This window comes from Gymnoscopelus braueri (assembly GCF_963280865.1).
Source record: "Gymnoscopelus braueri genome assembly, chromosome: 1".
Classification (NCBI taxonomy): domain Eukaryota; kingdom Metazoa; phylum Chordata; class Actinopteri; order Myctophiformes; family Myctophidae; genus Gymnoscopelus; species Gymnoscopelus braueri.
The window spans coordinates 29501047-29621267 of record NC_137603.1 but is presented as its reverse complement, the minus strand read 5'-3'; the positions used below and the strand labels follow the sequence as shown (position 1 = coordinate 29621267).

Here is a 120221-nt window from a genome sequence, read left to right as displayed (position 1 = left end):
AGGTAAAGCATAGAAACATGAGGTTTCATCACGATGCTGTGGACCAGTTCACTTGTGACAGTAATCAAATAACATGTAGAAATGACTTGCCAGTGCTTTTCTGGCTGTGCTGAAGGTCATTATGATCCCCTTCAGGTGAATGGACTGACATCTCTCTGTACCTACAAAAACAAGATCGTTGCAGCCGTCACATCAAATCCATTGGACTGAAAGTCTTACTTTATGAAACAGATACTGCAAAGATCTACTTCCTCGTGGACAGGGGTAATTCTAGAAACTACCTGGATCTTTGCATGTGTTGAAAGAATAGAAAGAAAGGGATACATGAGGAGTGGTCACCTAAACAAAGTGGGCACTTAGTAAATCCAGGCACCAAAACAGAGTGGGAATTGGGAAAACTGGGCACAAAAAGAGAGAGAGAGAGAGAGAGTGTGTGTGTGTGCGTGCGGTGTGGTGTGGTGTGTGTGTCTCTCTCTCTTCTGGTTCCCAAAAGAAAGCATGGTGTTTTACACTGTTGAGGGCCCTGGATGATCTCTGTGAGCAGGTGGGTGATTGCATGAAGGAGTGCTGTGCTCATCAACGCAGCCCTGCTCTTCCATGTCTCTGTTCCCATCTGAAGTCTCTCTCTCTCTGCTCCTGTGTTCTGCAGTGTTCTGGTGTCTGCCGCGGACTGTCATCTCTCTGCTCCTACATTAAAAATAAAATGTGGGAAGCAGACAGAGCAAGGTCAAAGTAAATGGCATGAATCACAGTCAAGAAATGACAGGGTAAATGGGTCACAAAGAAAAACAATAAAGTGCTTCAAAATAGGCTACCAGGTAAACATACAAATGATCCTACAGAACAAAAAAATACAGTGAATTTGTATGAAGCCTACTATGCATCTAGTCTCTGAAGACTTGTTTATTGATGGCTGAGGTAATTTTAATTGGGGCTTCAATCGATTAGATTATGTTGAAATAGCAGCAGCTTACCTTTGGAATGGATTCAGCACACAACAGATTGTTTGGGGTGTTTTACTGTGATTGAGTGTTTCATGGCTTCCTGCTGTGCATCATCAACTCCTCCAATCAGCCCACCACCACCTGTCCTGTCCTGTCCTGTGCCATGCTGTTCCGTGACACACCCACTACATTTGGATTGCACCACTTCTCAAACTTTTTAATTTCAAGGACCCCCAACTCTGAGTTACAGACCTGTAAGCGTCCATTTGAACTACCCTCAAAGAACCTTGAGGGTCCCTGGACCCCAGCTAACTCAATGGACTTATTGTAGCCTATACATAATTACATATACTGTTGTTAGGCACTAAAGTAGGCAAAGTGCCTATATATTCTTTCTAGCTGTAAAAGCAAGCTCCTAAGTAAAATTAAAATTGTAATCGATGTTGCATGTATGTGTTTGGGTAATTGGGTTTGATGTGTGTGCGAGTGCGCGCGTGTGTGTTATAAGGCTGTACAAGTACGTAGGTATTCATGGATGCTCTTAAATGCATTATATTGAATATTTAATAATAATAATAAAGCTTTATTTATATAGCACCTTTCGAAAAAAAGTTATAAAGTGCTTCACAGAGATAAAATACACCATACAGTAGGAGAGCACAAAAATGGAAATAAAAAAATATGAAAAGAAAAAAGAAAGAAGAAAAAAGAAATTGTGCAGCAGTACAGTAGGACACAAGCGACTATATAAGTGGGTTTTCAGGAGGGATTTGAACCGGGACACAGACTCTGCAAGCCTGATCTCTAAGGGGAGGGCATTCCAGAGAGTCGGGGCTCTAAAAGCGAAGGCCCGATCACCTTTTGTTTTTTTATGGGAGAATGGGATTTCGAGTAGAGCTTTGTCTGAGGACCTCAAATTGCGCTCTGGTTTATATGGCTCGAGTAGGTCTGAGATGTATGAAGGGGCCAGACCAGAGATGGCCTTAAAGGTAATTAATACAAATTTAAAATCAATTCTGAAAGTGATTGGGAGCCAATGTAGGGATGCTAGAATTGGTGAAATATGATCGTACTTTTAGTGCCGGTCAGGACCCGGGCGGCAGCATTCTGGACCAGTTGTAACCGTTGAATTGATTTGTTAGAAAGACAGGAATATAGGGAGTTACAGTTGTCAAGGCGTGAATAGATGAATGCATGAATTAATTACTTTAGTTAAATCGGGGGTGGGTATTTCTGTGTGGTTATCAGGTTATGGTGAAAGAAACTAAAGAGGATATTCCAGTTGTTTATGACCAGAATAACCTTGATTAATTCTCACTGTTCCTTTCTGTACCGACATTTCTAAAAGTGCTTGAATATTTTATCGCAATGCCAAGCGAACATTTTTTTGTACTTCATTGTTTCATGCAAATGTATTCCTTCTTCATTGAAGAATTAAAGAAAGTGTAAGCTATATTTTTAGGCTAAAGAATTTGCCTTGTATCGGGAAATGAGTGTACAAGTTAAAAATAGTGCATTTAAAAATATATAAATTTAGCATAGTTTTATATACTACAATGTGTTTGTCACAAATTCCCAATTCCAAAGTGCTAGACCTGTCTCATCATGGCTCTCTGTTTGGGAGCCACTGCCCCAATGTATGTTATGGATCCAGTATGCCCCAGTATGTTATGGATCAGACATTAGCTACCCAATTCCTGGCACTAACCCCTTACATCTGTTTGAAATTGCTAAGATAGTTAAACCAATATGGTGAACACAACCTGGTTAATTACTTATTTTCTTCCTTGTAATTTAGACTAGAGAAGACAATTATTTTTACCCCTTTTTTCTGTCACTAGTCCTCCCCACACATTTGTTTTGCCACTGCTGTTGTACTCTACTGGCTCACCTCCTGTTCAACACCCCCCAAGGACAGGTGCTGCCACAGCAGTCGCTAGTGCAGGGACAAGGATTGCATTCCCCAACCAGCTTCCCTCCCCCGAACACAATAGTGTGGATAAGGGATTGAGACAGAATATTCTGTCTTAAAGGTTCAACTGAAGTACACCCTTAAAAGGTATCAAAAAATATATACTTAGACATTCTACTGTGTACAGAAAAAAGGGAAATCCTATTTTCCTCACAATTTTGTGAACCCCTTGCAGTACCAACAAGTACCCCTAGGGGTTTGCAAAGCCATGGTGTGTAGATGCTCGACAAGCCGGACGATGCACCAGTGGATTTGAACTCCTTGTCTCCATGATTGTGGACAGGTACTTTACCAATGCACCACCTGAGCAGCTTACTTGTTGTTTGAGTAATTTATTAGGACATATTTATAACAAATGTAACAGATGTTATACAGTAGTATATTTATAGGAAAGGAGGTAGGAAGAATGCATCACAAAAATATTTCTTTTAAAAATGTATAAAACGGTTAAAAGTAAATACATACAAAATAATTCACTATTCACACTAGACAAGAGTTAATGTAAAAAGTTAAATCTGTGCACAGGAAAATCCTTACATTTAAATGAACTCTGAGTTAAATGATGCGCCACAGTGGATTCAAACCCCTAGATTCAGTGATAGTGGAAAGGCCTTTTACACCTGTGAATCTCTAGAGCCTACTTACCGTTTGAGTAATTTAACAAATGTAACAGATGTTATACAGTAGTATATTTATAGGAAAGGAGGTAGCAAGAAGAAATACCAATAAAAATAAATTGTAAAAAAATTAAAACTAAGGGATATATCGTTTAGTATTGTGTGTAAGGATTAAACATCTCAATCATTCTTGTTCTGTGCAAAAGTGAGGAGGTTTGGCCTGGACTGTTGCCCTAGCGTTCCGGGCACCTAGGCTCCAATGTAGCTTGACAGCGCGTCGCGGGTTCGAGTCCCGATCCCGACGGCCTTTGCTGCGTCACTCCTCATTTCTCTCTCCTCTGTCTAACTCACTTCACTGTCAATAAAGGCATAAAAAGCCCAAAAATAAATCTTTGAAATCTTTTTTTTTTTAAGTGAGGAGGAGAAAAGGCCACCTAAAGATTATTGTCCTCTGTTGCCCTTTGTCTCTTTAACTCACGTACTGACCTGAATGCTCTGATGGCCAGAACGACACCTATGGTGAAAACTATGACCCCAACAATCGCAAAGAGGCCCCCTGCAATATCTGCCCCATTGAACTGGCAGGTAAAGCCCTGATGCCCTTTACCCTTGTAGAGCTCCTCTCTCTCCTTGCAGATGGCAGTGTCGTAGGTCTCCTGTAGCTTGATGAAGTAGAAGGCCAGGGCAGGGATGTAACCCAGTGCGATCAGGATGTTCAGCAGAGCCTCCCCCAGCAGCACAGGGGGCCAGCGGTATGTCACTCGGAAGACCCCCAGGGCGAGCATCACACACGCATAGGCCATCAGAGCCCCACCACAAGCCATGGTGAAGACATAAGGAGGACGTTTAAGCTGATGATACAGCCGGTCCAGCTCCATCACCCTGTCCGCATCAGCCCCATGGAAGGCATTTGCTCCGCCATAATAATAATGGTAGAGTCCTCCAAGACTGGCCAAGTTGCGGTAGCCTCCATCGTTGCTGTATGGCACCCCTGCACAGATGACTATAAGTAGATTCACACACATCTCCATTGCCTGGCAGAGACCTAGAAAAGAGCATCAAAGGATGGATATGCTAACATGGATGTGTGCATAAAACAAATAAGGATAACAAAAGAAGGCATACTCACAACCACATACTGCACAATACATCAAATCTGGCAATATTCCTCGTGAATTAAAGTAACGTGAAGTTGAATCACTATACTGTGGAATGGGGGCAGTATAGCGGATGCACTGTAAAGCACTTTGGATAAAGTTCTATATAAATAAATGCACATTTACCATTTTATTTATTTAGTTCACTTGTGACAAATAATAATCAAACGTAAAAACAACTTACCTCTGCTTGTTAGGAAGTATCCGAGGCTGTAAGGTACTCGTTTGCGCTGTGGCTCATAATAATCCCCTTCAGATGAATAGGCTGATGTTTCTGTGTACCTACAAAAACAATATCAGCTGTCAGATCATCAGAGCCATTGGAGTGAAAGTCTTACTTTTTAAAACAGACACAGCAAAGATCTACTTCCTCGTGGAAAAGCAGACAGTGGTCATTCTAGAAACCACCGCGACACGTTTGCAATGCAACGGGTTGTGAGCTTGTAGATCAGTTATTTTCGAATAGGCGAAGTATATAATAGGCCTTAGATGTATGTTTTGTATCTAAATCTGTAGGCTAAAGTAGCCTAACTATAGTAACTAGCTGTCAAATACGTGTAGTGGGAATATAAAGGCAGCCTCGGTTGTGAATATAAGTTGTTATTGTTATAAGAAAAAGTACATTTTGACATTGTATTCTTTTCAATGCACCTGTTTATTTTGTGTGTATGTCTGTTTGTTTTTGGAAAAAAAGGAAGCTATCCATATATTTGAATGGAAAATGCTTCACAGTTATGGTCTTTACACTGTTGGGGGCCCTGCGTGATCTCTGTGAGCAGGTGGGTCGTTGTAGGAGGGGGAGGTCCGCTCTTCTCTGTCTCTTCTGTTGCGATCTCTGTCACCATTAGAGTGGTGTTGTGTGTTGGGTGATGTTTCCCTCGTTCTGCTCCTGTGTTCTGCATACTTCTCAGCGTTTTGGTGTCTGCCCCGGTCTGGCATCTCTCTAGACTACTCCTACATAAAAAAATATTAAAAATGTTAAAATTACAATTTTGCCATTTTCATTTAGCACTGCAGACAGTGCTTAAGTAAGAGTATCAATACTGCAATGTAGATATACTCTGTTACAAGTCCGGAATTCAAAATGTAATTAAGTAGAAGTACAAAAGTATCTGCATCAAAATATACTTAAGGTACCAAAAGTAAAAGTACTCATTGTGCAAGTTCAAAATGTATAAAACATCTTTTGAAAATAGCCGATCTACAAGCTCACAATGAGCTTGTAGATCGTCTATTTTCAAATGGCCGAAATGTATGTATATAGATGAAGTGGTTAGGGTGTTTTGACATAATAATACAAATCTACAAAGTAACTAGTAAGGTTTTCATATAATTGTAGTGGAGTAAAAGTACAATATTTTCCTCCGAGATGTAGTGGGGTAGAAGTATTGAAAATTGTAAATACTGAAGAAAGTAAAAAAAATCACACCCTGTGTGAAGTGGGCGGTGTCTTGCTAGCTAATCACAATACTGAATGGAGTCAACCAATCATGTACAAAAGATAAATACATTTATTGAAACACTCTTTATGATGGACGAAACCATAACTTGAAAAAAACCAATTTATGTTTTTTTCAAGTTATGGTTTCTTATATAGGGCTATGCACATGTGTCATGTGACACTGGCCAATCACAGTCCTGAATAGATTGTGATTGGCCAATCACGGTGCAGGATAATTGTACAAATTTCCAAACCTCACTTATAGGGGCGGTTTCACAGCGCAGGATATTTGTACATTTTTCCAAACCTCACTTATAGGGGCGGTTTCACCTCCCAAAAATATCTCAAAATTGTACTTAAGTACAGTACTTGAGTAAATGTACTTAAAGGACGACTTCACCGATTGTCAACCTATCTTCATATAATTGGTCCTCACTAATACTCATGATAAAATGGTACAATTTTTTTTTACTTGGTCTGTGTCTCATAGGAGGGCTGTGGACAGTCCAGAAACCCATCTACCAGTGACATCATCGTTAGGCATGATTTTTCCCCCCAACAAGATTAGATTTCACATTTCTTATTTAGATTTTTATTAACACGAGAACAATGGCTTCTTTTATTGCATTGCAACTTTCCAGGAATAGAAAGCCTGCTGTTTCTATTAGCTTGGATTCCCCATTGATGATGTCACTGGTAGACGGGACTCTGAACTGTCCACAGCCCTCCTCTGAGACACAGACCGAGTAGAACAAAATTGTACCATTTTATCATGAGTATTAGTGAGGACCAATTATATGAAAATAGGTTGAAAATCGGTGAAGTCGTCCTTTAAGTTACTTTACACCACTGACTGCAGACGCTCTTGTGTAGAGCACGAACCCTACCTAGTCAACAAACGACAGGGTAAATCAATGGTCACGTAAACAGAGTGCAAAGAAACATTGATTTAATGAAGGCTGTTTCGCCATGCTGAGATAATTATGTCATCGTGAATGATATCGTTATCACGATGACGACAGAATCGAACTTGCAGCTGATTTCACAACTAACTTCACAAGTTCACAACTAAGTTAACTCAGTGTCAGCGGTTCTCACAGTGGGGTCCAGTGGGGGTTCATGAACCCCAACCCCTACAGGTTTGTAACTCTAGCTTCCCAAACAGTGGGTCCGCTGGTTCGGGACCTATTTGTGGGTCGCGGACACATTTTTATGGGTCACGAGTAAATATGACTTAACATTTTGTTTTTAATTATTTCCAAACATTTTTTTTTTTAAGGCGAAAAAAAATGAAAGAAATTCCATTAATTAGAAAATAAATGCTATTTTCACTAGCTTGGGTCCAGGGGAAACATCACATTTCTCTTTAGGGTCTCGAGCTTAACAGTTAACCAGTGTACATATGGAATCAAATGGACGCTTGTAGGTCAATTTGGTTCAATTTACTCTCAAGGGTTATTATGGGGGTCCTTGGAATAAATAAAAAAAGTTTGAGAACCACTTGGTTTAACAGTTTTCTATGAGAAGCGAAATAACGATTGCTTACCTTTGGATTCCGCACACACAACAACAGATTGTGTTAGTTTGTTATGGCTTCCTGCTCTGCATTCTGCAATGTGCTTGCTGCATGAACTCCTCCTCCTCTCAACCCACCTGTCCCGTGCCGTGCCGTGCCGTGCCACACCCACTATATCCCTGGTCCAGAGCGTTAGTGAGTTCTTCTCTCTAACGCCCTTCCAGCAGCGCTGCTCTGCTCATAGACCAAATATTCCACTACCGTAAAACCATAAAAAGAAACAAAACTATTTCGCTGCTCACCAAAGCAAAGGCAGTTTTGCGTTGTTAAAAGTCTATTCTCCAGGGTGGGAAGCCTCTCAGCACCCCACCTTCTCTGTATAATACACCTTTTGGGCAAAAAAATAAATATGTATTTTTATTGTATTTATTCCACTGCGCCCTCTACAGATCTGGTTAATATAAATGACCATTGACCAGATCTGTAGAGGGCGCAGTGGAGTAAATAAATAAAATCTGTCTTTCGGACATATTTTATTTTCTTCCCAAAAAGTGTATTATACAGAGAAGGTGGGGTGCTGAGAGACTTCCCACCCTGGAGAATAGACTTTCAACAACAACAACACTGCCTTTGTTTCGGTCAGCAGCAAAATTGTTTTGTTTATTTTTTACTAAAGACGGTGACCTCGCACGGCAGTGGAATTTTCGGTCCATGGGCAGAGCAGCGCGCCTGGCAGCAGTGGCAGGGCGTTAGAGAGAACTCACTAAACGCTCTGGACCAGGGCTACACCCACTAAATACAGCTAGTTGCATTGCACAAATGTTTGATTCCATGATGGAAAACTACTGTAAGTACTGCTTTAATGCCGTACTTTGCACCTGTCTGTCACTTGATACTATTATATGGCAGACGCACTATCACCGCAGATTAAGAATATAATCTTTATCATTTGATGTCTGATGTCTGTGTTTTAATTTGTTCGTTTCATTTTCAGATAGGCGGCCAACATTAAATTAAGATAGTCATAGTGCAATGTATTATTTATCAACTTTGTTATATTATACACGGTTTCACGAGGGGTTGTGTGGATTTTTCATTTAGATGAGGTTCAACTTTTAGCTGCCAGATATATGCTACTACTACTTCAACCCGGACGTGAACCATGGTCAGTCAGTGTACGAAAATTAAGTCCGTTCATGACATAAAGGAGCATAAACGTTTCAAAATAAGTGTCAATTGGAAGCATTGTTGGGGAAGAGTGAACGTAATTTTGCTTTTTGTCTAGTTCATTCATCCATAATACTTAACAGATTTTTCACTAAAATAAACAGGATCATAGTCAAAGAAACTGATAAAAAACAAAAAATACTATTTAATGAATAAAATGAACACATGCATTTATTCATTCATTTATTTAAGTGTGTTTTTAATCGATGTAATAATCCAGGGGCCACCACCACTTTAAACCTATATAGGCCTACATTGGCTATTTGAAAATAGATCTTATTTTCTGCTATTTGCAAAAATCTTGGAACATTGGAAGTGGAACGACAATACACATCTTGTATGGGGGTCGCTGGCGCAAAAACTTTTTCAGATGGGGGTCCGCACCATGAAAATATTTGAGAACCACCGACCAAACTGGGGCGTTTCTCCACTGGGGGTCCTTGAAGTTGAAATTGAAGTCATGTGGGTTATTATTAGTATGGTTGACTTTCAGTGGTGGAAAGTAACTAAGTACATTTACTCAAGTACTGTACTTAAGTACTTTTGAGGTATTTTTTACAATACTATATACTTTGGCTATTTTAAATTAACCAAATTGCGATGCGTTGTGAGCTTGTAGATCTGCTATTTCCAAAGGATTTGGAAACTTGTGAAATGGGACATTGTGCATAATAAGTACTTTTACTTAAGTATGTTTTGATGCCAATACTTTTACTCAAGTACATTTTGAATACTGGACTGGTACTTTCACTTGTAACGGAGTATTTCTACATATTGATGCTTTTACAACATGTGAGTACTTCGTCCACCGCTCGTGACTTTTACTGTGAAGTTGCAGAGTGGAAGTAGTTTTTCCACGCGCTGTCTCTACTATCGGCCTGGCGCTGCTGCTGCTCTACCAGTGAGGAAGATGCGAGACAGAAATGGCGGCGACGGCAAGGGGAGCAGCATGATCTGCTGAACACAAGTAGAAGGATCTAAAAATACGAACTGTCGGGACCTTGTTGTCGGTGGGGGGGAAAACGATGGAAATGATGTCGAAGTAGGACGACCTTTTTTGTAATTGACATTACAACACCTACGACGGGAGAGTTTTCATCCTTTTTAGGTGGAAAAGGAGAGAGAGAACGAGTCTCACCACCGGGAGCATGGCTTCTCACAGTAACCAGGTAGCTAGCTTAGTGGGCTATCATTAGCTTGCACAAGAACTCAGCCAAAAGCCTCAATAATGTGTCAACTGTCAACTCGTTTTACAGCGAATAGAACGAGAACGATGTCTAACAACAGCTATAGTTCATATAACGGTTCATATTATGTTTTTATAACGACTTGTTTGCAAAAAAATCAAGCTGGTCGTGTCATTGGGGGAAAAAATACTTAAAGTGTTCGCTAAGGTTTAATTCGTACAAAAATAGCCACATTTAATTGAAAACGCATTGTTTTGGTCGAGTGACACGGTCCATGTGTAAAGTAACTTGTCGTTAATGCTTCCCTAAGCCTGTTTGAAGCCCCCATTGAAACTCCAGGCTAAGCAGCATGGGGACTGGGGGGCAAGCAGGCCTCATTGTTGCCATGTCGGCTTGTTATAAGCCACTTTAGGCTTATTTTTCTGTAAAGTTGCTTGTAAAAATTGGTGGTTGCGATTTGTTTGGGGGGCTGGTTTCTAACGTGTACTTGCTTTTTTAGGCTTCGCTTCCAAATGTTCTAATAGTTTTTTTTTATTAAACTAGTGGTTCTCAAATAATTTCATAAATGTTTTGTGGCCAGGGAGCATTTGTGTTTAGAATGTTTAAAAAAAATATTCCAAAAATATTCCACGTTTTGAAAATAGCAGATCTACAAGCTCACAATCGCGACGCGTTGTGAGCTTGTAGATCGGCTATTTTCAAATAACCGATGCATATTGGTTTAAAGTGCTCATGTGGCTCATGTTGCTTCTTTTGGGCTTGTTTTCTTGTTTCTCTCACAACGTATGGCAACACTGGCCTTCCTCCATCCATCCATTCAATGCAACCCAGCCGTTTATTCTGGATGTTTAATCAAAGTCATGTCCAGTTACCACACAATCTACTAAACACGATCACTCTGACTGACATGAGAGCCCAACAAGTGTCATTTGTTTTGCACCTGTGTGTGTGACTTAACATAACAGTGAGCTGACATAACGTTGTTCAAGTGGCTGCGTGTTTCTGTCTGTCCATGATGATGGCCCACAGAGGCCTTCAACAAGATGTTTTTATTACAATCACCATGAGGACATGAGTTCTAAGGCTGCTTCCCGCATGGATGTACGATCGTTTTGTGATAACAGTGTTGTGGAATGTGTTCAGAGTTTCTTACGCGTGGGTTTTACATGGTGATTTGTCATTCTTATATTCTGAGATGTTAGCATTTGGCTAGCCGAGTAGCTAGCTAGCAAGCAGCTTCTGGCAGGTGGTATGACTGCTGTCCTAGCAGCCAAGCTAACTAGGGTAGCTAGCTAGTAGATGAAATGCGACAGTGTGGGCCTTCTCTGAGAAGGGCACGTTTATTGCCTCTTGAGATGATTCTGACAGCTGTTATTGTGCTGGATTGCCGTTGCATATACTTCCACGTGTAACGTGGACGCTTGTATTGGCTGTTGTAGCTTAGCTGGTCGGTGTTATATCCAAGGAACCGAGCTGTCATGTGGAAACCAGGCCCATTTCTGATTTGTGCTTTGCACACATGGAAGTCAAGTGTGCGAGTTCGGGAGTTCCCGATTATTTACGAAGTTTAAACTCTACTTCAATGCGTTAAAATGGAGACGGAATCTACTCAATTGAAACAGACAGTCTGCCAGTTTGCTTTCATTTTGGAGATCGGATAAGTGCAGCTCACTTAGCATGGTCACATGCTGCAATATACTGGTTAAATGCTATTAAATAAATGAACGGCACCGCTCTACTGAAGCTAGTCGGGGCTGCTTGTTCTGCATACTATGTTGCACTGTTTCCATTGATTGATAAAGTTAAGTCATGTTTGACCTCGAGTATGATGAAATAAACGTGTGTGTGTGTGATTTGATAGGTTACTGTACCTCATGTTGAAAAACACAGAATAATGTTAATGACATTTAAATGTATGACTTCATCAAACATACATATTTAAGGACATGTAAATGGCACATTTTTGGTTGAGTTTAATTTGTCACAACTGTAATGAGCTGTATAGTTTGTTGAAAAACAAATAACTGCCACAACAGTATCTTTGTGTCGATAGTTAAACAAAATTGATACATTGCAAATGGAGTACATTGACAGTGTCTGATATAAAACATCAACATGTCAGTGACAGATTCTGTTAAGGGACTCAGTTGGACTCCAAAAGTGATCATTTGGGGCTTTGGAAGTAGATTGATCATTTTCAGGTTAATTCTGAAAGGCAAATGTGTTCTGCCAGAATTGCCACCTCTGTCTTAATCCTGGGGACATTGTATGATCAAATAATTTGTGCATAATTTATTTTAAACGTCATAATATATAATTAAAGGTAGTGTAAGTGATTTGCAAAGTTTCAAATAATTGCAAAATGGGTATATGTTCTGATAGTACTCGTTACTATAGGGTGTCCTGTCCATATAAAGAGTCTCCATGTCTCTCCAGCTCTTTATAAAACAGAAAATGTATTTTGTAGTTTTTTTTTTTTTTTTTGTAGTTTCATTTCCAATTTTATCCAACCAGGACAGAGAACTCAATCAGGACACAGATAAACAAGTGAAATTGGAAGTGATGACACTAAGAAATGAGCATGCAAAATTTGAACTGAAAACTATACAAATTAAGCTTAAAAATTGGTACTTTCTCCTGATTGGCTGAGATTTTGACACCTACCGAAAAATGTATTTTCTGTTTATTAAAGAGCTGGAGAGACAGGGAGACATCTGTTACTGAAAAAACACTCTATAGCAATGATTACTATCAGAATATAGTATTTTAACCTTTTAAAAAAATACTTTTTGTTTTAACCAAAAAATATCACTTACCCTACCTTTAATTAGTAGTCCTAACAATACACTGCATTTTACTATCTGTCTGTGTGAACGTCTGAGAAGAGTGCTTCTTTTTTTGACGCTCTAAAACAAACTGCACTGCTGTTCTGAGATGCTTCAAATCTAATGCATGATGATTAATGTTAATGTGAGACATGCTAGTACCTTTTCGTTATTTAGTGGACAACTGGCTAATGATCACTTATTAGGCCAGCAAGTTGCACATAAGATTGGTATAACTCAAGTTTACTTGCTAGCTAACAAGCCAACATAAGCAATGTTTTGCCAGCCTAATTCTTTTAGCTCTCACTAATTGCCCAAACTATTTTTGTCCTACTTGGTGGTAGTAGAAATCCAGTTTCCATTTTTTGTGTAAACTGTGAGTGTGACTTAGTTTTGTCCATTATTCTGTGTGAAGATGGTGTCGTAGCGTAGTGTGGGAGGAGCAGGTTTGACCAGATAGTATTTAATTATTTGCATTTGCTTTCAACCACTATGTTGTCGGGCCATGTTTCATGGCAGAGGAAAATGGGAAACATCAGAAGCACAGCTTTATTGTTTTTCATTTATCTCTTCCCCTTGCTCCCCCCCATCTTCTCCCCCTTCTCTTTTTATGGAAATAACAAAAAAGCATTTCACCCACTGTTTTACAACACCTGTAAACCTGTGCTGTGCCAATACTACATCCTGTTGCTCAGGTTTTTGCTCAGTATGAATGCAGTGTCTTGTCATGTCTGTGCAAGTGTGAAACCTTGCATATTAGGCCTATCTCTCTGAGACTGAACATTAACCACTTGTGTGAACTCTGTCATGTAGCACAGTTAGCTTGGCATTACTGACTCATTGTGAGGTGGCTCTTTTCACTCGCTGGTCATGTGTTCTTCAGCTTCCAGGCCATTGTATGGCATGAATTATGAATGGTGGTAGGACCATGATAGGGAATGTTGTAGCTAATGTCTTGTTCCTCACGCAGACATGCAAAAGTGTCACTTTTCAGCTACAGTCACCTTTTTGAACCCAAATAGGGCAATTGTGTGACACCTGACCCGAAAGAAAACAACATGTTGTCACCTTTTTCACCTCTGGGCTGTTTGCATGCCTGCTCACGCCTTACATATCTCAGACTTAATAAGCTAGTTTTATGACTAAGATGGGTTATTGCAGCTATTTGCAGTAGAAGTTTAACATTTAATGTTCTTCAATTATAAAATATTGCACTTTTCAAACATCCATGCTTCTCTAAAAAGACACATTACTAAGAGACTGAACCCTTCACACAGCACGAGAAAGTTACTTTTGTACCATGTTATCAGCAGTTATTCCCCATAGCCTTTAGAGAGGCTTTTTAGGTTTTGTTGCCATTGGGGAGGGTTTTAAAAAGCTGAAAACCGCTTTGCACAGGTGTTAGGATTTTTCTGGACATCCTAAAAACAAACATTAAGGGATGAAACCAAGGGTATATGGTTGTATGTTGTGTTTTTCAAACTTGTTTTGATGATCACATCAAAATACTTATTTTGATCACCTGTAGATTCACAGAGAAAACTAAAAGGTGTGTTCCAGGGTTAAGAGATTCTTTTTTACCAGCACACTTAAACCTGATAGGCTGTGTTTTGACTTGGCACAATTGAAATAGCAACACGCACAGTGTGTGGCCTGTAATTGGTCAAACTACTGTAGAGTGTTTCTGCACCAGAGGATTGAAAGCTTAGTCTTTGAGTGGTGCTACAGACATAATTGAGACAATTCTTCTTTTAAACTGAAACAAATTATATGAGCTCTTTCAGCTTAGATTTTGTGTATGTCACCGTGTTACCTCACCAAAGCTCCTTGTCTTTTATAGTGAATGCAAAGCACAGGCACAGGCATGCTCCAGAGATTTATTCAAAACGTGTCTGACCTTATTTGTAGTGGCGCTGCCGCATTTTCACACTCGGCCAAGTTGTCCATTAATAATGCCTGGCATTCCACTATGAGAGAACCAGCAGAGTAGGCCTGGCTTTGTCCCCTGTCTATTATCCACTATGTCATTAATAATTTGGAAGCAAACCAGTTTTTAGATGATGATTGTATTTTGATATGGTTATTATTAGGTTGTATTTGGCGTTTGGATGGCCAGTTTATCACTCTATGGATCAGTTTTGAGCAGTGCTGTTTCTTGAAACTAAAGTAAAGCTGCTGTGGGTAGTTAAAAACGAAATAAATGTTTTACATATTTTCTCCCATTACACTCTTTAACTCTTCCCTCTAGTTCTCTAAAACTCCCTCACGTTATAAGACACTTGCGTAGTGAGGTTGGGCAATCGTCTCTATTTTGAGATGATCCTGTTGGCATTAACTGAGATTGGGGTGGAGGGGGTCGGCAAAATGTCGGCACAGCCGTCTTTACCGTAGCAGACTAGGCTGGTTATTATTGTTAAACTGCCCAAAGATTGCCATTATATTGGCAAAGGTTCCTGCAATTGTCTGTCATTGTCCATACACAATACGATCGTCATTGGCTATTATCACTTATTATAACATACCCAGCCTTTATTTGGCCGGGGGGGGCGGGGGGTGAAAAAAAGGACAGAAGGTGATAATAATAAACTTTAATAATAATAATAAACTTTATTTGTATAGCACCTTTCATGACATGAAATGCAGCTCAAAGTGCTTTACAGAGCAAGAATACAATAATAAGCTGCCATTGATTGGTCAGCTACCGTGTCTTCCTCCAGGGTTTATATGGCAGCTGACCAATAGGTGCAACTGAAGTTTCACCATGCACTGAAGTGGCACCATGGGCGACCTTGCTACTTATAATGTACCGCGTCAAAACATGGATGAAACTCGACTGCTGAACGTGGTTACTGCGGATGGTTTGGTAGAATTCACAGCTGAAAAGACACTGGAGTTTATCCGGGAACAAATTAATATCTGTCTGTCTAGGCTGACATTCAAACCTTTTTTTGGACATTGAAGCTCCTGGAGCACAATTTTAATTCCAACATTGGGACCCGGGGGGGGGGGGTTAATAATGAGACTTGGAGCTCGAGCTGTGCTGCTCACTTGGCTTGTGTGCTCTACCCAGGGGTTCCCAACCTTTCTGTTGCCACAGAAAGGTTGGGAACCCCTGGTTTATAAAATGTTAGTGGACCGGTAAGGGGGGGTTAACTGCTATTATATATGTTATTATAGGATAATATATATATATGTCCCTCAAAGTAATCAAAAGTTGCAGCCTAATTATGCAATATATATCTAACCTGATTAAATGTATCGATTTTCAGTAAATTGAACTTTTTAAAGAAAAAAAACATTAGATTCCGCGGTGCTGATTTCCCACCGTCTATGTGGCTATCTGCCAGCCCAGGACTAGGACCTACGTTATGTAGTCACAGCCAGCAGAAGCAGTGGACATGTGACATGACAGTCTTTGGAACAGCGATGTTGACCGAGGCCCAAAACACACTCGCCCCGGTCGCCACCAGGTATTCCTATATGTAACCTCAGTGAAATGGAGGCGAGTGTGTTTTGGAGCGAGCGTTCCCGTTACCCGTGTGTGTGTGTGTGTGTGTGTGTGTGTGTGTGTGTGTGTGTGTGTGTGTGTATAGCCGCTGAGTAGCGCGTGCACTGTGACACAAGCCTCTCGTCTTTATAACGAGCTAAAACCCATATTATAACTCTACGGCTAAAACATCATTCCACGTTCATAACATGACAGAAAAACAGTGGACAGATGTTTACACAAAGCCACCATGGGCCTGTGTGTAGTATACGTTGAGCCGGGCGTGCACGCACACAAACTGGCACGCCGGTTCAAACATATTCCACGTTGATAACAGGACTGAAAAACTGCTGCACGGCTACCCCGATTAAAAGGATCTGATTATTTGTATCTGCCGATGTGAAGGGCTGAAGGCACGATTCAATGCCAGACGACAACAAACAAGCAAGCATGACAGGCGTCAGACAACAAAAATATTATTTATTTTGTTTTAGGTATTTTACTTTATAGTAGGTATTTAGGTTTAGGCTTAAACTTGGTATGGTATTCTTAAATTATTTTTTTAGGTAGTTACATGTTTTCTTCTGTATTTGTTATGTTTGTATAGTATTTTAACACATTCCATGCCAGAGTTTAATATCATAATGTACTCACCAGTGCTGTTTGTAGACACACAGGGTAGCTGTGTGAGTGGCCCAGAGAAGACATTTTCAATCGGCGACATTCCATTTTGCAGTAGTCGCAGTTTCTATTAAACAGCGTTCAGCGCGGAGAAAAACAACACCAAGATAATGGTGGATTAGCGGAAGCTTTAGAGCGGCGGCGGACGGGAACGAAAATCTTCGATTGACATTCATTTCCGTTTCCGGTGTGCTACAATGAAATGTGTCACTGCGAAAATAAATAAAAAACAAACAGCGTAGATCTACGCGACTGGCACGCTGCGCAATTATTTAGGTTTGCGTAGAACTACGCGATTGGCACGCAATGTGTTGTGGAGAAAACGGATGGAAATTTGCTTGTAGCTAAATCCGACATGTTTACATGAGATTATGATCAGCTGATTGAATTCACATTCATGTTTTGAATGTTCATAATGTGCATTAATTGTCCCGTCTATCTAAATAAACATAAAGTAAACGACTATACAACTATTGCAGCGTTTACGTGACATAGCTGGTTGGACAACAGTGACCTTTAGGTTAGTAAACACACTACAGAGTCATGACAGAAAGTGTTTTAGTATTCGGTTTTCAGTCGTTTTTCAAGTCTTTACTCATTTTCGGGCCAATTATTTTCCTTTTGATCCTAAAACAAGCCGCTTATCAATTAATCGAATAAATTAATTGATCATTTGCATCCCCAAAGCCTGTTATTGCTTTGAATTTAGTTTACACAGTTAGATGTTGGATGTTTGTGCCTGTAAGAGATATCCACTACTGAGCTTTAGATGTGAAAGGCACCTTAATTTAACTGTTGTATATGTATATATATATTTTTGCTTTAGTAAGATGCAAGAGTCTTGACAGTACTTTTATTGGCACAAGCTGGGATAATATGACTGTCATTTCTTGTTAAGTTTTATTTACCACTTTTATATTGAGTCAGTGAGTCAAGTACAGGTTTAAAAGGACAGTTATGAAGTACAATTTCATATTGAAGGATGTTAAAGGCTAAAATAGCCTAGTGCTGCAGCACATCTTTTTTAAATGACTGTACTGTTTTTTTCTGGCAGCTTGATGACTGTTTTGTACTGTTGTGTACAATAATCGTTGTATTGCAAGAATCGCAATATAAATTGAATTGGCACCCAATCGGGAGATAAGTGAATCGACCCACCCCTATTGTAAATCTGTGTGTGTCAGTGCACACGAGCTGACTGTTTTGAAGACACCAGGCTCCAGAGTGCACCCATTTTGGGCATACATGATGCAGCCAAATATCTGTCCAGTGCAACAAATAATGTTACATTGGTCACACTAGTGCACCTTACATTTATCAGTTTTGTCTGTGCGAGTGCACCTAAATGATATGCTGGTACACCTATATGAAAGAGTAAAGCGCACCGGTGCAACCAACAAAGAAGTCTGAAGCCCTGCGGGGTGACGTCATGCCGTTAGAGGTAATCAAGTGTACATCGTTCCCCTGTAGACATTTCGTAGATGAGCCCTAATGCCGATGTGCGATCGCATCGCCCATCGGCACAAGCCTAAGTGCCATTATTACACAGAATTGCCTGAGTCTGACCTCCAGTGTATTATTGCCATTATACCATAGTTTCATTATTATCGGAAAATGAAAACTTGGCCCTGTGTAGGTGTCAACGCAATCATCAATGGGTAATGCAGCTCCTTGTCTGTCTAGCCTAACCGTTATTCTTTATTTTATTATCACTTTATTATGCTAGGCCCACCTAGCCCCGTTCTCTCTGTGCGTGTGTGTATGTGGTGTCGTCACTGGAGTGTGTTGAAATAATACAGATGGCTAATTTGTGGTAATCCTCAGTCCAAACGAACAGCAAGGGAAGCTTAGTGTGGTACGTGTGGCATGCCTGCAGAAAGAGGCAAAGGGACATTCTTTCTGTTGTGATTGTATTAGCCGTCCTGAGGCCGTTGGATTATAGCTGGCTGTTTGTCGCTTGTAGTGCCATTTCAGCAATGTGGGCCCTGGTGTGGGTCCTCGTTTGCAAAGAGTTACATATGCTTGAGTTGCACTTTCTTTTCTCTGTACCTCCCTTTTCATGTCCCACTGTTTAATGCGCTGGGAGGATTAACTGTGTGACTAGTGAGTTCATTTCACCTTTTCTCCATTGCTCTAGAGTCTAGGCAATCACCACTACACATCACCAACATGTTTTTTTCTTTTGCGTCTGGAAAAAGTGTGATTAGTTAATTTAAAATAGAAGATTTTTGATATTATGCATCTTTTTTTCCATAGAGAATACATTTAGCATGTACCTTTTGAATGGGCACTATTGACTGATATTCCTTAAGCCAAAATAGGTTGGATGAAATTTGAAGGCACTTTCACTTTCACTTTGTAGCAACAACAAGACTACCCAGTGCAACTGGGATTAAGTTAATTATAGCCAGTGGGGGGAAAAGCAGGTTATCTTCACAAAGCAATGAGGAGGAAATACTAAGTATACTAAGTAATAAGTACAGGAATGGAGTAGTATTCCACTGCAAAGGTCTTGCCTTGCCAGCTGTGCTATTTACTTTCCCTCATTTGGGCTAATCCCTTTTGTAATTCTTGATTTACTAATGCATATTGTTCATATTTAAAGTAGCGACACTGATTTATATAATGACAGCCCTTTGTTTCACTATTAATTTGGTTAAATATAACGAGGTTCAGTGCGGTAAGCAAAAAATTACTAATGCTTTGTAAGTTGATGATTAGAATGTCTGACTGTTGTGCACATCCAACAAGTCAGTGAGAAACTTGTTAGCAAGAGGTAATCCCTGTTTGAGTCCATGGGATTTTAGGGTCACAAAAGGTCTAGCTTAGACTAATTTACTATAGAATGGCTCATGCTTGTAAAACTGAAGGAGCATCAATATTAGCAACAGTCTGAAGTGGTCCTTTCTTTAAAATGTTTAAAAACATAGAAGCAATTACTTTCAAGATCACAGCAATTGGCTCAATTACTTTCAAGATCACAGCAATTGGCTTAAATGTATATCTGCTGTCATGGTTCAACATTAACGGTTGCCCGATTGCCCGGGACTAGTAGAAAAAACCTGCGGTCAAGTGAAACCGGTCTACTGTAGACCTACCTGAGGAGGGCTCTAGACTGCAACCAAAATTAGTGTTAATAAAAATAAGTTGGCATTTCATTTATTATTTGTCCCCTCCAACTTAAGGTTTACCATTTCATGAATATACAGTTAATCTAACCTAATCAGTTATATAAAATAGATTTAATTAAATCGATTACTAATCATCATCCCAATTTTGCGCATGTCATTGGGCCAAAAACAAAAACAGAAAATTCAAAGATAGTGAAAATAGCGATGAAGTATAACATAGTGCTTAAGCAAATGCATTTGTTCCGTAACCGTTTAAATGCATAAAAATACGGTTCTCGTTAATCGGAAAAAATTGTTATAAAATAAATAAATGTAAATGGTGCATTTATATAGCGCTTTAATCCAAAGCGCTTCACAATGTGCATTACATTCACCCTTTCTCACACACATTCACACAGCTACAGAAGAGGAAACCACACAAGACACCAACCTGCTCATCGGGAGCAGGTTCTGTGTCTTACCCAAGGAACCTTCGGATTCCCAAGCGGCCACTCTACCTCCTGCCACTGCCATAATCGATAGAATAATTTCTGAGAACATAATAGATGGTTGCAGCCATATCTCTATTATTACAATCCCCTAGTAGTTCTACTTTTTATTTTTATCTGCATTCTTTGTTGAGCTTCGTTCAAGCAGAATAGTCCAATTTCCAAAACAATTTAACCCAAAAATTCATCATGCCTCTAGCCATTGCATAGTCTACTTTAAATTGTTCAGCATACATTTTTATTAGCTTTTTGGCCCATATTTGATGCACTAAATGATTGTGCAACATCACATTGCGCATTTTTGACCGGAAACACTCAAATGTGCACAGCACATGCGTAAGCTAATCATTTTGCACTATCTCTTTGCAGTCACTTGCGGTAATGTCTGTACTCCATCACTTAGTGACCGAGTTGCGTTAATATTTCCGTAATTCCCTAAAAAAATTATATAATTATATAAGTATTAACCACGTTATCGTGTTGTAATGACTTGATTTATAAACGACATAAGTTCCGCTAAATTTCTTCTTCGTTGTAAAAAGTTCAGCTGACGTGGCGGAAATGTAATGGAGCCCCCATAGCATGGTAGCGTCCGTCTTTGTAAATCTACATTGAAATGACTCGTACTGCACTGTTAGTCTACATTTCCAACACCACAATGCCTTGCTTAGACTCATTGTTGTAGCTCAACGGTGCCCAAAAGGTAGATTGCGATCTACCAGTAGATCACAAAGGCTGTGCAGGTAGAACACATAACATTCCCCTAAAAAATTATAATTAAAATATAAAAACAAAAATTCATTAACAAAAATTACAAAACTCCTCCTTTTTGGCATCTGCCACTTGAATTAAGGTGACTTGATTGATGTCAAGAAGGGCCCGTCTGCTCCCTTGATGGCTTTTAAAGTAGGCAAACCCCGACTGCAATGCTTTGTTTGTGTTGCGCGCAAACGTCAGTAGCATTATAAAGTTATATAAAAATGTGCGAGGCAAAGAACCCTAAAACCTACCACTTCCATACAGAATGGGAGGAAGACTATTTATTTCCCATTACAAGTGCGTTTGTCTTATATGTAACATCAGCGCCGCTATTCCAAAGCACCCTTGGGTAAATATTTTACGTATTTTCAGCAATGGGATAATGATTTTGTTGGCGGGTAGATCTTGTTGAGCTGGTAATTTCAAAAGTAGCTCTCAAGTCAAGAAAGTGTTGGCACCCCTGTGCAATGTAGCTCATTTAACAGCAGTGTGTGTAAACGTTGTCTGTCTATTTGGGCTGGAAAAAAGTGAAGTTGGATCAGGATGTGGTTTCAACAAGCTATGTTAGCCTGTAGCAGACACGCTGTTATTAGCACACATAGCTTAGCTGGGAAAGAGCGCACCTCTAGTACAATACAAGGCCTCTAGGCCAGTCATGTTTTCTCTTTTAGACTATCGTGGCCTGCTGGGAGATGTTTTGTTTTGCCTAATACTGCATGACTCATCACTTCTCCATGTTGTCCGTTACTTTTATACAAACCAATGTTGCATTCTTGGCAGGCTGATGATGGACACTCCCTGTGGAACCCTGCACGGGCCACAGTTGAAATGGCACCATCCTCTAAATTAGTTCTAAATATGACATCACAGCCTTCCTGTGTAATTCTTATAACTCCATGTCGGAAAGGGAACTCCAGCTCTGTGGTTTTATATTTCAGTGGCATTTTCATGGTGTCACAGGCTATTCATGGCAGCCTTTTTTCAGTTTCCAAGTTTTTTAAAGTTGTACCACAAAATTGATTTTGTCTCATTCAAACTAGATAACAATGGCATATGTAATAATGTACGTCTTGACACAATGTTTATTTCTTCCCACAGTACATCTTCGGGGAATTCAGCCCTGATGAAATCAATCAGTTCTTCGTGACTCCACGATGTTATGTTGAGGTAAGGTGTTGGAATGGGTTGAAGATGAGAGTATGCACATGTTAAAGCGAGTCTTCTTTTCATGACAGTAAAAATGTTCTTATCGAGTAACCACAGTATTAATAGTGTTCTACCGTTACCATTTCTTATGTATTGTTCCATAGCTTAATTGTTGTGTTGGCTTAGAGTACATTCTCTGTCCCATGCTCATCTGTGGTGTGTCAAACACAAGACCCCATTGGCCAAATACATATTTGGCCAACTGAGAATCTGTTTTTGGGACCTCAAATAGTCAACACACCAAATTAAAATATCCCTTCTCTGCAGCCAACCCCCCAATGGCATTCCCTCCTATAGCATTGCTTATAAAGTCTTACTAGCATGTAACTGGATATTTATGGATACAAATAATGCATTTATTTTAATAGTGTCTGAAGCAAAGTTACAAGTTGGTCCTCTGTCAGCAAAGTTAAGTAAAATAACATTTGAAACTAAATTAGGGCTGGGTCATATGGACAAAATCTAATAACATGATATTTGTGTCCAAATAATGCCATCTATAATGAGGGGATGACTGTTGGTGCTTTTACAAAATATTTACTCAATAAGATCTTTCATACATTATCATTAGTAATGCCTATGTAATACAAAGTGGGTGAAGGCAAATGATAGAACAGCTAGAGTCGAGGTAAGTTTTGAGAATTGCATCACTTTGCTGTAATGCAGCCTTTAAAACCAGGAACCTAAATACTTATGCCATATCACAATATCCAAAATCTAACCATGATATAATATATTGGCCAGTCCTACAGGTATAAAAAAATAAAAACTTAAGTGAATGCTAGAGAAAAGGGCTGAACGATATGACTTCAAATCAATATCACGATTATTCCAAATGTTTTTGATTATGATTAACACATTGACCGCCAGAGGTTAATCTCATAATGTACTCACCAGTGCCAACGTTTTATTGTTGTTTTTTGTTTTTTTCACGTCGCCACAGATCTTGTTAAAATCCTTAAGATTGAGCTGTGCACTGTTTGTAAACATCGCGGAGATCTCACTGCTTCTACCAGTGAAGACCACGTGTCAAACGGAGCCGCCATGTTTGAGTTCTGACCGTTTAAGTTAACATGGGAAATGCGAGGATGAAAAACTACATGTTTACAGGGGCTTTTACAGGGGTTATTGTGTACGACTTAGAATGGAGGCAGACGGGAAACAAAAAACGTGATCGCACTTCCGGTCGAGATCGGGTGGTGTTACACTGAAAATGGTCCCCCTAGAAAATTAAAAAAAAAAAAAAATTCGAAAAAAAGGAAAAAGCACCACAGCCCGTAGGCTACGGGATTGGCGCTTAACCGTTGGATTTAACGGCCCGTAGAACTACGGGCCCGGCGGTAAATGTGTTAATGATTCATTTAAAATGTATACATATAGTGGAAATAGCCGTTCTACATACACAACGTGTCATGTTGTGAGCCTTTTAGATCGACTATGTTTGTGCGCCACCATTGTACAACAAAGTAAAATAGTGGTTAATCAGACTAATCGATTTAGTCTATTATAAAACAAAATCAATTTGAGTGTTTCCGTGTCGATTCGTTGAAATATAAGAATTATTCAGGTGCAATTTAGGTACCTGAATTATGGTCATATTGAATTGGAGGAAGACACTGATCATCTTTTGTCTGATGTTATTGAGCAGGCTGGTGCAAAAATGTCTAGTTGCAACAACACAGTCGGCATCAGTCACTACACTGAAATTCAGTTATATACAATTTTACAATGCAAGAATATCCCTTTTTCTTATCTGCTCACAGCTTCCGCCGTTCAATGACAAAGTCTCCTGCGTCAGTCAGTCTTCCGGTAAGTCCATTGGCTGTTTACTATATTCCCAGATTACTCATTTCTATCTCATGAGACTGTTGGAAAAAAATCATCAGCATCAGACTTCTGTGCACTGTCTGGTGGGCATAATAAATTCATGCTCTTACATGATAATGACAGTCACTCAGAATACCTGAGTTGAATTGAGTGCAGGCTAATCTGCGCTGCCAGGCAGAGATGCTTGGCATATGTTTTTTTTTTTTTCCCTTCTGTCTATAATCTGTAGAGTTCAGGACTGATGTCTTTTCCCCCCCTTCATTACGTATTAGAATGCATCGATGCAGCCTTATCATGTATTGGTTCCCACGCAACCAACTTAAAATGTGTAATATCGGCTGCCTCTCCTTAAGATGGTGTCATCTTGCTCATAACACTTATCCTCACGTTGATTTGTATTGATCATTTAGGAAGTTACTGCACTCCTGCTGTACCTTACATTATGGAGTCTGTGAAACGGCAGGTTTGCGGTGAGTTTGGGTCCGACGCTCCTTGGCTTGATTAGCTGTCGTAATTTTGCTGGAAAAATCTCAGGTTTTAAAAACCGGTGGCTTTCTAAACCTTGCCACTATATTCTCTCTCTCTTGCCTGTTTGTACAATCTGTAAGGCTTTGCATGCTCTTAAACAGTTAAGTATCTCTTATCTTCTCTTGCATTTAATGCATTTGCTCCACAGCAGTGTTCTGAGTTTAACAGATGTTTTTAATGAACTGAGCAATCCGTCTCTATTCGACTAAATGGGCATAGGGATGGTTTACAGGATTGCTAACATCTATGTACCTGGTTAGTCTTGCACTGTTAAAATTCTACCCATGAATGCACTTGCCGCCTTGGATTGAAATTTCAATGATAAAACACTAACAGAGGACCATCTAATCCCGATAGATGAATAATCGTGCTGTCTTCATACCCTCTTAACCATACCTTGCAGTCCTTCAGGGTTTGCAGTTGAGGGTTATGGATGACCACTCAGCTGCATCATATTGAAGAGCACTTGGATGATTTTACATGACTTGCACTTACTAATGTTTTCCTTTTTTTGTTCACTTTTTCACTGGGCGCCTCTCACTGCCTAATAGCTTCCAAGTTAAAGCCGCCATGCAACATGTAACCAAATGATACAGAGTACATGTGCTTTTTAAGATGGTGTGCTACTGTTCTTTATCATGTTCAGGGTATTTTGTGTGTTATTAAAATCTCATTTTTAGAATAAGCTTGACATACAGTGCTGTGAAAAATAAAGTACACCCAATTGTGTTTTTCGGCATAGGTTAGACAGTCCCTCCAGAGAAATACTTGATTATGTGGGCAAAACTTCATTATGCAATAGAATATGCAGGGGTTTTATGTGAAATTATGCGGTGAAATTGCGGGAATTCGCTAAAATTGAAACTGACGAATGCCGGAACTGGAACAATCACTGTGTAGATATTAGTCTGGAATTTCTGTTTGGAACCTGCATTTCCAAGGGGCTGATAAAAAAAATGCATCTGTTGATAAACCCGCCCCACATTTGCATACTGGGCCCTGATCGGTGCCCCACAACTTAGGGGACAGTGAAATCCAATTACAACCGAGCGGGGCCAGATCTGCCGAGGGCAAATAATATAGCTTTTGTACTGATAGATTCGTCTGGTTTCCAGGCTAGTGTCCGGGGACTCCCAGGGGTCCTTGAGGGGGTTCCAGGGGATTCCCCAACAAAATGTATAAATATCATAAAAATTTATTTAACCACTTAAATCATATATACAGGTCAAAGACGAGACGTAAAGATTTGTTTTCCGGATGCCATCAAAGTAATATTAAATAACTCGACTCGTACCCCTTTTGACCTAGAAATATTTGTATTGCAAACTATTTATCCAACGGCTAAAATTTTAATGAGAAAAGTATTTTAAAAATGTTGAAATCGATCCTAAAAAATAGGTGAACACCCAACCCATGGCATAATTGAGCTAGTTTTTACAGCAACATATAAATAATTGGGCAATATATTGTACCCAGAAAATATTAAAAAACTTAAATCACTTTTTGATCGGATTTTGTGCTTCATCCATGTCATTCAGTGCAACAGAGGAAAAAAAGCAATTTTAAAGCATATTACATTTTGCAGTATGACTGAATGACATTTTGTTACTCTGAATGACGTGTCACTACAGCCCACAAATATTTATTTAAATGTGATTTATTCAACAAGAACAATAATAATTCCATAAACTATTATTACTAGCAGCAATAATATTTTCCTTTAGCTATTTTTAAGTAATACATCTGTGTAAATTAAGCATGCACATTTTGAAGCATGCACATTTTGAACAATTCAGTTGTATAACTGAAGTATGGATAATACAAAAATAATAGTGTTATTAGTAATAATAGTTCATAGGACCATAATTGTTATTGCTGCAGGAATCACATTTACTTAGTATTTATGGGCTGTAATGATATGCGTCATATTCAGGGTAATAAGATAGTAATTTAGTCAGTGTAACGCCAGTATTTAAATAATAATACATTAAAATACAATGGCTTTGTTTTGTTGACTAAGATGGACAAAACAAATCTGAAAGGATGAGGTAAAATAAATATTCATTTGAAATTGTCATTATGAAAGTTAATTGGATTTTGACAGAGCAGGTTGATTTAGGTTACATGTCTGACAGTTCAGCTCTCTTGTCTGCTGCACTGTCTGCCCTGCACAAAGCCGGTGTAGCCAGTGCACCCACACACACACACACACATCGGGGCACTGTTTTTTCACGGCACACCACGGTTTGTTTTGTTTTGCTTCTGTGTGCAGGGTTTATGAAATCATGCGAGCCCGTGTATTTTGCCCGTGGAATTATGCTATTTGTGGGGGGGAGGGAATGGACCCCCGCATAATCAGGTTTTTCTGGTGGGACTGGCTAGACTTATAGAATCATAATCCTCATTTCAACACCATTGACAAGTTCTAATGCAACAAATGACTGTGGAAAATCGTACTTTTCCTTTACCTAAAACCGAAGTACATATCGAACACCTTCATCCTATCAAATGCCAGAAGTTAAAGGAGTTGATAATAATTAGAGCATCATTAAAGAAGCTATTATGGTTACCCCTGCCTCATATAGTCATGTCAATGTGCCAATGTGTCTGGGAGGGGTTTCATAGTCAACTCCATTACATCTGAAGTCCCAACCATTCCTTTGTCAGAAATGTCTCCATATTTAAAGGGAGTAAATGTCACCTACATTTTTACATTTTGTGAAACATTTGCCTAAAATAGGGACACCAGACCAGGGTTCATGTGGTTAAGAAGCCCAGGGTACATCAAGGGATCTACAGCCAACTTTGACCTGAGTCTGTTAAAGTGCACAAGTTAACCATCGGAAAGAGACTGATCAACATGGATAATTTTTTAAGGGGGAAGCCTAAAAGATTACTATAAATATATGGCAGAAGTTTGCCAGACAACAATAGGGTGAAGAACAGCAGTATTGGGACAATGTGCTTTGAAATGATTAATCCAAGGTTGAGTTATTTGTCAATAACTTAAACCTAAATCCTAAAACTGCCTTTGAACAAGTTTTATTTTGTATGCGCCGTTCAAGGAGATGATCAATTAATAAACCGTTAACAAAATGGATTATATAATCATGCATTAAATAAAACAAAGTGATAAGTGTCCTACTGTATATTCACAGTAGGACAGTGGGTATACCATTTTAAAACGGTAGAACCATATACCATTCGTACAGCATGCTGGAAGGAGCTTTATGGATTGGGGTACTTTGCTGACTCATGACTGATCAGCTTGCCATCATAAAATCATCCAGGAATTCCTCTCTACCAGAGAACATATTGGGCCACCCATTAAATAGCTTAAGCTGAGTCATAAGTGGACCTTCAATATGTCAATGACACAAAAAAAGGCAAATTCACAACAATTAACCCAATAGAAACAGAGGGGTTAGGTGTAATGTTGAGGCAAGAAACCCCTCAAGTATAATACATTAGGAGTGGGCAAGAATTCCTCTGAATCAATGCAAGAGACTGATGCAAAGATACAAAAAATGTTTGAGGTGTATCTATTTTTCCCACTAAATAAAATGCATTTCTCTTAATTTCTGCTAACTAAATGATTGCATGTATCTTTTTCCACTATCCGTTTGTTGAATTGGATCATCTTTAACAATCAGTAGTGTTTAAATAAGTATTAGGCTTTTCTTAATTTGAAAAGTCATCATTTTCATTGGGTGTGCTTAAACCTTTTCACAACACTGCATGTATTCCCATTGCATTGGTTTTGCTCCATAAACGGTGTTGAAAATATGCCCATGGTTATATTTTGTTTATACATGTGAACTTGATTTATTGGAATTTGGCTGATCAGTGTTTCTCAACTAGTTTTGCATAGCCAGGAGCCACCCAAGGTTTATTTTTAATCATCCTAAGGCCCTCCATGGATTTTAAAGCTTGATGGAGGACAGTCTTGTGCTACCGGAAAGGTTGGACAGCGACACTGATTTGGAAACACTGATTTAAAACAAACACAACTATAGGTTTCTATATTGAATCATGCACAGTACATGGCGCAGAAGGGCATTTGGGGATTTTGGTCTTTTCCTTCTACCTGACTGAAATGTTCTTCTTCACAGGGGAAGACTACCAACGCATTGAGTTTGGTGTGGACGAGGTGATGAACTCGGAGTCCATCGGGGTGAAGGATCCTTTATTCAAGGTCTCCAGCACCCTCAACCCCCAGGCTCCAGAGTTCATCTTGGGCTGCCAGGCTTCCCAGCAGTCATCCTCACCAACCGATGCCGATGTCCCCGATGGTGCCGACTTCAACATGCTGGATGGCGCTGACTCTGAGGCTTCTGCCATGGACAATCAGGCCTGCCAGGACCAGGACATGGATGGGGGCCCTGGCAGCCTCGGGCAACGTGAGCGGAAGAAAAAGAAAAAGCGACCACCGGGATATTACAACTACCTGGAGGGGTCAGCTGGCAGCAGCAGCAACCACAGCAGCAGCAGCAGTGGAGCAATGGTAGACGGAACGCCTGTGACTGGGCTGGTGAATGGACATGCGCTCGGTGCACCACAACACAGTGCTGAGGACATGATTGGCAAGGCGTTGTCAGGGGCTGAACTTTCCTCCCCTGGCCGTGTCTCTTTGGCAACATCAGCTGCTCCAGTGGCAGCGGCTAATTTTGCCCCCACATCCACTGTCAATCAGAGGACTTGTGATAGCCCTGATGAATCTTCTTTGGACTTAACAAGCGGCGCTGCCTCTTCATCAGACGGTAACAACGCGACATCCTCCTCTTCATCCTCCTCTCAAAGCAGTGGGATGACAGAGGGGCCCAGGACTGCAGATCAGCAGCCAGAGCATTTGGCTCCAAAGAGCCCTGAACTTGTGGGTAGCGGTGGGCACAGCCCCTGTCCCAAATCCCCTGTTCCTCCCTCGGCTGCTGTGGCCAGCCCCCCTGCCACCACTGCTACTGCTACTACTGAACATGAGGGGGAGGAGGCTGCGGACAATGGGGTGGCCAATGGACTAGCAGAGCCTGATGCTGCCGTCAGTGCAGATGGACACAAAGAAGACTGTGAGACTGGGGAACAGGCCCAGCAGGCCTCTCCAGACTCTGAGGCTCAGCCGGCGGTGGCAGAGGAGGCTCATTCGCCGGCCCCGCCTGCCGCGCCTACTGCCAACCTCCCTAAATCATGGGCTAGTCTCTTCCACAACTCCAGGCCTCTGCCCGGGGGCCCTCAGGCCTTTGTGGAGGTGAAGAATGTTGTGGAGGCTGTGGCTCCAGCCCCCGCTGCGCCAGAGCAGCCCGAGAAGGCTGGGGAGGTCAAAGAGAACCCTGTTCATGTATCGGAAGATCCCATGGCCCCTAAACTTGCAGGTATAATTTAAAGATAAATAGAGTCCAGAGTTTACCTTAAGTACGTATTTTGTCATGAAGTGTTTAAAGGCAGGCAGCAAGGTGGGTTTATTAATGCTTTGTTGATATATACTATTCACCCTCCACTTGGTGGCAATATTGAGACGTGTTATTCCCTTATACCTGTGCAACCTATACTAGAGCTGGCTTTATATATGCCAAGTGTAAGCAGAGCAAAGAGAGGATGCCTGATAAAATTACATGTTTTTTTACAGACATTTATTATAATTTCATTTATAATTAATGTTTTTAATTATATAATTTAAACTGTTAAGATGTGATAGGATTATAGTGCTAGATGTTTTGACCATGGATCTTTTTACATGATTCTTTTGATGAACAGGTTGATTGAACACTAGGTGGCGGTAGCACATTGCAGAATACTTGTTGAAAATATTGAGTCATTTGCCACATATGTATGACCTTACCTCACCACCAGTCTTTTTTACTGGTAATGCCTGTGTGAACAGACTTGGAAATCTCATGCTAACCTCAAGCAATGCAGAAAAGGCACAGCCAATAGATCAAAGGAAACCAGAAGGCCAAGCCTTTACAGCATTTAAATCCTCAAATGCTATTAGGGCTTGGCTGCCCCCAGTTACAATCAAATTGTTGAAGATGATGGACAGGGTCACCACTTTGCAGACCAAATATCATCCTTCACATTGTTGCCACCCCATCCACAGTGTTGAGTATTGTGAAGGCCTATTTATACGTTGTCACTCGAGATTTTTTGCTGTTGAAAATGCATAATTTTTGTCTGGCATTTATGGAAAGCATTGCATTTGTTGAAAGTGTTGTGTGACAGAGTATAAATTAGCTTTAACCCTCTATTGTGAGCCTTTTCTAAAGTAGCACTCAGTGGATGGGCTTATTTTCATATTATTGGAGAGTAGTTGACAGGTCATCACCTGCTGTTCTGTCCACACAGATACAATTCAAAATAATCATCTTCTTTTTTTTTTAAGAAAAAAAGCATATATAAATAATAGCTGTCCGATTCAATATTTCTTCCCGTTATCACACTATGGATCATCTGTGATTTGTATGTTCTGTGAGCAACCAGGTTGTTTATTGTCCACAGCTGTAAAGGTTGTAAAAGCAGTTCTATTCCAGTCTTTGCTCATGTGTCCCCATTTTGGGCCAATTTTCAAACATTTTGAAAAACAAAAAAAATCTACAAGCTCACAATGTGTTGCATGGCAACTCATTGTGAGCTTGTAGATTGGCTATATATGTTATATTATCCTATGACAAAGTATATAGGATATGTTTATTTCCCAAAGTACCTTTTAGTCATGTTAAGTTATTTATAGAGCTGCAACTTGTCTTTCAACTTGATTTCCTACTGTAAGCACAAATGGTTGAACTTGTACATTTACAGCAATGTCTAGATGTCCTTGGACCTTGCAACATGGTCTGTCTTAATACCACAATTTATCGAACACCATGTAAAGTTTTCTATACTTTACATGGATGCTTTCATTGACTTACCATTGATCAATATTGGAAGATACACTCTACAATTGACGTTATTTAACACTAAGACAGTGTTGCATCTATTCAACACAAAGAAAAAAAACAATTACAAGTTTCATAGCATTCCAGGGATTAGCATTCCAATTAATAATGCGAGATTGCACCTAGTCAGTGCAAGACCTTTATTGGCATTGGTTCAAATCAATATTACGGCATTTTTGCTTACCCGACTGCACTATATCGACATTCACTGAAGGCACGTAAACTTTGAAATACTGATACTGTGTATTTGTATTGGGTGATAATGCACAAAAGAAAATCCCAATTGGAGAATACTTGCGTAACGCACACACTGTGTACATAATGGCCTTTTCTTTTGAAACCTCCTGTTTCAGGTTCAGTTTTTATCCGTTGTCTAAAGTGTCCACGTTACCATGGGAGCTATGTTTTCAGTGATAGCCTCCCTTCCTAGGCGTGGTACAACATGTCCTTATTCTGACTCAACGAGGCTCGTGTGTCAGTCATATGCTGCAGGAGCAGAAAAAGGAACATTTGTGTTGTCTAAATGTAATCACATATTGACACTATGCCTGCACAATTCACAATGACAGGTTGCTGTTTTTCTTCTTCGTAGTTATGCATGTGCGTGACACCTTTTGTGGAAAATTATGTATTTGTTTGAATCCCCAGAACTTATTGAGAATGTGAAGTTGATACACAAACCAGTGTCTTTACAACCAAGAGGACTGATCAACAAGGGAAACTGGTGCTATATCAACGCTGTATCCTTTTGTTCTTTTCCTGTTTTTAAATTTCACTCCCTGTTTGCTTATTTCTGTCTCTTTCGATAGCTGTATGAGTTGGGTTGTTATATTCTGGCTAACATAAGCCGATTTTGCCCAGATCTGCATTGCTCAATTTGAAATGAAACCTGAAACCAGTCACAAGTTTTCACATTTTGGACAGTATCATAATATCAAAATGTCATACTAGTTGACGGCAGCATGTGGATAATAAGGGCCATAGAGGGATACTGTGACATTTTGAATTTTAGTTGGTTGTTTTTCCTCAGCTGACACTTGTCATATTGCAAGGGAAAGCCAGGAAAATAGAATATTTCTTTTAACCAAGAGACATGGCAAGCCAAAAAAAATGTAGTTTCAATGATGAATGTCACCCAAGCCATTTTATAGAACCTCGAGGACACATCATTTAGAAACTTTCTTGCTAATGTGACAAGTGTCTGGTGAGGGTGAAAAAACTAATGAAGTAACACCTAAAATTCCCATTGTATCCATTTTTAAGGCATCCTAAATTTCAAGGTGCCGTAATGCTACTGCTGTAACAAAATGACATCCTGGGTTTGAATATATTACCTATTGCTCAATATGAATGAAACCCTGTATCAGCAGCTAAAGAAAGACTGGGTATGAGACATATGTTCCAGTTTTCTAACACATGAAATTATTTAATTTATCCGGTCTTCAACAGTTTATATTCAGTTTAGAGAATTAGAGTTGTTTTGTTTTATTTTGGAAGTGCTGTCATGCTGCTGTTCTGCATGACCGTTTGTCCCTTGACTCGGAGCACTCAGACCCTGCAGGCCCTGATAGCGTGTCCCCCCATGTACCACCTAATGAAGTCCATTCCTCTGCATAATGAAATGCAGAGACTGTGCACCTCCACCCCCATGATAGACAACTTGTAAGTAACGTGAAGCCCAGTGATGGAATAGGATCATTCTTAAGCACGCTTAATAAGTTATATGCATGAACCGGATGCTGCAGCAGTTGGATTTATGTATAAATTCAATTGGTAAATGTATCCTCTGAAGTCACATTGACTTGTTGTTTGTGTGCCACAGTGTACGGCTCGTGAATGAGTTCAACAACATGCCTGTGCCATCTAAAGCCAAACAGCAAGGTAAGATGGATGACAGCATGTATAAAGCCTAATAGACTACAGAAGTCTTTTAAGTCAAACCTACGTCCCCTGGGTCATGTAAGTGTATCCCCATTCAAAATCCCACAGACGGTTTTTAACTCTTGTCATATAAGAACTGTGTTCCAAAAATAGAAAAACAAGTATGGCGTTTTTTGGGCTCTGTGGCGTTCATGATATGAATTTATATTTGATACAGTCTGTTTGAAGAAAAAAATTATTTCTGTGGCGGTACTCGGAAACTACTGTAAGAAATCAAATGATTCACCGTCACCACTGAAGCACGTCATGCTCTGTAAAAAAAAGATTTGATACATTTGTGAGAATTTGTGTATTTTTGGAACACAGTTCTTATTTGATGTGATGCCAAAAAGACCACAGTATTTAGAATGGGGAAAACGGCCCCGTGTCACCCAAGGGTGTAACTGAAGTGACTTCAGACTTCTGTACTCTATTATCCTCATATTAGGCTTTACTTATTCGTCACATTTTCTTCCGGTGTCACTAATTATGATTATGACATGTCACTATTTTCCACAGCAGCTGGTGAGAAGATAATGAAAGACATTCGACCCGGTGTACCCTTTGAGCCAACGTACATTTACAGACTGCTCACTCTCCTCAAGTCGAGCCTCTCTGAGAAGGTATGTGCGTCCGCTTCTGCACTGAAGAGATAACGGTATCATTACAAACTGTAATGCCGTTAACAGGCTTTTCTTATCAAACTGGGACAAATTGTTACTGAAGAAAACGTTCAGGTTCAGACATTAAGAAAGGCTTATGAATCAGCGAACGCACCAGAATAGAGTCCTCACATCCGTCATGCCATGTCAAACCTCTTTCATAATCTTTATTAATCAGGTAAAACAATTCTGAATCAGGTGGTTCATGTCGACACTCAACATTTCTTAGGCTAAAGGTTAAACTAGTCCTATCTCACCTGCTAAACATTCTTGGTTAGGTGTGTGTGTGCATGCTGAGTCGGAGCTGTTAACATTGGAGAGGCTCACTTGGCAGAATCTATTAATTAGAGCTGATGACTGTTCCCAGGGTCGACAAGAGGATGCTGAAGAGTACCTGGGTTTAACTCTTAACGGACTGCATGAAGAGATGCTGGCTTTGAAAAAACTAATCTCGCCTCAGGAAGAGAGTAAGTACTAGCAATTTAGTTGTTTTCAATGTAAGTGCTGCATATTTACGCCATGCTGGAGCATCTGTTTTGCGATGTGCGTTCACGTGTGGCGTTTTCTGTTTTGAAGTTTGCAGAGTGTTTAAATATTTCATCTCGGGGGTTTGGATCTGTTTTTAGGCGAGCGCCTTGTGTTTTGAGCTGGGAAGAAATTCTTTGGTGGACACAGAGCCTAATGCCCTATGCTTAGAAACATAATTGATTCTCCTGGTGTTTGTTGCAAGTCAGGTTTCTGCTTTTCAGGCCAATGTGCATACCTTTTATTGGTTGTTCTTTCCTCTGTGTTAATGCAACAGAGGCTCCTACACCCAATGGACCTGAGGCCCAGCCAGCTGTGGAAGAAGAACCTGCTGATAAGGAAGAAGAAGGGAGCGAGGATGAGTGGGAACAGGTTGGCCCCCGAAACAAGACCTCCATCACTCGCCAAGCCGATTTTGTCCGCACGCCTATCACCGACATATTTGGTGGCCACATCAGGTAAGCTTGCTGATGGCACCTGTGAGTCGACTTGAGGGGCTTCTCGGAAAGAAAGCCAAGTTTAGCTAGATGGAGCCGATGTTTTTGCGACCCAAGTGCCCCTCTCCTGGAATTTCTATGGAGAAACACTAGTGGCTTGGACCCGTTTCTCTGATCAAGCTGCAGTGATGGTCAGTGTTTCTTTTCTTCTTGCCCTGAGCTTATTTTTCTTATTGCTGAGTAGAAGAGCTGTAGAAGCAGTGGCGTCCTTGCGTTTCTTTTGCTTGGCTGTGGCTCCATTGCCAGTTAATACGAGTGCTGAAAGAGCATAGTGCCATCTTTATCTGGGCCCCCTGTGTTGGCAGCCCTGGCTGTACTGCTGCCCAGTGCTCCAGACCCTATTCAGGGTGCCATCACAAACAGGCTTGCTACCAGCCACCTCTAGCTTCTCTCTGGACCGGGACCACAGCCCTTGAGAATTAAAGCCATTGTGGGCTGCCTGTGGTCAGCAGCTTCCATGGCCAAGCATGGGGTACACATTCACAAATAAAGAAATACAAAACAACTTTGAAAGCGAAGAACATGTGAGGGTGTAGCCAGCCTAAATGACTCTATGCTCTATGGGGGTCTGGTCTGGCTTAATTCCAGGCCTTACTGGATACACAAGGGATTATTTTCTCAGAATCAGTAACAACCAGAGGGAAAGTACAGTGGTGTTGATTTTCATCGAGCACTGTAGTTGTACAACCACTGAGCTTGGAGATATTCTGCTGAGGTTTTCAGCCACCAAGTCAAGAGTAATTGGTTTGACTCGAGGAATTAAGGCAACAATCTCAAAATGATTTTCCCAATTTGAAGTTATTTAGTATGACCTTTTTGCCAGCTGCAGCAGCCTGAATGTCGGGATTTTTTTGCCTTTCAACCCTTCGTGATGACATGTGCGATGACATGTCTGGTATGATTAATAAAGTACTAGTTTGGAAGAGCACATAGAAAACAGATGCAGGGAAAGAAGTGCACTTGTGTTTCCAGTGTCAAATGTTGCTTAATCCATGAATGATTGAACACTTGAATGAGACGTCTATTGTATTCAAACTCTCCAGAATTCACCTGGAGATGCTCCACAAAGGGAAGACTGATTTTGTAGTTCCACAGAATGCTTCTCATGCTTCAGTTATACTGCTTTCATACCAGAAAATGTGCCAAAATCTCTGTAGGTCCACTAAGGCCACATCCACACGGAGACGTTGCCACATGTCACAGTCGTTTAAAAAAAGTTTACTGTACACACAGAATCGTCTCAAGAAATGTGTGTCCACACGAAACCACTGAAAACACCACACATCCACTGAAAATGCTGTAGTATATATGCCCGGCCTGTGGGTGGCACTGTAAAGCTGCCACAAAGCACCAAAAAGAGAGAAGAAGAGTGTGATGTAAACACAAACAGCAGGTTGTACGCTGTTCTCCATGTCCACTTGTTGCTGACGGTGGTTGTTTAGGAGCAGTACATTTTGCTGTAAAAGCCCTATCGCGCTAAGTAGCTTCTGCAGCACAAACGCAACGCTGATGGGGACCGCCATGTTTGTTGTTGTTGGGTGGGTGGGAGTCGGCGCATGCGGGTTAAGCGAGAGGTGGAAGTATGGCGTGATCGGTTCAGGAAAGATGCGTCTTAGGTGTACACACGGAGACGCAAGGGTGGCGTCTTCAGAGTTATTCACTCTGGGACCCGGTTTCAAAAATGTGTTTATTCACGGACCCAAAACGTCTGCTCCGTGTGGACGAAACGTCTAAACGATTAAAAACCTTTGCGGATACACCTAAAAACGTCTCCGTGTGGACATGGCCTCAGTCTCTTTATATCTAACCTATTGGTGTTTCTGTGTGTGATAAGGAAGATTGGAGTGCCCAAGCCTATAGGAATTAAACTGATTAATGGCAATTAGACCAATTGGAATCCAATCGAAAGCTATAATCCCTAACCAATTTTGATATGTTATGGGGGGATGAGATAGGATAAGAAAGGATTTTAAGCCTTTGGACAAATGGAAGTGCAAGTGATAATTAATGTGGACGTAATATTTTGTATGCCCTGTGCACATGAATTCTTAAGCCAAATTGTATTCCCATAACTGTCAAATTCATTAGAAACCCCCTTTGGCCTCCTGGGAAAACTGAGTGAGTGTTACCTTTAACCCACTGGTTCTCAAAGTGGAATCCGGGGACCCCCAGAGGCTTCCCGGGGGTCCACGGAAAAATTAGGAACAGTACATACACTTAAGCCCTATTTAGTTTCTTGGCTGTTCATAAATAGCCGACCTATACGGTCACAATGCGTCGCAGTGCAACGCGTTTTGAGCTTGTAGATGTGTTATTTCAGGTTTTAAAAATAAATAAATTGTTATGGGGATCCGTGGCCAAATGCATATCAGTTTGGTTTTACTGTGTTTACCTATGCTTATATGGCACTTATGGTGTGTGTTTGTGTGTTTTTCCTCATCAGATCGGTGGTGTACCAACAGAACTCCAAGGAGTCGGCCACCCTGCAGCCCTTCTTTACCTTACAGCTGGACATTCAGTCGGAGAAGATTCGCACGGTCCAGGAAGCCCTGGAAACCTTGGTTGCGCGGGAATCGGTCCAGGGCTACACTACTAAAAGCAAGCAGGAGGTACGCCTTTAATCTTCCTCTCAGACTAAACTCTGGGTTTTGGTCCCTTTGACATCAGTGTTGTGCAAGATTTGTTAAGTGAATCACAATGTGCGTTTACAAATTGAGTGAAAAGGACTAAGGGGATTTTGGTACAAACATTGAATTTGGATTGCACCAATGCTGCGGCTGAAATTGCCTCATTGTCTTTGTTGATAGTTTGAAAAGTGACTTTAAAATATGTTATCTGCACTACTGTGACTATTATTCTCCTAAAATGTATCTTGGATGAAATGAGGAAAAGTCACCAAAATGTACATTGCACTCAACTCAACACTTTGTCGATGAAGTATTATACCCTATATAGTTTAAATCCTTAATTATAATTTTTTTGCACGTTACCAAAAAAGATATCATTGCATTAGTTGCTGCTTCCATTGATTTGTCGACACTAGCGAAAGGTTTACCCTGCATGCCCTAAGGGGATAGTACTGAAGGAAATCTATTTGTTTGAAAACCACATTGTTCAAGAACAGAGAGCTTTTAGCGTATTGACAGAGCTGGTGATGGGCACATCTGCTCTACAGCTGTACAACGGAGCCTCTTTGCCATGCATTGTTTTACAGGCATACCCGTCTTTCTGGTCTAGAGCTGAGCTTACCTTGTTTTCCAGTGGTCGACAAAGTACTCAACCCCAGTACTTGAGTCAAAGTATCGATGCTCCTGGTCAAATATTACTCTGACTACGAGTGAAAGTTGCTCAGTCAAATTTGTACTCAAGTTAAATGGCTTGCTCTTAAAAATATATTTATTTAAATAAATAATTATTTTATTATTTAATATTATATAGGTATTCCAAAGTATGTTCTATTAAAAATATTTAAGTATTCAAAAGTACAAATTATTGTAAAGTACATTTTCTTTTTCATATCGGTGCATTGCTGTATTAAAATGTAGACATTTCCCCCCAAAATTCAAAGACTGTCCAGAAATGTTCAGCAAATATCAATAATTGTGAAAATAGAATATCTACAAGCTCAAAATGTGTCACACGGCGACTGGAGTCAAAGGCTAAGTCCAAATGTGATTCATGAGTCGCTGGATCAAAGCTCTCAACAGGCATAAGTTTCTGACAAATTGAAGACTTGTTCTTGTCCAAACGCTTCATTGTGTTTTGTGCCGTTTTGTTCTGAAATTACAAGCTTAATGAAGATTTCATGTATGGGAGAAAATTAGCCCTTTGGCCCTTGTAATAGGGAGATGAGTTTTTTTAAATGAAGCTTTCCCTGAACAAAGGTTTTAATATCATGACCTGTCCCTCCTATTCTTAATCTCTATATTTAGATATATATTATTCCATCCACACTGTATCTCTTCATCTTTGTTTGCCTGTTGTTCTTTATAACATATCTCTTTTCTCTGTTTTATTCCAGATTGAGATCAGTCGAAGAGTAACTCTTGAAGAGCTCCCTCCAGTGCTTGTGCTCCATCTCAAGAGGTTTGTGTTTGAGAAAACTGGAGGCTGCCAGAAACTGGTCAAGAACATTGATTACCCTGTTGACCTGGAAATCAGCAAAGGTATGAACCATGCATTTACCACTGTTTACCTTATTACTTGTCTCACAGGAACCCCACTGAACTCATACACATACAAATGTAGTTAGCACACTAAAGCCTTACCGATATATCCGTCTGGCTGATACACTGCAATTATTTGACATTTTGGATGAAGTTTTCAAGTTTTGAATAGGATTCTTGATTCTTTTAAAAATTTTACAGGAAATTGTGAATTATTAGTGATACATTTTGGTATTTTTAGCATGGTGCTTCGGGTACATTGACTATTAACTAGTAATTAATTAATTATTCTCTCAATTTATTAGTCTGAATTTTTATTTGTATTTCTTTTCAGACCTCTTGTCCTCTGGAGTGAGGAGCAAAGTTGTGAAAGGCCAAAGAACGTACAGGCTCTTTGCAGGTATGTGATGTATTGTGTTGTACTGTACTTCAGTCAGTGAATGTACAGTCTCTTTGAAGGCATGTGGTGTATAGTCTACTCGTACATGCTGTATTGTCTACATGACTTCAGTCAGAGTAGTAGGTGTATTAGAAGTTGTTTTAGTTTTTGTTACCCATGTTTGAAATGCATTATGATTAATATAGTTAATCCATCATGATTTTGAGTTTTTACCCCTTACCGCCGGGCCGCTCACCACGAACACAGCCAGTTATGTACATTGGAGCGTCTGGCCAAGCCAGAGGCACTGAATCCTTCACGGCGGTGGGCAGGAACTTTAACCCTGTGCCACTTGGACACCCTACTTTAGGCTCTTTAATCTGTTTTTGGACCTAAATAATTCCATCTTATTTACATAATCACTCTGCCATAATGTTTTGGGGACTACCTTATCCATTTAGACTCCAGACAGCTATTCGCCCCACAAAGCTTGATCACATTTTCGACCTTTTCTTTGTAAATTTACGCTAACCTTTGTGCATGCTTAAAAGATTTCTATAGCTGCGGTAGTTATAATATCCGACAAGGGTGACTCTGTTTTGCGGACTTCCTCAAGATTTTAGCCCTTATTAGAGCCCTTTTCACTGTCAGACAGGTCCACATATGGGATGAAAGGAGGCTTTCATTTGGAACTGCCTGCCCCCATAAAATCCTGTCCACTCTTGCTAGTAAGATATGAGTGCCCAGTCCAGCCTAACGCCGAAACCTTTTTCAGGACATAAGTATTGAAAAGAACTATTACAATATTGGATTTGTGACAAAATCTTTTTTTATGCCAAGCATAGTGGAGTGTGACCTCCATTGCTTTAGTTATTGTACATTGCACAATGAAGAGCCCTCCATAGCTGAATACCCCAAATCCTTTTAAAAGCTGCTGATAAATGTATTGGGACAGACCAACTCAAGGTTATAGATGGATCTGGTAATTAGAATACCCCCCCTTCCACCTCTCTGAAATTCTCTCCTCATAGGCCTGTCGCAATTATGGCATTATCGCCTGATCGCAATTATTTGACTTTATCGCAATCATTTTTGCATAATTGTCAGAATTTCCATTCATCTGGTGAAAATGTTCAGACATTTCCAAACAGTCACAGTGTTGTGAGCTTGTACACTGGCTATTTCTGCTATTAAATGTATACAATTGTTAAATATGTCCTGTTTTGTTCATTGTAAATTCTTCATTTTGATTACGGTACTGGTCATTGTGAGTAATTTCTTCGTAAATTATTTGTCATATCTACCCTCTGCAATTTGTGTTTACAAAAACAGAAAGGTAGTTTTTATGGTTCAATGCCTAAAACACAATTAAATCGTTAATCACAATTGGTTGTACGACCAGTTAATCGTCAAGTAACATTTCACGATCGAGACAGCCCTACTGGTAATTAGAACCTCACCTTGCCTATGCCCTCCCACAGTTGTCTATCACCACGGGAACAGCGCGACAGGCGGCCATTACACCACGGATGTCTTCCACATCGGTCTGAACGGCTGGCTGCGCATTGACGACCAGGCAGTGAAGGTCATCAACCAGTACCAGGTGGTCAAGCAGACCTTAGAGCGCACTGCCTACCTGCTGTACTACCGTCGCGTCGACCTGCTGTAGACACCACCACACACACACACACACACACACACACACACACACGGCATACACAAACAGTACAAGAATATATCAACATTCATAACGCAGACATGCAAATATACATGCAAAAACGCACTCATCAACAATACACGTACATTTACACATGTGACTGCACACTTGCGCGCGCTCCCACTCACACACACATGCACACAGACACACACACACGCACACACACACACACACACACACGCGCGCGCACACACACACACAGAGACAACACGCATACACACCCCCACAAAAATACACAGATGCACACACACCAAACTAATGAACAGGAACACTGCCCAACTCTTCTCTTGCAAGATTTTCCTCTCCCTCCCCCTTGTCCTTGCTTTCCAGAGAACCAGCTTTTCCGACACCTTTTTTTTCCTTTTTATCTCCCGTTTTGTTTTTCTTTTGGAAGAAGAGAAACGAGCTGTGTTCAGAAAGATTTCCCTGTGACTGCTTTTCTCTTCTCTGTGCACCACTGCTGTTGTGTGTTTTTTTTTTCTTTTTTTATGCTGCGAGGAAGGACTGTTGAATGACTGGGGGGGTGGGGGTGAGGGGTATTTTAAGGTCTGGGACCTGAGACTCTTCAACTCTGTGCCCACAACCAGGCTCAGATTGGGGGGTGAGGCAGGGCACAGTGGATTAACAGAGGATGGAACTATCTACCACACCAGGCTACAATTTGGACTGCTGTTTTTTTTTTTTCTCATTTTGATTATCCACTTTATTTTTTTCTTTTATTTTCTTAAGGAAATGGTGTAGTAATATCAGTGTATTGCCTTTTTAGTAAGGAGAGTTGTTGGCCTAATGGATTTTCAGCAGTGTTAAATGCCTGTTGGAGAATTTGCCCTCATTCATTGAAAAGACCCCCGGCACCAGCAAAACTACACAGCATTATCATGTCTCTGCACTCCCAGGGTGATGTTCACTTCACCGCTGCCACCACCTCTCCCTCCTCCTCCTCCCTTGTCCATTTCCTCAATTTTATGACACTTTTAATTATAGGTAATAATCCTTGAACCATCAAAAGAAAAGAGGAAATCTAAAAACCGAATGGAGAGGAGATGCTACATTGTATTGAAACTTAACAGCTTCCTTGTTTGGGAGAACATTGTGGGAGGTTGGGGAGTTTAGAATTATAATGACGATCTAATTAAAAAAATGTCTTATGTGCTTAAAAAAAAAGATATGATAAAAAAAAAAAGAAACCTGTGCACATAAATAAAACTGATTGATGATTATAAGATGTGGTCATGCAAATGCAGATTTTTGCAGATATTGAAAGACTAAAATATATACATACATGCATATATATAAACATACATACATGCATATATAAACATCAATCTAAATGGAGGTGACTGTTTGATTCCCAGAGATTTGTGCTGTTGCTCTGGTTCTGAGGACTAAAGGCCCTTGCACTCAGAGTCTGTTGTTTCCGCATGAAGAAAAAAAAACTTTTCCAAAATTGTCAACCAACGACTGGCTGCTACGGCGTCATTTATTCAACTGAACCCAGTTCGATTCCTGCATCTTCTACGGATACATAAAACGCATTGGACTCTTGGTGAGCTACATTTAGGCTGGAGAGGTGGCAACCTGTGAACACGGCATTCATTGCTAAAACCTGCTATTGTTTACTTCAACCTCCCTCCCTATCTCCTCCATTGTTCAATTGTTCTTTTTCTGTTCTGGTCTCAAGATTGCACCTGTGTTAATAGATAGCCTGTCGGTGTAGTTACGAGCCAAATTGCCCGTTTACCCCCAACTCAGCAGAAATAGGGGGCTGCCTTAGGTTCAGTATTTGAAAAGAAAATGTTTTTCTTTTTCTTCTCATCCAAATCTCTAAGTGTATGAGTCTAACGCTGTCAGGGCAGCATCATTAAGTCAAATGTCTGTGAAGTGTTAGGGAAATGTACCTGACGATGTATTTTACTCTTTTGTGGCTCATATCTTCCTCGAATTGAGGAGGCTGACCTGACCATGTTCAGGGAAAGTTGGGATTACACCTAATATACTTGGCTCCTAAGCTGAAGTCCCTCAATCATGCGCACATGCTTGGGTTCAAGACATTGCTTTTGCATCACTAATCGATTGTGATGAATTTTTGAATCACTAAATGTTTTGTTTTCTTTGATCATTTGTTTATCATGTCACCATGTTCTCTCCCCCTTCAGAATTTCACCTACATTTGAATTGGTATTTGAAAGAAATTACCCAGGCTAAAGCACAATGAATAAAATCTAACAAGTTCTTTGCTTGATATTTATTTTGTAATTGTTTTGCCTTTTTTCACCACCTTGTGGTGAAGAGCCATTTAATTACAGCCAGTGTCAGAGTTGATCAGTATTAATGTTGCTGAATCTATACTGGAACAATTTATTTTAAAGCCAGTATGCGCCCCCTACAGATAAACAAGGAGAATTACAATAAGCCATTGTGTCTCACAAGTTTGCTCTTCCCCTGGCTGTCTATCAACAAAACTATAAACCCACCGACTACCGCAGCCAAAGTGAGAAAATTGTAGCCATTATCGGCAGGCTTTCAGTTCTGTTAAACACAAAATGGAAGGTATGCATATCCAGCAAGGCTCGGGTGCTGACCCAATAAAAGATCATGAAAAAAGAAAATAAAGTTTTAACACTGACAAACTCCCTTTAGATTTGTTTTGCAAGTTTGCATATCGTTGCTGTCGGGTGGAAACTGTCAAACCGTTGCTTTTCAGGATTCAAATAATAAAAATAGCAGATCCACAAGCTCAAATCGTGTCACACGGCGGGTTTTGAGCTCGTAGACCTAGACCTTTTGTGTGACACTTGTATGACAAAGTACGGCATCCATTTACCAAAAAACTAAGGATATGAAGATACGTTTTCTGCCTGACACTAACGATATCTGGTCTAGAGAGAATCGGCGGATACAAAAACGAGTGTGTGGAAATTAACGGATGTATTTTTGGAGTAAGCAGAATGGACTGGATAGCACTGGTTAGAAATGGAAAGGAAACCAGGCTTTCTGTGGAAAACCCGGTGATTACTATAGAGCACTATACAGGTTACTATAAGTTGATTCTTCACCTTGTGTGATGTTTTGAGCTGCGTACATATACTAATAGGGGGCTTCTCACTCAGTGTGTGAACTTTTGTTTCTTTTTTCATTCCATTTTGATGATGTAAATTGAAGATATAGGTAATTTAAATGTATCTAGCAATTAAGCTGGTTATTGCATGGATAAAGATTGTAACAAATTCAGCTGAAGTGCATTCAAACATTGTGTGGGTAAATCTGCTATAGTGGGAGGGGGTGAGCAGATTTTAGAGAGCAAGGGAGGTGCCAACAAATTTCAACAAATATGGCAGGAGCTTGGGTAGGGGTCATAGTCTTATTAGGAGCTTGCAGTCGGGCTGGATTTGGACATCATGCTCTAGTAAGGAGGGTTGAAAACTATATGGATGGCCGGCGTGTGCACAAAATGGTAGATGGTGTTATGTCTCCATGAAGCCTTCAGCACATAACTTTCAGGCCTTGTGACTCTAAGAGAATATTGCACAATGCAGCTTTAACACCATCCCTCACGTAATTTATTCACAGTTCTCTTAATTATCATCTTAATAAAGTTTATGTCAAACCGAAAAATATTTGTTGGATACAAATACAATTTTAGGAGTGACTAGAACTTGCTTTTTTAAGTGCACTATTTAGCTTCAATGGGACACGGCATTCATTAGTTGTAATGTTCCCTGTTTTTTTTCTCCCTCCCCCCCAACAAAATTGTTCATCGGTTTTTAAAGTTTAAAACCTCTCCCAGGTAAACCAAAGGACATAGTCATAATGACCCTACTGCCTTTCATGTGAAACAAATCTTAGTTTGCCCTCTACACCTGAGTTTCTGTTGATGTAACTCATAACAGTCCACATGACTAGTATTTCCAATGCTCCTTGTAACATAAAAGTTACTTTAACTGTTAACTGTTCTGATGGGTTTGTAATCATTTCTGATGCACTCATCGTGGCATTGTTGGTTTGCATACTTTCCCTCTCAAGAATGTTTTGGAAGTTGGGACCTTCGAAACAGACAGCTAAAGTACTCTGTTTTTCTGTTGTACACGTTTAATCTTTTCATATAACTGGTCCGGACATGTGCTGGTGAACTGCTTCAATGATGTCGTTCTGTTCAATATTTGCTCCTAACACTATTGTCTGCTGGGATTTGTTGGGATGTTGACCTTAAAAAAAAAAAAAAAAAAGGAAAAAGATCTACAGTATACTGTCTTTTAATTTTACGCCTCCAGCATTCTACTATTTTGTTTATTGTTCAAATAAAAGATTGTGCAAAAAGCCGTTTGCTAAAGAAGTGTAGTCAGAAGACTACATAGCTTTCTTATTATACTCAAAACATCTGCAGTCTCTACACCTTGGACTGGCCTACAGAACAATGTGCACAATAAACCAAAACGAAAACGTGAAATAAAGGAGAAACTGATCCTTAACATTCCTTGTATATTTGCATAATTTGTAACCTTACTCGTGCACATCAATTACAGTCTGCCCCACACTGCTCATTTGTCTCTCTTGGCCTACCATGTCAACATGCAGCTTGTATCACGTTTCCACTATGTTGTATATCTCCCCTGCTGTGGTCTAGCTAGTTGCCTCCAGTGGCTGACAAAGTACTCAGATTTCTTTACTTAAGTAAAAGTAGCAATACCACAATCTAAAATTACTGTTAGTAAAGTAAAAGGCATGTATTTAACATTTTACTTGAATAAAAGGCATCAAAATATGCTTACAGTACCAAAGTAAAATACTCATATTCCATTATAAGCTCACAACGTGTGGCATCGAGACACCTTGTGAGCTTGTAGATTGGCTATGTTTGAATAGCCGAAGGATAGAATAGGGCTTAAGTGGTTAATGTATGTTTTATACTAATCATTGAAATCTGAAAAGTAACTAGTTACTCCAGTAACTAGTTACTCCACTAGTAACTAAAGCTGTCAAATAATTGTAGTGAAGTAGAAAGTACCTCAAAATCGTACTTAAGTACAGTACTTGAGTAAATATACTTGGTGGCTGTGTTTTTTAGGGCCAGTGGGTGAGCTTGCCTCTGGTTTACGGAAATCATGGCCCATTATAGAAGAATCTGCCAAGTAAGGTTTTTCTCCCTGTCTGTATTTCTTACAAAACTACAAGTTTGGCCTTCTGCTGAGATGCAGAGTGCGGTTTTGCTCTTAAGGCTTAAACGTATCATTAAGCGTAATATTTTCCTTGTTAATGTCACGACGCAACTAAAGATCACCTTTTTATAGGCCTATGGCCTGCAGGGAAAATTACAGCCCTGGACACCCACTGATGGACCACCTATACTCAGAGCAGTGTCTTTTTCAGCCACTCCGAGGAGTGATCCACTGTAATGGTTGCCTGCTCTCCCTCTTGTCTTTTTTTAGGCCTTTGAGTGGTTGGTTCTAACTATACAAGGCATATTTTTCAACACAAGCCGGTAATTTCTAATGGCCATATTCTTGTGGCGTGTAGGCCCTGGCACGGAACAAGGAGCGATTGCCACAGAATTGGAGTCGATCGACAATTACATGTTATTGTGCCTGTATGTTCTTATTGTTGATACCCTGGTATTAAGTTGGTGTTAGGAGATTAAAGTGGTCCAGTGGTCTAAAGAATTGTTCAGAAAATGGATGACGCTCCAGAGGTTACAGCACAGTATCAATGGATTTGAGGTTTCAATCAAACTTGATATTTTTTCATCCTTGAGAGTGATTATGTATGCATGCATGCAGTAGACTGGTGAAAACACTATCACACTGGTATGGTTTTCTGTTTGGAATCAGTGCATCTCCAAAGCATGATATTGTTATGCAAGTCAGCCGAGACCTGGTGAGGTCCTATTGACAGTCCACAGTTGACCTGGTGCTGTGTTCAACTTCTTCATAGTGTTATTCAATTATCGATTATGGATTGATTTTTATAATCAATTAAATTGATTGGTTTGATTAAGTGTTGCACCCCTACACTTAACCACCACTTTGTTCTTACTGCATGTCCATATCCACATTTTGGAATGTGAGATATATTCTCTGCCTCTTGTAGTTGTAGATTTAATTTGATTTGATTTGATTTATTTGATGTTATGATTAAAAGTAAAGCACATGGTACATCGCTCTCATAGAAACGTCAAGGAGACATTGTGGTCCTTTGTTTTGGATTTGTTTTTTTAAACAGAACAGGCATTGGATCATAAATAAAACACCATAAAACTATAACACTAAAAACTGTTTGCATAAATAAACAAAATAACCTTTTACCTAAAGAGACTTGACTGCTGGTGCTCTTTATCAGTCAGTGGTATGAAGTTCCAGTTTACAGCATCATATCTAAATGAGCATTTCCCCATATTAGTTTTGAACTTGGGCAAGTAGAGTCCAAGATTACTGAAACGGTGAGGTCTAAAAACAGGCTGCAGAGTTGAATGGCATCTATTCCTGCCCTCACAATTGTTGGCTCACAACTATCTGAGCCAGCCAAACAAGTGGCCTTGAGCTTGGAATGCCAGGCATTCTCTCCCACATGCCAGTCTGCCATTCAGGAGGTTCTTGTCTCCCACTTTCTCACTTTAACCAGCACTGCACGTAATCTGGGCTTCCATCCAGGTCTGCCTGCAACTATCCATTATTATTCGATTACTCGAATAATTGAGAAGCACTTTTTAATATGTTTTTATATCCAAACGACCGATTAACCATTTAAGCTTATAGCGATGCAATGCATTGAGCTTGTAGATCAGCTATTTTGTTTTTTTAAACTTTTTTAAACTTTTCACTTATACAGACATGCCCAAAAAAAGGATTGATTATTAATTGATTATATAATTAAATTATCAATATTTGTTTTAATCGATTAAATCAATTAGTTTGATTAACTGTTGCATCCCTTCATCTCTTTTTTTTAATAAACATATTTTATTGGCTTTTTTTATCAACCAACAACACCACATGGTACAATAACTTTTTTCACCAACAATAAACTTCCATCATCTCATCACTAGGGCTGGGCAATATATCGATATTATATCAATATTGTGATATGAGGCCATATATAATCTGGCATTTTGAATATTGTAATATTGTGATATGACAAAAATGATTTATTACATATTTGATTTTGTCCATATTGCCCAGCCCACCTTAATACTTAGGGTATAGCATGTTTATTCATTAATATTGTCTTTAATCAGCCTAATATGGCAGTGGTTCTCTAAGTGGGGTCCGGGGACCCCCAGGCATCCCCAGCAAAATTAGTTAATATAGCATCAAAATCAGTGTAACCCAGGGGTACACAACCGTAGGCACGGTGCCACCATTGGCATACTGTAGGAGAGGGTAGTCACTGTAGATCGAATATATGCGTGTGTGTGTGTGTGTGTGTGTGTGTGTGTGTGTGTGTGTGTGTGTGTGTGTGTGTGTGTGTGTGTGTGTGTGTGTGTGTGTGTGTGTGTCTGTGTGTGTGTGTGTGTGTGTGTGTGTGTGTTTGTGAGTCAAGATTCAACAAGAAGTTTTATTTGTTACTGACTTATACAGGTACAAACATGTTGTTGGGACTTATCCCGCAGATAACGAAGAAAATACAATATTAAGCAAGAAAATAAAATAGATTAATAGGCCTACAGATATACAGTTATAGGACTATACCCTAATACTTATGGACTTGTCTTAGACAGGCACAGTAACTTAACAGAATTTTAACAGAATTTTCTATTTCTGATACTTGTAGATCTGCTATTTTCAAAAGATTTTTATACATTTTATTTGAAAACTTGCGAAATGGGACATTCTGCATAATGAGTACTTTCTACTTTTATTTTGATACCAATACTTTTGAACTTTTACTCAAGTAAATTTTGAATTCTGGACTTTTACTTGTAACAGAGTATTTCTACATTCAAGTATTGATACTTGTACTTAAGTAAAACATTTGAATACTTTTTCCACCACTGAGCCTAGAGCCCTTGGCTGTTAGACATCTCGGGCGTTTACCGTTTCGCATCATCCACAAACAGTTTGTTGCTAGGGCGATGTTTGTCCTTCATAATCCATCAAGGTCATAGATGATGTCTTCTCTTCTGACCTGGAGTTTCGAAGAGGTCCAGGAGATTCCCTGGTCACGGTTACGTAACGCCAAGATGTGAGTGAAAAGTACATGGTTGAGTTATGCAACCTTTGCTTTAAAGTAAACAGAGGTTGATTGTGGAACAATGAGTTTCCAAATTACGTCTGTACACAAGGACTTGATTAGGTCTGCAAGGTTGATGTAGATTAGTGATGTATTCCGCTTCGCAGAATAGCAACCTCTTCTGGGTGTATGATGCATTGGGCATTAAATGTACACAGACTGGATGGAATTGGTAATAATAAAGGCTATAAATATGCATCACAGTTTAAAAAGCTATTCATTGCAGCATTGTAAATGGTTAAGAATGTGATTTAGATAGCATATTAGTTAGCGTCACGTTCTAGGGAACACCTGGCAAAAGAGGGAGTCCACACACAAGTCAAACATTTAAAGTTATATTTATTGATCTATATTAAATAAAGAATTGCAATAATAAACACATAAACTGGTATGAGGTGTGAGCAAGTCAGTAATCAGTCATGTCTGCAGTGTATGGATGTATGGAGTGTGCTGTGTTGAGTGTTGTATAAAAAGGTGTAAGGCAACTGCTTCAAAGGGAGGACAGAGAAAGAGAGAGAGAGATCATGAGGTTGGTATGAGAGGTAGTTATATACCTTCCCAAAACCCCTCACCCAGCTGAACTGAGTTGGTCTGACGGCCTGCTCCACTCTGCACTGAGGCAGACGGGCAGGGCCGTCACAGTTAGGCAGATGCTATGTTCATTGTTTACCTGACATCCTATAGTCTCTTTGAAGCCATACACAGCTCTCTCTGCACAGTTATTGACTAGAGCTCAATAAACACGTGTAAGTTGCTCTGGATAAGAGCGTCTGCTAAATGCCTGAATTGTAAATTGAAGCAAAGTTCATTTTATAGGTTGATTTGTGGCTTACCTGACAATTTGACCTCCAAATCTTTTATTAGTCATGACATTATTGTCTCCTTGGGACACCAAAGTAAGTCAGTTAGTAACCAAAAGAAAACAGGGCACATCCTCCTGTTGGTTCCATTTTAACCACAGCAGAAATGACACTCTACTCATTAAAAAAAATACGTTCTTGATGACTGCTTGAAAATGAAAATACATTATTAGCGCGTTTTAACCTTTTCCACAGAACTGATGTCAATAGATTGCATTTTGTTTCCACCTTGACACAAGAAGGGTATTTGTTTTTCAGCAGTAACGCCAGCAAAGAATACTTAAAATATATATATATTGGTTGAGAGAGTGATGGAATCATCACTCAGTAACAAAATCTGTGGTAAACATGGGACCAAAACCTCAAACAAGTGAGATAATACACTGCCTGGCCACCTGAGACCAGAATGTTTTGACTCCTGGACATTCCCAGAACATGACTTGTGCATGTGCCTAAGGTTTCTTTTAAAGGGCTCGGTACTATTTGAGGTTGATAGTATTTTCTTGGTGTTTAAATAAAATCGATGTATCAATTAATAGTGAATCATCTGATGGTTGTAATTGCGAGAAGTTATGGCAATGGTGTTCCACACTCTTCCAATCTATATTTCCATGGTCTTTTAGATCTATGTTCCGATTACTCCTCTTTCTATGGTAAATAATTGTCTGCATTTCTTCTCACCACTAACCTCAATGTAAATTCTATCATGTTATTATGGTTGGGTTCAATTCGGTATAGATCAGTTGAGGAATTATGCATGTACATGTGCAGAATCTTTTGTGAGATTTCAGTAAAGTATGCTGGATTCCATTTAATATGATTTATATCTACAATGTACTGTGCTTTGCTTTGCTGTCTCATGTCCAACATGAGTGTCTGTTAGCAATCATCCAGCATACATTTCAGTAAACATTTAACCACTTGAGCCCTATATTCATCAGACAAGTCATAGCAAAGACTATAAAATAGGACCCAATGCCTCTCTTCTTAGCACTCAGTATCACAGGTTGGATTTGGGGGTCCCTGTGACATAGCCTACTGGCGTCATGTCCAGGGGGTGTACTTTTCAGTCGTGGACAGTAACGAAGAACATTTACTTGAGTAGTGTACTACTTAAGTAAATATTTTGAGTATGTACTTTTCTTGAGTATTTGTACTTTTGCATACTTTTCTATGAAGATAAAAAGTAGCCTACATTATGAACTAACCACAATATTTCAAATATCTCTCTAGTTCGCCCTCAGATGAGTCCTCCACCGTCGCTTCCAATCATCCCGTCATATGTCATTCAAATATAGTGCAAATAGAATATCTACCAGCAGCTCACAACGCAAGCTGGTAGATGCAACGCCTTGTGAGCTTGTAGGTCTGCTATTTTCACTGTTATTGATTTTATGGGAAAATCTCTGGAAAATCTTAGATTTTGGGGGGGAAATGTCAAAATGTCATGCATCAATATTAAACATGTACTAAAATGTACTTTGACATTTTCGCTTTTGAATACTGAAGTATTTCAAAAGCATTTACTTTTGAAATACTGTTTATTTTTATTTTTTATAAAATACTTTAATTCAAGTACAAATTTGATAGAGCGACGTTCACTTGTAGTTGAGCACTTGTACATCAAGCTGCCTCACGCTATGGAAACAGGAGATAGGCTACTGACCTGTGGGCCACATGGCTCGGTTCCCAAGGCTACTTACTTATAATGACTTGCCCCAAATAGGGAAGCCAGGTTGAAAGTAGTTAAACCTCTCCATGTCACAGCGGAACGTCTCCCAGATGAGATCCCCCTCCATACACCCACCCACCCGCAAGCTAAAATATTCGGGAGGCAAGCATAGGAGGAATGTAACTTTTTCAGCTGTTTTGCATAGCAATGTAGAGACTGACTTAAGTGAGGTTATCCCAGGCCAGACATGAGGCACTCAGGGGCCATGCAGGCTCCGCTCTATTAAGAGAAAGGAGAATATCGTCGCTGTCGAGTGGAAACCTTGTATGTCCAAAACCGTTACTTTTCAGGAAATGGAGGAAAAAAACAGTGTTCCAATGTAGTTGTCATTTAGTCACAAATTAAGGTTAATAATTTTCATTGGCAAAAATATAAAAACCCACAGAATTAACCGCTTTCACTTTCAAAATGTTTCAGAAATAGCAAACATAGCAGATCAACAAACTCAAGCTTGTAGATTGGCTATTTTGGCTACTTTTTGGGTGACACTCCTGTACATACAACGAAATAGAGCATTCATTACAGTTGAAATATGGAGATACAAGGTTTCTGCCCGAGGCAACGATATGGATCAAAGATAGTCATAGTCAAGGGTAGGCGCTTCACTCCTCCTCACAGACATCCATATTTTCCTATAAACATCGGTCAGTAGACTATGGTTAAACTTGCTAACAGCTACAGAGGAATTTCAAGAGAGACGTCTGATGGGTGTGACAGCTTAGATTTCCTGTTAAACATGCATTTAGACTGAGTGCACAACCTGAAATGGCAAAGTCTGTGTGGAAAGAGAAGTGGTCTCTGTGGAAGCACAGTGTAATTGTCAGCATCATTTGGGATTGTGTTTTTGTAGAATACATATGTTAACCTATATGTCAATGATTCTCAAACGTTTTCATGTCAAGGACCCAGGGCCGGATCTAGGCATGGGCAAGGGGGGGCAATGCCCCCCCAAATGCCCTGACTGCCCCCCCAAAAAAATCTAATTTTTTTTTTTTTTTTTAAAAGTTACATTTATGTCATGATATGAAATGTGAGCTTACCATAATCAAAATAATCCTTAATCATATTCCATCGTGTATCATTGCACAATTCAAATAATCCTCTGCCCTGATTTTCCATGGGCAGTGTTGCCAGATATTGCGAGAGAAAGAAGCCTAGGAAAACAAGCTCAAAAGAGCAATAGGAAGCAGTAATACACAAACAGCCGAAAAAACTGAAAAAAATAACACATTTTTTTTTCGCCCCCCCCAGCATTTATTAATGCCCCCCCCAGTTAATAATTTCTGTATCCGGCCCTGCGAAGGACCCCAAAAATGGATATGTATTATTTTGCTGTGGACCCCAATTTGAAAACATTTTGTGCCAAGGACACAATAAGTTTTGTGTTAAATAATTTCTAAATTATTCCAGATATTTTCAAGATTTTTCATTTTTTTTCAAAAATAGTAGATCTACAAGCTCACAACGTATAGCATCATGACTCGTTGTGAGCGTGTATATCGGCAATTCTTTTTAAAGCCAAAGCATATTTTAAGTGGTAAAACCGCTGATATTGACTCATTTTGCTGGGGACCCCCTGGAACCCGTTGAGAACTGCTGACCTATGTATTTGAGAGAGCCGTCACATTCACCATGGACAGAACTGTAAGTTATCTGGGTCACAATGCAGCATTGTGTTGTAAATTAAAGAGGAGAAGATATAAGTACAGAGAGCTATTCTTCAGCTACATAAAGGTCTTTGTTTTTTCTGTTACTGTGCCAGCCCTCATCTTTCATTGCAGGTACTGTATACCCATCTGTATCCTCTTTACCTGTCATAAATCCTTGTTATGTTGAGTGTGTTTTACTGGACTGGAATGTGTAACGCTGTATGTTGGAGGGACGTTTATTTGATACTTTGTTTTGCTGCTCTTACTAACAAAGTCAGTGTCTGCCCTGTCATAGTCTACTTGTGCATTTACCTGACATCCCGGTTTGGCCGGGATTATCCCCGCTGGGTGTCCCACAGTTAAAAAAATAACAATTGTTTTGAGTGCTTACATAGATATACTGTATGTTCTATTCTGTTGAACGGTGCTGTCAAAAGGTGTAAAATATAAGTACTAAAATAATTGTCCCCTATCCTGATGAAAACACCAGGTGAAAATAAATATTTAAATAAAAAAATGTTTAAAGTCAATTGGATTTGAGTGATTAAGAGTCCCGGTTTTCGAAAATATGGAACTGGACCTCTACCTGCTGCTATGCTGACCTTTTCTATTTCCGGGTGTAACACCCAGGATTTGAACCCTGGTCTCCTGCATGGTAAACCAAGCATCTACCGCTCAGGCAAAGGGGAATCCCCCCTTGGCCCCATGCATAGGGGTTATATTAGGCTCATGAGCTGGCAGGGTGTTACATTCACCCCCACTTCGACCCCCACCAGGAAACCCAATCCAGGTCACGTCACCAATGTAAAAGCTAGGATTCAGACCTGTGTCTCCTGCATGGGAACCCAAGCATCTACCGCTCGGCCAGATGGGAATCCCCCTGGCCAGTGGAAGATGTTTGCCTCTCAAACTAGGGATGCACGATAAATCTGTCATCATATCGATATCGCAATATCGGCCCTAAAAATGCAATATCGGCATCAAACTGGTATCAAAATAATAATAAAATAACAACATTTTATATAAAAATATTTATGTTTGAATTTGAAGCTGAAAAAGTATTTTTTGATGATGAAGGCTGCAGATTCAATCAGTGTTTTCCTAAGTACCTTCCCACCACCGCAGAGTCTAGGGTTCGAATCCACTGCGGTGCATCCGGCTTTGATGGTCCGGACCCCAGGTTGAGAAACACTGAGCTGGAGCTGAAGACTCTTCATAGTAGGGGGTACTAAGTGAAAAATCGTTACGCGGCGGATAAAAGCATGAAATTTGATACAGATGTCCCTTGGGTCATCCTAAAACATCCTAGAAGGGGTGCCCAAAAAAATCTTAAACAGGAAGTGAGTTATGGACAAAATCCAAAATGGCCACCTAAACTGTTGACCGTTGACTCAAAAGACACCAAAATAATCTCCAAAAAGCATAAAATGTGGCACACATGTCCTTTGGGTCATCCTAAGACATCCTAGAAGGGGAGCCCAAAAAAATCTGAAACAGGAAGTGAGTTATTGACCAAATTGAAAATGGCCGCCTAGTGTTGTCGATTGACTCAAAAGACAACTAAAGAATCTCCAAAAAGTATAAAATGTGTCACACATGTCCCTTGGGTCATCCTAAGACATCCTAGAAGGGGTGCCCAAAAAAGTCTTCAACAGGAAGTGAGTTATTGACTAAATTGAAAATGGCCGCCTACAGTGTTGGCGATTGACTCAAAAAGCCTATAGAATCTCCAAAAAGTATACAATTTGGCACATATGTCTCTTGGGTCATCCTAACACATCCTAGAAGGGGTGCCAAAAATAATCTGAAACAGGAAGTGAGTTATTGACTAAATTGAAAATGGTCGCCTACAGTGTTGAAAGATGATGCAAGATACCTACAGAATCTCATAAAAGCATGAAATGTGGTACAAATGTCCCTTGGGTGATCTGAACGCATCCTACAAGGGGTGCCCAAAAAGGTTTTAAACAGGAAGTGACCGCCTAAAAGCAGTTGACACAAAAGAAAACATAAGGGGACGTCATAAAAGTGTATAATTTGGTACGTACATTGAGTGCTTCTTAATATATCCTAGAAGGGGTTATTTATTTGTTTGCTTGTTTATTAAACTTTTTAGGAAGGGACCATGTTGAAGAAATTCTAAATGGCTGTTTAAACAGTTGACCATGGCAGTCTGCATATTATGCAGACTCAATACGACAGGTTATGCAGTGCATAACTTGCCGTATTTTGTAGTCTACCTTCTGTTTTCATTTCTACATCACTTATTTATTTTACTTTCTGCATAATTTTTTTATTGTACTCTTTGAATCTTCTTTATTTATCTAACTCTCTGCATATTCTCATTTATTTTACTCTGCATCTTATCTTACTCTGCATATTCTTATTTTACTCTCTGCATCTTATTTATTTTGCACTCTACATCTTCTTGCTTGTTTTACACTCTATCTTCTCATGTATTTTCTTCTTGATCATTACTGTTTTTTTGTGATTAGTGTTTAGTAACTACATGTATTCATGTGTGCCATTTCGCAATTACCAGCACATTGGCATAATGCTCTGCAAGGTAACCCAGCATCCCGGCATCTACACTTTCTCGAACAGAAGGGCTCAGCTTTGCAGCCACACTTGAGTTCTCTACAAACTTAAGCAGCCTCTGGCAAGAGTGTCCATAAAGGTGTCCACGAATCAGCGACTTTAATTTATTTGTCAGGAGATGGTAGAGATTGCATAGCTTTCAGGCTTCTGGACCAAATGCTAGATTGGCTGCTCGATTTGAATATTGTAGCAGTGCAGCCCGTGTGGGAGGAGTGTTTTCCATTGAGAGACTATTCAAACTTTTTTTGGCACCCCTTAGGATGCATTCAGATCACCCAAGGGACATTTGTACCAAATTTCATGCTTTTATGAGATTATTTTTTATGAGTGTCTTTTGCATCATCTGTCAAGACTGTACACAGCCATTTTCAATTTAGTCAATAACTCACTTCCTGTTTCAGATAATTTCAGGCACCCCTTCTAGGATGTCTTAGGATGACCCAAGGGACATGTATGCCATTATGAGATTCTTTAGTTGTCTTTTGAGTCAATCGACAACACTGTAGGCGGTCATTTTCAATTTTGTCAATGACTCACTTCCTGTTTAAGATTTTTTTGGGCACCCCTTCTGGGATGTCTTGGGATGACCCAAGGGACATGTATGCCAAATTGTATGCTTTTATGAGATTCTTTAGTTGTCTTTTGAGTCAATAGATAACACTGTAGGCGGCCATTTTCAATTTTGTCAATAACTCAGTTCCTGCTTAAGATTTCTTTGGGCACCCCTTCTAGGATGTCTTAGGATGACCAAAAAGACATGTGTGCCAAATTGTATGCTTTTATGAGATTCTTTAGTTGTCTTTTGAGTCAATCGACAACACTAGGCGGCCATTTTCAATTTAGTCAATAACTCACTTCCTGTTTCAGATTCCTTTGGGCACCCCTTCTAGGATGTCTTAGGATGACCCAAGGGACATATGTGCCAAATTTTATGCTTTTTGGAGATTCTTTTGGTGTCTTTTGAGTCAACGGTCAACAGTTTAGGTGGCCATTTTGAATTATGTCCATAAGTCACTTCCTGTTTAAGATTTTTTTGGGCACCCCTTCTAGGATGTTTTAGGATGACCCAAGGGACATCTGTATCAAATTTCATGCTTTTATCCGCCGCGTAACGATTTGGCCATTTTTTGTGCTTAGTACCCCCTACTATCAAGCATTCATGCTGAAGAGACAATGAAGATGCATACTGAAAACCACACGAGAGGGTGTGTCAGAATCTCCCAGGAAATCTACCAACATGGCAACCTGGAACATCAGGGCTATGTACACAGCTGGGATGACGTCAGTGATGGCACTCGGATGAGATGAGGAGATACAAGCCTATATATGCCTTAAGCCTAATTTATTGGCCTACTTTGCTGTACAACTGTAGAAAAGAACAGATTTTCGAGAAATTTGTCACGTATAATGCTTTAGGGTAAGTAGTTGGTAAGGAACCAACGAGCCATGTGGCCCATAGGTCAGGAGCCTATCTCCTGTTTCGTGAGGTAGCTTGATGTACAAGTACAACCCCTGGACATGATGCTAGTATGTAGCATGCAGGTAACTCACATTCCAACCCTTGATGCCGAGTGCCAAGCAGCCAGGGTGGCATTGAGTACCATTTTTTTGTAGACTTTGGTATGGTGATTGATCCCCAAACTCCCAATCTCAGGGTGGACACTCCAATCACAAGGCCACTGAGCTGGTAAATGAGCTACAATAACATGTAGGATATTGCCTACTAGTTGCGCAGCACTTTTGTGTCCAATTCATTTAGAATTCATTTTACGAGTTAAAAGAGTAATAGCCTTAACCTGGAAGAGGCCGGACAAACCAAGCATTGCACAGTGGTTCAAGGAACTGTCTTTATGTCTACCTCTGGAAGAAATTACATATATTCTTAAGGACAAACAAGATATGTTTCAGGATGTGTGGGTCGTTTTATACAATATATAAAAAATAATAATCTGTCACATTTAATGGAAGAATCTGGAGAGGAGTAGTGCCGATGCTGTTGTTATAGTCAATTGTGTGTGGTCCTTTTGTGTGATTGTCTTTATAATGTTTCATGTAATAACCCATTTTGGTTTCTGTAATGTAATGTAATGTAATGTAATGTAATGTAATGTTGTAATGTAATGTTGTTTGGAAAAAGAAAAAGTCAATAAATATTTTGTTGGGGTAAAAAAAGAAGAATAGACATACATTTAGCCAAACAGCATGTTAGGAGGCCTTTTTGGCAGCGTCACAGAGGACAGCTTGCCAGCACAGCAGGTCTGTTGTGTGGAGTCGACCTGTGTGTGCTTGTAAAATTCCACCTCGGTTTCCCACTCAGATAGTAAGTTTGCCGCCATACCTTCTTGGGATCAAACCACCAACTACAAGAAGAAGAACAAGAAGTCATTTATATCATGTGTACAGAGACAATTATATGAGGAGGTTCTGCATTATAGGTGCAGATGTGCCTGGACTGTTTGCAAGAATAGGACATTATGATTATGATTATTAAATATTATTATAATTATCATTATTTATTTGTATTTTATGTATTAGGCTATTATTATTACTATTATTATTATTATTATTATTATAAGATATTTCTCCCTAGTTCTCACAGGTTTGATTTATAAAATAAAATAATGGGCCTCTGTTATTGCTCAGTTGTGGAATTTAAAGTAAATCCAAAAAAACTAAACTGTTAAGGTATAATATCCATATTGTTGTTGTTTGTGATAATTATTGAAGGCTAGACAAGTGGCTCTCAAAGTGGGGTCTGGGGACCCCCAGGGCCAGGGGTCCTCGAGGTTCCAGGGGGTACCCTACCCTTTGAAATTCACTTCAACCTTATGTTATACTTCGGCTATTCCAAAAAAAGTCTACAAACTCACAACATGCATCTATAAGCTCACAACATGACTGAGCTTGTATCGACTTTTTTTTAATACTTTTTGAAACATTTTGAAGAACCTTGCAAATTTCTGAATAAAAAATAAATAAATGTTAAATGATTTTGGAACATTTTAACAACTCATAATTATCTTCTCTTATTGGGGTCCCTGGCACAAACTCTTTTCAAATGGGGGGCCGGGGCCCAATATTGAGCCCCGGGCCCCCATTTGAAAAGAGTTTGTTTGTAGAAAGTCAATGTGACATGAAAATGTTTGTGAATCACTGGGCTAGCAGACTAACGATGTTTGCCAAACATTCTGATTCATAGGAGGAGAAAACCCAGCGCTGCAGCAGCATCGCAGTCTGGTGAATTTGAACTACATTCCTGGCGTTTTCCCAGTTCGACATCACTTGTCCGTGACGGTTGCCAGGAACATAGCCTCCTCTGGGACGGCTGGCAAAGCAAACGGGGGGAGTGAAGGAGAATCGGTGATTTTTCCCACCCTAGTAGTCCCGTTTGGAACCTCTCCCTCCGCTGTATAGCTCCGAGATGAGGTCCCGGCTGCGTGCGAACGGTGGCCAATATGGTTGATTCTTACCCTTTTCCGCACATCGTATCCAAAAAGTAAAGGTTATCCCCCCTGCTCTTAGATGTTTTACATTTTAGCGGCTAAGAAAATGTAACCGACGGGTTAAAACAAGCGTTTAAATCGCTTTTTTAAGTCAGCATGTGCAACGTTTTCCCAATGCAACTTTAACGGGAGCAGTAGTACTGCAGTGCGCATGCGGACAGGTATTGACTGACCACAGGCTGACTAAAAAGCCATTTAAACGCTTGTTTCATCCCATCGGTAAAATATTCTTGACCGCTAAAATGTCAGACATCTGATGGCAGGGAGGGCTACCTTTACTTTTTGGAAACGATGTGTTGAAATAAGTCAGAATCAACAATAGTGGCCCAATATTCGCCGGTGTCGCACTCTGCCAGCACCTCACGCAGTGGAACCTCATGTCGGAGCGGAGGGAGAGGTTCCGATTGGAGCTATTCCCACCCTAGAGACCAGCGGTGGTCCCCAGACCAGACGTTGAGAAACAGTGCTGTAGGGGTCTCCGTCTCTATATAAGGCACTGTGGAGCCGATGCGGAGTCAGAAGTTGAAGTTTGTCTCAGTCAGTCAAGCAGCTCCGGGATCAGATCACCGCCAGCATACATCTCCTCTCTAAGGAACATTAACTGCTGCTCACATCACAGACTGATCGAAGCCACTGGATAATTGCACGGCTAAGATATAGGTAAGAAAGAAGATGCTATTAAAAGGGCGATATAGACATAGGCATGCCTATATATGGTAGGCTATATAATTCAGAATGTTCTGTGATATGGAGAAGAAAAAAAAATCTCAAAAATTTTACTCGAACTTATTGTAGGCTAGAAGGCTATACCTACATTATTTATGAATGAATATGTGCCACTGCTTTACACATTGTTTAGTCCTGCTCCATCACTTTGGGTGGTAGAAGATATGGATGATTAGATAGGCCTATTAGGCTAAGCTGCTTTTTATCTCCTGAACAAGAGATTATTATGAATGAGTTAAAGTGCTACAGTTTATATAGTTCAGTAAACTTGCATGTCCTCTTTTGAACATAGAAGAAGGGTTCTTAAATGGATTACTGGAAGAGGGTTGTGGGATCATCATCTGTTATGAATCCAGATCATGCCTTTTAGACATCTTTATTAATTTAAGACATTGGTTCTCAGTGACCCCCATAAGTCTCAGAGTTACAGTCCTCAGTGGTGTAAAGTAAGTACATTTACTCAAGTACTGTACTTTTACTTAAAAGTATTTCCAACTTTCAGTAATTTTACTTCTACTCCACTACATCTCAGAGGCAAATATTGTACTTTTACGCCACTACAATTATTTGAAAACTTTAGTTACTAGTTACTTTGTAGATTTTGAATATTATTACAAAACATACATTAACCACTTCAACCCTATATACATTTCGGTCATTTGAAAATAGCTGATCTACAAGCTGACAATGTGTTGCGACGCGACACATTGTGAGCTTGTAGATCTGCTATTTTCAAAAGATTTTTATACATTTTATACATTTGAAAACTTGTGAAATGGGACATTCTGCGTAATGAGTACTTTCTACTTTTGGTACTTTAAGTACATTTTGATACCAATACTTTTGTACTTTTACTCAAGTAAATGTTGAATTCCAGACTTTTACTTGTAACAGAGTAGGCTACTTCGACATTGCAGTATTGATACTTTTACTTAAGTAGAAAAGATGGAGTACTTTTTCCACCACTGCAGTCCATTTGTAATCACCAAGGAACCGTGGTGCTGGGGGTGTTCCTGGACCTCTCTTGTTAGAGGACCACTGATTTAAGAGATAGGATTGTTTGTGAACATTTGTAAACATTATGGAAACGTCAGAGATCAGAGAACATATTTCATGATCCGGGTTAGTATGTTTGCATTCCACCTTTTGGTGCTTTTCTTTTGGCAGAGTAGTGCCTGGCTGGCTGTATATCCACTTGATGTGATAGATTATTATACCCCTGCAGACTGCAGAGAGGGCTGTGTTTGCATGGGTAAGGCCACGTGCGCATCCGTGCGTGTACGTGTGCACTGTGTCTGTCACTGTCTTATAAAATTCATGAGAGCAATGAGAAGGGGCCAGAAATAAAAGCTGGTAGAGGTCTGGTGTGAAACAGTGGTGTAAAGTAACTAAGTACTTACTCAAGTAGTATTTACTCAAGTACTGTTTTAGTATTGAGGTATTTTTTACTTTACTGGAATATTTCTAATTTTCAGTACTTTTACTCAATTACATCTCAAAGGCAATCTTTTACTCCACTACAATTATTTGAAAACTTTAGTTAGCCTACTAGTTACTTTGCAGATATAAATGATTATATTATAAAACATACATTAACCACTTTAGCCCTATTTTAAGCATAGGCTATTTGAAAATAGCCGATCTACAAGCTCACAATGCATCGCATCGGGACGCATTGTGAGCTTGTAGATCTGCTATTTTCAAACATTTTAGTACTTTTACTTTTGGTACTTTAAGTATATTTTGATGCCAATACATTTGTACTTTTACTCAAGTAAATTTTTAGTTTGAATTCCCTTTAACAGAGTATTTCTACATTGCAGCATTGATACTTTTACTTAAGTAAAAACATGTGAGTACTTTTCCCACCACCACCGATGAGAAGGGTCCAGAAATAAAAGCTGGTAGAGGTCTGGTGTGAAAGGGGGGCACCGCGCTGGGAGAAGAGGGTGGTGCTGCTGGAGCTCTCTCTCTATGCCCGGTGGCTGGCGCTCTGACAGCGGCTTGTGTTGACACAGAACCCCGAGCCAAACCTCAAGCTGCTGCCTTTTCATCCAGAGGCGAAGAGCGAGGTGAAGGGATTCAAGGGTAGAGCGACTGTCTGTGTGGATCTGTTCCAGTGGTTCTCAAAGTGTGGTCCGGGTGACCCTCGGGGGGTCTTTGAAGAGGTTCCAGAGGATCCCCTGCAAAACATAGCATCAGTTGAACCACTTTAACCCTATTTTATATATTGATTGGCTGTTCAAAAATAGCCCACCTAGAAGCTTACAATTTGTAGAGTTTGTAGATCTGCTGTTTTTGAAAATGTAAAAAATTTGAAATCTTGAATTTTTAACAACACAAATCTTCTCTTTTCGGGGTCCCTGACCCTGGCACTAGTTTTAGATGTAGGTCCATGGCCAAACACATTAATAGTATAAATGCTTCAATTTGGGGGTCCTTGACATGAAAATGTTTGAGAGAACCACTGATTTATTATATCTGCTGACTACACCTTTCTTGCTTGCTTCTCCGTTTACAGCCTATCTCTGCTGTGTTTCCACCATATTCCTTCATCATCGTCTTTTGTGGATGATGATTTGTTTTGCCAGAGAATAATCACATGTGAGGCTGCATGTGTGGTGATGGTAATGAAGATAAAAGAGGAGGAGGATAGTGCATTCAGCTAGTGTTAGAAGTTTTATTTATGTCGAGTGATGTCTATTGATCTATATCGTGAGGCGTGAATCACAGACAAATTCAGGAGTTTTAATACACAGAGTAGTGGATACTCCTGTGATCCAATTGTGGGGGTGTCAAGAGACTTGTCTGATCAATAAAAGTCCTTTAAGACAGTGTGTAGAATTAGTTATATATAATAAAATCACACCCAGTGTGAAGTGGGCGGTGTGGTCATCACAGTGGTCATCATAGTAATGGAAGCTCACTTCCAAAGAAAATAATTTTTGGAAGTGCATAATCCTATTTATAGGTTATTAATGTCATCATGTGTCTCGCTAGCCAATCACAGTGCTGAATAGAGTCAGCCAATAGAGTCAGCCAATCACAGTACAGCTAGGGGTCTACTAATGGGCCAATCACAGTGCAGGAAACTAATACTAATGAGGTGTCCCAACCCCACTTATAGGGGCGGCTACACCGCCCAAAAACTGGGTTCATTTTATCACTAGATGTTCTTCTTTCGTGTATCGTCATCATACTGTATGTCCAGCTCAGTGTCGTGCTGCCACTCACTTGACTCTGGTCCCACTTGGAAGAGGCCATCCGCCGAAGGTGATCTATGCAGGGGACAGGTCGTGATTATGTGTTCTGCAGTCTGCTCAAGCTCCCCACACTTGCACGCTGCGCTGTCTGTCATGCCGCACTTCTTATAGACGATTTGAAGCAGCCGACACCACTTAGCCTACCTATGTAGGCGGTTCAGCAGGGTCTATTGCTAGCGTTGTAGATCTTCTCCTTCGACTCCATCTCCTGGATGTAATGGTGGAGACTTGTGGGCCCACCACTCCTGCTTAAAGGATGTCGCCAGTGTTGGTAGACAGGTCCTCGGGGATAGAACTAAGCATGTCTTGTGCCACCTTATTGTAGGCGTGGAAGGACTTGAATCTACTTGCAGGCGCAGCCTTAGTTGTAGTTTCATGCAGGATGTGCCAGTCATGTTTCTGTGGTCTTTCCTTGCCAGGGCGAGTGTAGCAGCATCGTAGCGGCCAGGGCAATTCCCACTGGATTGGCAGGTAGGACACAGGGGTGGGCTTCAGGCAGCCAGTTATGATACGGAGGGCATTGGTAATGGCAGCATCAACCTTCTTGAAGTGGCCTTCGACTCCAGGCTGGGGCACAGTATTCGACCACACAGAGACCAGGGCTTGCGCCAGACATGTAAATGGTGGAAGAAATGCAAAACTGTTTGATTTTTATAGCATTAGATCATGGTAGTGCAGTCATACTGTGCATCATAGGATGTTCTGTAGTTACTCTGTATTTGTTCCCATTCAAATGGAATACAATGTTCTATCATTGGGAGTAATGAGGCTCTTTATCATGATGCTCATGCTCATGCTCATATAGCCGACAGAGTAACCCTGACTAATGCCCACAATACCTCCCATGGACTAATACCTCCCAGGTCTTTGGTAGAGAGGTAGATGGTTGGTTGGTTTCTCATGCAGGCGACATGGGTTTCAATGCAGGCAAGCAGTCATATTGGGGGCCCGTCCGGATCGTTTCTTTTCCACTGTGGTGAAAGACAAAGTGGGGATGTATGTAGGAGAGTAGCCCTGCCTGATGCCCAGAAGAAGCCTATCCTTCTTGGCCAAGGGGGTTGGGGGTTCCCCTGGATTCCCCTTTAGCTGAGTGGTAGATGCTTGGTTTCCTATGCAGGAGACCTGGGTTTGAATCCAGGTAGCTACACTCAAAAGGAGACAGCATCAGGATTGGAATGGAATATGCTGCTGTTCTGTGCTTGATGCAAGGTGTGTGTGTGTGTGTGTGTGTGTGTGTGTGTGTGTGTGTGTGTGTGTGTGTGTGTGTGTGTGTGTGTGTGTCTGTGTGTCTGTGTGTGTGTGTGTGTGTGTGTGTGTGTGTGTGTGTGTGTGTGTGTGTGTGTGTGAGAGCAGAAAATGCATGTGCATAATGTGAGAGTATGTGCCTCCTAGGGATGTGATCTGTTTGTGCTGTCATTTCTAATGTACCTTACATTAACTTCATGCTCAGTGTTAATTTATTCATTTGTAACTCTGAGAGTGTACAAATGGACCTGTAAGGGTCCATATGGTTAGATTTCGAACACTATCAAATTAATGGCTTATGCCTTATGCGATATTTCTGATTTGTTGAGTGTTTGATCAGTAGCCTAACAGGGGTCTCCCCATCTCTCCAGCTCTTTAGTAAACCGAAAATACAGGTCAGGTTGAGTTTTTCCAATCAGGAGAGAGAAACCCACAAAGATAATTTTTTAGCTTCAATTTTATAGTGTTCCAGTTCCAATTTTGTATGGTCATGGCACTTGAATACTACTCACATTTGTACACCCACTCACCTTTTTCTTTTGATTGATGCTAGCGATTGACCAAGATATGGCCAACCTTGCAGACATATCTTGGTCACTTGTTCTCATATATATATTTTTTATTCTTAGATAATTTTTTTCAAACACAAATGTTAAGAATGTGATTTAGATGTTATTTAGACAGATGCTAGGTTCAATTATTTCATCCCACAGGGTAAATGCTGTTTTCAGCTTCACCCAGCTAAGCTGAGTGCTTCTCAAGTGAGCGCAGGGGGATGCAGTTAGAGGTTAAAGGAGTAGTTCACCCAAAAAAACTTATCTTCTATCAATTACACACCCCATGAAGCATTGAATTCATGGATATTTTTTAGTTTTTTTTTTCGCATTCCTAAGCCAATAATTTAATGACCGGCGGTCTCTCCGGTAGGAGACTCAAAGGAGACTCTTTGAGTCTCCTACCGGATACATTAGCATCTTTCCGCCGTCATCAAATTATTGGCTTAGGAATGCGACAAAAACTAAAAAATCTCCATGAATTCAATGCTTCATGGGGTGTGTAATTGATAGAAAAGTCTTTTTTTACTCCTTTAAGCTATTCAGCTACGGCCGCCTATAGCTGACACGGTTGTCTCTGCACTCTATTTATGTGATTATTTACCTTGTTTATTGACTAGAGCTAAATCAACACTTGTAAGTCACCCTGGATAAGAGCATCTGCTAAATGCCTAAATTGTAAATTGTACTCACAGAGTAAGCCTCAGGATTGCATTGCTTGTGTCTTTGTCTCTCATGGTGAGGGAGAACTGAAAAGGTGTTTCGTTCCTACAGCTCTGTGGCCCTCAGGAGCCTCAACAGTCCCGCTCATTCACTGGAGGACCCGGCAGACAGCCTGTACAGACAGCCATAAAACCAGCCAACGAGTAGAGATGACCACCGCTGCCCCGCCCCTGGTCTGGCTTGTTGTTTTCTCTTTCTCCCTGGCCGTCCTGCTGTGTGCCAGAGATGCGGCTGCCCTCTTCCTGCCCGATTCCAAGGAGCTGAGACAGCTGCTGAGCCGCTACGAGGAGGAAGCAGACCCGAACCTCTACAGCAACACAACGGGCGGCGGCAGAGCCCGACGGGCCATTCGGTGGTCGGACCGCGAGGAGATCCTCCAGTTGCACAATAAGCTAAGGGGAGAGGTCTACCCCACTGCCTCCAACATGGAGCACATGGTAAGACCCCGCCAGTCCCTTTTAGTCATTATCACTTCACCGGTCATAGTCTTTTATTTTTGATTAGATTTTTATTTTTGTTTTTATTTGATAATGAAACACAGTGAAAACACAATGAAATCCAAAATCTCTGTGATCTACTCAACTGGCTGATTATACAGTATATTAGTCTTGATTTGACATCAATATTATGCTAAACATCACTGAAGGTCTTATGTTTTTATTTTTACAGATTGCTTTAAGATAAGATAAGATAAGATGAACCGTTATTGATCCCCGGGGGGACATTCAGGTGGAACACAAGAACAGGGAAGAGTAAGAGTCAATAACCAATTGAAAATGAATAAAATACCGATAACGTTTTCATCCATATCTTCATATAATTGGTCCTCACTAATGGTAATTATAAGATGGCCCAATTTCCGTCTACTCACTTATGTCTCAGAGGTGGGCTATGGACAGTTCAGAAACCTGTCTACCAGTGACATCATTGAGGGGGATTCCAAGCTAAGACAAACTACAGACTTTCTCTTCCGTGGAAAGTTAGCACACTGAAATAGAAGCCATTGTTCTTCGCATTAATTTAAAAACAAAACGTTTCTGAACTCTCCGCAGCCCTCCTCTGAGACACAGAGTGAGTAGACAGAAATTGTGCAATCTTATAATGACTAATGAGCATTATTGAGGACCAGTCATATGAAGATAGGTTGAAAATGTGTGAAGTTGTCCTTTAAGGGATTCCTTGGTTTATTGGCTAGAGTAGTGGAGAGAGAGACACACTGGAAAGACTGGGGTTGGGGGTGGGGGGGGGGGGGGTGACTCAGGTCTTCTTGAGGATGGCTTCTTGATTATTTGTTCAGAGCCTCAGGTCATCGTTTGCGTATTTGGACGTGTCAGCATGCATTTTGCGCTAAATTAGAGTTACAGTAAGTGTTTAAAAACAGCCCTTTCTCTGTCTTTCTACGCTGGAAAAGATGATATCATGACAGCAAACTGTTACCAGCCTGCTGGGTCGGCTCTTTTACAAGGAGGATAATAACGCTGACACTACGCTACCTGCAGCAACAAAAAAACCTGGAACAATATCCGAGAGACGAAAAAGAAAAAAGGGGTAGGGTCAGGGTGAGGTTGGTTCACAGGAGGACACGGGGAGATTAAGGCTAGAAGAAGGAATATTCTCCTGCTGTTTGGAGCAGGATCTCCTATTCAGTTTCCCAATGATTGGAGTCGGGAAAAGGGTGTTGGAGTAACCCTGCCTAATGCCCAGAATCCTAATACCTCCTTTGGCCAGGGTGATTCCCTTTTGGTTGAGCAGTATATGTTAGGTTTCCCAGAGGGCTCAGGGCTCGTCCGGATAATTTTCCAGTGTGCTGTAAGACAAAGTGGGCATATATACAGTAGTTGAGTAGCCCTGCCTGATGCCCAGAAGAAGCCTAATATCCCTCTTGGCAAGGGGGGGGGGGATTCCCCTTTAGCTGAGTGGTACATGCTTGGTTTCCTATGCAGAAGACTTGGGTTTTGAATCCACTCAAAAGAAAACAGTGCTCTTTTACAAGGAGGATAATAACATTGACCCTAGGCTACCTGCAAAAACCACTGGAACAATATCCGAGAGACGATGAAGAAACAGGGGTAGGATCGGGGTGAGGTTGGTTCACAGGAGGACAGGGTGGGATTAAGGCTAGAAGAAGGAAAATTCTCCTGCTGTTTGGAGCATTAATGATTGGAGTGGGGGAAAGGGTGTTATTGTTGAGATGAGAGGAGGAGGGACGTGGAAAGCCATTGTTTCCAGACATCACTCAGGGTTATTAAGAGAGGGGCCAGTGTGTTTATAGAATGTGGTGATGTGGTAAGTGGCTACAATGAGGTTGAATGCCGTTTCTATGGACCGAGTCTGTGATCATGTGGTTAACAACACACAGTGAAATCCTCGGTGTTCATTTAACTCTGGGAGTATACAAATCGTCACTGTCGGGTGGAAACCTTGTATGTCCAAAACCGTTGCTTTTCAGGAAATAGTCAAAAATAACCTGTGTTCCAGTAGATCCAATGTAGTTATGATTTTGTCACAAGCTCTTGTTAATACTTCATTAGTTCAATAATCATAAAACCCACAGATGCAATTAACCACTTTAACGTTCACTTTCTAATAAAAAAAAGCAAAAATTGCACATCTGCAAGCTCACAATGCATCGCATTGCGACCATAGATTGCGACACGCTGTGAGCTTCCAGATCGGCTATTTTTGCGCGAGACGACATGAATTTTCAAAAAAGTGTAACAAGTTGAAATATGGAGATTTCTGCCCGAAAGCAACTAAATGTAAGCAAACTGACCCGTTTGGTTCCATTTGCACACTCTCAGAGTTACAAATGGATAAATCAACACTGATGATTTTGCTGTGCGGCACAGGCATAGTACTGGCAGTGTAGCGCCCTGTGTTGCTGCAGTGTGGTCAGGCTGCAGGGTTGTGAAGTCTCACCCTGCCTAGTGCTTTTCCAAGCCTCTGGAACAAGGCAGCCGTAGAGGACAGGACTTCACATGCAACCTCGGTTTAGGGGAGATGTGTGTGTCTGTGTGTGTTGTTTTATGTTTACATGTGTGTGAGTGTGAGTTTTAGCGACCACCAAACGGCTGGAAATGTACTGAGTGCGGCATGCAGAAAAATCTGGAGTGTTCGTTTAACTCGGAAAACGCTTAAGAGGTACATTTTTACAGTGATTATTTTTGTAAAAATGTTAAAGCTCTATATTCTGATAGTAATCATTGCTATTGAGCATTTGTTCAATAACAGGGGCCTCCCCATCTCTCAATCTCTTTACTAAACAGAAAATACATTTTCAGGCAGGTCACCAATTTCATCCAAGCAAGAGAGAGTACCAATTTATCAGCTTCAACTTTATAGTGTTTCAATTTTGTCTGCTCGTTCATTTATTTAATTACTTCCAATAAAATAAGAGCTATTTATCACGCACGCACGCACGCACGCACGCACGCACGCACGCACGCACGCACGCACGCACGCACGCACGCACAAAAATCACTTACTGCACCTTTAAATGAACGCTCCAGGTTCTTTGCTGTGTAAAGATGTACAGTACTTTGAGTTTGAGCAGCCCACGCTGAATGGAATGGGATCCTCCCTGCCTATAATACCCCTACTCCTTGCCATCCCTGCGTGGCAAGAGTGGGGTGTCATCCCCTTGCTCCACCCTGCTTTCCACCGCTATAAAGCAAACCGCTCAGGAAATGTGGATAATTCAGCTGTGATTGCTGAGGATTTGTAGTGGACCAGGGCCAGGCGCCAGCTGCTCCGCTCAGATGTCCCGGGCGAAAAAAAAAGAAGTTAATGTTTTACTTGTATCCAGCTCAGTTTCAGCTCCTTCTGAGGGAAGCCGGGGGAATAGGGGCCTTGAACAGGTTGCGGTTAGGTAGTTAGTGAGTCTGAACAAGCATAGTGGGACACTGTACTGTGTGCATATATATAGCCGGTGGATACATTCCACCAATGACAGGTGAATATAGCCACTTCTATAAAAGTGTATCTGAAGTCTGTCATGTGAAAGTAATTCTTTTTGGGGGGTGTTATCTCCATATTTTACCTTTAGATGTTTTTGCTTAAATTAATGACCTACTTCGCTGCACAATCGCTGTTTTAAAAACGATTTTGTGAAAGTGATTATGTATGTCTGTGGGTTTCACCAATGAAAAGTATCAGCAAGAGCTTAGTTGTGAATAAATAATAACTACATTGGATCCATTGGAACACAGGCTTTTTTTTCTCCATTTCCTGAAAAGTAACTGTTTGGGACATACAAGGTTTTCACCTGACACCTGTGTTTGTTTGCACACAGGTATGGGACGATGAGTTGGAAAGGTCAGCCACTCACTGGGCAGAAGAATGCCAGTGGGAGCATGGACCTCAGGATCTAATCATGTCTATTGGACAGAATCTTGCTGTGCACTGGGGAAGGTGAGAGCATATTATGTTATGTGTGAATATGTATTCCATGTATTGTTAAAGTTAGTCAAGATCTGTGTGTGTGTGTGTGTGTGTGTGTGTGTGTGTGTGTGTGTGTGTGTGTGTGTGTGTGTGTGTGTGTGTGTGTGTGTGTGTGTGTGTGTGTGTGTGTGTGTGTGTGTGCGTGTGCGTGCGTGCGTGCGTGCGTGCGTGTGTGTGTAGCTGTTTGTTTCTAGAATTGTGTCTATGGCTAACGTTATCTCAACAGGTAGCAATTCCAGGAATCTTCCCTCATTCTCACAACACTCCTTACTCCCTCCCTCCTTTACTCCCTTTCTTCTTCCCTTCTCTCTTTTCCTCTAGCAGCCTGATTTATACTTGGATGCGCACCGTGGCGTGCAGCAAAAGTATCAGATCTACAGTACAAGCTCACAACATGTCGCAGCACCACGTGTTGTGAGCGAATAGATCGGCGTCAGTGATGTAAAGTAACTAAGTACATTTACTTAAGTACTGTACTTTTTTGAGGTGCTTTTACTTTACTGGAGTATTTCCAATTTTCAATACTTTTACTTCCACTCCACTACATCTCAGAGGCAAATATTGTACTTTTACTCCACTACAATTATTTGAAAACGTTTAGTTACTAATTACTTATAGATTGTGATTATTATTACAAAACATACATTAACCACTTCAGCCCTATATACATTCCGGCCATTTGAAAATAGTCAATCTACAAGATTAGATCTTCTATTTTCAGAACATTTTTATACATTTGAAAAGTTGTGAAATGGGACATTCTGCATAATGAGTACTTTCTACTTTCGGTACTTTAAGTACATTTTGATACCAATACTTTTGTACTTCCACTCAAGTACATTTTGAATTCCGGACTTTTACCTGTAACAGAGTATTTCTACTTAGCAGTATTGATACTTTTACTTACGTAGAATATTAGTACTTTTTCCACCACTGCTCACAACAACACGTCGCAGAGCCACATGTTGTGAGCGAATAGATCGGCGTGCAGCTAGGAATAAATCAGCCCAAACAGCAGCAGCAGCCCCCGCATGAACCAGGGTTTTTGTTTCCGCCCCAGTGTCCTGGCCCAGTCCATCTATGAGCTCAGCACTTTTCAATACCGTAAAAAGAGATGTTTACAATAAAGGCTGCGATTGATTTGTCAGGCTGTGTTGCCATGTTTAGTTTCAGTTTTTTTTCCCCCTGTCCTGAGTTATTCGATTTCCCCCCCGTTATGGACGGAAGCAATTTACAGGCAGTGGTAGAAGAAGTGCTCGGTACTTCAGTACATGTTACTTAAGTAAAAGTAGCAATACCACAGTGCAGAAATACTTTGTTACTCTATTCTACATTTTACTTGAGTAAAAGTACAAAGATATTGGCATCCAAATACACTTGAAGTACCAAAAGTGAAAGTGCTCAGAAATGAGTTCAAATCTTTCGAATAGCCGATCCAAGCTTGTACGCTCTTCAGCCTTTTCAAAAAGGCCTAATTGCAGTGGAGTAAAAAGTACAATCTTTGCCTCCGAAATGTAGTGGAATAGAAGTATACAGTATCAAGACATGGCAATACTCAAGAAAGTACCTCAAATTGTACTTGAGTACAGTACTTGAGTAAATATGAGTACTTTACACCACTGCTTACAGGACTGTGTGCCAGGTCAAAACCAAACTAATTACTGGATATTTGAGGGGAGGGTGGGGGCCCACAGGGCTTGTGTGTGCCTCAACCACAGTCTCTCTGTGTGTACTTGTATTACCATACTTGTATAGTATAGTAGAATTTGAGAATAGACATTGTTGTGAGAACCATTTTCCTGTACCTCACAAGAGAAATGGTTGTTTTATGGTAAAACAAAAAAAAGATTGCCTCATACTGGTCCTCAGCTCGACAGAGTGTGGACTTTATCATTCTTAGGGTTAGAGTTATGCCTGATTTATGTACTTGTGCCTTTGCTTCAGGCATCGTTCCCCATCCTACCATGTCCAAGCCTGGTATGACGAGGTGAAAGATTACACCTATCCCTACCCTCAGGAGTGCAACCCCTGGTGTCCAGAACGCTGCTCGGGACCCATGTGCACGCATTACACCCAGGTGAGACCAAGTTAAGGATGGAGTGGAGTGAGGTCATGGACAGGAGGAATGCACAAAAGAAAACAGCACTCTACCCACTAAGCCTGGGTGCGTACTGCGTAGTCTGGGTACGTCTGAGTGCGTCAAATGGAAAGAAGATCAGAGTTGGCTTCTACGCAGGTCTAATTTTATCTGTATTTCAACTTGATTTGTGTTTTCCAAGTTCCTTTTGAGGCGATATCATTTATACACAGGTCAAGAGCGGGTATGTGCAGAATGTGAGCTAGGTCACGTGTTTTCTCTCCAACTGTAATAAAGAGAATATTGTTGCCAAAAGTAACAATAGCATAACAACAAAAATAGCACAAATCTATGTGTTCTAATTTCTCCTTCTTTTGTGCGACACTGTCATAAGACTAAGTATGAAATAGACCATTAATTTATGAAAAAACACAAAAAAAAGAATTATGAAGATACAAGTTTTCACCTCACAGATCTTTATTCATTACATGAGTTGAGTTGAGCAGCTTTCGTGTTGGTGATTTGTTTCTCTGAGCAAAACTGGGTCACTGGAGCATCTTGTGGTTGAGGGGACAGGAGAGTTGAAACACAGACATGGAAATAGTAACGTGTAGAGCAAGGAAAGGCCAGGCAGGAATGACAGCCGTGAGAGAGGAACAGAAAGGGCCAGAGATGGCACAGATGAGCCATGGGAAAAACAGACACATAGGGACAATTTGCCGGCTCTCCCTGTAGACTTCAAGACGCAGTACCATGATTTTGGTACTTTCCCTGTTTTTCATTTGTCTTGTCTACATTACTCCTCCAGACCACCCGATGTGGTTAGAATGTGTGAGGATATCTTGCCTGTGTATTTCCAGTTTCTCATTGTAAAATACAAGCTCCCTGGCAAACGGGCGAAGCAGACTGGACTCCTGATATATCAGGGCCATACTGTATAACTCCCATTACATTGACTTAATATCGGAATGCATCGCTCCAAAAATGTATTGTATCGAGCCCGATGTGAATGCAGCTCAACAACGAGGACATTTATTTGTGGAACTGCTTACTAATGTAATGTAATGTAATCCACACATGTAAAAAGCTATTTCTTTGCAGCTAATGTCTTAGTTACACCGGCATTGTTGTAGTGAAGCAGTTTTTACCAACAGCATTTGGGAAAGACGAGTAGAAGGAGAAAATACAAGTGGGCAGTGAAAAAGTTAAATTCAGTATTTGTAATGAATGATTATGTCCACAGAAATACAGTGTTTTAACACTTAAATGTACAGTTTTTGGAAGAAAATAAATCGGGATTCATAACAGTAGTACCCAATGATCATTATTTAGGAGGAGCTTTCACTTTGTGTCTGGGATAGGTTTTTGAGAACAGCCTGGATCCCCCATCTGTCTTGACTGTCAAACCACATCGCTGGCATGTGGTAACAGTTAGCCATGCCTAGCCATGCCAGTTATTCATTGCTTGACCTGGATTCCTTTGAAGACACTGGAATACAGGAAGCGTTGCCAAATCTGAAACGCTCACCTTGTCTGTGTCTTTCATCTTCTGGGAAGACTCATGTGTCGGTGAGCCCTGCTTCCTAGATGCCCTATAACTGCTGGGAATCGGGATAGACATTGAGAGCTGACTCTCTTACTGAACCGTAATATTATTGTTTTACCAGCGCTCGCAGTGCATGTGCTGACTCACTATTCCCACTCATGTCACTGTCCCAGGAAATGGATGGACGTTCCCAGGATATGTGGATATGGAGAAGATGATTATGATAGTTGAAGAGTTTGAAGGAAAGTGAAGAGGAGTTTTGGCACACAGTATTCATGAAACAGCATTATATTATTCATCAGTAGTGCAGTGGTGGAAAAAGTACACAAATGTTTTACTTAAGTAAAAGTATCAATACTGCAATGTAAAAAGACTGTTACAAGTAAAAGTCTGAAATTCTAAATTTACTTGAGTAAAAGTACGAAAGTACCAAAATGTACTTAAAGTGCCAAAAGTAGAAAGTACTCAATGAAAGTTCAAAATGTAAACAAATCATTTGAAAATAGCAGATCTACAAGCTCACAATGCGTTGCATTGTGACGCATTGTTTTTTCACTCAGTTTTACAATCACATAGGGCTCAGTCATAGACATACAATGAGGAGAGAAGGTGGAGTGATCGGCTGCCACGTACTGTAGCTGTTCAGTGCCTTGCTGACGGGCACCTCGCCATCTACCAGTCCACACTCCATATACTATTATCCGTGCTGGACTTGAACCGGCCACCTTCCGGTTCCAAGTAAAGTCCCTACTGACTGAGCTACTGCCCCCCTCCCCCCCTCCGTATCATGGAGCAGGTTCATTTTTAATATTTGTTCAACAGAAGAAAAGTTGGACCTGTCCAGATCTCCCCTTATTTAATCAAACATATTGTGACATTCATTTCCTTTTCCACTCTGGATGATGAGAATAATCACTCTCTCACAGAGAAAGCCATCTGTGTGCATCTCTGGTTACACAGTCAAACCCTTAGTCCTTAGTGTAAATCTTTAACTCAGAGTGTACAAATGATTGATTCCATTTGTACGCTCAGAGTTAAATGAACCCTTTTACTTACTTACAAGAGGCTCGGGCCCTCACACCTAGGTCACTCTGCCGATCCGACTGATATGCCCATACTGTATATGGGCATATACAGGCATATATGGAGATTCGGTTGTCGATATTTTATTTTTCAAACTCGCTGTGCGTACTGCCAAGGACCAAAGGGAGTGATATCCAGAGTGGGAAGACGGTCAGATCGGCGGTTGTACAGAAATATAGATAAATCCACAAATCCCCATATATGGAGTACACTGATGTCATCAATATGATGTCATAGTCTGACCTGGACTCCATGTTTGGGCATGGCTAACACAGAACTCAAACAGTTTCTGTTGTGTCTGACGTCAGTTCATGTTACATGTGACCTCCACCGTCAACCGTCGACCCAACGTAGATGTTGACTATTGTGTTGTAGGATAGGGCAGTGGTTCTCGACCTGTTTTGGATCAAGGCCCACTTGAACATCTTGAAAGTGTTGGCAGCCCACCCATCTGAACATCATTTCGGCTGCCGTGCCGTGGATCAATGGAACTAACGTAGCACACCTTAAGTTCTTATTTATTGGTACTGTATCACTTTTTAATACTAATGTTATATTATCATTCAAATCGTAGTGTTTTGCCAATTATTTGGGGTCCACTTGCAATATCCTCACAGGGTCCACAGGTTGAGAATGGCTGAGAATTGGGCAGAATAAAAGGCTCTGCTCTGACTATGAACTTTCTCTCATGTTTGCCGGACTAACGTTACCTCAGCAATTCTTCTGTGCAAACGGATGGTTTAAAATGTTGTCTTTTTCCTTTCGTTGTCTCTTTCACAGCTGGTGTGGGCGACCACTAGTCGGGTGGGCTGTGCGGTGCACGCGTGTCCAAGGATGAGCGTATGGGGAGATATCTGGGAGAACGCTATTTACCTTGTGTGCAACTACTCCCCCAAGTACGATCAATATTCCTCTCTTTCCATGATTAACATGTCTACACAGCGGCTTGTGAGCTTGTAGATCTGCTATTTTCACTATTATTGTGTTTGTGTGGGGGGGGGGGCACAATTTCAGTGCAGCAATGTGTTAATATTACTATATTCCAGTACTTTAACTCAAGTACAAGTTGACAGAGCAACTTTCACTTGAAGTTGAGTAATATTTGACCAGGAATATTCTATACTTTGACAAGTATAGTATAGACAAGTACTGGGGTTGAGTACTTTGTCCACCATTGGGAAGACACTTGAGTGTGCAAAGCCTCTGGAGTGTTTACATTCTCCATGCTTGCAGTATTGGCATGATGCTTAAGTGTGTGTGTTCCTAATATAGCACTGCTAGGGATGTGTGGTGATGGCTTGCTGTTGTCTGTCCAATGTTACTGTTTTAAGTGTTTGTCTAAGAAATATGTATGACATATTGAGTCCATTAACATTCCTCACCAAGTCAGAATAGAAAAACAATGAAAGAAGGGGAAAGAAAAACAGCTTAACGGTCGCTGGCTTTCGAGACAGCTCTTGAGGTTTTAATTGCCGGGAGAGACATCAGGGATTGTTTTTATTAGCTTAGTGAGACTGAAGGTCTAGAAGTGATGATGATAATGATAACAGTGCTCAATACAATGAGCCCAGTGACACTTGAATGATAGGTCATTTCCGCCCAGTCAAGCTGTTTGTTGTGTTCTTCTCCAGGGGCAACTGGATAGGTGAGGCTCCATACCAACATGGCCGCCCCTGCTCCCAGTGCCCTCCCAGCTATGGAGGAGGCTGCCGGGCTAATCTCTGCTACAAGGGTGAGATGTGCAAAGATACACATTGGCATTTAGCAGTAGGAGTACACCAGTTAATTGATTCAATCTATATAAAGATTGTAATAAAAGAATCGATTTTGGGGGGAAATAACTTGGGCATATCATTATAATAGGCAGAAACGTCCAAACATTAACACACATTTTCTAACATACCAAAAGTTGTATATCTATTAACAAATTGCAAACAGTACAGCAAGTACAATTACGCAGGCAATGCTAAAAGCAGGGGTTTTCAACAGGTGGTCCGTGGACCACTTGTGGTCCGTGAAGGTATTGCATGTGGTCCCTGACCATGCATTTAGTAATGTAGGTAAGTGAAAATGTTTCTTCCACGGAACAGTGCATTAATGACGTGGTGACCTATGATGACACGTCAATATTGTCAGTTAGTAAGAAGTCGGAATCTCTAGAAGGGGAAGTGTACCAGATTGATTGAGTCATCATTATTAGGAAATGTGCCCATGTAATTGCATTTGTCTGCTCACTCATACATAAGATAGAAGTTCAGTATATCACATAACATGAGTGGAAGGCTGGATAAAGTAAGAGAATGGAATAAGGGTAACTGTGGGATAGGAATAGATCAATGGCTCTTTTTTTTGCGCTGGACCACTCACATATTAATCAGTTAAATAATGCCTGGGCTTGATATGATTTGTTGACGTAGTATCGTGCAACAAATTAAATCAAGCCCTTAACAGACATTATTTAATTTCAAGCTTTTTGTCTCCCACACCACGCCTATTAATTCAAATATTTTCTTACATTTGATGGACTTATTAAACACATTTTAATACATTTAACAAAGGTATTTTATTTCTTATTATTTATGTAACATTTTCCCATGGACCACCTGCAGGCCTAATTATGCCATGGACCACTAGTAGTGTGGACTATTGGTCGAGAAACAGTGGTATGCATAGACATGGGATGCATAGCAAGTGTTACCAAAGCACTAATATTAGCCCATATCCCCACCCAACCTGGTTGATTCTTAGTCAGGGTGGTGGTCCCTGATTCACAATCAGTTGAAAACCCCTGCTAAAAGGATAACACAAACATTGTGGTCCTGTACATTCAATTCATAATCAAGTTATCAGTATAAAATAGGGCTTAATTTTAATAGTGGTTAATCAGACTAATCAATTTATTGATTTTAAATACCAGTTTCCTGTTCCAGTTCATTTTCACATAGCTTCATCTGATTGGCTCGGCGGCAGATTTGAACGGGAAACACATATACAGGTGTCAGTTGTGCTTCCCGTTCAAATCTGCTGCTGAGCCAATCAAACAAAGCCATGTTGACACTGAACAAGAAGAGGAAATGGGTATGCCACCCTCTGGAAACCCTGGACTATGCACAGAGCCGATAAACAAAGAAAATAAAGAAAACAATCAATAGTTGCAGCCCCATTTAGCAGTGCCTTGGTTGTAAAGGTGATTTGCAATGAATATGTGACAGAACATAATTCTGACTTCTCTTCTGTAGACTCTCAGCGCACAGAGACGGAGGACATGAATGAGGTGGAGAAGCCACAGGTTCCAGTGCCTCCTCGTACTACCACCACCAAGCCCGTTAGCAAACCCAAGCCCTCTGCCCCCAAGAAGACCCCAACCAAGCCTTCTAGTCCCAAACCCACCCGAACCCCTCCGCCTAAGACAGCAGGCAACATCTACCTGGGTATGTACAGCACTCTTTCTCAAACAGTGGGTTGGGACCCATCTTTGGGTCGCGGACCAATTTTTACGGGTCGCGAGTAAATATCTCCTTTTTTCCGTTTCCTACATAAAAAAAAAAAATATATATATTATTTAAAAATATTTGTAAAAGTTTAAACAAAAAAATTGCAACTTTTCATAAAATAAAAACAATTCCAACATTAAAAAAAAAAGAATTTCATAAATAAAACCAGAAAATCTAATAATTTCCATAAATAAAAGAAAAAATATGTTTAAGAAGTAGTGAAAATAGCAGATCTACAAGCTCACAGTGCGGCACGAAGCGACGCGTTGTGAGCTTGTAGATCTGTTATTTTCACTAGTTTGGGTCCCGGGCAAACATAACATTTCTCTTTTGGGTCTTGAGCTAAACAGTTTGGGAACCACTGATCATTCTGTTCGATATATCAGACAATATTTGACTTTTTTGAATATATCGTTGTCGGAAATTATGCAGCTCATGTGTCCCGATTTGTTTTACCTCTTTCAATCTGGGGTCTCTTATTTTGGGCAAGTCATTATAGGGACATTTTTCAAAAGTTGTATTTATTTATTTTAAATAGCAGATGTATAAGCTCACACCATGCCCACCATGTCCATCAAAAAGTTACTTGGGCTTATTAGGATTTATTTGTTTGTTTATATGTTAAATGTTCTCAAATATACATTTTAATCAAATAAAAAAACTTCACTAGAAGATTTTGCACTTTTTGACAAAATAATGGTAAATAAATCTGTAATCTTTGGTCTAGGACTCTCCATAATCGTGATCGGCATCGGAGCCAAACATCTGGCATTGGTCAGGCTCTAACAGTGCTAAAGGTCCATGGTTTTCACTAATCCTACTAGGTGTTTTGATTTCATTGCTCTTCATCTTACAGCTCAGACCATTAAGTGTGAGACCAGAGTGAGAGATAAGTGCAGAGGAGCAACATGCAACAGGTCAGTCTATTTTGACAATGATTGTTCATCCAGTTTACTCACTACTTTCTAAAGCCAGACCGATATATCGGTTTGGCCGATATATCAGCCATTACTTGACTTTTTGGACGACATCGATAACAGCAATTATGCAGCCGATGTGTCCCGATCCTTAACCACATTCAACCTGGTGTCCCCATTGTGTCATAATAGATGTTTTCGCGTTGCGACGCGTTTTGAGCTTGTAAATCAGATATTGTTGAAGTTTGAAGTTTTTCACATTGATTTGAATTTACTTATTTAGATGTCAGTCAAAATATTGGTAATTAGTAGTCTAGGACTCTCCAAAATTGTGATCGGCATCGGAACCACAAATCTGTTGGACTCTACTACGTTCCTGTGTGTGTATTCAGTCTAAAGCCAGTCACTCTGCATGACCTCAATGGAAACAAGTCCTAGTGGTTTCTTGGGTTTAAAATACTCTTAACAGACCTTGTATTGAACTGTACTTCCCTGTGCTTGTCTTTGCAAAAAAAGTATTAAATAATAAAGTATTCAATCAATCAATCAATCAATCAATCAATCAATCAATCAATCAATCAATCAATCAATCAATCAATCAATCAATCAATCAATCAATCAATCAATCAATCAATCACTCTCTGACTCTACAGGTATAACTGTCCTGCTAACTGTCTCAATAAGAAGGGGAAGGTATGGGGAACTCTCTTTTACGATGTGGTAAGTCTGTTATATATGAATTTATTGTACATCTTACACCACTCAATTATTAAACTATTAAATACTATTAAATACTATTAAATACTATTAAATACTATTAAATACTATTAAAACTATTCTTTTTGATTATTTCAGCAATCAAGTATTTGCCGTGCTGCTATACATTTCGGGGCCATTGATAATAACGGAGGTTTAGTGGACATCACAAGAATGGACAAGTTTCCATTCTTTGTCAGAGCTGCAAAAAACGGTGTTGAATCTCTCAGGTAGATGTTTGTACTTTGTTCCGTCAAATATGTTGAAATCATTTTTTTTGCCATATCGCAATGTAGCAGTGAGAGGCAAACATTATTTCTGACTTGTACGACCACCGATGTCCGGAGAATAAGTCATTTCTTAAACCATTTTTTTTGCAGTAAATATAAAGCTAGCAATGCTTTTGTGGTTGCCAAGGTGGAAGGTAAATCAAGCCTTTTTTATTTCTCTTTCTTCAGTATCACTTCAGTAACTGTATTTAGCTTCACATAAATATTGTGGTGGTGATGACGTTTTTCTCTCCTCTATGTGACAGAAATGTCTGTGGACTGCTATACCACAGTGGCTGAAATCTGCCCCTTCAAAAAGCCTGCCTCCAGCTGCCCAAGGTGCCCTCACTGTCTAGCAGAAATCTACACCAGTGTTTCTCAAACTTTTTCCATTGCAAAAAACACATTCTGCAGCCTTTAGCAATTCAAAGTCAATGACAGATTTGTGCAAACTAAAATAAATGAAATAAATAAATAAATAAATAACCTAATTGCCATTTTTGGCCTTCAGCTGGTGCCTGAAAAAGAATCTAATGTTCCTTAATGTTTTCCTCAGAATACTCTGTCCTGCCAACTGCAAGAATCAACCTTCATATTGGGCACCTGTGATTGGGAACAACATCTACACAGATGTAAGTTGTTTAAGTTGTAAGTTGACTCTCCATTTCAGAACAGACCTTGAAATGGCAGTGACAAGCACAGGTCATCTTGGTCGAGGTCATCCAGTTCAGTCCCCTTTTGGGCAGCTGAGACAGAGAGGCCTTGGTGTTCTGATGTGAGTTTCTGGATTTGTTGCATGATTTATGTTAGAGAGATGAGTGGTCTCTGCCCCATGTTGCTCTTGAGAGACCATGCGGTCTTTGTGGTGCGAGGAAACCACCGGGAGCTTCTGAACTACAATGTGAACACGGCTTGTCAAGAATGGGAGCTGTGGTGAGGCCAGCCCAAGATCGTCAGTGTGTCTCACAGCTCTGCGCCTGACCAGTGACCACACACACAGTTGTTACAGTGTGTCTTGGCTTGGTCAGAAGTGACCAAGCCTGGGACAGATGTTGCATAGATATGGTCCAGTTGAAGGAGAGGAGGAAACGTATGAGGAGGATTGGTTTTAAAGTATTGGTTTTAAAGTATTCACATTGGTAGATTAATAATTGTATTGTAGTCTCTTGGGGCTTAGCTTTGGGATTTACCAACTGGTACATCAACATGAGATTCTTTACGAATGAGTACGCTTTTCCTCAGATGAACCTGCTGACATAATGTCCAGCTGTTCACAAATCTTAGCCTTCCAGAGATCTCCAACAAGCTAATTCTTTTGGCGCTATAGTGCCTGAATTTGATAGTCATATGCTCACATTCACAGCATCATCATCAAGCAGAGTTACCACTTATTTATGAAATGTACTTAGGAATGTTGGCAATTGTATGCAGCTGAATGGAGGTTTGTGCCAGGAACCTGTTGGGTGGGGTCTGACACAAGATATTCTTTGGGACATGCTTGGACTACCATTCCTTTTCCAAAGCTGATAGGGCGGTGAAGTCAGCCGGTTGGGCATTTTTCCAAATTGGTCATCTGCATGGATTGGGAGATGGGGGGGAAATCTTTGACCTATTGAAGCATCCTTTGAGCATGTGCTACTCGCTGGATTTGTGGGGGGGGTTATGTTGGATCAGACAGGGAGTGATGTGACTGTGGATGGTGGGGTGAGCTGACTGGTCAGTGACTGGTCAGTATGGATGGTGGGGTGAGTGATCTGTTTAGACTACATCAATGAATAACTGATGTTGTAGATGATAAGAGTTATTGGTCTGGCCTGAAATACATACAAATGCTGAAAGAGAAGAATTTGAAATAATTCGTTTTTGCCTCATTTTAACATGGTCTCCTCTCCATCCTCTTCCCTGTCTCCACGCCCTCAGAGCTCCAGCATCTGTAGAGCTGCCATCCACGCTGGGGTGATCAAACCAGATGGAGGCCTTGTGGATGTTCTGGCTCTGGATAAGAAAAAGAACTATGTCGGAGTCCACAAAAATGGAATCCAATCTGAAAGGTATAAATCTACCCAACTTAACCACATGAACCCTTGCGTCCCTCTTCTGGGGTGAACATTCTGTGAAAGATTTACAAGCTCACAAGCAGATTTACAAGCTCACTTGTAGATCAGCTATTGTCGGCAAAGGGATTTGATGATGAGAGAAAAAAAATGTATAGTGTCTAGTATAGGGGCCAGGGGGACCCCGGTCAACTAAGTGTATAGGGTTTAAGTGGTTAAAATATGTGTTTTTACTGTGTTGGTCGAGTCAGATAAAAAAATTTCTATGCTGATGATGCACTGCTTTATTTGCCTGTAAACCAAGTAATACAAGTAGCCTTGGTTCTCTTAATGATCATCTAAGCAGACCATAGATTTAATGCTGCCTGTATTACAACTATTCTTTACCATAATAATGATAGATCACAAATCTCAATCTCAAAGTTTGTGCAAATGGAAGTGTACTTTTGACTGTCATACTTTTATTTGACGAATTTCCCCTCTAATATCTTTCTCCATTATGGCACTCTCTTGCACATGAGTGTTCTAGCATCGCCCTCATGTCTGTGGTCTGGTCTTGTAGGCCAAAGCTCAGGCATGGAAAGCCTTATGGTCAAGTCCATGTTTGGCATGAAAGGCTGTAAGAGTAATGGGGTGGTTTGGTCTGTGGATGGGCCACACATGGGCTCTTTGTTTACTTTACCCAAGCATTTCAATGGAGTGTGCAAAGTGCTGCATAGCCAAAATCATCTGAGTTTGAGTACTGTGAAATCTGATGCAGAAACCCGGAGGCCATCTCAGGGCGTTAGGATTGAGCAGTGGTTCCAAAACAGTGAGACAATGAGAAACATGAGACAAGTCCAGGTGTGCGATTCTGTGACAATAACACATTATTATTTAAATTTACTATATCAGTACTTTGTGTACTCTCATTTCCCAATACAGAGGCAACTTCTATACCCAACATTTTAACCACTTACAGCCTTGCATCACTATTTTGGGCATTTCATTACAAGTGAAAAAGTTTGATTTGATTAAAAGTTTCCCCCTGATCTACAAGCTCAAAATGCGACACAACGCGCTGCGTTGGGAGCTTGTAGATCGTCTATTTCCGCGATGAATACAGGTGTCAGAGGGAATAATTACAGCGGAGAAAGAGGTGAAATCATGGCATACTGTATGCCAACATCTAGTGGGGGCAGCGGGGCGGGCAGTTTGGACTGGCCTCTGTTGCAGGGGAAGTAATCACAGCCTATCCAATTACTCGAGGATGGAAAAGCTGTCAGCCACTGAGTCAGTGCTTCCCTGCATTGACAATTACCACTGATCTGACACCAGTAGGACTGGCCTCGTACTGACATTAGCGAGCATGGCAGGGCTTCAAGGCCTCTCCACTAATGAACTAATAACAAAGCCATGAAGTTAAATTCGAGCAGAGGTAGATGGAAAGGTCAGTTTCTGCAGCATGGCCACAGTGAGCCAGTGTTTGAGTCATGTTTCCCAAAATGCCCAGTTTAATTACCCTGACACAGGTCTGTCCACTGTAGTACTATCCATCATATGACATTATCCATAGATAAGTGTCTGTCAGTTTCATGAGTATACTGTATGTACTGTGTCACTATTGTAGGTGGGCCAATGAATACTTATTCATTTGATGGCAGAGAGAACGAGGCAACCAGGTGCGCACCGGAGACGTAATTGTTAAAAGAGTTAAAATAGTAAAAGGTGCTCCTGGATCAGACGGGATAAAACATAAAAAATCACACCCAGTGTGAAGTGAGCGGTGCTATTTATGAGTTATTAATTTCATCATGCATCTCGGTAGCCAATCACAGCGCGTCTGCGAAGTTTGAAGTTAATTTCATCATGTGTCTCGCTAGCCAATCACAGCACGTCCTGCAGAGCTTAGCCTATGGGCGTGTTTTCCACAGCATGGCGTCACAGCGAAAGACACATTTTCGTGACGGAAAGAAAAACTCACCACGGATGGGTCCTAAACCCTCTTATAGGAGCGGTTACACCGCTCAAAAATGGGAGATCCGGGCACTTGGTAAAAGAGGGAACAGCCTTTATTTAATACAATGCCAACATGTTTTGACCTGAAGTGGTCTTCATCAGGGCTAAAAATAAATTGTGGTTGGGTCGTAAGCAGTCGTTTAAGTATAACCCGTCCATCTTGTCTCCCTTGCAGTAAGAGCAATACTGAAGGAGGCTCCTTCCGTATCTTTGCTGTGAGGCAGTGAACCATCACAACTCCTTTGTGGTCTCAAACTCACTTTGTCCAATCTAAGAGTCCCCACGTCTGTTATTGATGAGCAGCTGTACAGTTGGATTCCACGGTAATACATGACTCTGTCCCTTCGGAGGAAACAGAACATGCTAAAGGACTGATGGACCCGTTCTCATTGTAGGTAATCAACAGTAGCAATTTAATGGACCTTTCAGTTTAACTCCAGATGTGGATATTTTTTTAAGGGTACTTAATCTGTGAATGCAGAATGTGTTATATTAAGATGCAATGAACAGCTGGTGCTGACTCTGTGTCTTTACATTTTATAGGTTTTAAAGATGTGTTTTATAGAGCTTATGTTTACATTGATGTTCTTATTGCAAAATCAAATCCTTGGTCTTAATACACAGGAATGTATATTGATCACACTGTATTTAATCATTGTGTACAGAATAGATACAATGTTTTGCTTGTTTTTTTTTAATGGGTTACTCTATATTAACAGTTTTTCTGTATTATATCTGTTCCCAGCGGAGAGGGTATATATAATTGCCGGCAATGTCTTGTTTTTTTCTGTCACAACTTGGCATATGAGCTGGGGTAGGCTCAGGTCCCTGCGCTGTTGATTTTGTATTGATTCATTGATTTGTTCAAATCGGTCAAATGTACATAGTTCCCAGCGCAAGGTCAATGCTGTCCTATGCTTAACCCATTCAATCCGCGAACGCATCTGTGTCACTTTAGATTTTAGCTATAGCCATTCTTTAAAAAAAGAATGGCTTACGCAGATATACAAGCTCAGACTTGCACAGAGTGCCATACTATGAGCTTGTATCTTGGATCTGCTATTTTTGAAAAATCGTGAAAATGTGTGCAAATCTTTGAATACATACATTATTTAAGCGAACATTTGTAACTCAGATCTTTGCTTCTGTGAAGAAAAAATGAGATGGGGGTCCGCGACCAAATAAATATAATTGTGGGGGGTCCTTGACATGAAAAAGTTTGAGAACCACTGATATTATAGCAACATACGGTTTTCAGAAAACTGTTAGGATTTAGAAGACATTTGTAGATCTGCGTTCCCGGATTGAAATGGGTTAAAACATCGAAATGTGGCATCTGTCTACATTTCTATCAGTTCATTTTGTTTTTTTGTAACTGGCCTCTGCTTTTTTTTCTGGCTATTCTATGCTTGACCCTGAAGCAACATTTACGTCTACGTTTATTTATAATTTTAGAGTATAGCCCCATGGTTTGTCAGAGAGTAGAGTATAGGGATGTTTTGCATGTTGGAGGAACCCCACGGCCACAGGCAAAAATAGACACTCAGTCAGTGTGGTTCCCAACTTTTTCCGGATCAGGACCCATTTGAAAATAGTGAAAGCGTTCACGGCCCACCCATCTGACCGCTTAACACGCTGTTGAATGGCTGCCGTTTTTACTGGCCAGATGGGTGGACCACATGCTTTTTCAGAGCATGTCTATTGTAATGACAGGGTTAATGATCAGTCAATCATTTGTATCCCTGCTTGGATCAATGTAACTAACCTAAGGGCCCACAGTGTGGGAATGGCTGGTGTAGTGAATGAGGATGGGAATACAAATGCAGTGCAGTAAGGTAAGGGGAGGTTTTCCTGCGGTCATTCAAAATGGTTGCATTTGTGGATCTATTCAATAAAAGCAGCTGATACACTTGTTCTTAAAAATTATCAGCATCACATTCAGTATTAAAAAAAATACTAATAAAATGCTTTTAATGAGCTAGTTTTGTATTTGGGTAAATAAAATGCGGCCTAAATTCTTCCCCACCTAAGACAGATGAATGTGTCGGATATTTTTTGTATTGTATGATATCGTATTGTATCTTTCCTTTAGAGAATGAGTCAGAGTATTTTGAAATTTGTGTACATTTGCAAAGGGCACTTTTGACATTTCATTTTTTTTAACTTGATAAACAATTTATAAAATACAAAGTGCACACAGAACACTGATTTATAAAACCACTCACAGATTTAAAGAAAAAAAGAAAAGAAAGAAACTATCCAGAGGTCTGTGACACTTCAATAAGGCCATTAAATCACGATATCACTATGCTAGATTGGTGCTGCAGACTTTGGTAAACAAAAGAAATAATTAAATAAATAAAAAACTGTTGTGATGCGATGTCTTAAGGCTTTCAATATTCGTCACCAGGCATGTAAGGAAGGGTTTCTGTATTGCCACTTACATTAGACAGGTTAAAATGGCAGTATACTGCAGCGGTGGGGAAGTTACTGTACCGGTTTTGTTCTCGTGCAGAAGATTCTAATGTTGTCTTGCCAACAGTACAGTAAGGTATCTCATTGAAACATAAAAACCTTTTCCTCAAAATGTGAAAAGTGCTTGGCAACGCAGAATAACAATCATATCTAAATATCTCCTTTTAAGCATATTTAAACTTTCTTTTCTTTTAATCCTACCTCAGTCCTATCGCTATGCAAGGTCTTTTGGTCAATTGTATATGGGAATTATTTAGGCAAATAAGGTTTTTGTACAGTTATATGCAATTTATTTGTAAATACTCAAATCTGTGTCTCTGAATTAGCCTTTACATTTTGAACTTGTAGTTAAAATGGTTGAATATGTTTTGATTGTTTTGTGTATAGTTTTTATACAGGCATTGTATATTTTTTGCACATTTGAAAATAAATGAATTAGAAATCTCATGCATTTGTATTTCTTTATGAAGCAATTAGACCTGCTGCCACCTATACGTTGTTATACCTCTGAATCCGGGAGCCACCTCTGTGTCTCATTAGTTGTTGCTATACATATACCAACATCATTTTGTATTAATTTTTTTAGTAAGAATTTGAACGTTTTCAGAAAACTTAGGTTAGGTTTTAGAAGGCGTTTTTAGAATTGGCCTCAGGTCTCAATGGGTTAAATGATAATATACTGTGTTTATAAAGTTAAACTCAGGAATATAGACGAACATTACATAAAAAAATGAAACATCAACAGTGGTGTTAATTACTGTTCAGATGAATATGGTTGTTTTGGACATAAGGCGTGTTCATCTTACTGATTTCCTCATAAAGGGACATTTCCCATAAATGACCTGATGATGCAATCGTGAAATTAATAGTAAGAAGCTATTGTTAAAGCCAGTCATGGCATCCTGTTTCCCACATAAAGGGAGTTTCCCACAAATGCCCTGATGATGCAATTGTGAAATCAATAGTAAGAAGTTATTGTTAGAGCCAGTCATGGCATCCTGTATGTCAGTCATGCCATCCTGTATGCCAGTACTGTAGCATTAAAGGAGTAGTTCACCTCATAAATTACTTGTTTTCTATCAATTACACACCCCATGAAGCATTGAATTCATGGAGATTTTTTTGTTTTTGTCGCATTCCTAAGTCAATAATTTGATTACCGGCGGAAAGATACTAATGTATCCGGTAGGAGACTCAAAAGAGACTATTTGAGTGTCCTACCGGAGAGACTGCCGGTCATCAAATTATTGGCTTAGGAATGTGACAAAAACTAAAAAATCATGGGGTGTATAATTGATAGAAAATAAATTTGGGTGAACTACTCCTTTAACAGTCAAGTGAGTAGTCTCGCGAGCGAGACTGTTGCCTCCCAAATTTTTCAAATGCTATATATTCATATTCATTGTAAATGAGGGTCTCCCTCAATGATCTCTCCGAGAATCTTAAATAAAGGTTGAATGAATATAGCGTTCGGAGATTGTGGAATAGTTGTCTGGCTACGCGAGACCAAGTCTTGAGTGTTAATTTAACTCTGTGGCTGTACAAATGTAACCAAAATGTCGACCGTTACGTGCCCATTTCGTTCCATTTGTACACTTCATGGGTTAAAGGGATAGTTCACCCAAACAATTACCTTTTTTTCTATCGATTAGTCACCCCATGGAGACTTGACATTGTTTTTGTTTTTGTCGCATTCCTAAGCCAATAATTTGATGACCAGCGGACCGGTAGGCAGCAGTTCCGGTAGGAGACACAAAGGAGACTCTTTGTGTCTCCTACCGGAACCACTGCCGGTCATCAAATTATTGGCTTAGGAATGCGACAAAAACAAAAAAATATCCGCGAATTCAAGTCGTTTACAGCGTGAACCCTAGTGGAGACGGGATATGGCTGAGATTAATGTCTTACTACATATAAAAATGTCTTATTTAATATATTGTTAATTGTGTGTCAGTGCTTAAATAATACACATGAAACCAAAACTTGAATGTGTCCAACTTACTGAAGGAGCCAATACTGTATATCTCAAGGGTAGTGACGTACATAAAAAACAAAAAGATGTATGATCACTGTTATATGATCCCCCTGATTCATTAGATGTTTCGTTGACCAGAGAGGCATGCTAATATGCTCCACCAAGAACGTCATGAATGAAATAGAGACCCAGGCCACCCAGGATTGGTCTGTTATCTCTGGAGGGCAGTCAGTGATGGAGAATGTGTTCTGAACCTGGATTTCCGCCTTGCGGGTACAGTACCCACATCATCCCATTATACTTTTTCTGTGCAACAGTGGTTCCCATCCTTTTCTGGATCAGGCCCCACTTGATATTCTCGAAAGCATTCGCGGCCCACTCATCTGACCAGTGACCACTTAACACGGCAGCCATTCAGCTGCTGTGTTAAGTTGTCAGTTGAGTGGGCCACGTGCATTTTCAGAGCAAGTTTGTTTTAATGATCAATCAATTGATTGTGTTCCGGCTTGGATCAATGGAACTAACGTAGTGTAATTTAAGCTCCTATTTATCAGTGTCTCAATGAAAGCTAATGTTTCTACATTTGACAGAAAAAGTGAAATGTTATATCATCAATTAAACCTTAGTTTTCTTAATCATTCTTCATTTATTTTCTTAGTTCTCACTTATTTGGGGACCCACTTGCAATATCCTATAGCCTGCCAGTGGGCCCCGGCCCACGGGTTGGGAACCACTGCTGTACAAGTATATAGGCTACTGATGGTGTGGCTCTCATCCTGCGTTATTACCACAGACATGAATCCACTAATTGGTCTATTAGCTTAATGTCTGAATGATTTAAGAAGGAGCACACTCCATGAAGGGAGTTAATAACGTTAGTACAGCTCATCATATGTCTTGCTCATCTTGTTTTTCATTCGCTCATCGTATTCCACACTCCATTAAGTCACATCAAGGAAAATATGGGCTCCAAAATCAAACCTAGGATCAATCAAGGAAAAGTGGGGTCTGGGTAGCCTGCCATGGCCAGACTAATGATTTGTCTGGTTTCCAGGCTATAGGGTCCGGGGACCCCCAGACTTCCTTGAGGGGGTTCCAGGGGGTACCCAGCCAAATAATTGATAGTTAGGAGGAACCAAATGGACCCTTACAGGTCTGTGACTCCAAGAGTGCACAAATGGTTCCAATTGTACACTCTCGTCCGTGGCCTAATGTCCGTGGAATTAAAAGGTTTGAGTTCTGATATGTACTGTAACATAACTCACAGCATGCCTCCTGGGCTTTTTTTTTTACAAGGGGCAGATGCTCAGTTAAGCCCAGGTTGGATCAGATCCTATCCGTACTATTGATAAACAACTGCTGTTGGCCTGTGGGATGACAGTTTTACTTCCAGTGTCAACGAGATAAAGATTTTTACTCGCCTGTTAAATCCCAAAAGCGCTGAGGCATTAAGGTAGGTGCACTCAGTCCAAGTTTCAACATTGTTTTCTGAAATCATTATTTTCCTTTTTATTCTCCAAGTACTCTGCGTTTGCACATACTTGGCGTTTTTTCCTTGGTATTTGTGTAACAGAGTAGCTCTGCCTGAATCCCAGAAGGCTAATTCCATTTGGCTGAGCGGTAGCCTAACCCTAGATATTTTCCTTTAGTATAGTATTTCCATTTCTGGATCCACTACATCTCACATACAAATGTACTCTTTACTCCACAACATTTATTAGACAGTTTTACTAGTTACTTTGCAGATTTTGGTAATTATTTATTAATCAAATTACTATTCATGGGTTCGATCCCGGGCACCGCCATCTCAGCGCATGAGTAGCACGGCTTGGGTGCAGCAAGTCGTGCAGTAAATACAGGGGGCTGATGGTAGGTGTGGTGCTCCACCTCAGCAATCCATCTCCCAGGGTTTCTCGGCTTATACCACTTATAACAGTAAGCCTGTCTGACCAACTTCCAAAATGTCAGATCTACAAGTTCACAAGAAAGGCTAGTTCATACTTTGTCGACACGTTTACTCAGTTGAAAATATTTTTGTTATATGACAATTGTTGGCAGGGCTGTGCAATGAAATACATCTTGGGCAAGGTGTTAAAGTTCCAATGTTAAGAATAGAAGTTGAATAGAAGTAAAACAATATTATAACAATGTCTGTCTCATATTATGGAACATCTGTGTAGTATGTTACACGTGTGTCTGTTTGTTTATGTTACATCTTGGCTTGCTTTAAATTCAATACTGCGTCATGAGACAGAGTTGCGCGGAAATACAAAAAGTGGCTAATTCACGATATGTGAGATGTTTGGGGTGGGAAGGATTTGGCTCTGCTCGTGAGTGTGTGAGCTGCTGGTTCCCTCAGTAAGACACATATGTCCTTACCTCCTTTTGAGGTTTTGAGGATTATTAACTTTGGATTTCCACCTTCATGTAGAAATCATGTAGACCTTCCGTCGACCCAGGACGGTGAACAATGGGCTGCATGCATGCAGTACCAACAAGGCCTGGTGAGACGTGCACCACTCTTTCTTCTCCATACACCCACAGACTAGACTAACTCTTTACCCACAAATATGCTCCCATTTCAATGTTTGGGTGCTTTGAAATAGCCATAGACTATACAAGTCAAATGTCAAAGCCCAGAATATTTTCTAACCCTTTGCTCAGGGTCAGAACAAGGGCTGGGCTGGGTGTTTAGAACAGTGGTTCTCAAACATTTTCATTTCGAGAACCACCAAATGTATAGGTTTTTGGCCGCAGACCCCCATCTGAAAAGGTTTTGTGCCAGAACCCCCATAAGCGAAGATTTGAGTTCTTAAAATGTTTCAAAATGATTCCAAATGTGTCTTTTTTCAAGATTTATATATTTTTACTGTTAATCTACTAGCTCACTTCGCTTCACATCACAACACGTTGTGAGCTTGTAGATCGGCAATTTTTTAATGGTCACGTATAAAATAGGGTCAAAGTAAAAACTGATATTGATGCTATATTTAAAACAACAACAATTGCTGGGGACGCCCTGAAACCCTCTAAAGGGCCCCTGGGGATCCCTGGATCCCACTATAAGAACCATTGGTATGGAAGGGCAGATGTGAGGTCTCTGGGTATAGAAGTTTATAGATGGAAAAGCGCTTCTCTCTTGTCTCGTAAGTTACTAATCCTCCACTGTACAAAAGCACTTCTAAGGGAGGAATGCAATCTCAGCACCTCTGTCCCGCCACAAAGCACGGCAGGACCACTACTTTATCGCCCAGCTGGCGTTTGAAGTTGACTTGAGTTTAAAGGGAAGGATGTTACAGTAACTGTAGGCTATTTGGCAGGAGCTCTTTTGGCTCCGACTCTGCACTCACTGGGCATAGTTTTTAATCTGCAAGGGTCAGGGAGTGCACTGGGACAGCTCTGACAATGTCTGATATTCCATAACAGCCATAGAAACCTCAATGTAATTTCGTGGAGTGATTCATCTCAGCGGCATTCTAATTTTTAGCGTACTGTGTACTTGTGTACTGACCCAATAATTAATTGCTGCGACTTGGGGTCAGCTCTTGTCTAGTAGCATAGCATCCATTTGCAGTGGTGGACAGTACAAAGTACATTTTCTTGAGTATTTGTAGGCCTACTTTTAGGCGTATTTGTATTTTTCTTTCATGCCACCAACTACCTTTCAAAGTTGAGTAGGCCTACATGTCCAGTCCACCCCCTGTACATTTCTTTTAGAAAACGTCTGTTGAGAAAAATATAGGCCATATGCAGTGGTGGAAAGTAACTACAGTAAGTACATTTACTCAAGTACTGTACTTAGACACAATGTTGAGGTATTTTTTTTACTTTACTTGAGTATTTCCAATTTTCAGTACTTTTACTTCTACTCCACTACATCTCAGAGGCAAATATTGTACTTTTACTCCCCTACAATTATTTGAAAACTTTAGTTACTAGTTACTTTATAGATTTTGATTATTATTACAAAACATACATTAACGACTTCAGCCCTATATACATTTTGGCCATTTGAAAATAGCCGATCTACAAGCTCACAATGCATGAGCTTGTAGATCGGCTATATAATGGGACATTCTGCATAATGAGTACTTTTGCTTTGGGTACTTAAAGTACATTTTGATGCCAATACTTTTATACTTTTACTCAAGTATTGAATTCCGGACTTTTGCTTGTAACAGAGTATTTCTATATTGCAGTATAGGTACTTTTACTTAAGTAAACATTTTGAGTACTTCTTCCACCACTGGCCACATCCATTCAAACATTTCACAGCAGCACTAGCACGCATTTAACTTCCTTCATGAGCACACAGTACAGCACGGGGAACACATTGACACGTGTCGTGCAGGCCTGTTAATGAATCCCACCTGTGACCCGTCAACTTGTGTTACCTGTCAACGTGTGTGTCCCATTAGGAAGCAACGCGTCCATTGAAGGAAGTTTACATTTGTTTGGTGCAGCTATGAATGTCGTCCCGTCGCCTAGAGGATGTTGTCCGTGTGACTGTGAATCTCCTGGAGAAGTGGAAATATTTGACCAAACAGACGTTTTCTTTTAGACGTAAAGGCTGGGAACGAGGCTAACGTCGCAGCAATTATGTTGCGTGAGTAGGCTACTGTACCTTACAGCGCTTTACGGTGGTGGAAAAAGTACTCTACTTCGTACTTAGTTACTTTACACCACTGTGTATATAGGCCTACAACTGGCCTAGGTCTACATACAACATTGGTGTGTTGGTATAGTTGGCAACATAGGTATATGCTATACCAGGGGTCTTCAACGTTTTCAGGCCAAGGACCCCCTTGCTGAGAGAGAGATGAAGCAGGGACCCCCTCTATACTGTGTCTCAGATTAAACTTTTTTTGTTTACTTGGTCTGCTCTTTTTTCCCCCTCTACACCTATACCTCTTTGCCAGAAAATAGCAGATCTACAAGCTCACAAGGCGTTGTGAGCTTGTAGATCTGCTATTTTTTGGCAAAAGTTCTCCTCAGAAAAAGGGATGCTAGGGTTCAAGTAGTTATGGTAAAAAAAATAAAAATCATATCACAAAGATTTGGCGGACCCCGCCCTAGCCATGGTTCACATGACGCTTGTATACAAGCGTCATGGTGCCGAGTCCCCCTGGTCTAAAGTTGTGTTCGATTTTTTTACATTGCCATCTCTCACATAAACATAAACGTTCAGATTTTAAATATAAAGTGCTTACCACCGAGCCACGGATGTTACAAGGCGACGCGGACCGCGATGAGTACCCGTATCTCCCGTATTGTTCAATAAAAAGCATTTTTATCCCATCGCCGGCCATTTTCTCCAAATTGTCTCCGATGCTTTCAACCATGCGACACTAATGGTTGGGAGGTGTATTGCACTCTGATACATTACAAAACAAAAAAAAAAGAAAATGGCCGGCGATGGGATTAAAATGCTTTTTATTGAGCAATACGGGAGATACGGGTACTCATCGCGGTCCGCATCGCCTTGTAACATCCGTGGCTCGGTGGTAAGCACTTTATATTTGAAATCTGAACGTTTATGTTTATGTGAGAGATGGCAATGTGAAAAAATCTAACACAACTTTAGACCAGGGGGACTCGGCACCATGACTGTCATGGTATGACAGTCATGTTTCAGGGCTAGGCGGACCCCCTGTAGTAACTCTGAGGACCCCCTAGGGGTCCTGGACCCCCTGTTGAAGACCCCTGTGCTATACTGAACATAAATAAGCTGGACATCAACACTATACGAAAGGTCAGAGGTAATGCTGTTGGATTGATGGATATTTAATTAGACACATTGGTTTGTACTGTATGACGAGGGGTTTTGAACCACTGTGTATCCTCAGCAGCACTGATCCATGCTGCTATACAGGAACAGGTGCTAGACAAACAAGTCCAACTAATGTGACAGATCTGGCCAATTGTAATCATGTTTTTTCCAGAGAAAGTATAAGTAAGGGAGTATAGTCTTGTGTGGGGGGGCTTAGAAGGGCCGGTGCTCTCCAGACAGTCCTAAAACAGATGATGTGGAGACGTGACTTGAACTGTTATGATAGCAGTGCATCTGGCCTGTTGTTGCTCCATGGTAAAAGTGTAAGATTTGTAGATCGTATTGGATCACTCCTAGGGCTGTCGTATATCTCAAGAGAATTATGGAAATCACTGGGCTTACACTTTCTGGCTCTTGAAGCTGCCATATCATCAAAACCCCAAGTATTTGTGTTGTCTGTCTGTGCATATGGCCCGAGATATGGAGCAACATTTCAAGGTTAGGGTGCAGTTAAGTTTGAATTTCCCAATTGGTCATTGCCTTGTTCCCTGCCTTTTTTAATGATACTAAAACAATTATGACTGGAATCTCTGGATATTCGTAGAGTTAGTAAAGAGACAACATGCTTGTTAGGGCCTGTAACAACCTGTATGCTCAATAATTCGAAATACGCTGAGGGAATATACAGTAGCCTATATACTCTATTGTACAAATTTTAATGATATGGTCAGCCTAGAATGACAGTGAGAATTTAATGAATGAGAAAGTAATACAACAAAATAACACATTGATGCCGCCAAAGCACTTTGTAGAGAGCAATTCATCTTGATGATCCGCTCCGAAGTAATTAATGTATCCCCCTCCGAGCTATTCTGTTTGCTTTCCTTTGGTCCGTTTCATTGTTTCTGGGCATAAAAGCTCCCGCACTAAATCTGTGGCTCTGTTCCCTGGGGAGTTGGTCTGAAAACTGTCCCAGATGAAAGCAACCCAAAGCAACAGAACAAAGACAGCTTGTCAGACGGATGATGAGGAATCTATGGTGATGCTGCTTAGTCAACCAATCCTGACTGGAACAGCAAAACAAACCCTTACTCAGTGGTGTAAATTAACTAAGTATGTTACAAGTTTGGACTCTTTCAAGTCCGCGCTGAAGAGACACTTGTTTACTCAGGCTTTTGGCAAATAGTTTGTTTATTTTTTTTATTTTTTCGTTTTTTCGTCCTTGGGTTTTTGAAAGGTTCAATTATTATTATTACAAGCACTGTACTTAAGTACAATTTCAAGGTACTTTTACTTTACTTTAGTGTTTCCATTTTTTCAATACTTTAGTTTATACTTCTACTCCACTACACCTCAGAGGCAAATATTGCAGTTTTTACTCCACAACAATTATTTGAAAACTTTTGTTACTTTGTAGATTTAGATTATTACAAAAAACATACATGAACCAGTTACCGTAAGCCCTACTTTATATTAGGTCTATTCAAAAATGGCGCATCTACAAGCTCTTTACTTTATTTGTTTATTTGGACAGGACAGAGCATATTAATGGACGTCACATGGACGTAAATACACCGGATTTAGCAAAGATGCAAATTTTCATCCGCAGTCCTCACACAAAACATAAAATCAGACAGACAAACGGTGGAATACATTTACATAACATTACATAGGGAACGCAGCATAGAAATAAACCTAAAACATGATCACAAATGGTTGCAGCTTTGGTTTTCAAGCAACCATCTTTTCAGATTGAATTTAAAAGACATTATCAAGCTCTAAGCGTTATTGTGAGCTTGTACTTCTGCTATTTTGGAATTCTGAAAGATTGAGTACTTTTACTTTGGTAAGTATACTTTGATGCCTATACTTTTGTACTTTTACTCAAGCAAAACTTTGAAAACAAGACTTTTACTTCTAACAGAGTATTTTTATATTATTGCTATCGGAGTACTTCTTCCATCACTGCCCTTACTCCCTGGACGGTTGACCCGTAGGCTACATGCATTGCTATGAAACGATTAGAGGTCCGCTCTTCATCCATGATTTGCCACAATGAAAGTGACATGGACAGTTTGTCTTTCTCTCTCATGATGTAATTCCACTCTGGGAAAAGTGTGCTGAAGATTCACAGCTCATTGATCAAACATGAGAGCCGCTGGACTTCATTCAACAGGCTATTATGTTGTGGTGCCAACTCTGGAGTGTAACACATAACTCCATGTTGTTTTGGAAAACACAACACACTTGCTACACCATATTTGACAGTGTTGTAAAATCTGGAGTGTTGATTAAACCCTGAAAATGTTGCTGATACTCTGGTTCTCGCTGTTTTGCTTACAATTTAGGCATTTAGCAGACACTCTTTATCCAGAGTGACTTAAAGTAACTAAGGTAAACACGTACATCAAATGCATAGAGACAGTGTAGTGCCTCAGTAATCAAGGATCATAGGTAAACCAAGAACCTCGCATTAGTCTAACAGTATAATATAAAAAAAATAATATCTGTACATTGAAACTATACAAACTATAGGATGCCAGGTCAACACATGAAACTGGCATCTGTCTAAATAACATAACATGCTATCTAAATTACATTTAAACCTTTGCATAAGCAAGCTCTTTTCAAACAATACTGGGTTAGAATTTTGCACTAGTTTTCCAGGAAATTCCAATTGCTGTTACACTGTGTGTGGTTGTTACACAACATGTTTCATAATTAATAAATGATGTGGGCTTAAGTATTAGGTCATGACATGTATATTATAAGGATCCCCATCAGAGGCACATTTGGCTGCTGGGTCCAAGGGTAATGGTTACAATTACAACAAACCTGCTTCTGGAGAAGCACAGCATGAAGACATCCAGTACAGGGACCCTCATTACAGAGGGCAAAACAAAGAGCACACTCATAACAGTACTGTTTTTCAGCATTCACACACATATTGCTTAATGCTCACATAATATAAAAGTGGAATGTTAACTTAAGAAGTAAACAATTCTTGTGGGGTCAATTATTTTCACCAAATGTTCTCTCCCAATTGAGTCATTTATGCCAATGTATTTGTCCCCGCAGGTTTCTGTGTTGCCACTGCTGTTGTGCCTCACTGGCTCACCTCCTAGTGAGGAGCCCCCACTGGGAGGATGTGGGGGCTTCCCTCCCTCGAACACGGTTGGCCAAACCGGATGCACCCTCACGTGGATTCGAACCCTTAGACCCTGCGGTGGTGGAGGACAGGTACTTTACCCAGGTGGCTTGAGGAGCAGTGTTATTGATATTAATAACGGAACATTAGTTGTCAGTATAGAACTGCTGCTCACACACCTCCTCACAGACCACGTTACTTCTGTTTGCAACAGCGCTGGTCTTGGAACAGGTGGAAAGCTAAACAAACCAAAATGTCTTGATCTTCTTCTAAAAACACTTGACTGACATTTTTGACAAATCGCTATTTGTGACAAGTGACAGGTGTTTGTTCTTTCTCTGACAGCGCCAGCGGGCTCTGCTCTTCCAGGCCAGTGCAACATACTGTAAAAGATAGAAAAAAAAGAAAACGAACTCTCTCTTGGCTTGCCGTGTCCACTGATGTAGCCTGCAGTTATAGTGTTTCTGGGCTGAATCAACTCCATTTTTTTTGTCCTGTGTTTTGACAGGCCATGACTGCCGGCCACATTGGTGATTACACAGGCATTGCCATCAGGAAATGTCCCTAATCTCCCAAAGGCCAATGTAGGCCTGCTTACCAAGTACTTTGGCCTAATGCAAAAGCAAAAAAAAAAAAAGGTAGATTTAGATACTATGCAGGGAAAAAGTGACATTATACAGCCCTGTGTAGGCCAACTGACAGAGATCTGGGCTCCACTGAGAGTGCCCCTTTCTAGTTGGGGCATGCCTCCTGGTGGATAGCATTTGACTGAGTGCGCCTTCTTCTTTTTTTTTTTTTTTTACTAATATGTTTTTTAGACCATGGCACAAAGTAAAAAAGTAATTGTGCTTTCAAAACGTCACTGACAACAGTTTCTAGTGTTCATGTGCATATCATTATTAACCTCCTTGGTTTATCGAACTTGAATTTTGGTACAGTGCATGCGATAAAATACTAGCTAATATCTTACAATATGTAATCATAAATCTTGTGATTTTGTTCCTTGTAGTGTTTTAAAACATCAGTGTCTCCCTGCGTCCTGACTGAGATATGCAGACTGCCATATGAGCCAATGGAGATAAATCGTCCCTCTGGCATTCTCAGTGTCTGTCAGGCTGTCTCCAAGAGATGAAGACAAGACGCCTTTCACATGAACAGCTATGGTAGCTGTATATCCACCAGCCAGGTATGGAAAAGTCGCCCCAACTCATTTAACCTCCCCTTATTCGTAGAAAAGCATATTCCCTAGCTGTAACCACTAATTCCACCTTATATAATGGACGTCGTTTCTCGGTGCACAGATGTGATGCATCCGTCACACTTGTGTACAGTGGTGGAAGAAGAGCTCGCTGAAACTGTCAAGTACCTGTAAATGTAGTGGAGTAAAAAGTACAATAGCCCATTTTAGTGGAGTAGAAGTATAAAAGCATCAAGAAAAGGAGGTACTCAAGTAAAGTACCTAAAAAAACCTCAAAATTGTACTTAAGTATATTCTATGAGTAAATGTTCCACTGTGCGTGTGTATATCATTGCATTGTAGAGTTAGAGTGGGTTATGCAAGAGACGGCGTTGAGATGTGAAGCACATAGAATGCTCTAATCTCTAGAATGGCCATGTTATTCTTTCAAATCTGGCTATAAATTCAGACCAAGTTTCCACTCCAGATATGGCTTAGACTGTGGGGTGAATGAACTGGTAATGAACTTGCCATGGTTTAGCACAGTGGTTCACAATGTGGGGTCCAGGGGTCCTTAACCCATTAAGACCTGAGGCGATTCTTTAAAATGTTTTCTAAATCCTAAAGGTTTTTTGAAAAAAATGTATAAAAAAAAAAATCACGATTTTTCAAAAATAGCAGATCTACAAGCTCATAGCGCGGCACTCGGTGCCGCGCTATGAGCTTGTATATCTGCTATTTTTGAATAGCCAAAGAAATCTTAAAGTGACACAGATGCGTTCCAGGTCTTAAAGGGAGTTCCAGGCGGTCCCCAGTGAAATTATTGATAGTTTATCTTCGCCATTATTACATGTAAATGCAACTAGAGAACATACAATAATGGCTTTTTTAAATCAAAGTTTCACTGTTATCTCTATACCTACAGTACAGTAGACATTGCACCAAATTACAGACCACATTGGACATAATATAGACATGATTTGTCATGTCTAGCAATACATTTTCTAGGTTGGTGTCCCAGGTAAAAATCCTATCAAATGGGGGTCCATGCCCTGTGTCCTTGAAATTAAAAAGGTTGAGATCAATCACTGGTTTAGTTATTAGTCTTTTCTTTTCTGTGTGTGGAGCAACTGCCTACAGTATGGGTTAAATCAGGTTACCACACTTAATATTCTGATGTAGTATTGCATGATAAATCAATGAAAACGAATGACCTCAGGACAGCAATGTTTCCAGATAAACTATTCATGACTTTGACATTCTTCATATTTATTTTGAAATCAGAATAAGACACGAGTGAGGATATGAATTGGAATGATGTGCAAACTTCTCTGGCAATTGCAACGGTCCCTGATGGAGGTTGTGACAAAAGACCCCTTCTGGACTGACTGAGGTGGGTCTTCTGGGGAGCAGAAGGGAGGTTATTTAAGATGAATTGTACGGGGAGCTGGAGGGATGCAGAGCTATGTGGACAGTTATTAGAGGATAAATGGTATGTAGGGTGTGCTATTTCCTCCCACCATGTGACATTAACCCATTAAGACCCATTAACACATCTGTCATTTTAGATTTCCTTGGCTAATCAAAAATAGCAGATATAAAAGCTCATAGCGCGGCATCAAGTGCTGTGCTATGAGCTAAAAAACTTTAAAACAAGCTTGTAAATTAATTTACTGTGTTATGTGTTCTTACTTGATTCAGTGCTTGAACTTGTATTTATTTTCTTGTTGGAATGGCCAGCATTCTCTTTTAGTAGGCTACAGAGGTGTAAAACTCCTGGCATGTAGCTCACCTTCACTTACATTTTGATTGAAGGCGTGTCAGTCCTCAGTGTCCTATGCGGTGTGTAGTCTCTCTGTCTCAGTCTCTCTGTGCATGCGTGTGGCGTGTGTTACGATGTTGCTGTGTGTGGGTTGGTGCGCGTACAGGCACCGTGGAAGCTCCTGTATGTGTGTTTGCATCTGTGTTGGTTCATTGTGTTGGTCGCTCTTTGTGTCTCTGTCTGAGGAAAAACGCGGGGCACGGAGCTTGTAACTCTAAATTAATGGTGGAACTAGTAGAGTTATTTACATCACCACCCGTACACGAACATGTTATTTGTAGCCGATAGAAGTGCTACATTATGAACGGGGACGTTACGGGCCTCTCCTTCCGATTGTAGTCTGGAGGGACGGTGGGTCTACTTCACAAAAATAGAATGGAAAAAGGAATACCGGGAGTGTCTTCTTTGGCCTACTGGCAGCATGCACAACAAGCACTCATTGTTTGTCTGGTGGAGATAATTTATGAGTCACAATATGCTGTAGTACAGTTGTTGTTTATGAGCATCTGAATTATCCCCAGTTTGTCCTTTCTGCAGCTGTGACATGATTCATGTGCAGCTGTGATATGATTCACCTCTGGGGTTTCTAGTTCTAGTAAAATACATTACAAATTGTAGATGAACGTGTTGTCATCAGACGCTTTCTTGACTTAGGTTGGGTAATATTTTATTGCTGTATTTGATGGTGAGCAATGTATTGCATTGATTGATTGAATACTTTATTAACAAGATAATTAAAAATAAAAATACAAGTAGTACTGCCAAACGTTACGCTAAAAGGATAACACAAAAAAGCCCCCAGGGGCTTGTTTCCATTGTGGTCCATGGTACTCAATTCATCAGTAAGACATACAATACATATAGAATACATAAAAACTGAGTAGCAGCAAAAGGTATATTTACAATAAAAGAAGGGATGGGGGCAGAGGATGCTACTACCAAGGTGTTCTACTAAGCCCAATTGTATTTTAAGGACATCCATTCTTTTAGGTTAGTTTTGGTAGGGCTTTTGGTAAGGCATTCCACGTTTTGATGGCAGCATAGTAGAATGCATTTTCCCCTCAAGTTTGAGCCGAATTTTGGGGAAACGAGGTCAGATGAGCTCCCTCTGGTGTTATGCCCATGGGCATCACTCACTCTAGAGAAGTAGTAAAGCTAATTGAGTCAGCCAATTGTGTTAGCAGCACTGGTGGATAGCTGATAAAAATCAGTCATTTTACACAAGCCACAAGATTTAGTTCCCCCTTAGTTGTTGTCTTATTAACACAGGCTCTCATGGGAAGGACGTCTTATCAACCCTGGCTTACGCTCGCTGATGGTAATCAGCGTCAGCGTGGACGCACTTAGCTCTCTTTTCCCATGTTACTCAACAGGGTTACTATGCTGCGTGCGTAGTGCTGGCACTGAGTGCTCATGCCAACACAAATGTCCTGTGGTGGGAAGTAACTAAGTACATTTACTCAAGTACTGTACTTTTAAGTACAGTTTTGAGGTATTTTACTGGAGTATTTCCATTTTTCATACTTTATACTTTATACTCCACTACTGTACATGCATCTCAGAGGCAATATTGTACTTTTTACTCCACAGTTATTTGACAGCTTAATTTGCTAGTTACTTTGCCGAGTTTAAGTTAATGATAAGTAATTATTGTCCAATAACATGATGGGCATTCTGCATAATGAATACTTTTACTTTTGCTACTTTAAGTATATTTTTTACGCTAATGCTTTTGTACTTGGAGGACAGGACTTAAAGATTTACTTAAAGATCCGAGTACTTCTTCCACTACTGCTGCTGCTTGCGTATTAGTGCACTGAGTGAGTGTTCATGCCAACACAAATGTCACTCAGTTTGGGCACTCCCTGGCTGTGTGAGTGCTGCTCCATTCCACTCTCTGGGCCAGTGTGGTCCCCTGCTGCACTGTGGCAGGGGTTCTGGGAAAGGTTTGGTTCCCAGACAAAGGCCTTGATGCTGCGCACAACAAGGCATGTTTTCTGGGGACTTGTTGGTGGACTTTTTGTTCTTAGGTGCTGTGGAAAGACTGCTTTTCTTGTTGAGTCTAAGGATGTTTGATTTCCATTTGTGGTCTTTTTAGAACACAAACAAACAAGCGTCTCAAGAAATTAGATCACGCCCTTGTGGTTCATTGATGAATCACCCTGGGTTTAAATGCTGAACGTTCAGACTCTCTTGGTGTACATGTTTTACACATCAGGGTAACAGTTTTGATGAATGTTTGTCACAGGTACCTTCGTCTATGCAATTATGCCTTTTGTATGAACAGCTTTTCGTTCAAAAAGAATGTTTCTCCAGCTGTGTCTGGATTTCATTTGACGTGAACTCTTTCATGCTCAGAGAGCCATCCAATATGTTATCATGGTGTAAAACACAAACCAGAGGATTTCTATTTTTTTCCCTGCTGTAATTTACAGTACAGTCACCAATTATGATTGTGGGTGGACGGCTTTATTTGTCTTACATGTGCGTAGTCATATATCAAAATCTGGTTGAGGTGACCAGTGTTTTGAGGGGGAGGTGATGAAACCCTTGTGTCTCCTTCAACCATAAATTATATTTTGGGGTTTGGTGGCTTGACTTTGACGTCTGCAGCACTGTCTTCCTGCTGTGAGTAGTAAGTAGCAAGCAGAAAATCAGACTGCTGACATGAGCACTGAGCCATCTCAGCAGGCCTACTGACGCAGGTCAACAGCAATGGGACCAGTAAATGATTCTGGAGCCAAGAGGCTGTGTTCCTGGAACTCATGTCTTCTGTGTATGTCTGACTAACTGGCCTCAAAGTGCTGCTTTTACTGGTGTAGCACATTCTGCTGCTCATCAAACACCCCTCTCTGTCTAAGTGGTGGTTTTACTATAGTCTGCGGTGATGGAAGGACTACATGGACAATTTACTTGAATAAAGTTGAGATCATATTGGTGGTTCTCAACCTTTTCAGGCCGCGACCCCCCAAAATAACCATATTTGAACTGATGACCCGCAAAATCATCATGTTTGAACTGGGGTACCCTCAAAATAACCATATTTGAACTGGGGACCCCCCAAAATAATCATATTTGAACTGGGGACCCCCCACCCTGACAAGCACTTGTAGGAGTTGAGGCATTACATTTTGTTTGACTCTGTTCCACAGATAAATATTGTGACAATAGCTGATCTACAAGCTCACAACGCCTCGCACTGCAAGGCGTTGTGAGCTTGTAGATGGGCTATTTATTTTTTTGCCTCTTTCTTATATTATTTGATAATTTGGCCAATGTTTGACCAGTTTTTATAGTATAGTTTGTTGATTACTTTTAATGCAGTAATAGTCTTTTTTCATTAATCCCTAGCATCCCTAGCTGTTTGTAAATCCTTTCATGCTCAAAGGAAACTTTGTCGTCCCCCCGGTCGGAAAGATGGCTGATCGACAGCCCACCCCGTCTTGGAGTGATTATGTTTGGGTGATTCAGATAACAAACGAGACGCACCACAGTGCTGTGATGCACAATTTGTCTGGTTGATTACAATAATGAACGAGACTCCGGCTTCTTCCGGCTAGTTTCCACATTACTTTTTGTGGATTCTGCTGTCCCTGCTCCATCTTTTTGTCATCTAGCATTCCCTCCACATAATTAATGAGTCTCTGAAGTGATTATATAACAAGGCAATGAAGGCAGTAAACAGTGTGTCAGTGCTGCGTCTTCACTCCCTTCACATAACATATTGCCTTTTACTCCCCACAGTTTTAGTTTTTCATTTTCTTCCAAGACAAAATTGTTTCAGTCATACTGTGCTTGTATGTTGTGATGCTGTGTGCCTGTTTACTCGACTTCAGTTGCTTTGTTTGGCCGAAGGCAACACAATATGAAGCCAATTTGGTACAGCAGTTAAATATCTCATTTTGTGTGTGACAATGACCACAAAAATCCTATTTGTCATATTTTTAAGTGTCTAATCAAAATTAACCACTGTGGGCAATTGCTGCACCAAGAGTTTGCTCAGTTATCTACTGAATATTGTCAGAACACTCTTAGCTTTACACGTCGTTTTTAAAATGAAAATCTGTTTATTCAGTGGGTGTCATGTTCGTGTGATGAAATATTGGCCTAAATTAGGACTCTTGTCAAAGCAGCAACACCTCTACTGATTTCTTTTGCAGACTGAGCCTGGGATCGAAAATGCCAACAAGTGAAAACTGTGTTGTGGGGAAATGTTCTGAAACTCTGTATTTACCCAAGAGTGTTAATACTTAGTTGCTTTACTTAGATTTTCCCTGTTGAATGTCCCAAGTAAAAAGCAACCACCCTGTTTTGGCTCTGGTAGGTGTTGAAAGGTGGTGGGCAGCTGACAGTAAATGTCTGGTTAAGAGTAGGGTTATTGGTTCTAAGCCAAGTCCAGTAGTTGGCCAGGTGACTTTGTGAGGCAGAGACGGAGAGGAACAAGTTGTATGTCTGAGGTACGTACGATATCATGATGGCCACTGGAGATGGATGCCACTCGTGCATGCTATCTAATTACATAATTTAATAATAATTCTTAAATAAATCATCATGTCTCTAAAAGATTCTCCCTTTGGTTCCTGTTGAAGACAGTTTTTTTAAGTTTTCATATTCATGCTTGCTGCAATCATGCTCAACATTGGACCCAGAAGGAGTGTGGAGCACACATTTTAAAATAGTGTTTCCCTAAAAACGATATCCTAAATCATACATTTTTCAAAATAATTTTAGAATGTTTCAAAAAATAAAACGGAATTCCTTAACTTTTATGAAAAGTCGTGAAACGACATGATGTGATCTTGCATTTCTGCCATTTTCACTATTAAATAGGGCTTAAGTGTTAAATTCATTCAACACTGGAGCCTGGGTCTCGAGCTAAAAAGTTTGGGAAACACTGCAAAGCCACACAAACCTCTCTCCACAGACCTGATAATCCTCCCATTCAAAACATGATGAATAGGCCAACCGCTTCAATCTTTCTTTAGGCTCCACGTCTGCTCTCCAGCTGTATTGCTGATGAGTGCAGAACACGCCATTTTAACACCAGCTCCATCACTGTTGACAATTCAAGAAACTCCAAGAAACACCAATGACCAAAATGGAATGCCGCTACAGTATAACTCTGACATTAATATACATGTTGCGTTGATTTGGGGAAACTGATGCAATGTTGGAGGATATTGCAAACTGACTGGTTCCAGGGGGGTTCCAGGGGGTCCACAGCTAAATGATTGATAGTTGGGAACCAAATGGACCCTTAAGGGTCTGTAAGGGTCCATTAGGTTCTATTTGTATTCTCTCAGAGTAAAATTTACACGGAGGATTTTACACTGTAGATTGGGGTTCCATAGATTATAAACACATACTGTATTTAAAATGGGGGTATGTGGACTAATACATATCAAACTGGTGGTCCTAGTTGAAATTAAAAAGGTTCAGAATCACCGGAATAGAATAGTACGGTACCTGTCATAGAGAGCCTCGCGTACTAGTATTACTATACTTGTGAGGGCCAAATGTCCCCAGTCCCCACAAGTATAGAAGAATTTGAGAAATATTAGGACAATTTTCATGGTTCTCATAAGATAAAAAATAAGTGACCATTATATTCATGTATGAATTGGAATTATGAAACAAATATATATACATTATATAACAATTATTTATTTATTTATCTATTTTGAAAAATTGTATTTCTTATTTTCATGTGGGAGACGTAAACTCGCGACCCATAAAAACGGGTCCGCGACCCACAAATGAGTCCCGACCCACTGTTTGGGAAACACTGGTGTAGTGTATTCAAGCCTGCTGTGAGTTGCTGGTCCCTCTGGGGTGTTTCTATATAAGCAGGTGTTCTGACGGCTCCTGTATCACACACACCACGTCGTCATCATGGCCCACACCAGCAGCCTGTCGCCTCTCACACAGGTGTGTTTGTGTGTGTGTTTGCATGTGTTTGCACTTTAGGTGATTTAAAGGACTGGGGTGCCGCGGCGCTCACTTACGTAACTACATGAACCCTAGCTATTCTTGGGGGAAAATAGCCATCATTGCGTGTTGAGAGCTTGTAGAAAGGCTAATATTTTCGGCGAAGAGATTTGGTGTAGAGGGAAAAAGGGCACTAATTGTATATCTGTTCATGAGGTAATTGTTTATTAAAGGCTGATTTGACCTGTGAGACGAATAAATATCAATTTATCTTAATTTGTTTGGTGCAGTGATTTAGTTACTGCACTTTGGCTTTGTAGGTCAGTATAGACCTCTGAGGGACTCCGGTCAACAAAATATGTAGGGTTTAGGGTTTAAGTGGTTAACCTGACTGCCCTACTTAAATTTAAACACAACTCATTCATAAATGGTCTAATAATGTTCTACATCGTGGGCTTGGAATATAAATAAGAAAGTGGCTCAACACACATCTCAGCCTTGTCCTTGTAAACACAGCTGTTCCTACAGTATGTCCCCAAGTCACCTCTCCTGGTCACACCACTTTCAACCTGGTGTCCCTATTTTGAGCATGTGATTTTTGTCAGTAATGTAATCCCCCCCCCCCCCCCCCACTATTTTCATGTGACACTGACGTATGATGAAGTATAAAACCGGGCTTAAGTGGTTTAACTGTACTATGCTTCCTTGACACAGAGAAATCATACAGGTCAGAAAAAAGCACACAGGCCCTCGGTTGATGCTGAACTGTGTTGAAGTATTTGAATAAATTAGTCATGCCTGTGCATCCTCCATGGAAGTGATCTCTGTAATGGACCCTTACTGGTCCATTTGGTTCTATTTGTAGTACACTCTCTTGAGTTAAATAAACTCACTCATGATTTTACAGTGTATTCATGAGCTTGGCTTTCATTGGTGATGTGGGTCCCTGGGTTATACTCCCATTCTGTCCCAGGCTGGATGATAAATGCTGATCCCTATGGCTAATTTCCAAATCTTGGTTATGGTAGACCAGATCCCATGTATTCTATGGTTAATGGCAAAAAAAAAACTTTTACTGGAAGCATCTAATACACACACAGAGAAACCTTTTGTTGTATTGTTGCTCAAGTTCTAATAAAGAGTTTGGCAACACTTATACTGTGGAAAAATGTAATCAGATTTTTCCCTACATGTTTCAATGAAAATATTTTCAGTGGACCAGGACATCCGTTGTATCCGTCTCATCCTAATAATCCTAAAATACTCAGAAATTGAGTAATTATTCAAGGGAACACAGCTGCACAAACCAATAATTCAAGTGCATTGCGTAATTCTCCAGTATCACATTTGACTGAGACAGGAAACTGAGAATATTAATGTATGGTTGCCATCATTTATTGCAATAATTTTTCATTTGACAATCTCCATGGGTGAATGTACAGTAACGCACATTTTAAAGCGTTTTAGATAAAGGCACTATAGAAATGCAGATCATTTAAACAATGTTACTCTGGTAGCCAAAAATAAGACATTTGTTATAAACTAGAACAATCTTCTTAATGCCTGTTGCTTCCTGCTTCTTACTTTAGTTGGAACAAGTATTTAGCTTGTTTTTGCAATTTACTGCATTTGCAAAAATAAGTAGAAATATTTACAATGAATGAAAGCGAATACAAAAACAGTTTTGACTGCTGCCTTCTAATTGTTTACATATTGTAGGCCCTTGAGCAGTGAAACAAATTTAGTTTCTTCCTTAGTATTCAGTCAGGAAGCAAATCGGTCACTGCAACTTCACAGATGTGTTCTCTTGCATCACAAAGTGACCAATCTGCGTGCCCTGACTTTTGCAACACTAATCATTCTCTTAATCTCACTTCACTATTCTCTATCTCTCTGTCTTAAAAACAAAACAAAAACAAACACCAGGCCATTATTTAATTAAAAAAGGTTCAAGAGTACAATATTCTTTATTTTTAGATCCTATTATAAGTATAAGAAAGTAACAAGAAAACTGGCAAAAAAAAGCATTACATTTACAACAAGAAAAGGTTCTCCTCGGAGCACAGGTCTCCGCCAGGTCAGGTAGGTTATTGTGGGCCAGCAATGTTCGGATGGAATAGGAAAAGTCTTGATCACTTGACTATAGAGATAATGGCCCTCATTTATCAACGCGGCGCAGCCCAAATAATGGGCGTACGGCGAGATCACCGCACCTTTCGGCATTTATCAATATATCCTGACGTGGGCTTCATCCTACGGTACGCTGAGATCTCACGTCTGGTAGAGACCAGTTGTTGACTTTGGCTGCGCCCGTTTATTCCATTGTAGACCTGCGGAGCACCATTGTCTGACTGTCTGACAGGCATCTGGACACATAATCCACTCCTAAATGTATATCTACACTAATAAATAATCCCTGTGAAAATATAACATTTTATAAAGTAATTTAAACAAACTGCTCCCGAACATCTTTTCATGGACAGTGAGGTGTACAAACTTACAGTAGCTTGTACTATCTATGGCATGGAGTTATGTCATAGAGAGTTATGAAGACTACAACCTGGCTGGTTAAGGATATAAACTCGACGCTCCAATCTCTTATTAACGTGGCGGCACGGAATCACTGCCGCCCGCCCGAGTCTGACTGCTTTATTTTAGTGTAACTCGAACGCGCACTGCTCGGTATGGGGTAAAAAAATTAATATGCGAACGTATTCCATTCATGGCGATGTGATTGGTATCATATGTCATTCATGTAGGCTACAAGCCTACGTGACAAAGATTGTACTGCTACGGATTACATGAAAGACACAGTTGGGCGTGTGTGTGTGTGTGTGTGTGTGTGTGAGAGAGAGAGAGAGGCGTGTGCGTGTGCGTGTGTGTGACTTGACAGGCGGCGAGGCGAGCCGGCGAAACTCTTTCTTTTCGGTTCTTCATGTCGTAAAATCGGCGTGTTATTTAAATGACGCTCGATTTCAGGCGTGACATTTATCAAGGCTGGGACCAAATGTACGCTCGGATCGCTCGGATTGGCTGTGTAGGATTCGTTGATAAATGTGACTTCGACGTTGGCGTACGCCGAATATATGGAAAAATATACGCCGGTTTATACGCTGCGTTGATAAATGAGGGCCAATGTGTACCGATTTGCATGATGTTTGGACAAAACTCCTAGGAGTAATATCTTTTTTTGTGGTTGAAAAAATTGCACTTCTGGTGGCGCTATAATATGACAATGTTAAAAGGGTGGCATGTGTTCCGCAACGTAGTGTGAATGTGCATGCAAAGTTTCACGCCAATCAGTCTCTGCGTTCATGATTTGCGGCATTTTTTTCAAAACGGGCCACTCCTGCAAACTCTGGATGTCAATCTTAGCCAATCAGGATGGAATATGAAAAATCAAACAGATCCGTCTTGATCACATGACTATAGAGATCATGTGTACCGATTTGCTTGATATTTGGATTAAATCTGAATGAGTAACATAAAAAGGTGGTGGTGGTGCTATAAAAGGCAGATGTGAAAAATGCAGGGCAAAGGTTTTTCCTTGGCTTCTAGGGAGTGTGCATACAAAGTTTTACACAGATCGGTGCGGTTATAGGTAAAAACACGCCTGTTATAGTGCCACCATGAGGCTGATTTGAGAAATTTCAAGTGCCATTTCTTCCTCGGCCTAGTGTGAATGTGCGTGAACATTTTCACTGCAAACTTTGGAAGCCAATCTTAGCCAATCAGGATGGAATATGAAAAATCTGAAAGACTCGTTTGGTTCAATGACTATAGACTACTGTGAACCAATTTGCGTGAAAAAAAATGATTTAAAAAATGTTTCCTCCTGGTGGCGTTATAGCAGGCCCATGTGAAAAATTGGGCATAGGTTCTGCTCTGGCATCCAGGGAGTGTGTGTGCACAGTTTTGCTGCGATCAGGCCAACAGTGCCAGAGATTAGCTGTTCACAGACGGATGGACGGACGGACGGACGGGGTGCAAAACATAGTCTCGGCCATGCCTTTCGGCCTGGTGGAGACAATAACAACAGAACCATACGTTATGGGTTACGTTAACCCTAACCCTAACTCTATAGAAGCACAATTATCTTTTTCTTATAATTCTGCATCCAAAATGCTATTTTTTTATCGTATTTGTAATAGTAGCCTAACTGTTACCTGTGTCTGTCTCTCTTTACACGGATTCTGATTGAAATTCAGCCCACGGAGAGAGTGGCCCTCCGCACAGCTATATTTAGGTAGGCTGGTTTCCTGTCATAAATCCATAACACAAAGGAGACTGCTGTCGGTCTGAGCTACCTGAGAGAGCAGTGAAAACATCTGGATGACTGACTGGTTTGGCCTTACTTGAGAGAAAGACGTGTTCTGTCTCTCTCCAATGACCACGCTGAAGTGTTTATTTTACGCTGTACAGTATATGCATAATTAACAATGCTTATTTCTCACAGCTGTCGTTCTATCATAGGATCTTGTGCAGTTGGTGGTGTTACAAAAAGTCTCTATTGGAAACTGGTGCAAGACAAAAGATATTGGCACTGAAGTTAGGCTTGTCACGATTATAACATTATTGCCTGATCATCACGAGTATTAGAGATAATCTAAATTATTTTTGCATAATCATCAGAATTGTTTACATTTATCTGTATAAATTCATCTGTTGAAAAGTGGCAGAAAATAGCCTCTTTTGTGAACATTTTCGAAAGTATAAAATTATTAAATATATTATGCTGTTTTGGCCATAGCACATTATTTATTTGGATTAATGGTACTGGTCATTGTCATTTCTTTGTATATTTGTGTTATTTGTTATATCTTCCCTGTGCAATTCTTCTTTAAAAACCCTAAAAAGGCAAACGGAAAACAAATTTTCATTCAGATGTATTTTAGATATTTTTATGCCAAAAGCACAATTAAATCGTTAATTGCAATTATTTGTCTGACAGTTCATCGTCAACTAAAATGTGGTCATTGTGACAGCCCTACATGATAGTATGAGTGCTATGATATTAACACTACCGTCACGTTGAGCTAGACCTACACCAGTCATATCATCAGGCAGCACGCGTTTTTCCTATGATTAGAAAGAGTGGCAAGGGTTATAGGGAGGATGAGGGGGTCTGTATGGAAAAACTGATGGGTGCTGTGTAGCAGAGTTAAAGATGACAGTCGATGGTGTCACTAAGCCAGTGAGCCAGTAAGCCTTCTAGGAACCAGAGATGAGCAGTCACATCAGTTAGCTCCTTTGATTCCAACTGCTTTCTGGCGGTTTTAGTGTTATGTCTGCAAGCTGTTTATCCACCATGACTCCGTTCCCTCTTGCATCTGCATCTCTGCTGTCAATTAGTTTAAATTAAATTGGCGTGATGTAACACTGTACACGTTGGAACACGTTGCCAAAACAACTGTTTAAACATTGAAAAGCTAAACATGAATTAGAAAGCGTACTACAGTGAATAGTAAAATACTATAGATGGAAGTAAAAAAACAGATAATGTTCATAAACAAAGGTGATTGTTAATATCAGCACAGAAGAAAACAAAAAAACTGTCATCAAATAAGGATTTATTTGGCCTCGGTGATGTGGTTGTTTTCTGCACAGTTTTTCCACAATCACCAGAAAATACTGAGTTTACTAAGCTCAATCCAGGAGAGGAAAGCCACTCAAAATATATTTGCCTAACGTTTCACCTTTTAGAGATTAGTCAATGGCATATTTATGCACAGATAGAAGACGGCCAGCTAAGCACTGTCTCTCCAAAGTGTTTGGCAGTCCTAAGTTCCAAACTTCCCCCAACAGAGCTGTGGAAAGACGGATTGACAGGAAGAGTGCCTCTGCAGTGGTGCAACAGAATAGGACCACATACCACAAATGTATCTTTTGGGTCTCGAGCTGAAAAGTTTGGGAACCCCTGACGTACTGTACTGTACATATCATACAGTACCCAACACTGTCTAAAGTGGAACCTCCAGAATGGTGGAAAATGACAACCCAAGCAACTTGTTCTGTTTCGGATGCTTTCTTTGATAATAGCCCGAGATGATTCAGGGCCCCACAAGCTGTCAGCCATGCATGTCTCCAGCGGACGGTTTGAACCCCCCCAGACTGGACTCCTGTCACTGGAGGATCTGGTCTGCCAACTGGCTGTGAGTGCTTCACTTGAACACTGATCACTGCACTGTCTGCTGGGCATGACAGATCAATAGACACACTGCCAGACACGGCAGCATGCAGGCCCCTCCTGGGATGGGAACCAGCATAGCAGCAGCAACCATGTCACTCTGGTGAACCTCTTAACAGTGCCAAACAATGAAACTTGAGAATGAGAAGAAAGGCTATTAACAACATCTCTCTCTCTCTCTCTCTCTCTCTCTCTCTCTCTCTCTCTCTCTCTCTCTCTCTCTCTCTCTCTCTCTCTCTCTCTCTCTCTCTCTCTCTCTCTCTCTCTCAAAGCTCACAACACTTGTGACGCGAGCTTGCAGACTGCTATTTTCACAGTTTTTAATGTTTTTTTAAAACTTTTTGCCTATAATGAAATTGCCCAAAATACGGATAGATTATTAATCGATAAATGTCTTATCTATTAAATCAAATAAACTGTTGCACCCCTAGTTATATGTGTGTAGGCCACGTGTTGTTTGCATCCACAAGCAAGCCACATAATATTTTGATCCATGCTGAAATACTCAACACCCAGTTTGGTATAATTTGTCAGCACAATGTGTCATGTTTCGTTGTCTTTTTTTATAGTCTTCAACATAATTTCCAAGGATAGCAGCTGAAAATCAGTTTAGCTGACTGTAAATGAATGGGACATTTCCACAAACTTTGATCGTGTGTGTGTGTGTGTGTGTGTGTGTGTGTGTCCATGACCATTTCCATAACCCATAAATGTATTTACAGAGGGAATGTTCATTATGCTTGCTTTCCAGGCATGCTCTTAGAAATCCTCTCGCAGGAAGAAATACTGAAATGATTTAACTTCTCAATCCTCCTGCTTCTGGAATAAACGCAGGTCGGCCAAAATCTCTTCACCTTAACCTGAGATGCACCAAAAAGTAACTAGGTTCTTTTACTCAAGTACTGTACTTAAGTACAATGTTCTGGTACTTTTACTTTACTTGAGTATTATCATTTTTCAACACTTTATACTACTCCATTGCATCTCAGAGGCAAATATTGTACTTTTTAAGCCACTACAATCATTTTTAGTTACTATAGTACATTAACAAATGAAGCCCTATTTTATACTTAGGCTGTTTTGACGCGTTGTGAGCTTGTAGATTGGCTGTTTTGAAAACGTTTGACATATAAATAAATGCAAATCTGAGTACATCTTATTCTCAGGAAGAAATAGTGAAATGATTTAAACTTCTCAATCCTCCCTCGCCTGCAATGTAATGAAGGCAAGTCGACCCAAAACTCTTCACCTGAACCTGAGATGCAGTGCTGCTGAGCCAATTATGAAGCAGCATAAAAACACAGTTTTGGCTGCAGAGGAGTCAAACGGAGCCAGCAACCAGAGAGGCTGAACATGGGTCAGGGAAGGTGATGGGCAAGTTGAAAGATCCAATATGAGTCGTGCGAGGCACGAGTTTTGAAGTTAATTCCCTCGTTCTTTTTCCCCACCCAGAACATCTTTGAGGACAAGGTTGAAATGGCAGTCATACATGGATCAGTCAGAGGAGCTTCAGTGTTTGGGATGAGCCATGGCAACGATTTGAAAACAGTGGTTTTCAAACTTTTTCCCCCCACATTTTATATGATCAATTTGGGGTTCATGTCAAGGACCCCCAAATTGATATGTAGTCGGCTGCAGACCCGCCATCTGAAAAGATATTGTCCCAGGGGCCCCCATAAGAGAAGATTTGTGTTAAATATTTTCAAATGTTTTCAAGAGCTTGTAGATCTGCTATTGTCACTATTGATATTAATTTGTACTTTTTAAACAAGTATTTTTTCTAAAGCATGTTCTTTTTAAGTATTTTAAAGTACTCCAATACTTTAACTCAAGTACAAATTTGACAGAGCAACTTTCAATTGTAGTTGAGTAATATTTGACCACTATCTACTGGGGTTGAGTACTTTGTCCACCACTGCTCCTTGTGAGCAGTGTCATGAGCCGGGTTGGAATCAGACTCCGGTGTCATGCGTGATGTCTCTCCCCTCTCTCTGCCAACGGCTTCCCGTCTCTCTACACTCCCCTATGTCTAATAAAGCAATTGAAATGCCACACAAAAGTGTGAGTGGCTCACGCTTAATTAATATTCCTTCGTACGACGAACCATAAATCAGGATTTACTGGGATTTGCAGGATTTAGCACAGGGGGTTAAAGTGTTGTTTAGATTATATCTGTCTGTTGTGGATATTGTTGCCATCGCAGTTAGTTAGTGTTGCTGACTCTGTTGGTATAGATTCGGTATTTGAGGTGTGAAAATAAGCACAGGTTGGCTAGAGAGACTGAGCCTTTCATTAAGCAGACTCCCCGCCCCTTCTAAACTCTGATGACTCATCACAGACCCTTAGAGGTCATCCTCTGCGTTGACCTCTCATCCCTTACACCCAGAGGTGGAAAGTAACTTTGTACATTTACTCAAGTACTGTACTTAAGTACAGTCCTCCTGAGGTACTACTTCTTCACATAAGTGTTTCAAATTTTTTAATAGTCCACTACATCTCAGAAGCAAATATTCTAGCCTCCTTTTACATTTTTTTTGTTGCAGATTTAGATTATTATTAAAAAATAGGCGATCTACAAGCTCACAACGTTTTGCACCGTGGCACTTGTACAGTAGAAACAAAAGTTTGACAAACTTTTTGCTACTTTAAGTATATTTTGATGACTCAAGTACTCAAGTAAAGTTTGAATACAGACCTTTTACACTTGTAATAGACAATGTTTAAATTGTGGTATTGCTTCTTTTACTTAAGTAAAGAATCTGAGTGTCTGAGTCATCACAGTGCCTAGAGGTCGTCTCACAGCAGGACTTCATGCTCATGAACCTTTACTAGCTTCACTCAGCCCCACCCATAGCAAGCAGTGGTGCAAAGCAATCGTGCTTATGAGTTTCAGGCATTACTATTTGTTTACCTACCTACCTGACACAGGGTCTAAATCTCTCAGTGGAAGAGTAGGGAGACCACCTCCAACCACTGCAGATGTGCTAGTTATATTGGATTGAAATGCTTTACCATACAGGTTGGTTAAAATAATGTTGAATTCATTCAAATAAGTTCCAGAATGCAGCTTTAATTATGATTAATGCCATTTAATTCCAAATCAACCTGTTTTTGCAAGCAGCAATGACTTTATCTATGATACTGTGCAAGAATAACACTACTTTCAACTGCTGTTTGAAGCATTCTTATAAGAAGCGTTCCATTTAGCATTCCATATTTTGCCATGAACAGTATAGCAAGGGATATCATTAGCAAAGAAATGGATTCCCTCAGATCCTCAAGGGCAGGAAAATTATTTCTAAACGGGCTTTGTGCGCCCTCTGCTGTCAAGTCAGACACAGTCCCCCCACAGCTGAAATAAGAGCTTCAGTGCCAAGATCCACTCAGCCGTGACATGATTTCAGCCCTTTCACCATGAGCTCACTGTCTCCTACTCCTTCTCTCTCTTCTACTGGGCTTCTGATTGTAGTTATTATTCTTTATATATTGTTGACTGTCTACGTGCTGAATGTCCTCTGAGATTAAAGGTAGGGTAAGTGATTTTCTTTGGTTAAAATAAGTGTTAAATAGCTCTATATTCTGATAGTACTAATTGCTATAGAGTGTTTGTTCAGTAAAAGGAGTCTCCTTGTCTCTCCAGCTCTTTATAAAACAGAAAATGCATTTTTGTTTCATTTCCAATTTTATCCAATCAGGATAGAGAACTCAATCAGGATATAGATTAAACAAGTGAAATTGGAAGTGGTGACACTAAGAAATGAGCAGGCAAAATTGGAACTGGAACACTATAAAAATGAAGCTTAAAAATTGGTACTTTCTCCTGATTGGCTGAGATTTTGACACCTACCGGAAAATGTATTTTCTGTTTATTAAAGAGCTGGAGAGACGGGGAGACTCCTGTTACTGAACAAACACTCTATAGCAATGATTACTATCAGAATATAGTGCTTTAACCTTTTAACAAAATACTTTTTGTTTTAACCAAGAAATATCACTTACTGTACCCTACCTTTTAATAAAGTACATACAATATGTAGCCTATCCCAACACACAGCTCCTTGGCCAAAATAACATGGAATAATCATCCCAACTATTGACATTTTTTATTGTTTGTACTGAGAAATACTAGCATGCAGTTTATTTTTGTTCAAAGGCACAAAACGGAACAGTGCAAAGACTAAGAATCATTATGACATATTTATTGTTGGTCCAAGTAAAGTCTACTCTTTTTTTTGGTTAAATACATCGTTAAGTGATCTTTATTTGGACTGAAAACATCACACTAAGGACTTGAACGATCCCTCTGTGTGCTTGGTGAAAGCAGAACGTGTGTGTGTTTTGTGTATGTTAGTGTTAGTTTTGTTCTTCCCCGCCCTGTCTTTGGTTAAGTAGCTGATATTCTTTTAGATGTGTCTGAGAGGCAAGTGTAGACAGGTGCCACTGGTACGCTGTAGGCACACTGGCACCCTCGCCGTGTCTGTACACCTCAGTGCCAGTCTGTGTGGGCACCTGCTGGGACGCCACTTGAAGAGCTGTGGGAGACAGATGGGACATCGGCACTAAATTAACGACATGGACAATCAAATCAATATCGTTGACCCTTACTGTGTAAACACCACAATTACCGTAATGTCACAAATGTGAGAACGTGTGCAGGTATTAATTCACTTAACACTGCATGTGAAGTCATTGCAAGTGAGAACATCCACTGTCAGAGACCACAGCACAGATGTGATAGAATTACTGTAGTTACATTAACCCATTAAGACCGGGAACGCACGTCATTTTCAGATTTCTTTGGCTGTATATAAAAATAGCAGATATACAAGATATACTAGCTCATAGCGTGGCACCGAGTGCCACGCTATGAGCTTGTAGATCTGCTATCTTTAGAAAAATCATGAAAATTTGAGCAAATCTTTGAATATATATTTATATATTTTTAAAGCGAAAATGTATAACTCAAATCTTTGCTTCTGGGGATTCTACAAATGTCTAAATCCTAATAGGTTTCTGGAAAATGTATGTTGCTATAATGTCAGTGGTTTCATGTCAAGGACCACCCAAAATGATATGTATTTGCCCGCGGACCCCCATCTCAAAATATTTTGTTCCAAGGACCCCCCTCGAAGGCAAAGATTTGAGTTCAAAATGTTCGCTTTAAAAATATATACTGTATATATTCAAAGATTTGCACACGATTTTTTTTCAAAAATAGCAGATCTACAAGCTCATAGCGCGGCACTCGGTGCCACGCTATGAGCTTGTATATCTGCTATTTTTGAATAGCCAAATAAATCTAAAGTGACACAGACGCTTTCCCGAATCGAATGGGTTAATGGTAGATGACAGATACAGTATCAAACATCCCTCACATGAGCTCGGAGCCGCAGAGTCTGAGCTCATGGTCATGGCGAGGTTGCACTGACCCAGGGCCCAGGGCAGGTTGAATAAGGCTGGGGGCGAGAAGAACTGCCATGGACCCCCTGATGGACCAGCCCCGGGCCATGGGTGATGATAAAGACTATGAGCTCACCGCATGTTATTTAACTTATCTTGACAGCACAAGGGTTGTTACCCAGAGAGGATGCTTGCTTTGTTGTGCATGTTTACCTTAAAGGAAGCACTTCACCCATTATCAACCTTATCTTCATATTAAAGGGATAGTTTCTTTTTTCTATCGATATATTTTGTGTTTTTCTCTAGGGTTAGGGTTATAAGACAATAATTTGATGACCGATAGGCAGTGGTTCAAGTGGAGACACAAAGGAGACTCTTTTGTGTGTCCTAGCGGAACCGCTGCCGGTCATCAAATTATTGGCTTAGGAGGAATGCGACAAAAACAAAAAAATATCCATTAATTCAAGTCTCCATGGGGTGACTATATAATCGATAGGAAAAAAATCTTTTGGGGGTGAACTATCCCTTTAATAGAGTACCGAAGTCCTGACGTCACTCACACTACCCCTGGGTCACAGCGTTATTTTTTTGTATTTGATTTCCCATATGCAAATCTTAGATTGCGTCATTTATGATATTGAGTTACATTTGATAATGTCTGTGTTTGGAGTAAAACGTTATCAAATTATCCAATACTTTGGATACATTTGCACGTTTTCACCGTCAGTTGATGCTTCATATATCCATATGAGTAAAATCGGCGTATATACAGTATACATTGAAAATTGGTGAAGTGGTCCTTTATTAGAGACATTTAATCAGTGTGATTAAGCAGCAGTGGTTC

The 120221-nt window shown here is 40.4% G+C and overlaps 4 protein-coding genes across 5 annotated transcripts in view; 2 read left to right on the top strand and 2 right to left on the bottom strand.

Annotated features, from left to right (window-relative positions):
- Nucleotides 1-3240: 3240 nt before the first annotated feature.
- Nucleotides 3241-7774, bottom strand: marveld3 (MARVEL domain containing 3). The gene is made up of 4 exons (XM_080446309.1): nucleotides 7678-7774; nucleotides 5436-5644; nucleotides 4875-4972; nucleotides 3241-4578 (listed from the first exon to the last, which is right to left on the bottom strand). The coding sequence occupies exons 2-4, from the start codon at nucleotides 5627-5629 to the stop codon at nucleotides 3968-3970; spliced, it is 903 nt and encodes a 300-aa protein (XP_080302435.1). The 5' UTR covers nucleotides 5630-5644; nucleotides 7678-7774; the 3' UTR covers nucleotides 3241-3967.
- A 2017-nt stretch (nucleotides 7775-9791) lies between these two features.
- On the top strand, nucleotides 9792-46104 carry usp10 (ubiquitin specific peptidase 10). Of its 2 annotated transcripts, none has more exons than XM_080415266.1 (15): nucleotides 9792-10043; nucleotides 22531-22599; nucleotides 24402-24447; nucleotides 24876-24935; nucleotides 29106-30359; nucleotides 32568-32659; nucleotides 33472-33581; nucleotides 33742-33800; nucleotides 34362-34462; nucleotides 34869-34968; nucleotides 35304-35484; nucleotides 37967-38132; nucleotides 39545-39689; nucleotides 40024-40089; nucleotides 41550-46104. In XM_080415266.1, exons 1-15 carry the CDS (start codon nucleotides 10023-10025, stop codon nucleotides 41735-41737), a joined length of 2658 nt encoding a protein of 885 aa, XP_080271392.1. In that variant the 5' UTR covers nucleotides 9792-10022; the 3' UTR covers nucleotides 41738-46104. The 2 variants fall into 2 exon arrangements, with proteins under 2 accessions (XP_080271392.1, XP_080271391.1); XM_080415265.1 differs by having other exon boundaries at nucleotides 34359-34462.
- Nucleotides 46105-60872: 14768 nt separating this feature from the next.
- crispld2 (cysteine-rich secretory protein LCCL domain containing 2) lies at nucleotides 60873-88417 on the top strand. Its single transcript, XM_080435702.1, has 15 exons — nucleotides 60873-61010; nucleotides 66913-67298; nucleotides 71153-71271; nucleotides 73246-73378; nucleotides 76788-76903; nucleotides 77639-77739; nucleotides 79247-79438; nucleotides 80358-80418; nucleotides 81072-81138; nucleotides 81274-81404; nucleotides 81555-81598; nucleotides 81710-81782; nucleotides 82000-82075; nucleotides 83364-83494; nucleotides 85671-88417. The coding sequence occupies exons 2-15, from the start codon at nucleotides 67011-67013 to the stop codon at nucleotides 85720-85722; spliced, it is 1584 nt and encodes a 527-aa protein (XP_080291828.1). The 5' UTR covers nucleotides 60873-61010; nucleotides 66913-67010; the 3' UTR covers nucleotides 85723-88417.
- Nucleotides 88418-118330: 29913 nt separating this feature from the next.
- hnf4b (hepatic nuclear factor 4, beta) overlaps nucleotides 118331-120221 on the bottom strand; it is a gene marked incomplete at both ends in the record, with an annotated part of 130180 nt that continues 128289 nt past the window's right edge. The window contains one exon of the mRNA XM_080432684.1: nucleotides 118331-118509. Coding sequence (XP_080288810.1) covers nucleotides 118331-118509 — 179 coding nt within the window. The remainder of the gene's footprint in view (nucleotides 118510-120221) is intronic.

Excerpts from the sequence above, each read along its gene's own strand:
- usp10 (XM_080415265.1), top strand. The coding sequence starts at position 10,023 with ATGGCTTCTCACAGTAACCAG. Across the intron at positions 24,448-24,875 it reads CTGCGTCAGTCAGTCTTCCG|GAAGTTACTGCACTCCTGCT; the intron begins GTAAGTCCATTG and ends TTGATCATTTAG. Across the intron at positions 38,133-39,544 it reads CTACTAAAAGCAAGCAGGAG|ATTGAGATCAGTCGAAGAGT; the intron begins GTACGCCTTTAA and ends GTTTTATTCCAG.
- crispld2 (XM_080435702.1), top strand. The coding sequence starts at position 67,011 with ATGACCACCGCTGCCCCGCCCCTGGTCTGGCTTGTTGTTTTCTCTTTC. Across the intron at positions 81,599-81,709 it reads TGTGGTTGCCAAGGTGGAAG|AAATGTCTGTGGACTGCTAT; the intron begins GTAAATCAAGCC and ends TCTATGTGACAG. Across the intron at positions 83,495-85,670 it reads AATGGAATCCAATCTGAAAG|TAAGAGCAATACTGAAGGAG; the intron begins GTATAAATCTAC and ends TCTCCCTTGCAG.
- marveld3 (XM_080446309.1), bottom strand. The coding sequence starts at position 5,629 with ATGCCAGACCGGGGCAGACACCAAAACGCTGAGAAGTATGCAGAACAC. Across the intron at positions 4,973-5,435 it reads CACGCAGGGCCCCCAACAGT|GTACACAGAAACATCAGCCT; the intron begins GTAAAGACCATA and ends TTGTTTTTGTAG. Across the intron at positions 4,579-4,874 it reads ATACTTCCTAACAAGCAGAG|GTCTCTGCCAGGCAATGGAG; the intron begins GTAAGTTGTTTT and ends GCTCTTTTCTAG.